We start from the raw sequence: 144,179 nt of genomic DNA, 5'->3' as shown, positions 1-144,179 counted from the left end.
AAAATAATACAATCTCATAATGATAAAAGTTACAATTATCTTCATATAGGTTTAATACAAGTAGCTATTAAACCATTAACCAGGTTAGAACTTAATAATTGCAAAGCCGCCACTGATATTTTTACTAAGGATGTGCAAAACCTTGTCTATAAGCAAATCTTTGCTAGATGGCAGGCAATATTATCATCTTTTGATTTTTCTATCAAACACTTAAAAGGTACTACTAACCATCTCCCTGATTTTCTTACTCATGAATTTTTGCAGGGAAGGCAACACTGATCATTTTGATCCACCAGCTTTATCTTTTCCACTAACTTTGTTTTATGCAAATATGAATAAGAATAATAATACTTCCACTCCTGAACAAAGGGGAAAAGCCCCTATGGAAACCTCACTGGATATCATTCCAGTAAATATTACCCAGTCACCAATAAGAATGGAACCTACTTTATCACCTAGTAATAGTCCTATTTCCTATTCCCCAAATATCAATTATCCAGCTTATTCAAGCCAACCTTCAGCTTCTCCTCCAGTTTTCCAAACCTCTACACCAAAGAAACCAACTTTACCCAGCAAATCTCCATATCTTGAAACCTATTTTGTTGCTGATGCAATCATAGAATCCAGACATGTGCATGACAATCCAAATAATGTTGCTAAGTATTACTTATGCAATAATCTTTGTCCATCGGTAAGTACCAAAACAAGAGAATGGTACGAAATGATTCTGCTAGAAACAGAGCCTATTTCCTTGGTACATTATAATCAAAAGAATTCGAAAATAGTAGCATATTCAAAATTACAAATAAGGAAAGTATTATCTTTTGAAGATTGGGGATCAGACCCTTCCAAAGCCAAGAGATTATATTCCCCAGATTTCTCAAATAAATATTACAGACATGCTGATTACATTGATGCTTGGCATAAGATACTGACACTTCAAAACCCATATAATTCTCACACTTGGTTCTTACAGTTTAAAATGCCCTTAAACACTCCATTTCCAAATTGGTTTCGTAATTGGTTTGCAACATGGGGATCTTTAACCCAAATACTTCTTGAACCTCTGCAACTCTCTCAAAACTATTTTATTAAACTCAATGAGAGTGATCCCAATATAGATTACCACTTATATTTTATTGCTATGTATCAAGTACCATGGATGGTTAAATGGAATTTTGTGATATCCCCAAATAATACAAATAATTTTGAATATATGTCATGTTTAGGCAAACAAATTGCCATAAAATGGTGGGACGTCTTTGTCTACCATAATATTGAACCAGACAATATACAACTCAAACGAATCCCATTAGCATATGGCTCTCATCTATACTCCAACCCAAATAGTCTGGAAGAATATATTACCATAATGAAAAAGCAAAATCCTAGAGCCACCAAAGAGGAGCTAGAAAAACAGCTAATGAAAATATTTGAAGAAGAGGCAGAAACTGCCCAAATTCATGATTAATCCAGCACACTAAGTACTCCCGAAATAGAAATACCACTTGATACACCAGACCCATCAGGACATGGAATGTCCCAAAAACATACCATGTATTAACCAATCAAACCAAGATGTACATATCTTCAATAGTATTTGTGATATGACAAAAAGCAAGTAGATGTGATATAAAGCAAGGCAGACAAAGGAAGATGTGACAAAAACAACTTAAAACAAAAACAGAAGGGACTAAAAGATAACTGATGCGACAGCCATTATCTGATGCGACAGCCACTACCTGATAAGACAGCCACCACTTGTACTAAACGACAAATGGTGTGACAACCACTACCTAATAAAACAGTCACCACTTGTACTAAACGACAAATGCCACCTGCAAAACACCACCGACAAAGTCCAGAAGCCATCTCATCAAGCTTCTACGGAAAGATTCCCAAATAAAGGCCAACTACGTGGCATCCATCTAGCCTCTAGCATCCCATCAAGTCATCTTTTCTCAATAAAGAAAGATCCCTTCATCATGAACCAGGTGGCATCCATTAAGGCTTTTCCCTTCTATAAATAGAGGGAACCATGCCAATCGAAGAGGGAGGAAAGCGAGCATTCCCCTGATCCTCAAAGCATTCCTTAGAGAACTCCGAGCAACCTCTTTCCTCTTTTTCCCTTTGAAAAAACTACTATCGATGTGTGATTGTAACCACTCTGTATTACCAAGTTACTATCCACCAGAGTGGAAGGATTTCTGCAGTTATTGTTTGTGTGTACTGTAAGTATTATCTATTTCCATAAAGTTTGTTAGTAAGTTTGTTTCAGTTTGCTTCAGTCTGTAATAGTTTGTTAGTTTATTTCAAGTTTGCTTCAGTCTGTAACAGTTTGTTAGTTTAATGTAAGTTTGTTTCAGTTTGCTTCAGTCAGTAATATCAAACTACTTATAATACATGGATTACTATTGATATTACTCCTGTATCTCTCATAATTATCCCATAGTATTAAGTCTCTATTTCGGTTATCTAAGATTGATAGTATCAGGCGATTGTGGGTTTGAGTCCCACCGGGTGTGCCATTATCTTTTTGTTATTATTATTTTTATTTTTATTTTAAGGGAACATAGAAACTTTTCTTTATTATCTATGTTGTCTTTGACTCTATTTATTTCTTTAAGTTTTGGTTTTTCTAAAAATTCAAACTTAATTGTTTGTCCTACTCTAGATGTTTCTATTCCTGTATTATTAATTGTTATGGGATATAGTAAGGTTAGGAATGGAATTCCAAATATGACTGTCTGACTTAAGTTTTTTACCATAATAAAAGGTATTGGAAAACAGTGTCCATTATTACATACCATGGCATTTGATAATTTGTATTTAATAAATAATCTACTACCATCAGCAGTATTAAGTATTTGAGTAGTTTTATCAAAATATTTTGATGGAACTAAACCTTCATTAATACAATTTAAATCTGCACCTGAATCTACTAAAGCTAATGTTTGAAAATTATATTCTTCTTGTAAGGTTAATGTAGATGATTCAGGGATTTATGTAGAAATTTTCTCTTTTTCTTTGTCTTGAATTTTTAAAGTTTTTTCTTTAATTTCTAATTTAGATAATTTTGATATTAATTGGTCCATTAGGGTTTTATTATCTTCTCCAAAATTAAATTTTTCTTTATCAAGTGATGGAGGTGGTTTAAATAAAACATTTTTGGTTTCTTTTATAGGTACAGGTCTTAACATATTTTCAATTCTGGATGCCTGCCTTCCTAAAGATTGCATATATAAATTTGTATAGTTATTTTGTTCTATTACATGTGGAATTAATTCAGCTTTATGTATTATTTCTCCTGTAGTCATTTTATATAGTGTAGCTTTTGTTTCTAATTTTAATTCTGGTTTTGATCCTTTTATAACAATACTTTTTTCAGGAGGGTGAATACTTGTCATTGTATTTCCGTCAGTTGTTTCATATGAAGCATATTGACATGTATTGTATTTATTTCAAAATTAGGAATATGTATTTTTCTTTCTCTACATATTTCTTTTAACCATACAAAAAATCCTTTGTTATATCGTTCTCTTTTTCGTGCCTTATTGTATTTTATATGAAATAATTCTACTAATCTAGGTTGAAAATGTTTTTTATACCAAGTTCTTATTTCTCTATTTTCTTCAGATAAATAATCTTGTTCTATAAATTGTTTGCTAAGTCTTTTTTCTTCTGTAAGAGTTAAGACTTGAAAATCCATTTCTGAGACAGTTATTTCTGGTTCAGATTTTTGTATGGACCTATAACAATATTTTCTCTTGTCCTATATAGACTTTCTAATTTTGGATTTATAGAAGAAGTAGAACTTCTTGGTAATTCTATTATAGGTCACGTAGATGATTTTATTTCATAATCATCTTTACTGTTATTTTTTCTATTGTTGGTAAATTGAATTTCTATTTTACCATTAGGATTTTCTAGTATTCTTTCTGGAATATTGTTTATTATTGGGGCTTGGTATTGATGATTTTCATTGTAAATTGACCATGATTCAGGTAGAGTAATTTCTGATCATTCTATGGTTTTTGGTAAGATAGTATTAGATTTTTCAATATTGGTTTGGAAAAATACTGTTTTTCCTCTAGTATCATGCTGTAAAACATTGGGGCATAATGTGGTCATAACTTTGTAATATATTCTATATACTATGGCTAAATTCTGAGATCCTGGGATCATATCGAATATTTGAGTTTTCAAGTTCAGGGTTAATACCTTAAGAATATTTTGATCTTTTAATGATATAGAATAATTTGGGAAGCAATTAAAGTATACTGGACCACTACATAGATTAGATTCTACCAAGCCTAATAAGGAATCATTAAACTTATTATGTCTAGTATCTCTTAAACATACTAATATTGAATTATTAAGTCCTAACCTGGTTAATGGTTTAATAGCTACTTGTATTAAACCTATATGAAGATAATTGTAACTTTATCAGTAACAAGTACCCAGGAAGACTTTCAGTTATTAACTATATATATATATATATGTATATATATATATATATATATATATATATATATATATATATATATATATATATATATATATATATATATATATATATATATATATATATATATATATATATATATATATCTATATACATATATATACATATATATATGTGTATATATATGTATATATATATATAATATATTTGTGATATTATGTAATATAATAAATATATTATATGTAATATATAATATGATAAATTATATATAATAAATTATATTATAAATAATATATTAAACAAATATTATATATAATATAATAAATAATAATATAAATATTATATACATAATATTATATATAACATAATAAATAATAATATAATTATTATATACATAATATGTATATATCTTATATTATACTATATATTATATATAAATAATATATTAAATAAATATTATATATAATGTAATAAATAATAATATAAATATTCTGTACATAACAAATAAATATCTTATATTGTATTGTATATTATATAAAATATGTAATATATAATATGCAATTATTATATTATATAAATCTTATATTATTATATTATATATTATATATAATTTATATTATATTATAAATATTACATTTATTATATTAAATAAATATTATATAATATATATATATTATATGCATAATATGTAAATATCTTATATTATACTATATATTATATATATAATATATAAATATATTATATTGTATTATGTTATAATAAATATTATATTATATATTATAAAATTATATTATATATTATATATTATATATTATATATTATATATTATATATTATATATTATATATTATATATTATATATTATACGTTAGATATAATATAAATATACATTATTAAAATATATAAAATATATATAATATTATGTTATATTTTTATATTTACATGTTAATATGTATATGTTATCAAACACAGAACTAATTTAAACCTTTCAAAATAAAACATTCAACTTTCCAGAAGATTAAAAAATATTCAACTTTTCAAAAGATATTTTTCAGAAAAACAAACGCGTCTTAAGAGAGAAGGGAAAGCAAGAGAGATATCAAGAGAAAATATGTTGAGTTAGAGGAAGGGAAGAGAGATAGAGCGCATGCAAAGAGAGAGGTAAAGGAGGCATGTTGGAGTCCAAATGATAGGAGTAGGCTTTGTGTTTCATGTATTTACACAGTTGTTCCAAAAGAGAAAGGGGTTGGGTCATGCTGGTAGTACGTCCACACCCTAGTCACAATGTTATAGTTTCTACTCCCACTTATACCACCCCATTTATATATTAAAAAAACTAACTCCTAAGCTATTAGAAAAAACAAGTTGGTCCCATTAAATTACAAGACAAAAAAAAAACACTATTCCAAAAGACAATTTTGTCCTATAGAACTTTCAAATGTGTCCTAAATTGGATTTTTGGAAAACACTTTCACGAATTTAAATGTCTTAATGAAATTATTTAAAAATCCTCAAAATTAGAAAAAAAACTAATTGCAAACTTAATTTCTTTAAATAAAGTAATTTAGGCCATTGGAAAAAAAAAAAAACATGAAGGTAAATTAGGTACCTTCGGGTTTAGTCTGTATGCATAATAACAAAGAACTTTGTTTCATGTCCTATCATAATCATCAATTATTTTATCAAACTAACCCAATGAAGCTCGTATAAAGTCCTAAGGGAGGACTCATACATAGTCCATCAAAGCCTATCGACAGATTGCAAAATCTCGGTATTTAGTGGTTCACGGGTGCCAAGTACACAAACTCCATTACGTTTGAGAGTGACTATCATATGCACATGCTAGTGGTCAGCAAGCGTCGAGGTTTAGGCCCTTGTCCTGACCGTGCCGACATACACAGGGTTAAAATAGATATCCATAAAACCAACTCTGTATCATGCTATCAAAATATACGTCCTGGCTACACACGTCCACTGGGCTACTATCAAGGTAAACATTAACCCTTACGTTTGCAACAAGATAATAAGCCTATTATCAATAGGTGGTTTGGATCCCACGGCATCCAAAATCATGTTTTGTATTTGAAAGGAAAGTATATATTGTTTATCATGTTAACATAGAAGGTGTATACGAGAATCTGTATATTTGAAAAATGTCGTTATAGTATCTTATATTTATAGTAAATTTGAGTGTAAATTATGAATATATGATTTATTTCTATATTTTTTCATAGTTGATTTATCTATAAAAGATTTGTCTATTATATTCATCTTAGCTGTGTCAATTCTTCGTCCTTGAAGCATTGTCGTTGATTTTCAAGACAAGCCTGTTGCTCACACAATCGGTACAACTTTTGTCGAGTCGTGTTTCCTCTATCAAGTCGTGTTTCGAGTCTCGGATCTATCTTTCTGTTGGGTTGTTTTCGACTCTCGGATCTGTCTTTTTGCCGAGTCGTTTTCGACTCTCTGATCTATTTTTCTTTATGATATTCCTTCCCAGTTATTTCTCGGATCCTGCTCTGATCCAACTTTTTGTTATCTAAAGGCTTGCTAATCAATCGTGGATTTGATCATTCTGAGCTCCGATTATACTAACACAAGATATGTTGATTCCCATTTGTTCGGTTGATTTCAAATCCTAGAGTTGATTTGTTCCTTGATTTCAAATCACAGAGATCGTGAGCGTTTGGGCTCCTTCCATCAGTTCTTTTCCGCACTGTAAGCCCGTCCAGGAGGCAAACCCACGCCATAACCTGCACTTGCAGGCCCTTGTGTGTAAACGTCAAGGTCTCATTCTCCGTCTCCTTTCCGTTTCCTTCGGTCCTTTGATTGAAAGTATGTATTTCTCATTCTACCTGTCCATTTTTTTTTTTTTTTTTTTTAATATATTTATAAACACGTATAAATCTTGAAAATGAATAATCTAAATAATGTGTTATAAAATACATTATTTTTAAAACTTGAAATTTATTTTCTTTCATATCCCTACATATCAATTGGAGAATTTTCTAATAAGGAAATAACCTTTTTCGATGGATATTTGAGGTGCATCTTACCTATAAGGTTAACACCTTATATAAACTTTTTCTTTCCTTTTATACCCTTGCCTTTGTCGGAGTATTTGAACGTATTGCTTGTCTTGTACGCTTCCATAAAAAAGTGAACGTAAAGCAGCCTTTTGTAAAAGACAATTGGAGTCTTGGTGGACCCTTCCTCCTAGTTAGTCTATATTGTTCATTTGTCCAAGCCTTGTTAATGTGGAGAGAGACCCTTTTAGGCCCACCCTTGATTAGAGAAAATTGAAAAAATAAATAAATAAATAAATGCTAATTCTACCCTTATGAAGAACAATCGTTTTTTCCCTTGAAAAGTTTAGCCATTCGCTCAGTCTCAACCAGATCTATCAGTAAATACCTCTAAAAATTAAAAAATCATGCATTATTCTTATACGGAAAAAGTTTATATAAGGATGCTATCTTATAATGTAGAACTATGGATGCCCCTCAAAAATCCATCGAAAAAGGTAGTTTTAATATTGAAAAACACTTCGATTGATCATCGAGATGTGTGACTATGAAAAATAAAAAGATTTTAAGTTTCAAAAATAGTGCATTGTACAATATATTAGCTACACCTTCTATTTTTAAGATTTTCATATGTTTATAGATCTACTTGATTTTAACCATTTTTAAAATTTAAAATTTTATAATTAGATATAAAAATACATTTCAAGATAATCCTAAGAACATTTTACATCAAAATTATAGACCATGATCAAATTTGAAGGTGCACCTAACCTCTTACCTCTATACCTACGGATGCATCCGTATGCCAACTACACCCTTCTTATTTTATCTTTGCTCTAGTCTCTTCTTGTTTGTAATATCGAATCTCTTACTTTATTTCTCGACCATGTTCTTTGACCATTTGAAACTCGACCAAAAAAAAAACACTCTAAACATTTGTCACAAATAAAAAGAAGAAGAAAGTTTTTTAAGTCCATCTTCATGTGGTCTGTTCTTATCTGTATGATCGAGTTTGTTTGTCATGTTGCTCGAACATGTCTATTATGGTCTGTGAGCTACTGAATCCATCTCGGATCCACACCAAGAACTATTGGTTCTTCTAAGTGTTATTATGTTCTCTCATTCGTCTCCTCGATTGCTTTGTTGGGAATTTTTGTCTGATGATCGAGCCTACTCTGAAATGGCTCTCAGTTCCTGAAGCCATCTGCTCCTGAGGCTTTATTTGTCATGCTATACATTGAAGTTCCAATGGCCCGTTTCCACAATTAGTGTTCAAACTCTAGCTATTCTCTCCAATAGCATCTTTGAGTTTGAGGGCGAGTGTAAAAGGAAAGTATATATTGTATATCAAGTTAATATAGAAGGTGTATATGGTAATCTTTATATTTGGGAAGGGTAGTTACAATATATTGTATTTGTGGTAAGTCTGGGTATGATATTAAGAATATGTTATTTATTTCTATATTTTCCCATCTATAATTTGTCTATAAAAGATAAATTTGTATATTCATACGATAATGGACAATTAATGGATACTAAGTCTGTTTTGAGAAACTTGAGACTCTTCACATTGTATACCCAGGGTATTTTGTACAACAAAACCATGTTTGGCAACTTCTTTGAATACATAGTCATGTTTTTTTGTAAGCAAGAAAGAGGGCCAAAACATGTGTACACAAAATCAAGAAAACAGTTAGCTTATCCCACAACGTGACTTTGTGTAAGAATGACAGAGCGAAAATACAATATAATACAACTAATAATAATACTATTTTTACGCACTTTATGGAGAACACTATTTCCTAGACGCATCCATGTTATTGTATAGATTATCGTTACGTAGAAAATAACATTCACAAAAAGTCTTTTTACATCCTTTTAGGTGACGCAAATTGAAGAAAACACTTTGTTAGACGGTGCAAAATAAAAAACACTGGTTTTACGGATGCATAGAGATACTACAGATGGCCGGAAAAACTAAAAACAGGTCAGAATCCTAGCAAGATGAAAAAAAAACCAGAAATTACTGAGAGATGATGGATTCAAAAAAAAAGAAAAAGAGACGGTTACATATTCAGATCGCTTTTAGATGGCATTTTCTTGATTCAATTGGCCGGGATAGGATCAAGGAATAACTGAGTAAGAGACTTATCATGAAAATCAACCGCTTCACTGACGAAGAATGGACATGGCGAATATAAACCGAGCTCTGATACCACCTGAAGAGTATCAGGTTTCTCATAAAAGACTTAGTGTCCATTAATCAATATGAATATACAGGCTTGTTTATTTTAGACAAATTATAAATGAAAAAATAAAAATAAATACCACAAAATATTGGATATTATACCTACCCATTCTATATATATTTATTACAATATACACTTACCATATTAACCTAATACACAATATTGACTTTCCTTTCACACCATAGTCTCCACTCTCCACACCATTTTTATTTAGTCTTGCATCGGTGTAATACAGCATAGTAAATTCCCCGTGTTCCATGAGCCTCACGAGTGCCATCCTATGCTAACCTATGTCTTCAAACCTTTGCACCCTAGCCGCCATGCCACTTTCATTGGCTGCTCTTTCACTTGGTAACAATCCATGTAGGGGTGGCAATGGGTCGGGTCCAGCTGGACCTAGACCTGGACCCGAATAGTATTTAGGGTTAGGTTTTGGTCCCGGACCCAACCATTCGGGTCCAAAATTTAGACCCATACCCGGACCCGAGGTCGGGTCTACCCATTGGGTCTAATTACTGGTTAGGTCCATTGCCAACCTAAGACTATGAACTTCTTTTATTTTTTTCTGCCTTGTATTTTACCATCATATACCCAAATTGTTGGCAACATTTATAGTATTGCACAACATTAAATAATACCCATATATACTCACATTTCATATTGTTTTTCGTAATAACTAGAAGTTCCTAAGAATCAAACATATTGGCAACATTTATGAATACATACATATATCTATATTATTCGGGGTCTGGGTGGGGTCCAGCTTGACCTAGACCCGAATAGTATTTGGGTCTAGGTTTTGGACCCTTACCGACCTTTCGGATCCAAAATTTGGACCCATACTTGCACCCGAGGTCGGATCTACCTGTCAGGTGCATTGCCACCCCTAAGTCCATGGATAGCAAGGTTTAGGTCCCTTGGTTCACCGAAAGCCTGAACTCTCGAGCCATCACCTGAAAACCCATCGTACCACATTCCATAGTGTGGTATTTTGCATAGTTTTTCCATCAAATTGGTATGGCACCCTCATCTTGAATTTCAACCACCTAAACCTTCTGGTTTAGGATCTAAGGAGACCTGGGGTGTGTAATTAGGATGTGATTCCTGAAGCTTCCTAAACTTGGAGCATATTTCGTTCGATCCATGAGCTAAAAAGGTGATTCAATATGGGTTGTATAAAGACATGTTGATTTAAGTTTGGAAAAGTATATATAAGGTTGAAACCTTAAAATGTAGAATTAACGATGCACATAAAAAATCCATCATAAAAGGTTGTTTGGATGTTGAAAAACCCTCTAATTGATAATCTCGACATCGAAATGTATGAATATGAAAAGAATGAAAGATTATTTCGAGTATGCAAAATAGTGTATCTTGCAACACATTATTTGGACCATCCATTTTCAATATTTTCATGTATGTATAGATCTACTTGATTTGAACCATCTCTAGAGTTTAAAATTTATAATTAGAGATGAAAATAAATTCTCAAGCCACTCTAAGAATTTTTTATATCAAAATTACATTTATGATAAAATTTAACGATGTGCCATAATGAGACTGTTTAAGGATGCAACCTTATGCAAACCATACCTTATAAGTTTTAAGCACTACTCTTTATTTAGACTCCTATGGTTTATAGCTCCTTTCTTTTCATCTTTGTTTTGTTTATGAGATTGTAAGAAAGTCTTTGTAAAAATTTTACATTGATTCATAAGTTGTGGTTGAAGCGAGCCTTGTATTGGCATTATTCTGTATGACTTGAGTTGTATTTGCAATCTCATAGTCTTGAAGAATGGTGTATTATTTTGGGGCACGTAAGTGGAAGTCCTTGGCCTATGATTAAGTTGTATTTCAGTCTGTTTTAAGGTTCTAAATTCTCATATATTTTTTGTACTTCGGTTGTAAACGGCACTTGTAAATAGGCGTGGTTAAAGGTATGTATAGTGAGAAACTTTAAAACTAGCACGTAGTGTTTACGACTCGGCTGAGGTGCTTGGACCTTGTTTACGACTCGGCTGAGGTACTCGGACCTTGATCGAAGCGAGTTATTCGACCAAATTCATTAAAAAAAAAACAAATAACAAAAAGAAACAAGATATATATTATAATAACATACCTATTCTTATAACAAGTAATCATAAAGGACAAGGGGTTAATGTATGAAATCTGCCCTTGAAGGTGATTTTGTGAACCCCATGCTCAAACATTAGTTCAGTGGTGTGTATTTTTCAATAAAAAAATAAGTCCCTCATAATTGTTTAATTAAATCATAATGGTACCTTTTTTTTTAATAAAAAATATCCTTCTTAATTGAACCCCGTGTTCAAACTTCAGTTTGATGGAATTAAAAAGAAACCCATCTTAATTGTTTAATTAAATCGTAATGGTGCCTATTTTTTTAATAACAAAGACGCCCTCGTAATGTTCAAACCTAAAGTTAATTGTGTGCATTTCTTTTTAATAAAAAAGAAACCCACTTAGTTGTTTAATTAGACCATAATGGTCCTTAATTTTTTATTAAAAAAAAGAACACCCTCTTAATTGTTTAATTAAACCATCGCTTAAGAACCTTTATTTTATAATAAAATAAGACAAGGCTTATTTTTTTATTCTTTTAATAAAATAATAAATGTCTATTTTTTAATAAAAAATGAGATCCTATATGGACTAATTTCAACTGTAGACATTTGACTGTTGAAACAAACATGATAACCAATGAGTTAGTTGATGCAGTGCGATTAAAATTTGAGATGAATAATATACATATAAAAAATCATTCTAGCAAGGCCGTGTAACTCAGCCGAGTCATACTTTTCTCGTCCGAGTCCAAAAGCACCGCTAGCACCTATCCTTAGCATCAGAACCAGGTCCTTTTTCCCATTTTTCCATTCATTTGTGAGTCATTTCATTATTGTTATAGTTATCTTTTCATATAGAACATTGCAGCCAATGTTCTTTTTTAGGCTCACTTTTGCCAAGGCATCCGAATGTTGAAGTAACTTAGGGAAAAGTACAAATAACCTTCAAGACTAACTTTCTATTCAAGTTACCTTCAAGCAAATTCTCATTTGGTACTCCAAAATAAAATTTTTTAGCAAATACCTCTCAATTCAAAAATAAAAAATAAAAAAAGTCTAAACTGTCCTTCCTTACTTTTACTCATGCCTATCTCTCATCTTTCTCTTGAAAAGAGGTTCAGCAGTGTAATGTCGGTCCAATAAATAACAGTGGCGGTCCTGCAGTACAAGTGGTGATCCGACACTGACAAAGAACGGTATGGTAATAGACGCATGCGATCCGGCACTACCAAAGAGCGGTCTGACAATAGATCCATGTGGTACTGTAACATGTCTATGCGATCCAGCAACAGGCCCATGCGGTCCGGCAACAGGCCCCGGCAATGTCAAAGAGCGGTCCGATACTTTTTTTAGTTTAACGAGATCCGGCAATGTCAAAGAGCGGTCTGGCAGCCCATGTAGGCCCACGTGAATGTCCGGCCAAAATTAATTTTTTGTATATGAAAAAGGATATTTTCGTAAAAAAAATATACCTTTTTTTACTTGGAGGGGATTTGCTAGAAAAGTATATTTTGGGAAGAAAATGAGAAAAAAAGTTTGGTTGGAGGTAACTTGTATAGAAACTCTAGTCTTGAGGGTTATTTGTAATTTTCCTTGACTTAAACCCTCTATAGAATAGAGTTATCCGGATCATGAAAGTAGCTATTAAATCTTCCTTCAAATTTCTAGCAAATACAAGTCTATGCGATATATAATCTAACGAAATTGTCCATCAAAATCTAGAATTTTTCGGAGTTCTCCAACCATATTAACATTTATGTTTTTCTCAATAATTCAAGCAACTGATTAGATGGTTACTATTATCATATTCTATTATTAAAATTCAACATCTAGAAGATCTGTCTTGTGTTCATCACGTTTTGTGAAGGGTAAATAATTTCAAATTCAAAAAAAATGTAGATTGATCAAATCTATGAACACTTGAAAATTAACAATTTAGATAATACACTATAAAATATACTATTTCTAAAACTTGAAATTTATTTTTTCTCATGTTCATACATCTTGAGGTCAAGATGATCAAATTGAAGGTTTTCCAGAAACAATATTTCCTAATGAATGTTTGAGTGCGCCTTAATTTTACTGTTTAGGGCCTCACCCTAATATAAACTTTTTCCTTTTGAAAAAGGTCGTTACATGGGCCATATAAAGGAAAAAAAGTCCATTACAATGTAATGACCATATAGAGAGAAAAATATCCATTATAATTTAATGACCACCATCAATCATGGTCCTTACAGTTTGGATCATTCAAACAAAATGGCAGTGTGGTGGCCCACAGTACTGATTTTTCCACGGGTTTGGAAAAGGTCGTTACATGGGCCATATAGAGGAAAAAAAAGTCCATTACAATTTAATGACCATATAGAGAGAAAAATATCCATTATAATTTAATGACCACCATCAATCATGGTCCTTACAGTTTGGATCAATGGTTTAAAAAACGGATCGATGATCCTGATCGGGCTCCCAAAAAACCGATTCGGATCGACAAATCGGCGATCCGGATCGGGAATCTGGTGAATCGGTCAGAATAAAGCTTCAAAAAATTCGAAAAAATTATTAAAATTCATTATAAATATTGTTTTTTAGGAATTCAATAAGAAATGAGGGTACTCCATTAAGAATTTTTATGTTTTTGAATGAATATGCGAATATTGATATGTTCTTTCCCTGCATGAACCGCCATTCAGCATTTAATTTACATCACACAAAAAGATAAACGTAGAATTATAATGGAATAAGTATATCAATATACATGGACTACAATAAAGCATAAAATTAGTAACATACGATTCAAAAATAAAATGATAGACGACGTTGTTGTTCTTCTTGGTCACGCTGGTGCCATTGATTGAATTCGTTTGACAATTCATTGATTCGATCTAAAAACGAATAATCGATATTAGCAGGCGTCTGACTATTCCCAAATCCCTGAGTGTTAGTGTTTTGTTGTGTTCCCAATCCAAAATCCCGAAGCTTGTCCATCCTTCATGCTCACCTGCATTGTCGTGCTCATCCCTTTTCGAAAAATTCGATCATGGAAAAAAAAAAAAAAAAAAAATTACAGCAAACTCAAACAATAAAACTTAAAAATTGGGTTTAATACATCATGATAATCAAAACTTTCTCACGATTTTCACATCTTTTCGGAAAATCATCATTTTTCAAAAAATTCGATCATGGATAAAAAGAAATAAAAAAAAAAGTGCAGCAAATTTTCAAAAAATTCGATCATGGATTACAAAAAAAAAATCGATCATGGATTAAAAAAAAAAAATAACAAATTTTCAAAAAGTTTGATCATGGATTAAAAAAAAAAAATCACAAATTTTCAAAAAATTCGATCATGGATTATAAAAAAAAATTTGATCATGGATTAAAAAAAAAAATCACAAATTTTCAAAAAATTCAATCATGGATTACAAAAAATTCGATCATGGATTACAAAAAACTCGATCATGGATTACAAAAAATTCGATCATGGATTACATAAAATTCGATCATGGATTACATAAAATTCGATCATGGATTACAAAAAAAAAAAAAAACATAAAAAAACATAAAATTCGATCGTGGATTACAAGAATAGAAAAAAACAATTCGATCATGGATTACAAAAAATTCAATCATGGGTTACAAAAAAAAAAAAAAAACAAAAAATTCGATCATGGATTACAAGAAAACAAAACAAACATTTCGATCATGGATTACAAAAAAGCCGATCATGGATTACAGAAAATTCTATCATGGATTACAAAAAATTCGATCATGGATTACATAAAATTCGATCATGGATTGCAAAAAAAAAAAACAAAAAAAAACAAAAAATTCGATCGTGGATTACAAAAAAAGAAAAAAGCAATTAGATCATGGATTAAAAAAAATTCAATCATGGATTACAAAAAACTCTATCATGGGTTACATAAAAAACAAACAACAAAAAATTCGATCATGGATTACAAAAAAAAAAACAAACATTTCGATCATGGATTACAAAAAAAAAAAACAAACGTTTCGATCATGGATTACAAAACATTCGATCATGGATTACAAAAAATTCTATCATGGGTTACAAAAATAAAAAATAAAATTCGATCATGGATTACAAGAAAAAAAAACAAACATTTCGATCATGGATTACAAAAAATTCGATCATGGATTACAAAAAAAAAAAAAATTATGTTTTTCACAGAGCCATTTTACATAAGCGATTTTAACTCAAAAATCCACCTCTAAGTGAATAAATTACATCCAATTGAGTATATTTTCTGATAAACAACAATATAAGGAATCAAAACCCTAAATTTTTAACACATTATTTCTAATATATCATGAAAACAAATCAAAAGGCCGAAAAAAAAAAAAAAACAGCGGAATTTTGGTTCCGCAGACATCTCAGTGTTCATCTCAAATTTCATACTGTAATTGACCAGATTACGTAAAATTGAAAATTTTAAATCATACTAGACACAATAAAGATTAAAAACCCTAATTATTGAACTCATTATGTTCAAAATATGCCGTGAAATAAATCAAATGGCGAAAAAAAAAAAAAAACCTTAGCTTCTTACCTGATTTTGTGAACCGAAGCCTTCAATCTCCAAAAAACTCTGTTTTTCTCAACGATTATCACAAATTAGTAACAAAAGGTTTTGATTCATAGCTTTACGATCAAAATGCCTACAAATTTTGAAAGATTCATGCCCTATTTGGCATGAAACTTTCAAAAAAGGCGGAAACCCTAAAAAAGCAAGTTTCGTGATCCAAAAACACCAAAATTTTCAACCATTTAATCCTTGAAAAAGCTGAATAAAGCTGTTTACAGCCTGCAAATTAGATCACATGCCAAAAAAAACAAGAAAAATGATCAAAAAATGACAAATTTCAAAGAATCCCGTGAAGAACACTGTGCAACCCGTGTTCTTCACGGACTCGCCGATTCTGCACAGTGACTCGGCGAGTCACCGTGCAGAATCGTCCAGTTCTCTCTAGAACCGGACGATTTTTTAGCCGATACAATCCCCTTTTTGCGATTTCCGAGTCGAACCGGGCGAGTTCGGTTCGACTCGGCGTTTTTTAAAACACTGGTTTGGATCATCACTTCAAACAAAATGGCAATGTGGTGGCCCACAGTACTGATTTTTCTACAGGTTTGAATTTGAGCATATTTTCTTCACAATGTAAGACTGGGATCCAAGATTTGGTGGTGGCTATAAGATCCAAGATTTGCTCAAAAAGTGTGAAAGGAAGACCAAAGACCAAATTCTCTTTTTTTTCTTCATCCACGTAATCCTTTAATTTCCTTTTCCTTTCATTTTTTTTTTTTCCAAGTTCAAGCAAGATCTTTGTAAGTATGGCCCGATGGGTGGCAATTCCAAAGGGATTTTAGGTTTTCTCAAGATTGGATATAATGTATCAATATGCCACCCAGATCTTTGTAAGTATGGCCCGATGGGTGGCAATTCCAAAGGGATTTTAGGTTTTTTCAAGATTGGATATAATGTATCAATGTGCCACCCACCTGTATGGTTAAACTTAATTTTGATGGAAGTTCTCTGGAGAAATCCAGGACAAGAAACTAAATGTAGCTTATAGACATCACCACGGAACCACTTCATTAACTTTCTATGATCATCAAATATATTCATGGCAAGCCGACCCCAATTAATTGGGAAAAGGCTTGAACGATGATGAGGTGTATCGATAATAAATGGAGGGAAAGTCCAAGTACTGGTGGAGGGAGCCTCGATGGATACCATCATCAAATAGTGTAGGAACAAAGGGTACCATGGCAATTGAGACCATGAAAATTGGGACTATGGTTCTAGTAACAAGATTCTTATTGTGCTTGTACATAAAGAGTAACTAAGAAGTAGATGTGCTAGCTAACTTGGAAGTGGATAATGATTTATTGGTTGTGAATGGGAGTGGATAATATTTTTGGTTATGAATGGCAACTATTAATTGTAAATAGCTTAGCTGCAATTTTGATGATGCAGCAAGCAATTGTAAGAAACAAAAATTAGTGAATGAAATAGATACAAGTGAATGATGAAACACAAAAAAGAAAAGAAAAAGATACAACCCAAATTATCTAAGATTTTAGGTACTTTTTTCTTGTTTTTTTGTTTTACTAAAGACAAGTGGTCTTATTCAATATTTTTCTTTTCAAAGAAAATAATTTTTCGAAAGGGGAAAAAAATTCAACTCATGACTGTTTACGGTGAGACAATGATTTATAAAAACTTTATCAGTAGAAATGAAACCCATGACATCATATTGTGGCTCCCACCCATCTGACCACTCAATGGGCTTAGGTCTGTTTGTAATACACCTCAAGAGTGACTTAATGATATATTGGTGTTCAAAGGTACCTATACCTCATGGGTTTGACTTATTTGATTGATGTTTAAACATATTAATATTTTACAAAATACTTACAATGGGATATTGGTACTTGAAAATGCTCATATCTTGTGAGTATAAGATATCAGTATTCAAAAGTACCATCTCACGAGGTGATTTTGCCAGATATCGGTATGAAAAATAGCAATATCATGTTAATTTGCTTAGTGCGATATTTGTTTTTAAAAATACTTGTCTCTTAAGGTGTTCTGAATATTGGCATCGAAAATGAGATATTGGTATCAAAAAATACCAATACATGTCGTACATGGTTTTTCTAGAAAGTACTTATATTTTGATGTATGAACAATTATGAAAATTGGAATTAGGCCTCCTCTAATAATTTCTAACTTGTCATTAACCATAGGGAAAAGGTTATATAAAGCTTAGGCTCTACTTCAAAATTTTCATTAGAAGAGGTTGTTTTGATGCCCAAATATCTTCAAATTGATCATCTCAACATCAAGATGCATGGACATGAGAAAAAAAATGGATTTCAAGTTTTGAAAATAGTGCATCTTGTGATATATTTTTCGACCGTCAATTTTCAAAATTTTCAAGTTTTCATAGTTCTGATTGATTTACACTATTTATTTTTTATGGTTTAAACTTTATAACTAGAGATGAAAATATAATTTAAGTCTATCACAAAACTTTACAGTATTGATAGTTTTCGATACTATCTGAAGGTGGGCTCTAATTTGATTGTTTAGAGTTCTAGCTCTGTACTGTTAGAATTTGTGGGAACATAGAAGGAAGAGAGAATATTTATGTAGTTCAAGCCGAACCCTTAGGTCAATGGATCCAAAGCCCCAAACCGCTATATTGGATGAATGTTTACATTAATAAGTTCCTCTTTATATAGAGAACAATCACACGATTAGAAGAGATAATTGTGGTATAATAACTTGATGACCAAGTAACTTAGTCTCTATCTTTTAGATACTTACCCTTATCAAGATATATATACATATACATCCATAATGATGTATATCAATATGAATCTAAGATATCTATATCCCAACACTCCCCCTCAAACTCAAGATGCTTTGATACAAAGCAGTTTGAGTTTGAACAACACTAAGTTGCCAAAAAAAAAATCACATGTTACCATGGTCTTCCAAGAAACAACCTTTCTTGGGCTTTCTACTTTCTTTGGCTCTCTACTTTCTTATCTGAATATCTTCTCTCTTCCGAGGCTTCTCGGAAGATCTCTCTCTTCCGAGAAGCCTCTCTACTTTCTTATCTGAATATCTTCTCTCTTCCGAGGCTTCTCGGAAGATCTCTCTCTTCCGAGGCTTCTCGGAAGATCTCTCCTCTTCCGAGGCTTCTCGGAAGATCTCTCCTCTTCCGAGGCTTCTCGGAAGATCTCTCCTCTTCCGAGGCTTCTAGGAAGATCTCCCCTCTTCCGAGGCTTCTAGGAAGATCTCCCCTCTTTCGAGGCTTCTCGGAAGATCTCCCCTCTTTCGAGGCTTCTCGGAAGATCTCCCCTCTTCCGACCTCGGAAGATCTCCCCTCTTCCGAGGCTTCTTCGAAGATCTCCCCTCTTCCGAGGCTTCTTCGAAGATCTCCCCTCTTCCGAGGCTTCTATGAAGATCTCCCCTCTTCCGAGGCTTCTTCGAAGATCTCCCCTCTTCCGAGGCTTCTTCGAAGATCTCCCCTCTTCCGAGGCTTCTCTGAAGATCTCCCCTCTTCCGAGGCTTCTCTGAAGATCTCTCTCTTCAGAGGCTTCTATGAAGATCTCTCTCTTCAGAGGCTTCTATGAAGATCTCTCTCTTCAGAGGCTTCTATGAAGATCTCTCTCTTCAGAGGCTTCTCTGAATATCTCTCTCTTCAGAGGCTTCTCTGAATATCTCTCTCTTCAGAGGCTTCTCTGAATATCTCTCTCTTCAGAGGCTTCTCTGAATATCTCTCTCTTCAGAGGCTTCTCTGAATATCTCTCTCTTCAGAGGCTTCTCTGAATATCTCTCTCTTCAGAGGCTTCTCTGAATATCTCTCTCTTCAGAAGCCTCTCTGAATATCTCTCTCTTCAGAGGCTTCTCTGAATATCTCTCTCTTCTGAGGCTTCTTTTCTTTCTAGAGGCTTTCTCTCTCCAAAAGAAAAATATTTTCATTTCTCTCTCTTCGAAACATCCGAGATCGAGTAACAAAAAACTCGACGATCATCACATAGGATGGAGCAACAAAAACCTTCATCATCAAACAAGATCAAGGAACGGAAAATTTGATCATCAATCAGGATCGAGAAATTCGATCATCTTCATCTCCTTATCTGGAGACGGAACTCTTGATCAACAACTAGGACTATGAAATTCGATCACTTTATCTCCTCATCGGGAAACGAAACTCTTGATCATCAACCATAACTTCCCTTAGCATAATAATTGGACTGATCCAGAATCTAGATTCTCTTGTCCACATAGCGAGTACATTAGAGATGTTAACTTCCCCTCAAGTTGGATGTAGATGTGAAGAAACACCTAACTTGCAAAAATACAATTTTTTTCTTTTGAGTACAACCATATCAAAAAAATGCCAATTAAATGGGTTCTAAATTATAGAACAATCTTAAAAAAATACCACCCAATTTCTTTTTTTTTTCTTTTTTTTATCCATTTTATTAAAGTTAATGACACATTTGAATCTCTCCCCTTTGGCTTTATAGAAGACTGTTTCAATTTTGACACATAAACCCTTGACACAGTCAACCATGACAAGGGCACCATCTCAAATGAAGGGTTATCATAACCTCTTAGCAAAAGCCCATGTGCACTGGCAAATCAATCAACTTGATGAGATATTTATTTCTACATCTTTCCCTCTTTAAACTCCTAAGAACTCATTGGACATTTCATAGTAGAGAGAGATCTCAAGCAATTTGTTGGTTACATGTTGTGACTCATCTTGCTAGACATCTGCCATCTACGCATCTGCTATTTCTTGAGATGGGACAATGGCAGCAACTACATGAAAGTCTGTAAGGGAAGGTTTACCTGTCAGCTTCACACCTCATCTTTCGATCATCAAAAAGCTTTTGCGGCTCTTGCAACCTGGTCGCCCAGTCGCTCTTGATGACAATGGGCCGCACATCTCGGTCATCGACCAAATCCTCATTACTCATCATCTTCTTCCTATCTCTTCTACGAGGGCTCGTGCTCACTGCTTTCTTAGCAGAGAAAGCCTTTTTGCAAAGCCAACAAAACATCCAACCTACTAAGATGTGGCTCCTGCGGCGCCTTCTTTTTCTCTTTCTCCACTCCATAGCCTCCTCATGGCATTTGCACATCTTCGCCGCTCTACGATTTCTTGGGGGGGAGCTTCTTCAGAATGGGTTGGGATTGGATAGAGGTGAGGAGAGCACGACCTAAGCCGCCTATGTTGCTTCTCGCATTTGAATCGTCTGGTGGTGTTGAGATGAAGATGATTGGGGTGTTTGAAATTTCCCAACCTTAGATTTGAGGTTCGCAAGCTCAGATCTGAGCCAGAGTCGTGAAATTTCCCGACCTCAGATCTGAGGTTCATAAGCTTAGATCTGAGACGGAGTCTATGGCTCTGATAGACATGTTAGAATTTGTAGGAACATAGAAGGGAGAGAGAATATTTACATGGTTCACGCCGAACTCTTACTTCCATGGATCCAAAGCCCCAACCGGCTATATCTTCATTGTATTGGATGAATGTTTACATCAATAAGTTCATCTTTATATAGAGAACAATCACACCATTAGAGGAGATAATTATGGTATGATAACTTGATTATCAAGTAACTTAGTCTCTATCTTCTAGATACCTACCATTATCAAGAGATATATACATATACATCCATAATGATGTATATCAATATATACCCAAGATATCTATATCCCAACATGTACCAACCGCACCCTTAACCATTATGGCATTTTCTTTTCAAACATTCTTGAATTGGAGGATATAAAAGGGAGGAAAAAAAAAGAGGTTAAAAGGCTGACTTTTGCATACGGGTGCTTAAATAAGTTCCATTATTTAATTGGAAGGGGATTTAAGTTATCTAAAAGAAACCCTATCTTGTACCATAATTTTATCAAAACTGTCTATCATATGAACTATTTAATATTTAACTTGTTTATCAAGACATTTCTCAATATCATTTGTTTTTACTAGTGCTCAAAAAAAGGAGTACACTTATAAAACCAATTAGACATGAACAAATAAAAAAGAGAGAGGTTTTAATTGGGGAACAGTTTGGTACCCTAACCTTGTCAGGTTCGGTTTCCTTCATTTCTCGATCAAAATTGAGTTATTGCTGATTTGAATCACAAGTTTTGAATCACCATTTCAAAATCATAGTAATGTGCCCCTTTTTTGTATTTTTTTAAATTATAAAAAAATAATTCATCTCTCAAATACATTTGCTAAATTTTACTACTTTTAATTATTATTAATGGAAACAACTTAGAAAGAAATATAATAACTTCAGATATCCGAAGTGGCTTGATAGATAGACCTGAAAAGCCGATTCCAACGTGATCGATGTGATGAGGAAGCAAATTTTAATGAATAGGTAGACTCATGTGACCAGCAAAAACTTAAAGGACATGGTTTCTAATAGTCCATGTCAAAATGAGTCGTCTACTTTTTAGATGGATTTTAGGTTCCAATTTTATAGACATGTAATTTCTAACATGGAGATCATGAATATAAAAAAGTAAATAAATTTTAAGAAATAAAAATAACGTTTTTATGAAGAAAACATTTGGACCATTAGTTTCAATTATTTTTAGATGGACCACCTATTTGCATCCATCTTTAAGATGTATGCTTTGTACCTTCGGGCCGCATATTGTAGAAATGTGGTCCAACCCGCATGACACAATTTTCCAAAACTTAATCAGTGAGAAACTCTTTGTTTTTTTAATCTGTTAGAACTCTTTTTTATTTTTGGTTGACTGCATCTTCAATCCAAAAGAGAAATTTATGGGTTGTTTGCATACCTGGAAATATATTGTCTGAGAAATATATTATTGGCGTAAACCATTAACTACAAATGGATTGTTACCGCTTGGGTAGTATCTAGATGCAACTTGGGAAATATATTGTCATTATTTGTCTATTTCTAGAAGAAATATGGAAAATGCATTATCAATATTTTTGGCTAGGAAATACTATGTTAATTTTATCTATAGTAAGGTGGTTTTTTTAAATATTTTTTATTTTTTAGGATAAATAATCAATTAAAACTACTTTTTTTTTTAATATATGAAAGTAATATCCACATGGATTAATTTAATTTCTCTTCTCCCTATAATTATTTTGTTAAAAAGCTATTGTTGTTGTTAGGCTATGTCTGAAGGAAATCTAAAAAATGCATTACCGTCATTTTGGCTTGTAAATATTGCATAAATTTTGCGTATGGTAATGTGATTTTTTTATATCTCTTAATATTTTTCCTTTGTTAAGGAAAATATTAATTAAAACTAAATAAAAAACATTTATAATGCTCATATTAATATAACAACAATATTTTGAAGACATGTGTATGGTGAAGAAAGTACCAATACTCTTAAAATTGCAGAGGACACCTACAAATAGAAGGGCATTATGTAAAAAAAAAAGGGTAAATATTTTAGAAAGAGAAAAAAGAAAAGGAGCACATTGATAAAGTTAAAAAGTTATGGTCTTCAAATTTAGGCTAGACTTTAGAGAAAGAGAGGGCCACACTTATATCCGGACCTCAAATTTATGAGGTATATTGTATGTTTTGTTGCAGGTCCGTCAAGCTCCACATTACCCGTCAACTCCGTAATGCATTTTCCAACTCTTGGGGTGGGTAATTGATTTCACGATTTTAAAAAAAAAAATTTGATAATGCATTTCATTTTCTGCCTACCATATAGGTACCCAAACACTAGAAATGATGAATGTCCTGATAATCTATTTCCCTGTAATTGATTTAGAAGTACCCAAACGGCCCTAAGGGATAAAAAGACGAACAATTCTTTTTTAAGCTCACACTACCAAACAAAAATACGAACCATTTCGATGTGCTATTCTCCATTAGAGAAGAATGGTTACACAAACCAACTCCATCTACAAAAGATAAAATGTCTAGACCTCTTATTACATAGAAATATGGAAACTTTAAAAAAGTACATATTTTATCATAAGAGTTTAAAAATAGTTCATCATAATTTATGCCTTTTGCTCAGGTCCAGTTTTTTATAGTACATATTCTATTTTGAAAAATTGTTTCATGCGGGCTGGACAGCAATTCTGCATATGCGGTTGCAAATAGGATTTCCATCTAAAAACAATTGAAACTAACAGTTTAAATGTTTTCTTAATAGAATTATTATTTCTAATTTTTAAAATTTATTTATTTTTTCATATTCATGATCTAGATATTACATGTCCTTAAAAATTAAATCCAAAAATCCACCTCAAAAATAAAAGAAAAACTAATGCGATCTTGCCGGGGAATATATTTTTTAAATAAAAAAATTTCACCCCTTTTCTTTTATTTTGGCAAAGATCACTTACAAGTAGTCTTATTACAATAATTCTTACTTCAAAGAAAATAAAACTAACAAATCCAAGATCTTACAAACCTTGATGTTAAACCAATTTTCTTTAAACAAAGAAAATATCCACAATTCTTATGCTTGATAATATAAGTACAATATAATTACATATGACAAGAAACAAAAAGAGAGTGTCGGAGATTACTTTAACCGGACTTATTACGCCCCATACCGAGTCACCACCATCTGATGGCACGGGATCAATGATCAACCTTCAATCTCAACCGAAAAAACAAGTTTAGGCCAAGTCACACCAATAGAATATGAACTCCTTTGATCACAAACTCAAACCCTAAGTGAATTCCTTTAATAACTTAGTTTGAGAGAGATGGATTATGTTTTTGCTAAACCCTTAACCATAAATTTATAGTTGAGAGATAAGAGAGAGATGAATTCTATAACCTAAACCTTTAGATTCTTTCAGTATGTGGGAGAGCGATATCAAAGATGAGAGAGTGGGGCGTTCCCCCTTTGTGGGATATGAGAAAAAAATATGGAATTAGGTACAAGAGATGAGGTGTGTAGAGATTTTTGGGTAGAGACCATTCATTTTTATAGGCTTTGAACAAGATTAGGGTTTCTTAGGGTTTTCCTTGGCTTGTCTCTTCTTGTGAGGTTAAATATGAACAATTGATATTGGGTAACTTGTGGGGTGAGAGATTTGAACTATCCATTCCATAGATCGATCATCAAGATTATTGAAGGTACATTAATCTTTATCCTCATTCCCTAAACCATTTTCCCATCAATAAAAGTTAAATAAATTAAATCTAATGAAAATATTGTGCATACCATAAAATAACACAAGTTTACTCAATCTTTCCCCAAAATCTTTCAAAGACATATCAAGTTAATACTTAATCTATATCTTCCAATCATATGGCCACATTCCATATTACCAAAAATAGGAAAGAGAATAAGAGTGTGGTGTGCCACCCATGAGAGGCACTCATGGGCCCCAACTTCTAGAAATATGGTTGGCCTATGTGCAGCCCATGTTATTTTATATTTTTTAAATTAATGAAAGAATTTTATAATATTATTTAAATATTTAAACTATTGTAAAATCAATATCTTTAATTTTATAAATCAAAAAATTATAAATAAAATATCCAGTGGTTCATAAAAATTCAAATAATAATTCTAAAATAATTTATATCTTAAAAAAAATACAATTAAATTAATTTGATAAAAAAATGATCCATATGATTTAGGAACTTAATCAACAATCATGGAGCACTCCACCTTCAACTGTGGACTATAGGCAACACTTGTTTTATCAAGCCGACCTAGTGTTTCCTATGACGCACAATCTAAGCAGGAGGGATCACACTCCCACTGAGTTCATGTTCCACTATATTATTCCATTTTACAAGCACTCATAAGCCCTTTAAAGGCCACATAAGCCCAACACCTCTCACTTAGCGTTTGAAGGCATTACATTCTCTCTTCTTCACTTTCTCTCATCTCCATCTCTCTCTCCCAATTACAATCTCTCTCTCAAGCATTTTTCACTTATTCTCTCTCAAGATATTAATCATGGTTTTCTCTATCAATCCTTTCACAAAAGAATTTATAGAGGCAACGTCTTTTTCTCTTTGTTGCTCCGATCATATCTCAAAAGTGTTCGTAGCCCTTCTTTCACATTGCATTGCGAATCATGAACTTGATATCGCAGAAGACCATCACATACCCTTATCGTATGGGGTCGTATGTTCATGGGCTCAAAAGAGTTCTTCAAATAAGCTGCTCTTTTTTGTAGCCATACAGCCAGCACCACACATCTGGGTTCCATGAGTGAACAACATTATAGTCTGTTGTTCCATCTAACATGTCAAATACTAGCAGGTGCTCCCACTGAAATATTTAGTTTATCTGGATCTTGATCTTTCTCAATCTCAAATCATCCTCAGGTGATAGAAACATGGTTTTATGTGCTTGGAGTTCTTATAGAATCGGAGCTCCTTTGACACACATATCACAGTCGTGTTGTTACAGAAAATCCTTATTGCCTCACAACACACGATGTGAAAGTCAAGTCGATTAAATTTTTTTTTAATTCATACAGCCTCCTTGGCCGCTAAACAGCACGCGACGTACTCTGCCTCCATAGTAGATAATGTCTTCACATGTTGTTTCTTTGATTTTTAAGAAACTGTACCCACTCCAAGTAAGAACACAAATCCAAATGTAGATTTTGTATCATCTGGATCTGTAGGATAGCTTGCACCTGTATACCTGAATATCCAAGCAGTTAAAAAAGTCGTGGGACTGTAGCAGCTCCCACTCAAGTAGTACACTTACAACATATACATTCTCAACATTCTTATGCATATATCATGATGTAACATAACAAGTCTTACGCAATATGTAATTCAATACCCGTTGGTTTCACAATATGCAAATCTTCATAAACCACAAAGGTTCAATCGCACTAGTCATCTTGATAGTAAATTCATACAAACCAAGTTATTTAATCAATAGAGCACGTGTCAAGGAAGCCTAACATGATGCCCTTTCTTCAACATTCCATATGGTTCAAGGTTTAAGATAATCGAGGATTTTAAATAACTAAAAACATGGGTCAAGGTACATAGGTATTTTAAAACCCATGCATGACATTTTTTCTGCCATTTTTATAATATCGTCAAGGCACAATATTTTTCTCTTTAAAAAAAAATATTGACTTGGTATATATATATTAGTATGACAGTTTAAAATGATTTTCATAAAGACTTAATGGACCTTGCAAGACTATGTGGTTTTCTCAAAACCATATTCATATACTTAAATTTTTCTCAAATCATCCGATTTTAATTTTAAAATACATGCTTAGGCTTCATAAATCATTTTACCGCATTATTTTTTTAATTTCCTACCAAATCAAGTTCATGGCTACAAAAACAAATCGTAAATACCATCTTATAATTTTACCCAAAATAAAGCATGACTAAAGAATGTCTATTAAAGCCTTGACAAAATATTTCCTTTTTGGTAAATGTAGAGACTTTATCAAGAGATCATCATCGCATGCAACACATCACATTATAGACATTATTGGGAAGATAGTCTCTAAGACCGAGTTCCATCAGAACGCTCCCTTCGTGCTTACATATTTGAATGAGCCACGCCCATCTCTCGTATTTCATCGTTTGGGCTCAAAACCCTTGATCAAATCATATCTTCATGTGTATTACTACATTAAGTAGTTCATACTCTAGCACAATGAGGCACTAAAACATAGGGTATTAAAAAATTGGCTATTTCAAATTTGTTAGCACCTATCACTTAATGTCCATACACTACATACATATTCATAAAACAATTAGGCAAAATATAACAAAAGCATATTAAACATAAAATACAAATTTATTGAATCATCTTTCCCTATATGACATTACTATGTAATGTGGGATAGATTTCATACCTCAAAACCATGTAGTGTAGTACCTGGGCTTTCTTGATTCATTGTTTTTATTTGTTTGACAAGCTTTTGTGATATTGGAAGAGCACACAACTTATGGAGAATATATTGGTCATCGGTTTCACATGTCACGAAGTGCCAATCTCTTCGGCATTTGGATTCTCTCTGTCTCACACCATAAAAAAAATAATCTTCTTCTTTCAAATAGCACAATTTTGATTCTCTCACTGATCTTTAACGTTTCTATACTACCACTAAGTCTCTCTATATATCCCTTCATTTTGAAGAAACCAATATGTTTTTATAGATATTGTGTTTCTTCTTCTTTCGTTTACTCCCAGATCGAATATTCTTCATATAGAGTGTCTTATCTCGCCAATTTTGAATTATCTCTCTTTGAAGTTTTATTATAATAAATCATACTCATTGTACACTATAAAACCTTTTTAAATGAGCCCTAAAAAAGTCTTCATAATTAGAAATCAAAAGATATGACTTAATATGTCATATCTTTTAATTTACTGCAAAATAGAATATGAGCATCCCATGATAAAAATATGATATATCTCAACTTATAAAAAGTTTCTCTTCAAATCCTTTTGAGTATTGAAATAGACTAAAAAATATAAACTAATACTCAATTCCATCCCGAAATCATGCCATTTAGTGAGTCTTCATTTTAGTGACATTTACGTCACAAAATAAATCATACTGCAGAATTTCAAGATGAATATTCTCTAATAAAAATGTTTTTTCTCGCTATCGTCATGGAGTTTCCCTTTCAAACCAATTTTTTTTAAAAGTAGATACATAATAGTAACACATATGTTTCCACATGTCTCATATCACTATATTAAGTAGGCTTGATAAATATAGTTATTCATGTCTCAATGAAAAACATAACAAATTACCGAAAATTCAAGATGACCTCTCTTCAATCCAAAATTTTTATTCTTCTCTTCCATAAATATTTCTCTCTCAAATAAATTTTTTTAAAACTAGACTCGGAATGGAAGTCTAAAAACTTGGTGTGAGCCATAAAACATTTTGTTAAGAATATAAATAAAATCATGGCTTCTAAGTTATGCAAATGGTTTTCGTTGCAAAAAGTAACACTTGTGTACCCTTCAATAAATTAATCATATTTTTCAAATGATAATGAATTTCTGATGAAATTTTTTTTTGTTTAAAAGTAGACTCAATTATGTGAGTCACAGTAAAATTTCAGCAAGAAATAAATTCATATGATTGGTGGGAAAAATCATGAAGCTCAATGGTAATTTCATAACTCTCATATCCCTTAGGTTCTCTCACTGAAATTTTACAAGTAGATTCTAATCTCAAATATACACAATATCACTGAAGTATGCAATAGAAAAATACGTTATTATCTTCTTCATATCACTGATTCAAAATAGCCCAGGATACCCACTATGCAGAGTTTATTTTCGGTGTTTGAATATTCCTATAATTCTTTAATCGGGTTGTATTACTTGACCATACAGGTCATTAACTTTCATATATCTCACTCCCAAGCTTGATTTAGACTCAATAAAGAGAAAAGACAACTAATGGCATCAAGTATCAATAGCTCTGATACCAATGAAAGAAAGACTAATGTGATCTTGTCGAGGAATATATTTTTTTTAAGTTTTCTTCTTTTCACCCATTTTATTTTCTTTTTCTTTTCTTTTGGCAAAGATCACTTACAAGTAGTCTTATTACAATAATTCTTACTTTAAAGAAAATAAAACTAACAAATCCAAGATCTTACAAACCTTGATGCAATTAAACCAATTTTATTTAAACAAAAAAAATATCAACAATTCTAATGCTTGAGAATATAAAAACAATATAATTAAATATGACAATAAACAAAAAGAAAGTATCGGATATTACCTCAACCGAGCTTATTACACCCCATACCGAGTCACTACCATCCGATGATACGGGATCAATGATCAACCTTTAATCTCAACTAAGAAATCAAGTTTAGGCCAAGCCACACTAATAGAACATGAACTCCTTTGATCACAAACCCAAACCCTATGTAAGTTCCCTTAGCAACCTAGTTTGAGAGATATGGATTCTCTTTTTGCTAAACCCTAAAACCCATAGCCATAAATCTATAGTTGAGAGATAGGAGAGAGAATAACTCCATAACTTAAACCCTTAGGTTCTTTCATAATGTGGGAGAGAGAGATCAAAGATGAGAAGAGTTTAGGTTCTTCCATAATGTGGGAGAGATAAATCAAAGACGAGAGAGTGGGGCGTGCCCCCTTTGTGAGATATGAGAGAGCAATATGGAATTAAGTACAAGAGATAAGGTGTGTAGAGATTTTTGGGTAGAGACAATCCATTTTTCTAAGCATTGAACAAGATTAGGGTTTTTTAGGGTTTATTGGCTTGCCGCTTCTTGTGAGATTAAATATGAACCATTAATCTTGGGTGACTTGTAGGGTGAGAGATTTGAGTCATCCATTTTATAGATGGGTCATCAACATTATGGAAGGTGCATGAACCATTATTCTCATTTTCTAAACCATTTTCCCATCAATGGAAATTAAATAAATTAAATCTAATCTAAATATATTATGCATACCATAAATTAGCACAAGTTTACTCAATCTATCCCCAAAATCTTTCAAATAAATACCAATTCAATATTTAGTCAATATCTTCCAACCATATGGCCACATGCCATATCATCAAAAAATAGGAAAGAAAATAAGGGTGGGGCGTGCCACCCAAGGGAGGCACTCATGGGCCCCACCTTCTAGAAATATGGTAGGCCATGTCTACAATGGCCCCCATGATATTTTTATATATTTAAAATTAATAAAAATATTTTAGAATATTAATTAAATATTTAAACCATTATAAAATCAATATCGTTAATTTTATAAATCCAAAAATTATATATAAAATATCCTATGGTTCATAAAAATTCAAATAATAATTCTAAAATAATTTTTATCATAAAACAACATAATTAAATTAATTTGATGAGAAAAAAGATCCATATGGTTTAAGAATTGAATCAACAATCAACTGTGGACTACAAACCACGCGTGTTTTATAGGACCGACTCAGTTTTTCCCATGACCCACAGTCCAAGCAAGAGCTCATTAGCGGGTCACCAAAGTCTAGCCGATGAGCCAAGGGGTTGCAATCCCAGTATGTGGATTATAAGTCCTCCCCTAGATACGAGTCAAGGTCACCGAGACTTAATGCGACCACAGCTCTATGGCTCATGGAAGTATCTCTCGCACATGCATACGCTTCACCCTGAAGGTGACTTACTTGCTTTTCCGAACGATCTATTAATATGCATGCCGTGTGATAACACATGGATGAAGCTTTGGCCCCCGTCTCTGTAGGCCACCATCGCACACAAGAGTCACACAGCCCCTCGGCTCACTCATCCAGGCATATGCTCCGACCTCATCAAGGGATGACCCATTATAACCCTTCTAGGTTTATTTTCTATGCCCAAATAACATAGGTTTTTTCAACCGACTGGCCTAGATCATTTGCATAGTATGGTCCATGAGGGACCACACTCTCACTGAGTTTATGTTCAACTATAATATTTCATTTCATAAAGCCTTTAAAGGCCACATAAGCACAACAAAAAATGGATTTTTAAGAGGCGTCTCATTTCTACATAGACTCGTAGATTTGAGCTCAAATATTGGGCATCTATACTTCTCACTATCACGCATTAGTAAAAGCATATATCAATAAAAATCAAAAGACCAAAATACACCTACAGATTTTAAGAGTATTTTGGTCATTTTCTTTCTTTGAAGCTATTTTTTTTTATTTTACCAGTGTGATAATAAGAAGTATGAATGCTCAAAGTTTTAGCTTAATCTGATACATAGAAATAAAAAAAATTAAAATTCCGTACGCGATTTCAAAAATGGGATTTTTTATATTATGGTAATAAATTAGGATTTTCTTTAACTATAAGAGAATATTAGTAAAAGTGGATACTAATGTAGTTAACGAAATTATGATAAGAAGTGGATACCTTTTAACAAGATCATTTAACTCGTGTACCTGTTTTACCATTTCATTGAAGAGTACCGAAGATATTTTTGAGTTTGAAATCCTAAAGAAACAACAATATTATAATTTTATTTCATTTAAGTGACACAAACTAAATGATATCAATACCCTGGCTTTAACATTCTAAAGCCAGATTTGAAACCCAAATAGGGTATTTATGTTATTTGAATAGACTTAAGTGGTCCAAGCCAAATGATAAAATTAGCCTTGTTGTTTGGCGTTCGAAACTCGAAACATGTGTTTCTTCATTAAGGCATCTTTTTTGGAATTAAGAATCCCGAGCAAGTAAAGGATGCCTAAGTGAGTTTTGCCCTATTTATACTATGTGTTAAATTATCAAAATACCTTTGTTGTTCAGAGTGCCAAGAGAATTTGGATATGTTTAACAAAATAGGTGAGGAGGTACTTGATGAAATACTCTTATTAAAATAACCACTTGGCCAATAAATTGGTTGGACGAATGGTGACTTTTTGGCGTGGTTTGACGACTTTGAGGATAGTATCCCATATCATAAACAAATTAAAACTAGCCTATTTTTAGGAGGATGCGGTTTGTATGGAGTCGAAGCTCTAAACACTTAAAAGTAAAGCGCATCTTCAAATAGTATCGAAAAATGAGGTTTCAATATTAGAATCTTTGTGATAGCTTTAAAATATATTTTTATCTTTAACTATAAATTTCAAATCTTTGAAACAAGTGTAGATCTCAAATCTATGAAAGCTTGAAAACCTTGAAAACTGACCATCCGTAAATTTGTTACAAGATGAACTATTTCCAATACTTGAAATCTATTGTTTTTTTCTCATGTTTATACATCTTGATGTCCAGATGATCAATTTGAAGACATATAAAAATTAAATCAACCTCTTCTAGTGAAATTTTTGAGGTGGGCTCTAATTTGATTGTCTAGAGCAGTGTTTTAAAAAATGGAGAGTTCGCCCGGTTCGACTCGAAAACACGCATGCCCATGCCGGTTCCAACCGAAAACCGGGAACCGCCCGGTTCTAGAGTGGAACAGCCGATTCCCATTCGTTTCAGCCTGGTTCTAGAGTGGAACCGCCGGTTCCCATCCATTTCAGCCCGGTTCTAGAGTGGAACTGCCGGTTCCGATCCGTTCAGTGTTTTAAAAAATGGCGAGTTCGCCCGGTTCGACTCGGAAACACGCATGCCCGTGCCGGTTCCAACCGAAAACCGGGAACCGCCCGGTTCTAGAGTGGAACAACCGATTCCCATTCATTTCAGCCTGGTTCTAGAGTGGAACCGCCGGTTCCCATCCATTTCAGCCCGGTTCTAGAGTGGAACCGCCGGTTCCGATCCATTTCAGCCCGGTTCTAGAGTGGAACCGCCGGTTCCCATCCGGTTCAGCCCGGTTCTAGAGTGGAACCGCCGATTCCCATCCGGTTCACACACATAACACATGACACACACACTCATACGCGCACACGTGTGTTCGAGCGCACGTACGATCGTGCCCCACGCACACTCACACGCGTACACGTATGTCTGAGCGCATGTGCGAGTGTGCCCCACGCACACTCACACGCGCACACGTGTGTCCAAACGTACATGCGAGGTTGCCCTAATATTTTTATACACATTTTGTAATTCATATTGCATAGGTATTTATATACCAAATTTGAGTACCTATCTTTCGATGTGGGATAATTCCCAAACATCATTAAATGAAAATGAAATGTAAATATAGTCTATTAATCAGCAGCTTATAATCACATGTAATTAGATGGCTTGATGGTTATGATTTTGAATTTTTTACTTGAGGTCCCAAGGTCGAATCCCCTTGGGCACCCCCTTGGGCATGTGTTGCATTTGAATCCCCTTGGGCATATGTTGCATTTTTGTTGTGTATATAGTGGTTGGTATAAATATTTTTGTTGTTTTTGAATCCCTTTGGGCATGTGTTGCGTTTTTGTTGTATATATAGTGGTTGGTATAAATATAAATATTTTTGTTGTGTATATAGTGGTTGGTGTAAATATAAATATTTTTGTAAATAATATAAAAGACACAAAAAATTGAAAAATAAAAAAATTAATTTTTTATATAACCGTTAATTTTTGTTATACATAGTGGTATAATTATTTTTGTAAATAATATGAAAGGTATAAAAAAAATAAAAATAAAAATTTTATTCTATTTGAAATCTCCATCTTTCTACTAACAATCCCTTTTACTAAATTTATTATAGAAACCTAGAAAAATAAATTTTTGAAAAATTGAAGTGTTATTTCCAAAATTTGTATGCATTTTATTAATTATTACATTGATAACCAAATCTTTTATTTTATTTATGAATTTTTACATTATAAATCATGTAATGTACTATTTTTCTGACAGTTGTCAATAATACATTTTAAATTAGATAATATTATAAAATATTTTTAATTTGTTATTATTTGTCTAATAAAATAATTATAAAATGTAAACTAATAATTATAATTTCAGTATATAATATTATAATTAGTGAGGTTGTAATAATTTTGAATTAGAGTTAGTTAGGCTATAATAGTTTGGGTTTTTTTAGCGGCTTAGGGTTTTTCGCCAAAACGAGATTTTAATGGCCATTCTTTCATTGATTAGTCTACTCTTTATAATAGTCCATATATAATTATATATTTTATCCATGATAATTCTATGATTTTTCTTTTATGTGATGCAAATTTAATAGTTAAAATAAATTTATACAGGGAAAGAACATCTTAATATTCACAAATTGATAAAAAAAATGAAAGTTAATAATGTAGTACCCTCATTTTTTATTGGATTCTTAAAAAATAACATTTATAATGAATTTTAATAATTTTTTCGGATTTTTTTAAAGCTTTAATCCGACCGATTCAACCGATTCCAGATCCGAAACGCCGATTCGACCATCCAAATCGATTTTTGAAGTGCCCGATCCGAATCACCGATCCGTTTTTTAAACCATTGGTCTAGAGCCTCCGCTCGATACACTACTCGTTCCTTTTAAGGATAATGGTGAGATATTTTGGACATCATTTAATATGAGCGTTGATTTTGTCCCATTCATAAATTCCCTCTCAAAGAGACTGTCATGCCTAGCTGTCAGTATATGTAGAAATCGAAAAACTGGTGGCTATTATTGAGCAGGAAAATGCGGCTATTATTGAGCAGGTTTGCTAGTAAAAGTATAACTTCCTAATGAGATTATCATCTCTCTCGCTCTCTCTGAAATATTTTGATTCATGGTCTCGTGTTGTGAACTGGTCACAAAAGAAGTTCATTGGTCAATACTCATGGTCTTATAAATATCAGACGGAGAATGTTTTGATAGGGCTGTAATTTTATTAAAATAAGTAAAGCGTCTCTTTAAAATTGTAATTTTGAAATAAAAAACCTTTCAAATCGATCATCATCCTTGACTACAATGGTTGTGAAAGAAATTTAAGATTTCAAGCCTTAAAAATAATATAGATTGGAAACTGTCTGTTTCACCCCAAAATTAAGTGTTCATCTATCTGTAAAATTTGTACCATTTTTTTAGTTTCAAATTTCTCGATTGTCTATTTCACTTTAAAAAATAAGTGTTCATGGATATGCAAGATTTGTACTTTTTGAGCTTTAAATTTTGTAATCGGTCTTGAAAAATGATTTTATAGCCATCATGGAGATTTTTAATTCCCAAAGTGCTTTTAGGGGGAAGATTCAAGGTGAGATTTTATTTTGCTTCCATAAAACCTAGGCCTTATAAAAGCTGCATTTGTATTTCATTCATAGTCTCTTAATTAAGATGTGTTTTGTATGAGGTTGCAACCTTAAACAATCAAATTGAAGTGTACTTCCAAATGTTGTCATGAGATGCAATTTTTGGTGTCGAAATTGTTTCGATAATGTGAGAATCTATTTTTTATCTCTGGTCATAAAATTTCACTCCAAAAATAGTTTAAATGAAGCAATCATATGAAAATCTTGAAAATAAATGGTTCAGATAATGTGTTGCAAGATATATTACTTTTAGGGTGTTGTTTGTATAGAGCCGAGGCTCTAAACAATCAAATTAGAGCCTACCGTCAAATAGTGTCTAGAAATGTGGTTTCAATACCGAAAATCTTTATGATAGCCTTAAAATATATTTTCATATGTATTTATAAATTTTAAAGCTTAAAAAATAGTGTAGATTGACAAATCTATGAAAACTTGAAAATATTGAGAATTTATGGTCCAAAAATGCGTTACTAAATGCACTATTTTCAAAACTTGAAATCCATTATTTTCTTACGTCCATACATATTGACATTGAGATGGATCAATTTAAAGATATTTGGGCATCAAAACAATATATTGTAATGAAATTTTCGTCGTAGGCTCCAATTTGATTGTTTAGAGCTTTGGCTCTATATAAACTTTTCCATTACTTTGAATACAAAATCTCTTTTTGTTGAAATATTGATACATCTCCTATGTCCAATTAATCAATTAGATTTTTTTTTGGAAAATTACATATATATCCGTTATAGTTTATGTTCGTTTTTTTCATGTTAAAACGAAAATTTTTAACAATTAAGATTTTATCATTTTTCGATTGTTAAACAACCGAATTCAAATCACTAATTTCGGTTATTGAAGAACCGAAAATTTTAAATGTTCTCTCTTGTGGCGTATTTTCGTATTTTCTCTACCTCTTTGAAATCATAGTTATCGGATAAAATCAAAGGGGAACAACTAGTTTGAGCCCTTAAATTTACGAGAAATATTAGGGATTATGAAATTAGAAGATTATGAGAAATCTTCTGGTGTATTCTCTCTCTACCATATTGAAGTCATGGTTATCTGATAAAATCAGGAGGAATAGCTAATTTGAGCCCATAAATTTAGGAAAAATCTCAAGGATTATGAACTTACCCAAAAAAAAGACACTAGGTGTAGGGAAGAGAGAGTTTAAAAAAAAACCAAAATTTACCCATGCAATGTATAGACAAAGGTAGATAGAGGATACACAGACCCACAAGAGAGAAAAATTTTGGCTCTAGTTTTACTGTTTATGGGGTTCTTAGAGCGTTATCAATTCTAAATGTGTCATGTACTGGTTTGGTTATTTGACAGATCGCGATGGATGTTGTTCTTTGGGAAATCTAGAAAGAAATAAATAAACAAGTTCTTAATGGGATTTGTTTGCTTCCTGATAGAATCTTGGATAAAAATTTTCATGCTATATGGATGTATTTGTCGATTTTGAAATTGGGGAAAGATATTGTTGAATCCGATGTGAGGTGTAATTTGTTTAACCTCCTACATTTGGGGGTCCGCAATTGTAGGCTAAGAAGCTTGTAGTATAAGCTTCCTAGGGGAACTTTTAAGTTGAATTTTGATAGTAGTTCCTTAGGAAATCCGGGCCCATTGGGTTTTAGAGGTATTGTGAGGGATTGGGAATGTAAATTCTGTTTACTTATGTAGGTCCTTTGAGGGAGAAATCTACAAATTATGCTGAGCTCTTTGCTCTTCTTCAATGTCTTAAGCTCTTATGTGGGAAACACATTGGGACTATTTGTATTGTGGAAGGGGATTGTTTGAATGTCATCAATTGGTATAAGATGGAGAAGAAGGTTCATTGGGAACTGCATTCTTTCTTGCTTCAAGTTTTGGATTTTTCTTGTTCCTTTTCTTGTTCTTTTGCTCATGTGTATCGGGAGGCCAATGCTTTGGCAAATACTCTTGCGAAGACTGGCACATCCCTAACCAACTTAGTGGTTTCTAATGTTGTACCTTCGTAATTTCTCTGTAACCCCTTTAACCTTTTAATAAGATATTTGAACTTCTATCAAAAAAAAAAATGTACAGAGAGAGGTTGAGAGAGAATACACAAACCCACAAGAGAGAGAAAAAATTTCTTTTAAATTTTCGATTATTCAAAAACCGAAATTGACTCGTTTTCGGTAACCGAAAATACTTTGAATTTGGTTGATCAACAACCGAAAAAGGATAAAATCGTTTTTAGTTTTAAATTTTCGTTTTGATATAAAAAAACGGACACGGTGGTAATAACAGAAACTATTCGGTAAAGCAGTAATAATGAAAACTACAACGGACATGTATATATATATATATATATTTTTTTTTTTTTTTAACATCAAAACAATATTTTTCAAAAAAGATTTTAGAGATGCCCCTTATTCTATTTTTCAAGGTGTGAACCTTAAATAAACTCTTTCGTCGTAATTATATTGACTTGAACTTTGATTGATCATAAAAGTTAAATCCAGCGCCAAGTTTTACGGTTTCACCAAATCTATGCTCGTCAGTAGCCGGCCTTGGAATGTGACCCATTTCGGTTTCCAATGTGTAAAAGGAATTTGTGTTTCTTGGGAGGCTGGATCGTATTTTTACATATGCCAGTGTCCAAATTGATTTCTTACTTATTAAAATTATTATTTATAGTTTTTAAATTTTATTTATTTATTCATATTCATGATCTCCATATTAGAGATTACATATGCTTAAAAATTAAGTCCAAAAATCTCTCTAAAAAATAGATTTACCAAGATGCCTGTATTTCTACGCATACAAGCTTGGCCGCATAGAAACCGGATCCGTTTGTGAAGTCTCACTCTCTTTCTCTCTCATCGGGCTCGTCGACCAGTACGGAATACCAATTAAACTCATAATTTACAACTACACCTTAACAATGGTAACTCTTTAATGGGTGCGGTTTGTACCTACGATCTAAACAATCAAATTAGAGTCTACTTTCAAATAGTGTGGAGAAATGTGGTTTCAATATTGAAAATCTTTATAGTAGTCTTGAAATCTTTATTTATAAAGTTTAAATTTTTTAAAATAATGTAGATCGATATATCTATGAAAACTTAAATATCTTGAAAATTGACTAACCAAAAATGACTTATAAAATACATTATTTTCAAAACTTCAAAAAATAATTTCTCGTGTCCATACATCTTGATATTGTGGAGATGATTAATTTAAAGATATGTGGGCAACAAAACAAGCTCTTCTAATCTTCTTCCTTTCTTTTTCTTTCTTTCCTATTTCTTTTTCTTTTTTTTTTTTTTTTTTTTTTTTTTTTTTTTAATCTCTCTAGAAACGACCATAGCAAACGAGCACAAGATGATATATCAGTGCTGGACAACTGGCCATGAAAAACGTTGTGAAAAGCTGTCACGGTGTATTGGCCGGGATTCCTAGGCGACAGTTACAAGTGGAGAGAGAGAGTTTGCACGCTCTTTGCTAAACTCAATTTAGTATTGGATTACTTCTATAAATACCGTTAACAGCTGAATAAATCCTACATTCATCGCACCCAAGTTTAAGAAAGATACCGAAGAGAGAGAATCTCTTATTCAAACTTAGAAGCAGAGAGAGAAGAGGAGAGGGAATCTCTTCTCTAAACAGAGAGAACAGAGACAGAGAAAGAGGGAGGAGAGAGAAATTACCCATTGTTCAAAGAGAAAGGTATTGAGTGAGAATTTTAGAGGAAAGAGAGAGAGGGCGAGCTTCTGCCATGGGAGAAGCAAGTGCAGAGATGACCCTAGAGAGAGAAGAAGAGGATGAAATCTCTCCAATAGAGCAGGTGAGACTAACAGTGACAACAACTGACGACCCTTCGTTGCCGGTGTGGACGTTCAGGATGTGGTTTCTCGGTGTTCTCTCGTGCGCGGCCATGTCCTTTCTGAACCAGTTCTTTGCTTATAGAACAGAGCCTTTGGTTATAACCCAGATCTCAGTTCAGGTGGCTTCTTTACCAGTTGGCCATTTTTTAGCCGCCGTTCTTCCTAAGAAGAAATTCAGGCTTGGGGGCTCTGAGTATTCTCTGAATCCAGGGCCTTTCAATATGAAGGAGCATGTGTTGATCACCATTTTTGCAAATGCTGGTTATGCTTTTGGTAGTGGAACGCCTTATGCAGTGGGGATTGTGAATATAATCAAGGCCTTCTACAGGAGGAAGATCTCTTTCATTGCGAGCTGGCTCATTATAATCACTACCCAGGTTTGGGTCTCTCTCTCGATCTCGATCTCGTTCCCTCGACGCTGTGCGAGTTTCTTTGTGTTACTCTTCTGGGATTTGGGTTTTGATGAAACCCATCTTCGCTCTCCGTTTGCTGTTTAATTATTGGGAGTGAATCTGGTTTTTGATTAATCCATTCCCTTCGTGTTTCTCTCCTGTTCTATCTTTGGGCATGTTTGTTCTTTACTTTAATTGTTTTTTTAGTGAATTTCAGTTTTGAAATAATCCATTCTCTCTCTCTCTCAAGCACCTTAGGTTTTTTATTTTTTTATTGGGGGATTTGGTTGTGGAAATAGCCATTCTTATCTCTTCCTATTTCCTGAGATTTTGCAGTTTTTTAATATCTCCTGAGATTTTGCAGTTTTTTAATTCTTTGTTTAGTTGCTTTTGATAAATTTCTGTCTTAATTTTATTTTTTCCATTAATTGTCTTGAGTGAATTCAGACTGCTCTCTCTCTCGCTCTCTCAAAGGATTTTCTGGGTTTTTTTTTTTTTTTTTTACTATTTCCATTAACTGCTTTGAGTGATTTTTGGACGTCTTGTGAGATGGGTCTTTTGATCAGGTGTATTTTGGTGTGTTTGTGAAATGAATTTAATAATAATAATAATAATAAATAAAAAAGGTATTGGGATATGGATGGGCTGGTTTGTTGAGGAAGTACGTGGTGGAGCCCGCGCACATGTGGTGGCCTAGCACTCTCGTGCAGGTCTCTGTTTTCAGGTATATTCATTCCCCTTTTTATTTATTGCTTTATTCTCTTCATTTTCCCAACTTCATTCCCTATTTCTGGCCCTTATTTTTTATCCCTTCTTCCTGATAATTCTTAAGAAAGTGACTTTGTGCCTAAATATTAATTACAAGTTTATGAAGATTCGTATTGAAAAGTGAACTTATAAAAATGAGGCAAAAAGATACCTGTTTAAAGTCAAGCTTTTAAAAATCGGCCGATTGGAACCGGCCTATTTGGATTTTGCTAAACATCAGGAACTAGCTAGTTTTCCTTTGAACTAGCTAGATGCCTGATCGCCACTCCGGACCAGTTTTTCGGAGGGGTGATCCAGGTTACAGAAGCGCGTTTTGAACCCTTGAGTAAAATAGCAAGGGTTAGGTCAGCTGGGTTTGCTTCTTGAAGCAAAGGAGGTGCAGGGTTCTCACTTAAAAATGAAGTCATAAAAAGCAGGCAAAAGAAGAAAACATATTGGGGGCAACTAAGTAGAAAGTGGTGGTAGGTCTGCTTGGTGGGTTGTTTATGTCAAAGATTGGAACCCACCAATTCCCTCGTAGAAACAAACCGGACCAAACTTATGAGATAAACTCAAAATCTCTCTTTGCTTTCTCTTGCTTCCAAGAATTTGAACTCATTTTTTTCTGCAAAATTAAGGTTCTTCCGAGAATGAATTTCTGGAGAAGATATGAACATTTTCAAAATCATCAAAGACAATTAGCCATATGATCTTAACATGCTAACACAACAAAAAAAGATGATCGATATGACCATACTGTAAATTCTTTGGAATAAGAACCAGCAAAAAAGGGAAAATATAATTTAATCCATACTACCATATACAATAGACCTGCTATCCTCGTCTGATCAGGACAGGGAATTGGCTCATTTGGTGCTTCGTGGGTCACTGTCCACATCACCGTCCATTACGGTTATGGCACTTACAACTGTAGCTTTTTCTGAGATCATAATATACCCTTCCCCTGCGAAATTCCTACAAAATGAGAATTTTCAGAAACTACGCTCTCGAAAACAGAGAATTGTCTCTAAGGTGCTAACAATTCTTCCTTTCTCGCAGGGCCTTACATGAGAAAGATGATCGTCGTCTATCGCGTGCAAAGTTCTTTGTGATTGCTCTTGTGTGCAGCTTCTCTTACTATGTGCTCCCTGGCTACCTCTTCTCCACCCTCACCACCATCTCTTGGGTTTGTTGGGCCCACCCCAAGTCCATCACAGCTCAACAACTGGGCTCAGGGCTCAATGGCTTGGGTCTTGGTGCCTTCCCCCTTGATTGGGCCGCTATAGCTGCCTTCATGTTCAGTCCACTTATCTACCCCTTCTTTGCCATTATGAATATCTTCGTGGGCTATGTAGTGATAGTTTATTTAGCCATTCCCATAGCTTATTGGGGCTTTGATCTTTATGGGGCAAAGAAATTCCCCATTTTTTCTTCGGATTTGTTCACTGCTGATGGCCAACCATATAATATCACGGCCATTGTGAATGGTCAGTTCGAGCTCGATGAGACTGCATATGCGCAACAAGGTCCGATACATTTGAGCATGTTCTTTGCACTCACTTATGGCTTTGGATTCGCGACAATTGCCTCCACAATTACACATGTGGCTCTGTTCTATGGGAGGTAACTTATTTCTTTTTTATTCTTTCTTATTTGTGTTCATTTTGGTCATTTGTCTCTTGAGAGTAGTATGGTTTAGAATTTTGGCGTAATGGGATGAGAGAGAAGGCTCTAGTGGTAGATATTGAGCTTGGGGGGCCATGTGAGCGTTCGGATAGGAGGCTACACTGAAAATTTGTGGAACACATTTGCATATATATGATGATTTTGCATGGGAAAGTTTTCATGCCAAATGTCCATGCCAAAAGAGGAAGAATACCACTAACTGTATTGTATTTCACAAGCAATTTTATTTATCGTCAAAAAGCATGTCCTCTTTCAAATTTAGCATCCGAGGATAGATATAGAGTGTGGTAAATCACATATAAGCTCTGTTTGTATATTAGAGAGAGAGAGAGAGAGAGATTCAGTGGGATTTTTAGGCACATGAGCTTGAAATTGGAGTGGATGGTGGTTCCAGGGAGATATGGCAGCGTAGCCGGGCATCCATCAGGAGCAAGCCTGATATGCATACGAGATTGATGAAAAATTATGCTGATATCCCCCAGTGGTGGTTCTATGCACTCATGGCTGCCACCGTCGCGATTTCTCTGTTCCTTTGCATCGTACTTAAGCATGAAGTTCAGCTTCCATGGTGGGGAATTTTCTTGGCCTGTGCCCTCGCCTTCCTGTTCACACTACCCATTAGCATCATAACAGCCACTACCAACCAGGTCAATAATCCTTTTTCTAACTCTATTTTGCTTCTAAATTCATGTATTATTACCAATTTTTTTCCTTTAGTTGTCTTCGTATGAGCATATCATTACTGTTTATCTGGTTTATCTGAAATTTTTTATTTTTCCCTTTCTCTTTGAAATTTATTTTGCAGACACCAGGATTGAACATAATAACAGAGTACATAATGGGTTATATCCTACCAGGAAAGCCCATTGCCAATGTGTGCTTCAAAGTGTATGGATACATGAGCATGAGCCAGGCTGTCTCCTTCCTTGCTGACTTCAAGCTCGGCCACTACATGAAAATCCCTCCTCGATCCATGTTCTTGGTTCAGGTATCCCTCTTTGTCACTAGTTTTTCTATCAGTAATGAACTCGCTTTAGCAACTGTTTCTTGTTCGTACTAAGTACAAAACATTTTTTTTCTTCTTTCACTCTTTTAGATTTTACCACATGGCCAAATCGAAGTCTTCTCTTTAGTTTCCTTTACTGGCAATTGTGAAAATTCGCACATCAATCATCACAATGAACAAGAACAATATGCTCATTTTTTGTTGTGATAAAAGATTTTTTGTCTTTTACCCCTGTGGCCAGATCAGGGCATGATGGTGGGCTTTCCCTGATAAGTGCATTGAGTTTGCTATTGTAAGAAGTGAATTGTTTCCAGGTACAAGAATAAGGCACTTCCATTGCTACTGCCGAGGCAGTTTGCATTTTGTATCTGGGGATCGAAGTATGTGCAATCCTCAGGGCCATATGGGATATGTGGTTGTGCGGGTCATCACCATCCTATCAATGGGTTGAGTGGTTATGGAGAGTGGGATCCACATGAACATGACCTGAATTTGATGTTGGTCAGACCACTGATTAACTGTGAATAACCTTGAGGATTACGATATACTTACCCTTGCATCTACATACAGAGAGAGAGAGAGAGAGAGAGAGAGAGATCATCTGACTCATTTTCTCATGGTGACCTGATAGTTCATTGGCACTGTGATCGCGGGCACAATCAACCTTGGAGTGGCATGGTGGCTGCTAGACTCAATTGAGAACATATGCAACAAGGCAGCTCTCCCTAAAGGAAGCCCATGGACCTGCCCTGGTGACCGTGTATTCTTTGATGCCTCTGTAATTTGGGGACTAGTTGGTCCAAAGCGAATCTTCGGTCCCTTGGGAGCTTACCCAGCACTAAACTGGTTCTTTCTCGGTGGTGCTCTCGGTCCAGTTCTTGTTTGGCTCCTTCACAAAGCTTTCCCTAGCCAAACATGGATACCTCTAATAAATCTTCCTGTTCTTCTTGGAGCTACTGCTTATATGCCAGCTGCAACTGCCTTAAACTACAATGCTTGGGTGGCAGTTGGGACCGTATTCAATTTCTTCGTTTTCAGGTATCGGAAAAGCTGGTGGCAAAGGTATAACTATGTGTTATCGGCTGGATTGGATGCCGGGGTGGCGTTTATGGGGGTTTTGCTCTACTTCTCATTAAGCATGGAGAATAACAGCTTCAATTGGTGGGGTACTGATGGGGAGCATTGTGATTTCGCCGTTTGCCCTACGGCAAAGGGTGTCATAGCCAAAGGCTGCCCTGTACTCTGATGTTCCTTCTTTCTCCTCTCTTTATTTCACAGTGAGCCCTCTCTCTTTATAGGATCAGGGATGGGTTCTGAATATATGTAGTTGAAAAAATTGATTCCAGGGGAATAGTTTCCTTTGGTAGTTTCCCCTATTTGCTTTTGAGTGGTAATTGTAGGAAAGGCGATGGTGATGGTCGGTGTAAAGAGAGCCGGAATGGTGGAAGTGGGGAGGTCAGTCACCCATTCTTGGAAGCATAAAAGCAAAGCAAAGCAAAGCAATTTAAACGAAGTTCATCGTGTCGTCATTGGACCTTTGGGATCCTTCTGTTTTTTCACATATTTCTCCCCCCAAAAAATAAAAATAAAAAAAAAGAAAAAGAAAGAAGAAGAAGAAGGAATCTCGAATGTATTTGCATATACTACCCAGATGCCCAGCCATTTGTTAATGTACTTTTTATCAAATGTGAAAGTGCGTATGAAGTAATAAGTGATGTTTGAAATTTTTTAACCATGTTGCAAATTGTACGACCAAAAAGGGATGCCGTTTCACCACTTCTTCTAACAAAATAAGTAAACAGCAAAATAAGTAACTCAGTCAAATTTTTTTCCAACTATTTGAGATCGGTTAAATAGAAAGATTTACTTGGCAAAATAAAAATAACACAAGTCTAAAACTTGCATGAGGGTGGATTTTCTTATTATTCAACTTTAAAAAAGAAAAATTTTAAAAAATTATTTAGAGTTCTTCTGGACCCTAACAAGCACATGGTATCACGCCCATGGTGTGGACTTTGCATTCTAAAAACTTTTGAAGTCATTAACTGCGATCGGTGGACTTTTGGGGTATCATGCCGGCCAACGTCTTGAAAATCTTAAATACTATAATCTCATCTCATCTTAAAGTAATGATTACAAGAGATTCTCCTTGAAAGTCTTAAAGGCCATAACCTCATTTCATCTTAAAAAAAACAATGGTAGTACGAGATGTTTTTACATCAGTGTAGGATCTCAAAAAGATTATTATTAAATTTAATATAAATTTTTTAAAAAATTATTAAAAAATTTAATTATTTTAAATATTTATATTAAATTTAATAATAATCTTTTAAATTTTACACACCTGAATATGAAAGGGTTTCACAACGTCATTTCCTTAAACCTTAAATCTTTATCCCATCTTATAAAATCTATTGTCTTTTACTATCCCTTTTACTTTTTTTCCCTTCTCTCTCCCCATCAAATCCTCCTGGTTTCTCTCTTCCTCGCCTTTTTCTGTCACAACACTCACCCGGTTTCTCTCCCCTCTCTCTCTGCTACTTTGATCCCATCTCTCCCCTTCTGTCTCACACACGCACAGATCCCATCTCTCCCCTTCTCTTTCACACACGCACAACAGGACTAAATTCCCGCCATGAGAAGGAGGTGAAGGCCGAGGGTGCAACCTGCATTCATGCACAAAAGGGGTTTGGGAAGTCCAGTTATTTCAGCAACAATTAGGTTTTTCATGGTCCCAATAACCTGAGAGCAACTAAAAGAATGGGTCCGGGGTACCTTTACCGCTACATTAGTGATTGGCATATTTACACCTAACATATGGTTTTTTTCGTAAAGGGAAAGGTTTTTATAACGTAGGAGTTTTATCTTCTCCCTACTATCCAGCCGTCCAATTTTGATCAAGAGAGCCACTCGCCATTTGATCTTAGATCTGACGTCTCAAAGTATTTAATTTTTATTTATTTTTATACAAATTTTATGAATATGAAATTTGATACATACCATCTTCTCATTGAGGCACACCTATAAAGAATATTAAAAATAATTTTTCGATAAAATATAATGACCAAAATACCCTTTACAATTTTCAAGGTTATTTTGATCATTTTATTTTATTGAAAATATTTTTTATGTATTTTTTGTTAGTGCGAGTTTAATAGAGGAATAGATGTCCAAAATGTGGTGTCTAAATAGTTTATAAAAAAAAAAAAATAGCGTAGAGACATGACATTGTGATTGGAACAATCTTAACCCTCCATTTAGAATAAACAGTTGAATAAAAAAAAAAATAGAACTTCTATGCTGCAAAAGAAAGATAGAAAAGTTGCCCTTTGGTAAAACCCCAAATACTTGTGACCTTTTTAGACTCCTTTGGTTTCCTTGGTCTCTCTCTCTTCTTTTGGCTACCCTGGTAAATGACCGAAGGACCTGTCTCTCTCTTCGTTATGTGCCCTACAAAGGCCCAATTATTGGGTTCTCCCTCTTTGTCTCTCTCTCTCTCCCCTTCGGTTCCCTAGCAGAGATCCAACTATGGAGGGGTTCACAATGAGTAGAAGAGAGTGAAATCCCTAAGAGGTAAAAACAAAATCAGTCATTTGCAAACGTGCGATTCTTCTAAATCCTTGTACATCTTCTCATGAGTTTTACATTGATCTTCTTATTTATTTTACCCTGTATCCAACCGTTCATTGAGTGGTACATAATTCTCTGCTATCTATCTCAGTTGCAAAGAGAAACGGGAGAATGGAGCAAATGTTTTTATAGAGATAGAAGCTTTTCGATCAAAGAAATGCGTCCGAGTAGCAGAACATGTGTTTCGTTAGCTAGGTCAGAATCTTTTCCCTATCAAGATAAAAAGCAAATCAAAGTCTCGCCAGACCACGTTCTTTCCCCAATAAAGGTCAAAAAAAGGAGACTTTTTACATGTGGGGCCCTATCAAGCAGTTGCAGCTAGGATAGCTTCAAATGCCTGACACTCCTTATTTTTAACTTTTTTCTGTAAACTATCTTCGCATGAAACTAAAAGGTTTGACGTACCTTATAGGGGTGCACTTAAATAAATAAATAAATAAGTATTTTTTGTAAAATAAAATAACCAAAATACGCCTACAAGTTTTAGATGCATTTCAATCAAAACAACAATTTCTTTTTTCCTATTTTTTATTAGTTGTGCCCCTTTGAGAAGGGACCACACGTCATAATATGTTAAACCAATTTAATAAAAGAAAAAAAAAAGTACTTTGAACCGTCTGATATGTGATTTTTAATTTTTCATGAGCCAGCCTAAATAAAGATCAGTGATTCCTTCATAATCCCTTAAGAGACAAAAACATACAAACCAAAAATAAAGATCATCAATTTCTTCATAATCCCTCAGAGAAAAAACCACACAAACCAAAATCAAAGACCGGCGATTCATTTTCAATGCAGCCAAAAAAGGACCCATTAGTCAGCCAGGCAGGGCATTATTACGCATTGAATAATTCACGGTTCCAAGCTTCTGTGTCACATGTGCGTGACTGCACGCTCACACTATGTTTAGGCATGTAGGTTTCTATGTATTTGTAGCCATAGGATGTGGACTTTTAATACTTTGGCATCAATATAGACCATCAGGATACTCAGCAAGAATGACGAGCACTAACATTTGCACCAAAGTTCTTTTGCAGCACAGGCTCTTGATGACCAAAGTTACAGGCCGGCTTTTAGATCCAACACATCCAAGTCCTTCATCTACAACCTCACATTGTTCCAAACTGGCTGAGGACTCACCGTTCTGATATCTATACAGGGTGCTACTCTTTTTTTAGCGCATCTAGCCACCATTAATATCTCGGGATAGGCACTCTCTGGTCATTTATACCTGTGTGTAGATTAACAATGGGTCTTGACACTGCAGATTAGTAGTATATCCTCCAGTTATACAGAGATATCGATTGGTCTCTACATGCGCATGAAAAGTAGAAATCAAATGGGTATAAATATAATACTAAGCATATAATAGAAGAAGATGCCAAATATAATATGTTGCCCACTGATTTCGGTGGATGCCTCTAATGAGGCACCTAGCAGCCATTTTTCCAGGAGATAGTTACTGCAGTGTCCAATTGATGGTGAGTAGATTCCTGCATCTCTCTCCGATGAGTTTGAAGGAGGAGGGGTCCTGAGCCAGGTTTTCAGTGGTTTGTGGGCTCCAAACATAGGTGGCCATTCCACAAGCAAAGGAGACACACCTTTGAAAGGAAGAGGTTGAGACTGGAGGGCGACTTTGGCGGAGTAGAACTCTCTATCTCCTGGGCTCCCTCTGGGCTCCATTCTGCTGCTGGTGGAACTTCTAAACCGTCATTCCATCCCTCCCTTAATATGGTTGAACATCGAAGGTGTGCCTTTTTTCGAGTGGTCACGTCCTGGTCCTCCGCCTCTCTGGCCAACACTCACCAAGCACAGAGTGCTCATAACCCTGCAGCACCTACAAACTACGATGGCTGGACTACGGTCCACAGAAAGGGGAGGAGAGGCCGCATCTCCAACGGCAGGTCCCATGCTCCTCTAGACCACTCACTTCACGGTCCTCGGTACTCTGGATCCCAGCCCCAGGCCAAAATCTTCCCTCTACTTGAGGATCAATCCCTTGGTCTCGAGGATCTTCCTCAGGCTAACATCAAAGCCCCTGACACCTCGCTGCCATTTTTCCCACCCTTGATGAATTTGTCTCCCTCCCTACCCCTCGATGGTAATGTTTCCACCACTCCTCTCTCTCCCTGCGATGTGCCCTCTACTCCCACTTACCCCTCCGACCTTGTTGTTGACCCACACTCACGTGTCCTCCTTCCCCCTTTCCCTCAACCACGTGTCCACCCCCTCCTCTTTCTCCGCCTGTCCCCACCACCCTTCCCCTTTCCTCTTCCCATACCCTTCCTCCACTGTATACCCCCTCTCTCGTTGACGTTATAACTATCCATCTCCCCTCCCCAGACCGCATGATTTCCCCCTCCTTTCCCCATGCCCTGCCATCTTTCCGGCTCACCTGACCCCGACGACCTCTTCATCTTCCTATCCCATCACCCCACCCTCGCCGCCTCCCTTCACCAGCTCTGTACCACCATCATTACCCTCTCCCACCAAGGTGCTCTACCTCGAACTGCCAGCCCCTTCCCCTGGCACCCATGGGAACCCTCAAGCTCCCCTATCCTCCCATGCACTTAACTCTTCTACCTCTTCTTTTGCCTTGGACTTCACCTTCTCTTTGGCAGGGGCCACCACTGACCCCTCGCTTCCTCCCTCCTTGGTGGATACTTCAGCGGACTCATCGGCTAATAACTCCCCTCCCTCACCCATGGCTCCTCGCAATCGTTCTAGGTACAGGTCAGCCACTCATCGTCGTGCTCCCTCTCTTCCCCCCGCAACCATCCCCCCCCCCCCCCCCCCCCCCCTCCCCCGCCCTCCCTTGTGCCTCCTCCCTCCCCCCCCCCCGCCCTCCCTTGTGCCTCCTCCTCTTCCATCCCACCATTGGCCCTATCCTCGTCTAGCTCCCCTCTTCCCCCTGTTTTACCCCTCTGCTCACTCTTCCCCATCCATCCTCAACGCTTACCCTCCTGTGCCTAGCTCTATTTTCCATTTCCCTACCTCCATCCAACCTTCAACCCCTTGTTCTCTCATCCCATCCCACTTGCCTCTTTTCCCACTCTCGCACCCTTTAACAGGAAGTTTTTCAATCCGCATCCTCTTGCCCCTATTCCCGTCCCTCCCCACTCCTACCCCCTTCCCTCTTCCTCATACGCATCGTTTGTCCCCGCCTTGCCTACTCCCATCCCTTATTCCCCTCCCCATTCTCTACCCTCTCTCGGCATTTGCATGTCTCCCCCCACCCCATGTACTAAGGTCTAGCCCCATTCGTCTGGTGCTCCTCCGGCGGCTTTCAAGCGCAGCTCAGTTTCTACACTCATCTACCATCTTGTGCTGCCACCACTTTCAAACGCAGCCTCTCCTTCCCTGACATCCTCGCCTCCTTCGGTGGGTTCTAGGTTCGTTTCAAACATGGGCAAGGCAAGGCTCAAGGAGACATCAACCAGGTTCTTCGTCTTGTGGGTTTCAAGTTTGACAAATCTAAGGAAAATGTCGAGGCTTTCTTCCCATCCAATGCCCAAACCACGTTTTAAGTAACTAAAGAAGGTTCAAGAGAATTCTCGAATCTTGTTTATGGAATTAACTATGACCAAGGGGTTTCTTCCTTGTCTGTTGGGAAAATGGTGATGGCGGCTAGCCAACCAAGGGGGCCAACTATGGAACCAGGTATTAAGACACAAATACCACTGTCAGTCCTCCCCCTGGCCCTCCCTGAAACGTTGTCCTACTCCGAATTTGGAAATCTTTGCTCTGCTACCTTCATCTTTTCAAAGACTTCATCTTCCACCCTAGGGACGGGACTAGAGTAAATTTCTGGTTAGCCCTCTGGATTGGCCACCTCCCTTTCCTGATCTGCTTTCCCAACCTCTTTCGAACCCTAGCGCCATGGGTGCAGACCACTTTGCACCGGCAGGGAATTCCCGGGCATGGAACCTGGACTTTTGCAGACAACTTTGCGACGAAGAGTTTCCTGTATTTTTGGAACTCCCTTCTCTCCTCCACTCGTTTTCCCCTCTTGGTGAGGAATGAATTATTTCGTCCCTCGGCTGTTCCTCCCCCACGCCAATCCATCATCGCTAAAGCCTGGATTCCTTTTATTCCCCTAAAGATACAGGTCTTCAATTGGGTTTCTCTGTGGGAGAGAGTCCTACCTGTGGACCGGCTCCATAGAAAAGGCATGCAAATCCCAAACCGATGTGTAATGTGTCTGTCGGAGGAGGAAACAAACTCCCATCTCTTCATTCACTGCAGTTTCGCAGGTCAACTTTGGGAGGACTTGCTCCAACTGTTTGGCTGGTCTTGGATGCCTGAATCAGTTCCACAGCTCTTACATCAGATGCTGTTCTGACCTTGGCCCAAATCTGGTATCCTGCTTTGGAAGGCTTCTGTCACGGTCACCCTATGGTCGATTTAGAAAGAACGCAACAACATAATTTTTCATGGACAGCAGTCTCAAAAACAAGTCTTAAAGAAGTCCATAACATCCATGGCGATCTTTTGGGCCACCAACCACAACCATTTCAAGCTTCTCTCCACCTTCTACCTCCACCTCAAATGGACTGCCACCTTCATCACATGCCTAGACCTGTGCCGCGCTCCTCCCTCTAGAGACCTCCAGATATTGGCTAGACCAAACTCAACTTTGATGGGTGCCCTCTGGGCAACCCCGATCCGTCAGGCATCAGGGGCATCCTCAGGAATCACGAAGGACTCTCCCTTATCTCCTTTGCTTCTCCCATCGGCCTTGCGGATTCCACCAGCGCCGAATCCTGTGCCCTCTTGGAAGGCCTTAAAAAATTTGATCCCTCTTGGAGCACTATTCTGGTCGTTGAGGGTGACTCGAGAAATGTAATCTCCTAGGCCTCTTGTGAGGTTGTTCCTCCTTGAGACTTGCTCGTCTTTGACGAGATTTTCGATATTCGCAGGCATATGCAGGTCTTATGGAAGCATACCTGGAGAGAGTCCAACCAAGTGGTCAACGCACTGACTAAGGAAGGTACTTCCAAGCAATGTCCTAGCTTTTTTCGAACCTTTTTGCTTCATCATCCACATTTTGTAATACTGCACTCATGCTTGTATAGCATTTTTTGGTATCTGCTACACCCTTGTGGATGTATAGTGCTCCCGTGTCTTGGGCAGCTATTTTTTGTATTATGTAATCTCCTTTACTTAATACAAGGTTACCAATTTCAAAAAAAAAAAAAGAATTGCTTTAACATTTGAAGAATATAGACCACATATAAATCTCAAACAAGAAGAACTTCATGATCACCAGGTAAATAGAAGCAACATATTCCATTCATATATACTTTGATCTGTATTAAGTACAACATGACATGCATGTCCGCTTGATATAAAATGATTGCAAAAAATCTTGTCTTTGGATAGGTTACTTCTGCAACTTTTTGATGAATAAATTGAGTTAAGATTTCTTACCATAAGAATTATGTCCATAAAATACAAGTCATGCAGCTTCATAAGATCCATTTGTTATACTCATCCATTCTTATGATAAATGAGCTGGATTTAGGATGATCTCCCCCTCCATATGCCTACAATTTGGGAAAATGTAAGGAAAGAAAAAATGGAAGAACATGCAGGTGGAAGATACAGCAGTTTTACATTATTTGTCATCCCATTCATACCTTTGAAATTTCAGAAGTATCAGTAGCACTATCCATACTCCTCAAGCTCATCTTCAGATTCCCTCGTTGCATATATACAACTGCACCTATGGGTCTGCAAACATTATTGCAGCCACTAGAAGATAAGAGTGATTTTAACATTCAATGTGCTAGGAAGAAACAACGTTTTGTAAAAATAAGACTATCGTCAATTTGCTATCAAACTGATAAAAGACATCTGAATAACATTGAGAAATTATGAGGAAATCTATGTACAATTTACAGTTGTTTAAGGAATTTTTTTGAAGAAATTGACTGTATAGTATTAAATCATGAAATATACAATTCCAGGTGCCTGCTGTGCAAGAACATAGTATGCACCCCAAAAAAGCAAAAACCGAGACTTATAGTCAAGTTTGAGTTGGGGTGATGACAAAATCACAAAGCTTTGCGCTCAAGGAGCCAGCGTTTGCTAAGTATCTGCAGCCTCATTAGCTCACCACTTGAAACTAGTGATATCAAAGATTTGGAAAAAAATGGGATCTAGTCTCCATGGGAGCAGGCAGGCTCGACTTGCACATCGAATCAAACTTTGGAGTCCCCTTGTTCTTCAAGTTCCTAGTATGACCTGATTTTTCATTTTTCAGTAATAAGATAGATTTTTTTCATAGAAAGAGTAAACCGAATGATGTGATTCAGAAAACACAATTCCTGTGTTAGGAACTGCAAGAAATAACCGGTGTCATGGTTAGGACTAAATGCATTGAAAGTCGCACACAAGCATGTGGAAAACTACAATGGACCAATGAAAGACCTTGAACTAGAGAGAAAAGCTAAAGAATGGGAATCAGGTGAAATATAAATTAAATAACAATTACATAACATTTTCACATGAAAATGCATGGGGCATATCCATGAAGAGTAAACAAGTGACGCATGTTTCTAATATATAACATAAGATCATACATGCATGGCTAGTCACATGCTTTAATGATAAAGGATTAGTGTGATTCAAAAAAACACAATTCCTCAGTAGTCATGACTGGATGGATTACTTACAAAATTGTGGATGGATGGCACCTCTTTACTAAGGCATACACTATTAAAATGGCCTCAAGCCACATATGCTTAACGAAACTCGCAATGGTCTGCATATCTCAAAAATTTGGTCAAAGATTGGTTCCTTTCTCCAGGGGCATCGGGATGGTCATGTAACCCAAGTTATAACAGTTTTAGAGTCCCCTTCAACTAGAAGTGAATGTTCCCAGTTGTGTCGAATAGTTTTAGGCCCTCGAGGTGCCTTGGCCACCATGGAATTTGCATAACCAATCAAAGCCCAAGAAAGAGGGGTAACAGATTACCAGAGCTATATTTCTAAATAGACATTCGATACTAACTGGTCCTGGCTTTCCAAGAGAGCAGTCATCTAAGTTGAGTTTGACGATCCCAACTTTGGTGGCATTCAGTGCTTCATCAAGGGGGTAACAATGGTTGGAAACCCGAATGAGCTTCCAGTTTCTTTCAAAATATGCCAATGAACAGGCTTGAAATTCTTTACAATTACAGGCGCAAAAAGCCACGATTAATTTGATAACGACCTTGATTGCATCTATTCGAGCTTTTCTGCTCTCAAAAATAAGGTTGCTGCACTCCAACCATATGGCCCAGAACATAATTAGGATTCAGGGTCGTCACAATAAGAGGCTGAAAGAAGGGTAAGAAGATTAGAAGAATGCTGTGAAAGGCTGATGAACTGACTGTGGTAATACCCGAACGAAACTCTGGATTATCAAGGACAACATCTTGACAGAAACCGAGTAGTTAATAAGAGATGATTTACAGTTTCCTTGGGGACTCTCACACATGGCAAGTTCACTTGTTAGGCAGATCCCTCTTCTTTGTAGTTGGCCAAAACTAAACATATTGAAACCTGGATCTCAGGAATGTCTGGTTAAACATGCCCGGTTAGCTATAACAAGGGTGTTAGTACTTGGGATGAGTGTGTGGTAGAAGGACAACACCGATAACCTTACAAAAGATACACGGAACCACACCATCTAGAGAAGTCCCGCAGAGCCAAGGAAGTCAGTTGGGATATTTCTACGTCAAGGAGGTTCCTCCTAAAGTATGGCTTCCAAACCATCTGACAGCCTAATATGTTGTATAACAAAGTCACAGTCATTTTAATATATGGCTTGAGAGTAGATATTTGTGTATTGTTGTCCCAAAGTACACTCTCCCACCCAAAGATCCTTCCACATCCTGATCTTGTCTGTTGACCCTTAACCAAATGTTGTTGGCAAAAGGGGGTAGGATGAAGCTATCCCTTTCACTCTGGAGGCCCAGGCATGGCTGAACCCTTGGGTAGCCAGCCCGACTTGTCACGATCATAATTATTCTGCATTACGTGCTTCCACGTGACAATTTTGGGTTATGAAGCACCACCACTACTTCCTGAGCAGTGCTATGTTACAATCCCTACAGTTCGTGTGCCAAGGTCCCTATATCTTTTCAATTTGCACAGGGTCCCCACTAACCAAGTGGAAGTTATGTGCACCTGAGCTCCGGATCTCAGAAAATCTGTCATCAACCAATCTAACAGATTTACTATGGCCACCGGCAGACAGAACATTGACATCTGAAACAGAAGGATATTGTACAGAGTGGCTTTAATTAGAGTAATTCTCCCTGCTAGAGGCAGTAATATGCCATTCAGTGCTGCCACTCTCCACTCAAATATCTCGATGACAGCATCTCACTGCTCTTTTCGTGGTTTACTGACACAAAGGGGGATGCGTTACTTGCTAAGTGGGAGGCCATTCTTTATCCCAGGCTTTTTGGTCAACTCCAATTTAGTTTTGTGGCCAACACCAATTCCAAAGAGTTTTCTTTTTGCGAGATTGGTTTTTGAGGCCTGGGGAAACCTTGCAGCTCAGAGGGAAGAACCAAAGGTTGTCAACTTGCTGAGGGTTTGTGTCGCAGAAGACCAAAGTATCATATCCGTACTCAAGGTGGGAGATTGATGGCCCCTACCTAGAGGATTTAAAATCATTGGAACAAGTTGTGCTTAAACAGCTTGGATATAGGTTCATTACAGAATTCTGCCATTATGGAATATGAAAAAGGGGACGGGTCTTCCTTGTCATAGAACTCTTGAGGAGGAGAAAAAACCTTGAGGGCAACTATTGATCAGGACCGAAACGTGTGGAGATGGTACAAAGTCCCAAATATAAGACCTCCACATATCTCCAAACCCAATTAGATCTAAGATTTGGTCAAGTACAACCCAATTGACATGATAATACACCTTTCCCAGGAGAAGCTTAAGAGCAAGAACAGGAATTTGGATTGGTATCTGGCATGCATGCATTCATGTGCAATCTGAGCCCCCTCCAAAATCTGCTTGTACTGGACCAATGAACAGCAGTTGGGGGATATAACAAAGTTTAGCACCTGTCACAGACAAGATGCCAAAGCTTTGGCTATGATCATGCAAAATTCTCGCATATGGCGCTCTTTGGATGTACTCGTTATCACTGATAATTTACTGTTTCAATTAAATTAATCCTGATAATAAATTAATGGTTGTTTGCTTGTGTCCATCATAAAATTATTTGAGATAAACTTATAGCCAATTTTACATATAAGTTTATCTTCTTGAAAAGCAATTTTTACTTTATCCACAATAGTTTTGCTGAAAATCACATTTTTTTGCAAGAAATAGCTAAAAATGCTAGAATTGACTGGAAAAAATATATAATATTAAAGAATATTATATGTAATATAATATATATACCAAACAGCTAACAAGGTAATATATCCAGAGTATATTAACTTTAGATAAGATCAATGTTCAAAAAAGGAGCCGCCCGACCCCAAGGCAGCAAGGGGCCTCAGGCGACACCTGGGCGCCCTGTTCTAGGTGGGGCACCAAGCACCCAATTCTAGGCGGGGCGCTCAGGGCTGTGGCCCCTTTTTCAATTTTTAAAAAAGCCTAATTTTGACCCCCATAAAAGCTTATATAGATTATGGGGATTATTTTCAACCCCCCAAAGTTAAAAAGAAAAGAAAAAAAAGTACTGTTTTAAACCCAAAATCTCTTTAGCTAGACTAATTTCTGATAATTGAAATTGTTTTCTGTCGTTTGTAAAAGCATCCTAAGTTTTTCTTTTCTTGTTTAAATTATTTTTAGAGATAAGGCAAAAAAGGTTAGTTTACAATCTTTAATTGAGTTTTATTTTTCGGATTTGAGATGTGTTCTACGAGGTCTACTAGGAATGGGGAGCCGGGATGGAAGTATTGTGTTATCCTGGATAAGAATGAGTAAAATAAAATTGTGTGTCAATTTTGTGGACATATTTCTAATGCCGGCATAAATAGATTCAAGAAGCATCTTGCTGTTTATTAGAAGTGATGTTGCCTCGTTTAAGATGGTCCTAGAGCCTGTAAAGAAAAAAATTTCTAGGCTCATTGAAGCTGAAAATAGAAAAATAACAAAAGAAATGGATGTAGCAGAATTGAGGGCATGGGTCCGTGTTTTTATGATGATGTTGACACTGATGAGGATGAACAAGGGGAAGACGCGGTAGGCATGGCAGTTACTCAGAGCTCTAAGAGTAAGAGAGGTCTTGGGTCTAAAAGGCCTCATATTAAAGGGCCTATTGATAGTTTTTTAACACCTAGCTCCGAGACAATAATTGAAAAAGGAAAGGGTAAGGGCAAAAAACAAATAATAATTAAAAATAGATTTAAGAAGACATAGGCCAAGTGATTTAGTACATTACTTGGTAGTTTTACCATAAGGGCATTCTCTTAATACTGCTCGCTTGAATAGCTTTCGTACAATGTTGGAAGCAAATCGACAATTTGGGCCAGGGTTGAAATAACCAAATCCATATGAGCTTGGCGAGCCACTATTGAAAAAAGAAGTTAAGCATACTAAGGAATCTCTCAAGACCAATACGGATGAGTGGGCTCAATATGAGGCCAACTAGACTGCTTCCTAATTAAGAAGGTAGATAGACCATCATGTAAAAACTGCAAGGTTATCCCAAGAGAGAGTTTGACTACCTAATATAGCCTCATGGTTATAGACATCTGTACAAAGACATGGAAGATAAGGGGTGAAAGTAATGGGTATCCAAAGACTAGGTGGTGGAATTTACAAAATGAGAAAATAAACTTATTTGGGGATAAATTAATTAAAAAATGAAAATGAAGCTCTGAACATGAGGTCAATATTATGCGGAATGAGATGGCTGACTGTATTAACAAAGTGGCAAAAGAAGTTTTAGGAGAATCTAGAGGGAAAATAAATTCTGATAAGGAAATTTGGTGGTGGAGCATGAGGTTCAAAAGGCCATTAACGAAAACGATCATGTTATAAAACTTAACAATGTTGTAGAAATGATCAAAACTTGGAAGAATATAAAAATGCTAAGAAAACCGCTCAACAAATAATAAGTAAAGTTAAACTTAAGGCATATAATAATATATACAATAAAAAATACGGAAAAAGATGTCTTCAAATTACCAAAAATGAGAGAAAAAATATAGGGATCTAGATCATATTAAATGCATTAAGAGTGATGATCAAAGGGTCTTGGTGAAGGATGAAGAGGTCAAGGAAAGATAGAAAGTTTATTTTTAAAAATTATTAAATATGAACACAATGGGAACATAGCAGTAGAAGGAACCGTTGGGATAAATGAGGGCAGAGGTCATAGATACATTCATAGGATTAAGATATCAGAAGTGAAAGAAACTTTGAAAGCATAAAGATAGAAAAGGCTCTAGGACCATATGGTATCCCGACAAAGTTGTTCAATATACCTGGCTGACAAAGTTGTTCAACAAAGTGTTGAGAACAAAGAAAATGCCAGACGAATGGAGGAAAAGTATTGTGGTACCTATTTTATAAGAATAAAGGAGACATACAGAATTGTGTGAACTATCTAGGGATCAAGCTTAGAAGCCATACCATGAAGTTGTGGGAGAGAGTAATTGAGTAACGACTAAGGCATGAAACGAGTGTATCTAAAAAACAATTTAATTTTATGCCGAGGAGGTCAACAACCGAGGCGATTTTCCTACTTAAGCAACTGATTGAGAAGTTTAGGTTGAAGGGAAAAGACCCAAAACGACGCCAATACAAAGTGAGACCTTTGGAGGGATGCTTTAGAATCTAAAAATTTTAAAATTTGCCAGACTAAGACAGAGTATATGGAATGTAAGTTTAGTAATAATAGGAGTAGAGACGAGAAAGTAGCTAAGATTGACGGCCAGAAAATGCCAAAAAGACCGTACTTTCGATATCTTGAGTCGACAAGCCAAGAAAATTGAGAGATTGAGGAAAATATTGCACATAGAATTAGAACTGGGTGGGGAAAGAGGAGATATGCAACCGAAATTTTGTGTGATCGCCGCATGCCAATGAAGTTGAAGGGAAAGTTCTATAGAACAGCTATGAGACTCGCTATGGGGTAGAATGTTGGGCAAACAAAACACAATATACCCATAGAATGAGTATAGCGGAAGTGAAGATGTTGAGATGGATGAGTGGCAAGACAAGAAGGAATAGAATTCGAAATGAATCCATTCATGAAAATTTAGGTGTGGCACCGATAGGCGATGAGAGAGAGTAGACTTAGGTGGACTGACCATGTGTGACACAGACCTAGAACAACACATATTAAGAGATGCGAGTTTGTTCAAGTGGAAGGCTCAAAAAGGGTAAGGGGGAAGGCCCAAAAGGACATGGTTGAAAATAATGAGAAAATATATGAAGACTTATGGCGTCATTGAGGATATGGCCCATAATAGAGCATAATAGCAGACCAGGACTCGTGTACCGAACCCCAATTAATTGGAAAAAGGCTATGATGATGATGATGATAATGACCGACCTATTGCGTGATAAGAGGAGTACCATGAATTTGTTGGTAAAATTTCCCTTAAGTATAGTTTTTTTTACGATTTGATGCTTTTGATGATGTTCATGATGCTCATTATATATTTTCTTTTATTGATAAGGGCATTGAGGAGGTTGGGGAGGAGCATGTAATTCAAGTGATCACAAATAATATTGCTCCTAATATAGCTGTAGGCCATTTGCCTCGCCAAAAGAGGCATCGCATATTTTGGACTCCTTACACTGCACATTGTACAGATCTTATGCTTGAGGAAATTGGTAATATGTCTACTATTAAATGACTTCTTTCTAAGGCTAAGGAGGTTACAATCTTCATATACAATCACACAATTACCCTTAGTATGATGCGCAAGTTTACAAAGAAGAGGTACCTAGTGAGGCTCGGGGCCACTAGATTTGTCATTGCCTACTTTAGTCTATAGAGCATGTATAAAAGGAGGATCCCATTGATGACTATGTTCGCTTCAGAGGATTGAAGTAGGTGAAGGTGGTCTAGAGATGCCAAGAGACAAAGGCGCAGGATATTATTCTTTCTAAATATTTTTGGCGTGGGATAACGTAGGCAATAGAAGTATTTCTACCCTTGGTGAAGGTCTTACGCTTGGCTAATGCTAATAAGCCCTCTATGGGCTTTATATATGATGCACTTGAAGGAGATTGCAGAGAATTTGGGCAATGATAAGGCCAAGTACGCCAACTTGGTAAATCATTGAGGCCAAGCGGGATAGGCAGCTCCATAGAGCATTGCATGCAACGAGGTACTACTTGAACCCCAAATTCTTTTATGTTGATGGTCATATTGAGGCACAAGATACAATTATGGAAAGTTTTACTGAGTGCCTTCCCGATGCAAATATCAAGAAAAGATATCAACTAAAGAGCTCATTTTGTACAAGGGTGCTTCATAAGTCATTCAAAAAGATATGGCACTAAGGCAGAGGAGCAAAGTGGAACCCGACAATAATAATATATTTTATACTATCTTTTGTATTTTTGTTTGAAAATTGTCTTTCAAGTTCCCAAAAATTTGAACGATAATTTTAAATACTTAAATTAATTATAAAGGCTGCTTATATTGCTGGCCAATGGTGGAGACAACATGGTAGTAGCAGTCCACACCTCCAAAAGATGGTTATTCGGATCTTGAGTTTGACAGCTAGCTCTTTTAGTTGTGAGTGCAATTGGAGTTCGTTTGAGATGGTATTTTATATTCTTTTGTTGTTTGCAAGTTCATTTTTTGAATATAGATTTATAGGAGATAATAGATATAAATATATTAAACTATGATATAATACATTACTAATAGATGGATTGATTAGTAATTGTAGTACACCAGTAGTCTAGTACTTATGCATTTTTTCTTATAGGTGCATATAAAGAGAAGAAATAGGCTTCAGCAAAGGAAGCTCAATAACTTGGTTTTTGTAAGCGAGAATCAGAGGCTCAAGGAGAAGTTTAACTAGCAAAAGAAGGATCCCATCACTTCGAAAGACATGGAGAATGCTTTTGATTGGCTAGTTGAGAACCCTGGTACTGAGGAGGTCTTCCCTAGGGAGGGTTTGACTTGGGAAATGGTTGAGGAGGCTTCGGATCCAGCTTTTAATTCTAGGAGGGCCACTCGAGCAACGACTGCTGCTGGCTTCACACTCATAGGGGGTGAGAAAGATAGAGGAGTAGGAGGCAGATTTAGAAGAAACTGAGGAAGAAGAGCAATATGTTGAATAGGATGACAATTATGATGATGACGGCCTCGATTCCAATGCAGATGCAAGCGATTATGATGTTGTTCTGATTCTTAATGATGATGATTGGAGAAACGCAAATGTCCTCTCTTATTTTGTAGTTTTGTAATTCATCTTTATTACACCATCTTGATTTGGACTTTAAACCTTTCAGATGTTAGACTTTTTGCTTTTTTGGACTATTTCGTTGTTTGGATTTATACTTTTGTAAGTTTGTTGAAGATTTGGAGAGTTGGAGTTCATGTTAATATGCAATATGGGGAGTTGGAGACTATTACTAATACATAGCCTATTTGACTTATAACTTTTTTTAAATTCAGTATGATTTGAATTTTGAAATTTTGAACAGATTTATTCTTAATGTGTGATAATGTCATATGTTTGTATATAAAAAAGTATGTTACAATATATACATATACATTAAATTAAAAAATTGACACAAATATATGCATATATGAGGTTCTAGATGCCAGCCTAGGTGTTGTGCGCTGGGCATCAGACGGGCCACCTACCTTTTTTGAAACCTTGGATAAGATAACCTATTCCAAATAAAATTAATTGACATCCAACGGGCCCTAGGTGTGTATGTCTGAAATCCTTCAGATATTCTACTCCATTCAACTTAGAGACCAAGGTGAGGAATGTGGAGTTTATCCCACTGTGGATGATTCCTCAATAATAAGAGTCAACAAGAAGGGACATTTGGGGCTTTGGGATATCAAAACTTATGGAACAGTGCTGCCAGGAAACCATCTAGCCCTGAAGCCTTATCTTGATCCAAATCTGCAGCAGCTCTAAGGATCTATGTTCCAATGGACAGGCTTTCTAGCCACTCCCTGAGCAAGGTTAGAAGGAAGATTGGCTATCCTAGGCCTCCAATTAACTTTCTGAGGCTCATGGGATATCCTAATTCCTTTTCTGGACAGAAGAAAGCATTTAACATTCTTTGACAGTTAGCGATCTTGTGAAAGAAGGTTGTGTTCTGGTCTCCTTTCCCAAGCATACCAAGAAATCTTCTCGTGCTTGAGGATGGCCTGATACACCACTTCAGTATGTATCCTCCTAGCCCTTTACTTTGAGCAGATCTCTAGATTCTTCAATTAAGTCTAGATCATTGATCATGTGAAGCAGGGCCTCCTTTCTTCCACGAAAGTTATCAGGAAGTTAACAGTTCCACTGTTATGATTGGGTTATGATTGGCCCTTCAGAAGTTGTAGAGTTCTATACGCAGTCTAAAACTAGCCCATCCTTGGATCATGAAGTGAGACCACAACTAAGGTATCAACCTGTAATTAAGCTCCATGTCATTGATCCACATCGTCCTGGAATTGGAAAGGCTTTAGAACCGTTGAGGATAGTTTCAGTGTCTACAAGTATGGGTGATGCTTTGACACGAGTTTGTGGAATTTTCCTAAGTGAACACTTTGGACCTCCTCCTCCCATTCCCAGGAGATTAGGAATTTATCTATTTTTGTTAGGATCAAACTGGGTACATAGTTGAGCCAGGTGAAGAAGGACCCAAGGAGCGGGATATTGATCAGGGTGTTTCTATAAACAAAGTCTGTAAACCCTGCCATATTCGTTGTGATTTGTTCACTCCTATTCCTCTTTGAAGATCATCTGATGATTTTGAAAATCGCCAACTATGCACCACGGGTGGGGGAGAGGGAGGCTACTTGGATAAGCTCTTTCCAGACCTCCTCCCTAAGGTTCAATCTATACGGGCCATGGACTGCAATGGCTTTCCAAATGAAGTCATTATAAATCATGGATAGGAAAATTAAGACTGAGTATGAGCCTCGATAGAACAAGGGTAAGACAAAAATAGTTGGGTCCCAAATGACCCATATTCTGCTGGAGGCTCCCTGCGAGGGTAACGCTTCACATTGACAAGGTCTACTACCCAAAATTTGGCATATTAACGAGGTCAGGGATTCTGGTTTGGCTGTAACACTGTTTGCATTTCAGGATGATGCTTGCCGGTGTAATTGATAAGGCCATTTTCATTGAGGGGTTGCCCAATCCTCGAATGTTCTAAACCAAAGTACTTATTTGCGGGGTAGGTTGGCAGGGCAGGGGGAGTTGATGCCTTTGGAAGCATCTAAGGGCCCAACCTTTCGAGGAAAAAGAAACAAGGACTGGGTAGGCCCATAGTTACCAGGATTCAGAATAAGGTCAGACTCCAGACTGAGATGGGGACCGCGAGATCGAGAGATGCACAAGGATCCATGAAGCAGGGATCGAGATCCTTACACCATGAGTTAAAGGGATCATGATAACAACATGAAGGGAGCGATGGTGCATGATCCAAATTTCTCCAAGACCAAATGACAAAGCTTATGGGATCGAGGTCCGTCCAGCTTAGAATCAAGGCTGCCCAAGTAGGGTACTCTAGCTCGGGAGTGACGTCCATTGAATGATATGATTAAAGGTTTTTTTTTCCAAAGAATCCAGTTTCTAAAATATTTTGTTTTACTTTTTTCTTATCTTGGAGTGTGTTTCATAAGTAAGAAGTGAAATTGGAAACCTAACATGAGGATTCAAATTTAGTGTGCGATGGAAATGTGGTGTCCTTGTTTTCCTCCATTTGGGTCCTTTCAGTTACATGCTATTGAGCAAGCAACTAGTCAAAAACTCTCCAGATTCAGAGGAAAATAAAAGGGTCCAGAGGCAAAGAAAGGGTCAACTTGCAAAGATCTCTTTAATGGTGGCATGGGCGATGAGAGTGTATTACAGAAAAGATCAAAGGTATAAAGCTTATTGAGCTTCCCATAAGTGAAATGAGAGGATTTAGGGTAGGACATGGCGCAACTTTAGCTACTCCCTTCATCTACAGGTTCCAAATAACATAGTATGGTAGCATCTTGTAAGTTATGGTCTTTATTTTCGTGACTTACAAGTTCAAACTTCAAACTTCAAACTTCAAGCTCCAAACCCTGGATACTACATTGGGACTGTTTCTCAAACTGGTTGATCCCTATACCAATAGACAATTCAAATTTCAGAATTTTTCGAGAAATATGCTGTTGAACACACACACATAAACACAAGACAGATTTTGGGCTAAGGAGTTAAAGGAAGGATGCATGGGGAAAGAGGGGGTGATCTGTGCATGAAACTCGAAATATGCTGGTAATCTTCGGTACCAATGTAACAGAAACTCAATTTTCACGTTGGTGGAGGCTCAATTCAACTTAATCGTGAACCCATGATTTGGATGACAACGATCTGGATCCCATTAACCAGGATCTAGAGCCCTAATTTTGCGAATTGCAATCCTATATCCAAAAAATGTCTGGAATTGAGATCCCTGGAATTCAAAAAATGCGCAGGATCGAGCTTTGGGAGATGGAGCAACTACCTTCTTTGGAGATCCCCGTACTATGGGTAGGCCAAAATGCTTCTCATAATGTATATAGGATAGATTTTTTTAGTTATCTACTACCTTTACCTCTAGCTTTACACTTTGCAAAGGCACTTCTCTTAAAGTCCTCACTAATGTCACTGGCAAGACCGACATAGATGAAACCCAAAACCCGAAGTATGTGGTCAATTTTACCTTCCACTTTGACGATACTAACGATTTCATTAGAGTCCACTGGGAAAAAAGACTTTGCACGCGTTAAGAGTATCAAGATCATTGTTGACTCCCCCAATATCTCCCCAAGGGAGGGGGAGGATCCCAAAGGAAGGGGCAACAAGAGGGGAGTGGGATGCAGGTCTGCTTCATTAGTAACAAGGTTTGGGGTAGAGGGTGTCGGTTGGGTAGGGCAAATTCAAGGAAGAATAAGAAGGGTTTCACTAAAGCTTAAACACCTAGGGGTACAAGACATCAGAGGAAAGGGCATAGCTGAAAGGTTGCCTAGAACAGGCCAGGCCCTGTTATGTGGTATTATAGAGCACATAGAGGCTGAAGAACAGAGGGAGCAAAGAAGATAATTAAATAGGGAATGGGAGGTAATAGACAGACTAACACTAACAAATCTTAATCTCTCTTCCTACGAAATAGACAGTCCTGATTGTCCTGACCAAGAAGACCAAGCATGTGGATGATGTGGCCTCATATACAGGTTTCTCTCGGGTCCGGGAGAGAGGTAATCATTGTGGCTGCGTCTGATTCGTCGATTTGCTTCTGTCTATCTAGGCGGAACAAGTGACCTGCCATCCATTTATGGGCTGTGGCAGTGGTTAACTGTTGTGGGGTACATGGAAGCATCTTGGTCACTCATTTCTAAGTCGGTGGAGGGGATGTCTTGGGCAGGGCCAGATAAGCTGTTACTGAGCACATGGGACACACACGTTCGGTGATCAACACCATTCATCCATATGAGCAGGCCTGAAATGTCGACTGACGTGCTGGGCAATGGTGGTGATCCAGGTTGGGGCAACTGTTATGGAACAAAAGACATCTAGGCCATTCAATGCTAAGGACATGACGGGTTCATCTCCAGGTTCGGACATAAAGCTGGCTTTGGCTTCTCAATCTTTGGAGTTAGGGGAAATCAACGGAGGTCAAGAGGAGAGAGATGAATCAAGGTTGAATAGAGAGAAAAGAACTGGAGTGACCGGATTAGGAATCAATGAGTTTGGCAGCCAAAACTTCAAGAAGAACGTGTGGATCCCCAACTAGAAATATGCAAAGAAAATATGTAAAGTGTCAATATGTCCTTGGTGAAGCATGAGGATGAGGATGTTTCTCAGGTAGGCAGGTTATGTGAATGGGTTTGGTTGTGTTGAGGGTTAAAAGCCTGTGAATAGGGTCACCGGAGTTGGGAAACTGATTATAAGGGAAAGCAGGTTGCAACGCAGGGGATGTTTCTGAACATGCTGTCCCTCTCTCTCTCTCTCTCTCTAGCTGCCTGGGAGAGGAGTCCATCACATGGCAAACGAACAACATCAGGGAGGGCAAAAGCATCACAATGTTAAATGCAGATGCAATCATAATTGAGATCATCAGAGAATTTCACACAAAATGCTTTTATTTTTTGAGGAAAAAGCACAATCGAACCTGCTTTGTTCCTCTCATTTTGCACTTTCCAATGAATCGCCAAATACACAAAGAAAAAATAGCATCCAAATGCAACAGGGAAAGAGAGAATGTAGGAGGACCTGCATCGTGGTGTCCTCATGACAAGGAAATATATCACCAGCAATAAGCCAATATGAGTGTCAGACAAGTAAAAAATTAAAGTCTCACTGAAGTGTCCCCACCTCAAACCAGCTGCAGAACTCTTTTCACTGAGTTGATTGCCAATTTCATTGCACAAATGGGAATTTCCATCTGCCCGTATACCCTGCAACTCATTTTAACAGACCTGAGACTTCATTTTTAAGCACAAATCTAAAAACAGATATTCGATAAAATAGAAAATAGTTAGATGGATAATGTGTAATAAAAAGTTTTTTGTGTGTTCGTGTGCAGTACAAGGTGAATCACATATAATGACCTTTCTTTGAATAATCAAATTTGCTTTTATGTTATGGGAAAGTTGACATGACCACATGAAAGATGTGACTGTGAGGGTCATCATTATCCAATGAGTTGAATGGAGCCACACAATAGAACACCATATTGGAGCTCATGTCATGTTGGTGGCCCACTCTCTTTCCATTACCATTAACCATCCAACATATTGATTGGATGAACAGTGATGACCCCCATGACCACATATTCATGTGGTGATGTGGATCATAGTACCATTTCACATGTGTTATATTCTATTCCCTAATTACCATCATAATTAAAGAGACCATCATTAATTTCTTAATTAGTTTATTCCCTAATTACAATCATAATTGAAGAAATTATCCTTAACTTTCAGCAAAGAGCATCAGTTACATCTCCAATCCCTAGTTCTCCATACTTCAGAATAAAAATCAATTGTCATGTAATTGCAATTTGGACTAAACACTGATCGTGATCACAAGAAGATGGGAGCATGGTATGGAGTACACTAACACATGATGCAGAGTTCCTCGAAATGTGATTCCCAGATGTTTCAGTTAAAAAAATCTAGGATCAGTTATTTGGAGCAGTAAGCTAATCTATTTCAGGGTTATTGCAACTATAACACCAGGCTAGAATAACCACAAAATACATCAAGAGTTACACTTCTTGTCCCTTTGTAATAATAATATATAAAACATTTCCTTAATTATTAGTTTATCTTTGGGCAGGTATGACGTGGGATTGGAATCCTCAAGACCACATTGCAGTTTCACCGCCCTAACCCATGAAGCCTGCTTCTGATATTTAAAGCATTTCCTAGTTTCTGAATTTACAGAGTTGATGGACCTGGAGGAATTGTTCTCCAAAATGAACCCTCATTGCCAGAGAATGGGAACCCAATACAGAACCAATCTTATTGTTCTTTTTCCAGTAAAATATAAAAATTGATCAAAAGGAAAAAATGCAATATCTGAATAACACGATAAATTCCAGTCATGTCCCTTAGCAGTTCAAAAGCAAGCAAACTTATACATCTTAAGGTGTAGGATCCATAAATCACAATAGAAAACCACAAATCAATAAACTGATCTATTTTCTTTTTTTTTTATTCATTTATTTGTTAGGTCAATAAACTTTTTTTATAGTAGACCACTTACAAATAACATCTATGAAGGACAGAACCTTCTCCCAGTATCTTCATGGCATGGTATAATTCTAAGTACAATAAAGGAAGACCAGCTGCAAGAATAAGGTTTCTTAGAGGCAAAAGATCCAAACATCCACGAAACCCAAAATAGGTTCGATTATCCGAGCCATGTGCTACAACGAGAAAAAAATGGAAGTGGATTTTACCAGATTTTAAAAAATAGGAGGCAGGGTCCGACTCAGTCAACTGAAAATCCATGTCAAATTGTCAGTTTCGAGTCAGATCTCTGATTCAAGGCGATCCAGTTGAAATTGCCTCAAAAGTGATTTTTTCAAAAATAGGTTAATGCTGTTTTAAAAGGATTAGAACAGAGAGAGCTGACTTTTCTTGTTTGGAAGTTCAATTCAAATGATATTTTCCAAAGTAAGGATGCTCAAGATAGGATGGAATCAGAAGAAACCATATATACAAAAGAAAATAGTTAAAATCAAACAAAGGAGAAAGACTATAATGCAAAGGAGATTGATTAATGAATCAAAGGAAAAGCCATAGATTTAAGAAAAAATCATTTGCTAGAGAAAGGGAAATAGAAGAGAAACAGAAAAAACCCCAGATTTGAAAAACTACATCCCTAAGAACCTCTACGTCAGAAATACACCAAAAATTTTGAGATTTAAAGGAAATCAATAAGAGAAATAGAAAGAAAAACCATGATCAAAGAAAGAACCAAAGATGAATGGCCTTCCAAGATGGAGAGAACGTAAAACAAACTAAAAAGAGAGAAAATATATAGGGGACACCTGTTTTTAGAGAAACATAGGTTAAAACGATAGAGAAATCAATCAATTGGAAGGAAAAACCACATCCAATTCTTATTCAAGGATGCAATGATGGAGTCTGGAAAGTCGAGCGACTTTTCAAGAATCGCCCGGTTCCCAATTTTTAGCCGAAAACAACCCAGTGTGCTATGGTGAACTAGCCAATTTTCTGAATATAGGGGCGATTCAATGGTTCTGACTTCCCAATTCTAAGTCAGATCAGATTATTACGATCCGATTTGGTGATTTTTTCATCACTAGCTTTTAGGACCCACAGAGGGCCTTACATAGGTACAAAATTAACATCCCCCTAGTTACATGGATCAACAGCATAATATTGATAACAAAGATATACACAGCAGAAACACAATAAATTGCATGTTTGCCCTTAGTCGTTACCATGCAATCTAAGAATGATAAATACTTGAGAGTAATTTTCTGTGCTTACAGACTTCTAAAATATCATCAATATAACAATGAAATCATTGCTAGGCAACCTACTAATGACAAATACATACAAAAAAGAACGGTTTCTCTGCTTACAGACTTCGAAAATCTAATCAATATAACAATAAAATCATTACCAGGCACTCTCCATAGAATCCTTTTCTCAAACGAATTTTGAAAGCCCCGTCCAATAACTTATTGGCAGCATCCTGTCGGTGTTCAATGTACGAACGTCCCTTGGCAATGAACTCTGTATGACTCATTTCAAGCAACTGCACCAAGCGAATTTCATTCAAATTGAGAGGCAAAATGAAATGCAAATCCAAAATATAGAGCATAAAATTACTAATTAATAAAAGAGAAATAAAGTAAAGATATGTGCGTTTCAATGGATATACCAACTCATGTAGAGCACAACGTGTACCAAATAACAGCATAAGATAGTATTCACAATGGAAACCATTGCGCTAATTGACATTCTGCATTCACATACAACTAATAGCCTGACTGAACAAATCACATTTACTCCTCGAGGATCAAAACTCCTTTTATACTATGACTCAGAGAAAGCATCACTAGAGATTACATAAAAGGATATCTTGTCCTCAAGATTAAAATATGATGAAAATGGAAGGCCTCCACAGCAACTAGTAGAATTCAAGGAGCTGAGATCTTCCAGCAGATCACAAAGCACAAGATATGACCTTTGTGCCAGTAAGCATGTCAACGAATCCCAATCTGGGAACAGAATGTAAGTCATAAGAATCACCTTTCAATATGCTCAATGTGTAATACTTATGAACACATACACAAACACACACACACACAAAACCGAAACCGAAATTGACTCGTTTTCGGTAACCGAAAATACTTTGAATTTGGTTGTTCAACAACCGAAAAAGGATAAAATCGTTTTTATTTTTAAATTTTCGTTTTGATATAAAAAAACGGACACGGTGGTAATAACAGAAACTATTCGGCAAAGCAGTAATAATGAAAACTACAACGGACATGTATATATATATATATTTTAACATCAAAACAATATTTTTCAAAAAGGATTTTAGAGATGCCCCTTATTCTATTTTTCAAGGTGTGAACCTTAAATAAACTCTTTCGTCGTAATTATATTGACTTGAACTTTGATTGATCATAAAAGTTAAATCCAGCGCCAAGTTTCACGGTTTCACCAAATCTATGCTCGTCAGTAGCCGGCCTTGGAATGTGACCCATTCGGTTTCCAATGTGTAAAAGGAATTTGTGTTTCTTGGAGCCTGGATCGTATTTTTACATATGCCAGTGTCCAAATTGATTTCTTACTTATTAAAATTATTACCTATAGTTTTTAAATTTTATTTATTTATTCATATTCATGATCTCCATATTAGAGATTACATATGCTTAAAAATTAAGTCCAAAAATCTCTCTAAAAAATAGATTTACCAAGATGCCTGTATTTCTACGCATACAAGCTTGGCCGCATAGAAACCGGATCCGTTTGTGAAGTCTCACTCTCTTTCTCTCTCATCGGGCTCGTCGACCAGTACGGAATACCAATTAAACTCATAATTTACAACTACACCTTAACAATGGTAACTCTTTAATTGGTGCGGTTTGTACCTACGATCTAAACAATCAAATTAGAGTCTACTTTCAAATAGTGTGGAGAAATGTGGTTTCAATACTGAAAATCTTTATAGTAGTCTTGAAATCTTTATTTATAAAGTTTAAATTTTTTAAAATAATGTAGATCGATATATCTATGAAAACTTAAATATCTTAAAAATTGACGAACCAAAAATGACTTATAAAATACATTATTTTCAAAACTTCAAAAAATAATTTCTCGTGTCCATACATCTTGATATTGTGGAGATGATTAATTTAAAGATATGTGGGCAACAAAACAAGCTCTTCTAATCTTCTTCCTTTCTTTTTCTTTCTTTACTATTTCTTTTTCTTTTTTTTAGTTTTTTTCTTTTTTTTTTTTTTTAATCTCTCTAGAAACGACCATAGCAAACGAGCACAAGATGATATATTAGTGCTGGACAACTGGCCATGAAAAACGTTGTGAAAAGCTGTCACGGTGTATTGGCCGGGATTCATAGGCGACAGTTACAAGTGGAGAGAGAGAGTTTGCACGCTCTTTGCTAAACTCAATTTAGTATTGGATTACTTCTATAAATACCGTTAACAGCTGAATAAATCCTACATTCATCGCACCCAAGTTTAAGAAAGATACCGAAGAGAGAGAATCTCTTATTCAAAACTCAGAAGCAGAGAGAGAAGAGGAGAGGGAATCTCTTCTCTAAACAGAGAGAACAGAGAAAGAGAAAGAGGGAGGAGAGAGAAATTACCCATTGTTCAAAGAGAAAGGTATTGAGTGAGAATTTTAGAGGAAAGAGAGAGAGGGCGAGCTTCTGCCATGGGAGAAGCAAGTGCAGAGATGACCCTAGAGAGAGAAGAAGAGGATGAAATCTCTCCAATAGAGCAGGTGAGACTAACAGTGACAACAACTGACGACCCTTCGTTGCCGGTGTGGACGTTCAGGATGTGGTTTCTCGGTGTTCTCTCGTGCGCGGCCATGTCCTTTCTGAACCAGTTCTTTGCTTATAGAACAGAGCCTTTGGTTATAACCCAGATCTCAGTTCAGGTGGCTTCTTTACCAGCTGGCCATTTTTTAGCCGCCGTTCTTCCTAAGAAGAAATTCAGGCTTGGGGGCTCTGAGTATTCTCTGAATCCAGGGCCTTTCAATATGAAGGAGCATGTGTTGATCACCATTTTTGCAAATGCTGGTTATGCTTTTGGTAGTGGAACGCCTTATGCAGTGGGGATTGTGAATATAATCAAGGCCTTCTACAGGAGGAAGATCTCTTTCATTGCGAGCTGGCTCATTATAATCACTACCCAGGTTTGGGTCTCTCTCTCGATCTCGATCTCGTTCCCTCGACACTGTGCGAGTTTCTTTGTGTTACTCTTCTGGGATTTGGGTTTTGATGAAACCCATCTTCGCTCTCCGTTTGCTGTTTAATTATTGGGAGTGAATCTGGTTTTTGATTAATCCATTCCCTTTGTGTTTCTCTCCTGTTCTATCTTTGGGCATGTTTGTTCTTTACTTTAATTGTTTTTTTAGTGAATTTCAGTTTTGAAATAATCCATTCTCTCTCTCTCTCAAGCACCTTAGGTTTTTTATTTTTTTATTGGGGGATTTGGTTGTGGAAATAGCCATTCTTATCTCTTCCTATCTCCTGAGATTTTGCAGTTTTTAATATCTCCTGAGATTTTGCAGTTTTTTAATTCTTTGTTTAGTTGCTTTTGATAAATTTCTGTCTTAATTTTATTTTTTCCATTAATTGTCTTGAGTGAATTCAGACTGCTCTCTCTCTCGCTCTCTCAAAGGATTTTCTGGGTTTTTTTTTACTATTTCCATTAACTGCTTTGAGTGATTTTTGGACGTCTTGTGAGATGGGTCTTTTGATCAGGTGTATTTTGGTGCGTTTGTGAAATGAATTTAATAATAATAATAATAAAAAATAAATAAGGTATTGGGATATGGATGGGCTGGTTTGTTGAGGAAGTACGTGGTGGAGCCCGCGCACATGTGGTGGCCTAGCACTCTCGTGCAGGTCTCTGTTTTCAGGTATATTCATTCCCCTTTTTATTTATTGCTTTATTCTCTTCATTTTCCCAACTTCATTCCCTATTTCTGGCCCTTATTTTTTATCCCTTCTTCCTGATAATTCTTAAGAAAGTGACTTTGTGCCTAAATATTAATTACAAGTTTACCAAATGTAGAAGATTCGTATTGAAAAGTGAACTTATAAAAATGAGGCAAAAAGATACCTGTTTAAAGTCAAGCTTTTAAAAATCGGCCGATTGGAACCGGCCGATTTGGATTTTGCTAAACATCAGGAACTAGCTAGTTTTCCTTTCAACTAGCTAGATGCCTGATCGCCACTCCGGACCAGTTTTTCGGAGGGGTGATCCAGGTTACAGAAGCGCGTTTTGAACCCTTGAGTAAAATAGTAAGGGTTAGGTCAGCTGGGTTTGCTTCTTGAAGCAAAGGAGGTGCAGGGTTCTCACTTAAAAATGAAGTCATAAAAAGCAGGCAAAAGAAGAAAACATATTGGGGGCAACTAAGTAGAAAGTGGTGGTAGGTCTGCTTGGTGGGTTGTTTATGTCAAAGATTGGAACCCACCAATTCCCTCGTAGAAACAAACCGGACCAAACTTATGAGATAAACTCAAAATCTCTCTTTGCTTTCTCTTGCTTCCAAGAATTTGAACTCATTTTTTTCTGCAAAATTAAGGTTCTTCCGAGAATGAATTTCTGGAGAAGATATGAACATTTTCAAAATCATCAAAGACAATTAGCCATATGATCTTAACATGCTAACACAACAAAAAAAGATGATCGATATGACCATACTGTAAATTCTTTGGAATAAGAACCAGCAAAAAAGGGAAAATATAATTTAATCCATACTACCATATACAATAGACCTGCTATCCTCGTCTGATCAGGACAGGGAATTGGCTCATTTGGTGCTTCGTGGGTCACTGTCCACATCACCGTCCATTACGGTGATGGCACTTACAACTGTAGCTTTTTCCGAGATCATAATATACCCCTTCCCCTGCGAAATTCCTACAAAATGAGAATTTTCAGAAACTACTCTCTCGAAAACAGAGAATTGTCTCTAAGGTGCTAACAATTCTTCCGTTCTCGCAGGGCCTTACATGAGAAAGATGATCGTCGTCTATCGCGTGCAAAGTTCTTTGTGATTGCTCTTGTGTGCAGCTTCTCTTACTATGTGCTCCCTGGCTACCTCTTCTCCACCCTCACCACCATATCTTGGGTTTGTTGGGCCCACCCCCAAGTCCATCACTGCTCAACAACTGGGCTCAGGGCTCAATGGCTTGGGTCTTGGTGCCTTCCCCCTTGATTGGGCCGCTGTAGCTGCCTTCATGTTCAGTCCACTTATCTACCCCTTCTTTGCCATTATGAATATCTTCGTGGGCTATGTAGTGATACTTTATTTAGCCATTCCCATAGCTTATTGGGGCTTTGATCTTTAAGGGGCAAAGAAATTCCCCATTTTTTCTTCGGATTTGTTCACTGCTGATGGCCAACCATATGATATCACGGCCATTGTGAATGGTCAGTTCGAGCTCGATGAGACTGCATATGCGCAACAAGGTCCGATACATTTGAGCATGTTCTTTGCACTCACTTATGGCTTTGGATTCGCAACAATTGCCTCCACAATTACACATGTGGCTCTGTTCTATGGGAGGTAACTTATTTCTTTTTTATTCTTTCTTATTTGTGTTCATTTTGGTCATTTGTCTCTTGAGAGTAGTATGGTTTAGAATTTTGGCGTAATGGGATGAGAGAGAAGGCTCTAGTGGTAGATATTGAGCTTGGGGGGCCATGTGAGCGTTCGGATAGGAGGCTACACTGAAAATTTGTGGAACACATTTGCATATATATGATGATTTTGCATGGGAAAGTTTTCATGCCAAATGTCCATGCCAAAAGAGGAAGAATACCACTAACTGTATTGTATTTCACAAGCAATTTTATTTATCGTCAAAAAGCATGTCCTCTTTCAAATTTAGCATCCGAGGATAGATATAGAGTGTGGTAAATCACATATAAGCTCTGTTTGTATATTAGAGAGAGAGAGAGAGAGAGATTCAGTGGGATTTTTAGGCACATGAGCTTGAAATTGGGGTGGATGGTGGTTCCAGGGAGATATGGCAGCGTAGCCGGGCATCCATCAGGAGCAAGCCTGATATGCATACGAGATTGATGAAAAATTATGCTGATATCCCCCAGTGGTGGTTCTATGCACTCATGGCTGCCACCGTCGCGATTTCTCTGTTCCTTTGCATCGTACTTAAGCATGAAGTTCAGCTTCCATGGTGGGGAATTTTCTTGGCCTGTGCCCTCGCCTTCCTGTTCACACTACCCATTAGCATCATAACAGCCACTACCAACCAGGTCAATAATCCTTTTTCTAACTCTATTTTGCTTCTAAATTCATGTATTATTACCAATTTTTTTCCTTTAGTTGTCTTCGTATGAGCATATCATTACTGTTTATCTGGTTTATCTGAAATTTTTTATTTTTCCCTTTCTCTTTGAAATTTATTTTGCAGACACCAGGATTGAACATAATAACAGAGTACATAATGGGTTATATCCTACCAGGAAAGCCCATTGCCAATGTGTGCTTCAAAGTGTATGGATACATGAGCATGAGCCAGGCTGTCTCCTTCCTTGCTGACTTCAAGCTCGGCCACTACATGAAAATCCCTCCTCGATCCATGTTCTTGGTTCAGGCATCCCTCTTTGTCACTAGTTTTTCTATCAGTAATGAACTCGCTTTAGCAACTGTTTCTTGTTCGTACTAAGTACAAAACATTTTTTTTCTTCTTTCACTCTTTTAGATTTTACCACATGGCCAAATCGAAGTCTTCTCTTTAGTTTCCTTTACTGGCAATTGTGAAAATTCGCACATCAATCATCACAATGAACAAGAACAATATGCTCATTTTTTGTTGTGATAAAAGATTTTTTGTCTTTTATCCCTGTGGCCAGATCAGGGCATGATGGTGGGCTTTCCCTGATAAGTGCATTGAGTTTGCTATTGTAAGAAGTGAATTGTTTCCAGGTACAAGAATAAGGCACTTCCATTGCTACTGCCGAGGCAGTTTGCATTTTGTATCTGGGGATCGAAGTATGTGCAATCCTCAGGGCCATATGGGATATGTGGTTGTGCGGGTCATCACCATCCTATCAATGGGTTGAGTGGTTATGGAGAGTGGGATCCACATGAACATGACCTGAATTTGATGTTGGTCAGACCACTGATTAACTGTGAATAACCTTGAGGATTACGATATACTTACCCTTGCATCTACATACAGAGAGAGAGAGAGAGAGAGAGAGAGAGATCATCTGACTCATTTTCTCATGGTGACCTGATAGTTCATTGGCACTGTGATCGCGGGCACAATCAACCTTGGAGTGGCATGGTGGCTGCTAGACTCAATTGAGAACATATGCAACAAGGCAGCTCTCCCTAAAGGAAGCCCATGGACCTGCCCTGGTGACCGTGTATTCTTTGATGCCTCTGTAATTTGGGGACTAGTTGGTCCAAAGCGAATCTTCGGTCCCTTGGGAGCTTACCCAGCACTAAACTGGTTCTTTCTCGGTGGTGCTCTCGGTCCAGTTCTTGTTTGGCTCCTTCACAAAGCTTTCCCTAGCCAAACATGGATACCTCTAATAAATCTTCCTGTTCTTCTTGGAGCTACTGCTTATATGCCAGCTGCAACTGCCTTAAACTACAATGCTTGGGTGGCAGTTGGGACCGTATTCAATTTCTTCGTTTTCAGGTATCGGAAAAGCTGGTGGCAAAGGTATAACTATGTGTTATCGGCTGGATTGGATGCCGGGGTGGCGTTTATGGGGGTTTTGCTCTACTTCTCATTAAGCATGGAGAATAACAGCTTCAATTGGTGGGGTACTGATGGGGAGCATTGTGATTTCGCCGTTTGCCCTACGGCAAAGGGTGTCATAGCCAAAGGCTGCCCTGTACTCTGATGTTCCTTCTTTCTCCTCTCTTTATTTCACAGTGAGCCCTCTCTCTTTATAGGATCAGGGATGGGTTCTGAATATATGTAGTTGAAAAAATTGATTCCAGGGGAATAGTTTCCTTTGGTAGTTTCCCCTATTTGCTTTTGAGTGGTAATTGTAGGAAAGGCGATGGTGATGGTCGGTGTAAAGAGCCGGAATGGTGGAAGTGGGGAGGTCAGTCACCCATTCTTGGAAGCATAAAAGCAAAGCAAAGCAAAGCAATTTAAACGAAGTTCATCGTGTCGTCATTGGACCTTTGGGATCCTTCTGTTTTTTCACATATTTCTCCCCCCAAAAAATAAAAATAAAAAAAAAGAAAAAGAAAGAAGAAGAAGAAGGAATCTCGAATGTATTTGCATATACTACCCAGATGCCCAGCCATTTGTTAATGTACTTTTTATCAAATGTGATAGTGCGTATGAAGTAATAAGTGATGTTTGAAATTTTTTAACCATGTTGCAAATTGTACGACCAAAAAGGGATGCCGTTTCACCACTTCTTCTAACAAAATAAGTAAACAGCAAAATAAGTAACTCAGTCAAATTTTTTTCCAACTATTTGAGATCGGTTAAATAGAAAGATTTACTTGGCAAAATAAAAATAACACAAGTCTAAAACTTGCATGAAGGTGGATTTTCTTATTATTCAACTTTAAAAAAGAAAAATTTTAAAAAATTATTTAGAGTTCTTCTGGACCCTAACAAGCACATGGTATCACGCCCATGGTGTGGACTTTGCATTCTAAAAACTTTTGAAGTCATTAACAGCGATGGGTGGACTTTTGGGGTATGATGCCGTCCAACGTCTTGAAAATCTTAAATACTATAATCTCATCTCATCTTAAAGTAATGATTACAAGAGATTCTCCTTGAAAGTCTTAAAAGGCCATAACCTCATTTCATCTTAAAAAAACAATGGTAGTACGAGATGTTTTTACATCAGTGTAGGATCTCAAAAAGATTATTATTAAATTTGATATAAATTTTTTAAAAAATTATTAAAAAATTTAATTATTTTAAATATTTGTATTAAATTTAATAATAATCTTTTGAATCTTACCCACCTGAATATGAAAGGGTTTCACAACGTCATTTCCTTAAACCTTAAATCTTTATCCCATCTTATAAAATCTATTGTCTTTTACTATCCCTTTTACTTTTTTTCCCTTCTCTCTCCCCATCAAATCCTCCTGGTTTCTCTCTTCCTCGCCTTTTTCTGTCACAACACTCACCCGGTTTCTCTCCCCTCTCTCTCTGCTACTTTGATCCCATCTCTCCCCTTCTCTCTCACACACGCACAGATCCCATCTCTCCCCTTCTCTTTCACACACGCACAACAGGACTGAATTCCCGCCATGAGAAGGAGGTGAAGGCCGAGGGTGCAACCTGCATTCATGCACAAAAGGGGTTTGGGAAGTCCAGTTATTTCAGCAACAATTAGGTTTTTCATGGTCCCAATAACCTGAGAGCAACTAAAAGAATGGGTCCGGGGTACCTTTACCGCTACATTAGTGATTGGCATATTTACAGCTAACATATGATTTTTTTCGTAAAGGGAAAGGTTTTTATAACGTAGGAGTTTTATCTTCTCCCTACCATCCAGCCGTCCAATTTTGATCAAGAGAGCCACTCGCCATTTGATCTTAGATCTGACGTCTCAAAGTATTTTATTTTTATTTATTTTTATACAAATTTTATGAATATGAAATTTGATACATACCATCTTCTCATTGAGGCACACCTATAAAGAATATTAAAAATAATTTTTCGATAAAATATAATGATCAAAATACCCTTTATAATTTTCAAGGTTATTTTGATCATTTTATTTTATTGAAAATATTTTTTATGTATTTTTTGTTAGTGCGAGTTTAATAGAGGAATAGATGTCCAAAATGTGGTGTCTAAATAGTTTATAAAAAAAATAAAAAAAAAAAATAGCGTAGAGACATGACATTGTGATTGGAACAATCTTAACCCTCCATTTAAAATAAACAGTTGAATAAAAGAAAAAATAGAACTTCTATGCTGCAAAAGAAAGATAGAAAAGTTGACCTTTGGTAAAACCCCAAATACTTATGACCTTTTTAGACTCCTTTGGTTTCCTTGGTCTCTCTCTCTTCTTTTGGCTACCCTGGTAAATGACCGAAGGACCTCTCTCTCTCTTCGTTATGTGCCCTACAAAGGCCCAATTATTGGGTTCTCCCTCTTTGTCTCTCTCTCTCCCCTTCGGTTCCCTAGCAGAGATCCAACTATGGAGGGGTTCACAATGAGTAGAAGAGAGTGAAATCCCTAAGAGGTAAAAACAAAATCAGTCATTTGCAAACGTGCGATTCTTCTAAATCCTTGTACATCTTCTCATGAGTTTTACATTGATCTTCTTATTTATTTTACCCTGTATCCAACCGTTCATTGAGTGGTACATAATTCTCTGCTATCTATCTCAGTTGCAAAGAGAAACGGGAGAATGGAGCAAATGTTTTTATAGAGATAGAAGCTTTTCGATCAAAGAAATGCGTCCGAGTAGCAGAACATCTGTTTCGTTAGCTAGGTCAGAATCTTTTCCCTATCAAGATAAAAAGCAAATCAAAGTCTCGCCAGACCACGTTCTTTCCCCAATAAAGGTCAAAAAAAAGGAAACTTTTTACATGTGGGGCCCTATCAAGCAGTTGCAGCTAGGATAGCTTCAAATGCCTGACACTCCTTATTTTTAACTTTTTTCTGTAAATTATCTTCGCATGAAACTAAAAGGTTTGACGTACCTTATAGGGGTGCACTTAAATAAATAAATAAATAAATATTTTTTGTAAAATAAAATAACCAAAATACGCCTACAAGTTTTAGATGCATTTCAATCAAAACAACAATTTCTTTTTTCCTATTTTTTATTAGTTGTGCCCATTTGAGAAGGGACCACACGTCATAATATGTTAAACCAATTTAATAAAAGAAAAAAAAAAGTACTTTGAACCGTCTGATATGTGATTTTTAATTTTTCATGAGCCAGCCTAAATAAAGATCAGTGATTCCTTCATAATCCCTTAAGAGACAAAAACATACAAACCAAAAATAAAGATCATCAATTTCTTCATAATCCCTCAGAGAAAAAACCACACAAACCAAAATCAAAGACCGGCGATTCATTTTCAATGCAGCCAAAAAAGGACCCATTAGTCAGCCAGGCAGGGCATTATTACGCATTGAATAATTCACGGTTCCAAGCTTCTGTGTCACATGTGCGTGACTGCACGCTCACACTATGTTTAGGCATGTAGGTTTCTATGTATTTGTAGCCATAGGATGTGGACTTTGAATACTTTGGCATCAATATAGACCATCAGGATACTCAGCAAGAATGACGAGCACTAACATTTGCACCAAAGTTCTTTTGCAGCACAGGCTCTTGATGACCAAAGTTACAGGCCGGCTTTTAGATCCAACACATCCAAGTCCTTCATCTACAGCCTCACATTGTTCCAAACTGGCTGAGGACTCACCGTTCTGATATCTATACAGGGTGCTACTCTTTTTTTAGCGCATCTAGCCACCATTAATATCTCGGGATAGGCACTCTCTGGTCATTTATACCTGTGTGTAGATTGACAATGGGTCTTGACACTGCAGATTAGTAGTATATCCTCCAGTTATACAGAGATATCGATTGGTCTCTGCATGCGCATGAAAAGTAGAAATCAAATGGGTATAAATATAATACTAAGCATATAATAGAAGAAGATGCCAAATATAATATGTTGCCCACTGATTTCGGTGGATGCCTCTAATGAGGCACCTAGCCGCCATTTTTCCAGGAGATAGTTACTGCAGTGTCCAATTGATGGTGAGTAGATTCCTGCATCTCTCTCCGATGAGTTTGAAGGAGGAGGGGTCCTGAGCCAGGTTTTCAGTGGTTTGTGGGCTCCAAACATAGGTGGCCATTCCACAAGCAAAGGAGACACACCTTTGAAAGGAAGAGGTTGAGACTGGAGGGCGACTTTGGCGGAGTAGAACTCTCTATCTCCTGGGCTCCATTCTGCTGCTGGTGGAACTTCTAAACCGTCATTCCATCCCTCCCTTAATATGGTTGAACATCGAAGGTGTGCCTTTTTTCGAGTGGTCACGTCCTGGTCCTCCGCCTCTCTGGCCAACACTCACCAAGCACAGAGTGCACATAACCCTGCAGCACCTACAAACTACGATGGCTGGACTACGGTCCACAGAAAGGGGAGGAGAGGCCGCATCTCCAACGGCAGGTCCCATGCTCCTCTAGACCACTCACTTCACGGTCCTCGGTACTCTGGATCCCAGCCCCAGGCCAAAATCTTCCCTCTACTTGAGGATCAATCCCTTGGTCTCGAGGATCTTCCTCAGGCTAACATCAAAGCCCCTGACACCTCGCCGCCATTTTTCCCACCCTTGATGAATTTGTCTCCCTCCCTACCCCTCGATGGTAATGTTTCCACCACTCCTCTCTCTCCCTGCGATGTGCCCTCTACTCCCACTTACCCCTCCGACCTTGTTGTTGACCCACACTCACGTGTCCTCCTTCCCCCTTTCCCTCAACCACGTGTCCACCCCCTCCTCTTTCTCCGCCTGTCCCCACCACCCTTCCCCTTTCCTCTTCCCATACCCTTCCTCCACTGTATACCCCCTCTCTCGTTGACGTTATAACTATCCATCTCCCCTCCCCAGACCGCATGATTTCCCCCTCCTTTCCCCATGCCCTGCCATCTTTCCGGCTCACCTGACCCCGACGACCTCTTCATCTTCCTATCCCATCACCACCCTCGCCGCCTCCCTTCACCAGCTCTGTACCACCATCATTACCCTCTCCCACCAAGGTGCTCTACCTCGAACTGCCAGCCCCTTCCCCTGGCACCCATGGGAACCCTCAAGCTCCCCTATCCTCCCATGCACTTAACTCTTCTACCTCTTCTTTTGCCTTGGACTTCACCTTCTCTTTGGCAGGGGCCACCACTGACCCCTCGCTTCCTCCCTCCTTGGTGGATACTTCAGCGGACTCATCGGCTAATAACTCCCCTCCCTCACCCATGGCTCCTCGCAATCGTTCTAGGTACAGGTCAGCCACTCATTGTCGTGCTCCCTCTCTTCCCCTCGCAACCATCCCCCCCCCCCCCCCCCCCCCCCCCCGTCCTCCCTTGTGCCTCCTCCCTCCCCCACCCCCCCGCCCTCCCTTGTGCCTCCTCCTCTTCCATCCCACCATTGGCCCTATCCTCGTTTAGCTCCCCTCTTCCCCCTGTTTTACCCCTCTGCTCACTCTTCCCCATCCATCCTCAACGCTTACCCTCCTGTGCCTAGCTCTATTTTCCATTTCCCTACCTCCATCCAACCTTCAACCCCTTGTTCTCTCATCCCATCCCGCTTGCCTCTTTTCCCACTCTCGCACCCTTTAACAGGAAGTTTTTCAATCCGCATCCTCTTGCCCCTATTCCTGTCCCTCCCCACTCCTACCCCCTTCCCTCTTCCTCATACGCATCGTTTGTCCCCGCCTTGCCTACTCCCATCCCTTATTCCCCTCCCCATTCTCTACCCTCTCTCGGCATTTGCATGTCTCCCCCCACCCCATGTACTAAGGTCTAGCCCCATTCGTCTGGTGCTCCTCCGGCGGCTTTCAAGCGCAGCTCAGTTTCTACACTCATCTACCATCTTGTGCCGCCACCACTTTCAAACGCAGCCTCTCCTTCCCTGACATCCTCGCCTCCTTCGGTGGGTTCTAGGTTCGTTTCAAACATGGGCAAGGCAAGGCTCAAGGAGACATCAACCAGGTTCTTCGTCTTGTGGGTTTCAAGTTTGACAGATCTAAGGAAAATGTCGAGGCTTTCTTCCCATCCAATGCCCAAACCACGTTTTAAGTAACTAAAGAAGGTTCAAGAGAATTCTCGAATCTTGTTTATGGAATTAACTATGACCAAGGGGTTTCTTCCTTGTCTGTTGGGAACATGGTGATGGCGGCTAGCCAACCAAGGGGGCCAACTATGGAACCAGGTATTAAGACACAAATACCACTGTCAGTCCTCCCCCTGGCCCTCCCTGAAACGTTGTCCTACTCCGAATTTGGAAATCTTTGCTCTGCTACCTTCATCTTTTCAAAGACTTCATCTTCCACCCTAGGGACGGGACTAGAGTAAATTTCTGGCCTCTGGATTGGCCACCTCCCTTTCCTGATCTGCTTTCCCAACCTCTTTCGAACCCTAGCGCCATGGGTGCAGACCACTTTGCACCGGCAGGGAATTCCCGGGCATGGAACCTGGACTTTTGCAGACAACTCTGCGACGAAGAGTTTCCTGTATTTTTGGAACTCCCTTCTCTCCTCCACTCGTTTTCCCCTCTTGGTGAGGAATGAATTATTTCGTCCCTCGGCTGTTCCTCCCCCACGCCAATCCATCATCGCTAAAGCCTGGATTCCTTTTATTCCCCTAAAGATACAAGTCTTCAATTGGGTTTCTCTGTGGGAGAGAGTCCTACCTGTGGACCGGCTCCATAGAAAAGGCATGCAAATCCCAAACCGATGTGTAATGTGTCTGTCGGAGGAGGAAACAAACTCCCATCTCTTCATTCACTGCAGTTTCGCAGGTCAACTTTGGGAGGACTTGCTCCAACTGTTTGGCTGGTCTTGGATGCCTGAATCAGTTCCACAGCTCTTACATCAGATGCTGTTCTGACCTTGGCCCAAATCTGGTATCCTGCTTTGGAAGGCTTCTGTCACGGTCACCCTATGGTCGATTTAGAAAGAACGCAACAACATAATTTTTCATGGACAGCAGTCTCAAAAACAAGTCTTAAAGGAGTCCATAACATCCATGGCGATCTTCTGGGCCACCAACCACAACCATTTCAAGCTTCTCTCCACCTTTGACCTCCACCTCAAATGGACTGCCACCTTCATCACATGCCTAGACCTGTGCCGCGCTCCTCCCTCTAGAGACCTCCGGATATTGGCTAGACCAAACTCAACTTTGATGGGTGCCCTCTGGGCAACCCCGATCCGTCAGGCATCAGGGGCATCCTCAGGAATCACGAAGGACTCTCCCTTATCTCCTTTGCTTCTCCCATCGGCCTTGCGGATTCCACCAGTGCCGAATCCTGTGCCCTCTTGGAAGGCCTTAAAAAATTTGATCCCTCTTGGAGCACTATTCTGGTCGTTGAGGGTGACTCGAGAAATGTAATCTCCTAGGCCTCTTGTGAGGTTGTTCCTCCTTGAGACTTGCTCGTCTTTGACGAGATTTTCGATATTCGCAGGCATATGCAGGTCTTATGGAAGCATACCTGGAGAGAGTCCAACCAAGTGGTCAACGCACTGACTAAGGAAGGTACTTCCAACGCAATGTCCTAGCTTTTTTCGAACCTTTTTGCTTCATCATCCACATTTTGTAATACTGCACTCATGCTTGTATAGCATTTTTTGGTATCTGCTACACCCTTGGTGGCTGTATAGTGCTCCCGTGTCTTGGGCAGCTATTTTTTGTATTATGTAATCTCCTTTACTTAATACAAGGTTACCAATTTCAAAAAAAAAAAAGAATTGCTTTAACATTTGAAGAATATAGACCACATATAAATCTCAAACAAGAAGAACTTCATGATCACCAGGTAAATAGAAGCAACATATTCCATTCATATATACTTTGATCTGTATTAAGTACAACATGACATGCATGTCCGCTTGATATAAAATGATTGCAAAAAATCTTGTCTTCGGATAGGTTACTTCTGCAACTTTTTGATGAATAAATTGAGTTAAGATTTCTTACCATAAGAATTATGTCCATAAAATACAAGTCATGCAGCTTCATAAGATCCATTTGTTATACTCATCCATTCTTATGATAAATGAGCTGGATTTAGGATGATCTCCCCCTCCATATGCCTACAATTTGGGAAAATGTAAGGAAAGAAAAAATGGAAGAACATGTAGGTGGAAGATACAGCAGTTTTACATTATTTGTCATCCCATTCATACCTTTGAAATTTCAGAAGTATCAGTAGCACTATCCATACTCCTCAAGCTCATCTTCAGATTCCCTCGTTGCATATATACAACTGCACCTATGGGTCTGCAAACATTATTGCAGCCACTAGAAGATAAGAGTGATTTTAACATTCAAATGTGCTAGGAAGAAACAACGTTTTGTAAAAATAAGACTATCGTCAAATTTGCTATCAAACTGATAAAAGACATCTGAATAGCATTGAGAAATTATGAGGAAATCTATGTACAATTTACAGTTGTTTAAGGAATTTTTTTGAAGAAATGACTGTATAGTATTAAATCATGAAGTATACAATTCCAAGTGCCTGCTGTGCAAGAACATAGTATGCACCCCAAAAAAGCAAAAAACCGAGACTTATAGTCAAGTTTGAGTTGGGGTGATGACAAAATCACAAAGCTTTGCGCTCAAGGAGCCAGCGTTTGCTAAGTATCTGCAGCCTCATTAGCTCACCACTTGAAACTAGTGATATCAAAGATTTGGTAAAAAATGGGATCTAGTCTCCATGGGAGCAGGCAGGCTCGACTTGCACATCGAATCAAACTTTGGGAGTCCCCTTGTTCTTCAAGTTCCTAGTATGACCTGATTTTTCATTTTTCAGTAATAAGATAGATTTTTTTCATAGAAAGAGTAAACCGAATGATGTGATTCAGAAAAACACAATTCCTGTGTTAGGAACTGCAAGAAATAACCGGTGTCATGGTTAGGACTAAATGCATTGAAAGTCGCACACAAGCATGTGGAAAACTACAATGGACCAATGAAAGACCTTGAACTAGAGAGAAAAGCTAAAGAATGGGAATCAGGTGAAATATAAATTAAATAACAATTACATAACATTTTCACATGAAAATGCATGGGGCATATCCATGAAGAGTAAACAAGTGACGCATGTTTCTAATATATAACATAAGATCATACATGCATGGCTAGTCACATGCTTTAATGATAAAGGATTAGTGTGATTCAAAAAAACACAATTCCTCAGTAGTCATGACTGGGATGGATTACTTACAAAATTGTGGATGGATGCACCCTCTTTTACTAAGGCATACACTACTAAAATGGCCTCAAGCCACATATGCTTAACGAAACTCGCAATGGTCTGCATATCTCAAAAATTTGGTCAAAGATTGGTTCCTTTCTCCAGGGGCATCGGGATGGTCATGTAACCCAAGTTATAACAGTTTTAGAGTCCCCTTCAACTAGAAGTGAATGTTCCCAGTTGTGTCGAATAGTTTTAGGCCCTCGAGGTGCCTTGGCCACCATGGAATTTGCATAACCAATCAAAGCCCAAGAAAGAGGGTAACAGATTACCAGAGCTATATTTCTAAATAGACATTCGATACTAACTGGTCCTGGCTTTCCAAGAGAGCAGTCATCTAAGTTGAGTTTGACGATCCCAACTTTGGTGGCATTCAGTGCTTCATCAAGGGGGTAACAATGGTTGGAAACCCGAATGAGCTTCCAGTTTCTTTCAAAATATGCCAATGAACAGGCTTGAAATTCTTTACAATTACAGGCGCAAAAAGCCACGATTAATTTGATAACGACCTTGATTGCATCTATTCGAGCTTTTCTGCTCTCAAAAATAAGGTTGCTGCACTCCAACCATATGGCCCAGAACATAATTAGGATTCAGGGTCGTCACAATAAGAGGCTGAAAGAAGGGTAAGAAGATTAGAAGAATGCTGTGAAAGGCTGATGAACTGACTATGGTAATACCCGAACGAAACTCTGGATTATCAAGGACAACATCTTGACAGAAACCGAGTAGTTAATAAGAGATGATTTACAGTTTCCTTGGGACTCTCACACATGGCAAGTTCACTTGTTAGGCAGATCCCTCTTCTTTGTAGTTGGCCAAAACTAAACATATTGAAAACCTGGATCTCAGGAATGTCTGGTTAAACATGCCCGGTTAGCTATAACAAGGGTGTTAGTACTTGGGATGAGTGTGTGGTAGAAGGACAACACCGATAACCTTACAAAAGATACACGGAACCACACCATCTAGAGAAGTCCCGCAGAGCCAAGGAAGTCAGTTGGGATATTTCTACGTCAAGGAGGTTCCTCCTAAAGTATGGCTTCCAAACCATCTGACAGCCTAATATGTTGTATAACAAAGTCACAGTCATTTTAATATATGGCTTGAGAATAGATATTTGTGTATTGTTGTCCCAAAGTACACTCTCCCACCCAAAGATCCTTCCACATCCTGATCTTGTCTGTTGACCCTTAACCAAATGTTGTTGGCAAAAGGAGGTAGGATGAAGCTATCCCTTTCACTCTGGAGGCCCAGGCATGGCTGAACCCTTGGGTAGCCAGCGCGACTTGTCACGATCATAATTATTCTGCATTACGTGCTTCCACGTGACAATTTTGGGTCATGAAGCACCACCACTACTTCCTGAGCAGTGCTATGTTACAATCCCTACAGTTCGTGTGCCAAGGTCCCTATATCTTTTCAATTTGCACAGGGTCCCCACTAACCAAGTGGAAGTTATGTGCACCTGAGCTCCGGATCTCAGAAAATCTGTCATCAAACAATCTAACAGATTTACTATGGCCACCGGCAGACAGAACATTGACATCTGAAACAGAAGGATATTGTACAGAGTGGCTTTAATTAGAGTAATTCTCCCTGCTAGAGGCAGTAATATGCCATTCAGTGCTGCCACTCTCCACTCAAATATCTCGATGACAGCATCTCACTGCTCTTTTCGTGGTTTACTGACACAAAGGGGGATGCGTTACTTGCTATGTGGGAGGCCATTCTTTATCCCAGGCTTTTTGGTCAACTCCAATTTAGTTTTGTGGCCAACACCAATTCCAAAGAGTTTTCTTTTTGCGAGATTGGTTTTTGAGGCCTGGGGAAACCTTGCAGCTCAGAGGGAAGAACCAAAGGTTGTCAACTTGCTGAGGGTTTGTGTCGCAGAAGACCAAAGTATCATATCCGTACTCAAGGTGGGAGATTGATGGCCCCTACCTAGAGGATTTAAAATCATTGGAACAAGTTGTGCTTAAACAGCTTGGATATAGGTTCATTACAGAATTCTGCCATTATGGAATATGAAAAAGGGGACGGGTCTTCCTTGTCATAGAACTCTTGAGGAGGAGAAAAAACCTTGAGGGCAACTATTGATCAGGACCGAAACGTGTGGAGATGGTACAAAGTCCCAAATATAAGACCTCCACATATCTCCAAACCCAATTAGATCTAAGATTTGGTCAAGTACAACCCAATTGACATGATAATACACCTTTCCCAGGAGAAGCTTAAGAGCAAGAACAGGAATTTTGGATTGGTATCTGGCATGCATGCATTCATGTGCAATCTGAGCCCCCTCCAAAATCTGCTTGTACTGGACCAATGAACAGCAGTTGGGGGATATAACAAAGTTTAGCACCTGTCACAGACAAGATGCCAAAGCTTTGGCTATGATCATGCAAAATTCTCGCATATGGCGCTCTTTGGATGTACTCGTTATCACTGATAATTTACTGTTTCAATTAAATTAATCCTGATAATAAATTAATGGTTGTTTGCTCGTGTCCATCATAAAATTATTTGAGATAAACTTATAGCCAATTTTACATATAAGTTTATCTTCTTGAAAAGCAATTTTTACTTTATCCACAATAGTTTTGCTGAAAATCACATTTTTTTGCAAGAAATAGCTAAAAATGCTAGAATTGACTGGAAAAAATATATAATATTAAAGAATATTATATGTAATATAATATATATACCAAACAGCTAACATGGTAATATATCCAGAGTATATTAACTTTAGATAAGATCAATGTTCAAAAAAGGACCGCCCGACCCCAAGGCAGCAAGGGGCCTCAGGCGACACCTGGGCGCCCTGTTCTAGGTGGGCACCAAGCACCCAATTCTAGGCGGGCGCTCAGGGCTGTGGCCCCTTTTTCAATTTTTTAAAAAGCCTAATTTTGACCCCCATAAAAGCTTATATAGATTATGGGGATTATTTTCAACCCCCCAAAGTTAAAAAGAAAAGAAAAAAAAGTACTTTTTTAAACCCAAAATCTCTTTAGCTATACTAATTTCTGATAATTGAAATTGTTTTCTGTCGTTTGTAAAAGCATCCTAAGTTTTTCTTTTCTTGTTGAAATTATTTTTAGAGATAAGGCAAAAAAGGTTAGTTTACAATCTTTAATTGAGTTTTATTTTTCGGATTTGAGATGTGTTCTACGAGGTCTACTAGGAATGGGGAGCCGGGATGGAAGTATTGTGTTATCCTGGATAAGAATGAGTAAAATAAAATTGTGTGTCAATTTTGTGGACATATTTCTAATGCCGGCATAAATAGATTCAAGAAGCATCTTGCTGTTTATTAGAAGTGATGTTGCCTCGTTTAAGATGGTCCTAGAGCCTGTAAAGAAAAAAATTTCTAGGCTCATTGAAGCTGAAAAATAGAAAAATAACAAAAGAAATGGATGTAGCAGAATTGAGGGCATGGGTCCGTGTTTTTATGATGATGTTGACACTGATGAGGATGAACAAGGGGAAGACGCGGTAGGCATGGCAGTTACTCAGAGCTCTAAGAGTAAGAGAGGTCTTGGGTCTAAAAGGCCTCATATTAAAGGGCCTATTGATAGTTTTTTAACACCTAGCTCCGAGACAATAATTGAAAAAGGAAAGGGTAAGGGCAAAAAACAAATAATAATTAAAAATAGATTTAAGAAGACATAGGCCAAGTGATTTAGTACATTACTTGGTAGTTTTACCATAAGGGCATTCTCTTAATACTGCTCGCTTGAATAGCTTTCGTACAATGTTGGAAGCAAATCGACAATTTGGGCCAGGGTTGAAATAACCAAATCCATATGAGCTTGGCGAGCCACTATTGAAAAAAGAAGTTAAGCATACTAAGGAATCTCTCAAGACCAATACGGATGAGTGGGCTCAATATGAGGCCAACTAGACTGCTTCCTAATTAAGAAGGTAGATAGACCATCATGTAAAAACTGCAAGGTTATCCCAAGAGAGAGTTTGACTACCTAATATAGCCTCATGGTTATAGACATCTGTACAAAGACATGGAAGATAAGGGGTGAAAGTAATGGGTATCCAAAGACTAGGTGGTGGAATTTACAAAATGAGAAAATAAACTTATTTGGGGATAAATTAATTAAAGAAGGAAAATGAAGCTCTGAACATGAGGTCAATATTATGCGGAATGAGATGGCTGACTGTATTAACAAAGTGGCAAAAGAAGTTTTAGGAGAATCTAGAGGGAAAATAAATTCTGATAAGGAAATTTGGTGGTGGAGCATGAGGTTCAAAAGGCCATTAACGAAAACGATCATGTTATAAAACTTGACAATGTTGTAGAAATGATCAAAACTTGGAAGAATATAAAAATGCTAAGAAAACCGCTCAACAAATAATAAGTAAAGTTAAACTTAAGGCATATAATAATATATACAATAAAAAATACGGAAAAAGATGTCTTCAAATTACCAAAAATGAGAGAAAAAATATAGGGATCTAGATCATATTAAATGCATTAAGAGTGATGATCAAAGGGTCTTGGTGAAGGATGAAGAGGTCAAGGAAAGATAGAAAGTTTATTTTTAAAAATTATTAAATATGAACACAATGGGAACATAGCAGTAGAAGGAACCGTTGGGATAAATGAGGGCAGAGGTCATAGATACATTCATAGGATTAAGATATCAGAAGTGAAAGAAACTTTGAAAAGCATAAAGATAGAAAAGGCTCTAGGACCATATGGTATCCCGACAAAGTTGTTCAATATACCTGGCTGACAAAGTTGTTCAACAAAGTGTTGAGAACAAAGAAAATGCCAGACGAATGGAGGAAAAGTATTGTGGTACCTATTTATAAGAATAAAGGAGACATACAGAATTGTGTGAACTATCTAGGGATCAAGCTTAGAAGCCATACCATGAAGTTGTGGGAGAGAGTAATTGAGTAACGACTAAGACATGAAACGAGTGTATCTAAAAAACAATTTAATTTTATGCCGAGGAGGTCAACAACCGAGGCGATTTTCCTACTTAAGCAACTGATTGAGAAGTTTAGGCTGAAGGGAAAAGACCCAAAACGACGCCAATACAAAGTGAGACCTTTGGAGGGATGCTTTAGAATCTAAAAGTTTTAAAATTTGCCAGACTAAGACAGCGTATATGGAATGTAAGTTTAGTAATAATAGGAGTAGAGACGAGGAAGTAGCTAAGATTGACGGCCAGAAAATGCCAAAAAGACCGTACTTTCGATATCTTGAGTCGACAAGCCAAGAAAATTGAGAGATTGAGGAAAATATTGCACATAGAATTAGAACTGGGTGGGGAAAGAGGAGATATGCAACCGAAATTTTGTGTGATCGCCGCATGCCAATGAAGTTGAAGGGAAAGTTCTATAGAACAGCTATGAGACTCGCTATGGGGTAGAATGTTGGGCAAACAAAACACAATATACTCATAGAATGAGTATAGCGGAAGTGAAGATGTTGAGATGGATGAGTGGCAAGACAAGAAGGAATAGAATTCGAAATGAATCCATTCATGAAAATTTAGGTGTGGCACCGATAGGCGATGAGAGAGAGTAGACTTAGGTGGACTGGCCATGTGTGACACAGACCTAGAACAACACATATTAAGAGATGCGAGTTTGTTCAAGTGGAAGGCTCAAAAAGGGTAAGGGGAAGGCCCAAAAGGACATGGTTGAAAATAATGAGAAAATATATGAAGACTTATAGCGTCATTGAGGATATGGCCCATAATAGAGCATAATAGCAGACCAGGACTCGTGTACCGAACCCCAATTAATTGGAAAAAGGCTATGATGATGATGATGATAATGACCGACCTATTGCGTGATAAGAGGAGTACCATGAATTTGTTGGTAAAATTTCCCTTAAGTATAGTTTTTTTACGATTTGATGCTTTTGATGATGTTCATGATGCTCATTATATATTTTCTTTTATTGATAAGGCCATTGAGGAGGTTGGGGAGGAGCATGTAATTCAAGTGATCACAAATAATATTGCTCCTAATATAGCTGTAGGCCATTTGCCTCGCCAAAAGAGGCATCGCATATTTTGGATTCCTTACACTGCACATTGTACAGATCTTATGCTTGAGGAAATTGGTAATATGTCTACTATTAAATGACTTCTTTCTAAGGCTAAGGAGGTTACAATCTTCATATACAATCACACAATTACCCTTAGTATGATGCGCAAGTTTACAAAGAAGAGGTACCTAGTGAGGCTCGGGGCCACTAGATTTGTCATTGCCTACTTTAGTCTATAGAGCATGTATAAAAGGAGGATCCCATTGATGACTATGTTCGCTTCAGAGGATTGAAGTAAGTGAAGGTGGTCTAGAGATGCCAAGAGACAAAGGCGCAGGATATTATTCTTTCTAAATATTTTTGGCGTGGGATAACGTAGGCAATAGAAGTATTTCTACCCTTGGTGAAGGTCTTACGCTTGGCTAATGCTAATAAGCCCTCTATGGGCTTTATATATGATGCACTTGAAGGAGATTGCAGAGAATTTGGGCAATGATAAGGCCAAGTACGCCCAACTTGGTAAATCATTGAGGCCAAGCGGGATAGGCAGCTCCATAGAGCATTGCATGCAACGAGGTACTACTTGAACCCCAAATTCTTTTATGTTGATGGTCATATTGAGGCACAAGATACAATTATGGAAAGTTTTACTGAGTGCCTTCCCGATGCAAATATCCAAGAAAAGATATCAACTAAAGAGCTCATTTTGTACAAGGGTGCTTCATAAGTCATTCAAAAAGATATGGCACTAAGGCAGAGGAGCAAAGTGGAACCCGACAATAATAATATATTTTATACTATCTTTTGTATTTTTGTTTGAAAATTGTCTTTCAAGTTCCCAAAAATTTGAACGATAATTTTAAATACTTAAATTAATTATAAAGGTTGCTTATATTGCTGGCCAATGGTGGAGACAACATGGTAGTAGCAGTCCACACCTCCAAAAGATGGTTATTCGGATCTTGAGTTTGACAGCTAGCTCTTTTAGTTGTGAGTGCAATTGGAGTTCGTTTGAGATGGTATTTTATATTCTTTTGTTGTTTGCAAGTTCATTTTTTGAATATAGATTTATAGGAGATAATAGATATAAATATATTAAACTATGATATAATACATTACTAATAGATGGATTGATTAGTAATTGTAGTACACCAGTAGTCTAGTACTTATGCATTTTTTCTTATAGGTGCATATAAAGAGAAGAAATAGGCTTCAGCAAAGGAAGCTCAATAACTTGGTTTTTGTAAGCGAGAATCAGAGGCTCAAGGAGAAGTTTAACTAGCAAAAGAAGGATCCCATCACTTCGAAAGACATGGAGAATGCTTTTGATTGGCTAGTTGAGAACCCTGGTACTGAGGAGGTCTTCCCTAGGGAGGGTTTGACTTGGGAAATGGTTGAGGAGGCTTCGGATCCAGCTTTTAATTCTAGGAGGGCCACTCGAGCAACGACTGCTGCTGGCTTCACACTCATAGGGGGTGAGAAAGATAGAGGAGTAGGAGGCAGATTTAGAAGAAACTGAGGAAGAAGAGCAATATGTTGAATAGGATGACAATTATGATGATGACGGCCTCGATTCCAATGCAGATGCAAGCGATTATGATGTTGTTCTGATTCTTAATGATGATGATTGGAGAAACGCAGATGTCCTCTCTTATTTTGTAGTTTTGTAATTCATCTTTATTACACCATCTTGATTTGGACTTTAAACCTTTCGGATGTTAGACTTTTTGCTTTTTTGGACTATTTCGTTGTTTGGATTTATACTTTTGTAAGTTTGTTGAAGATTTGGAGAGTTGGAGTTCATGTTAATATGCAATATGGGGAGTTGGAGACTATTACTAATACATAGCCTATTTGACTTATAACTGTTTTTAAATTCAGTATGATTTGAATTTTGAAATTTTGAACAGATTTATTCTTAATGTGTGATAATGTCATATGTTTGTATATAAAAAAGTATGTTACAATATATACATATACATTAAATTAAAAAATTGACACAAATATATGCATTTATGAGGTTCTAGATGCCAGCCTAGGTGTTGTGCGCTGGGCATCAGACGGGCCACCTACCTTTTTTGAAACCTTGGATAAGATAACCTATTCCAAATAAAATTAATTGACATCCAACGGGCCCTAGGTGTGTATGTCTGAAATCCTTCAGATATTCTACTCCATTCAACTTAGAGACCAAGGTGAGGAATGTGGAGTTTATCCCACTGTGGATGATTCCTCAATAATAAGAGTCAACAAGAAGGGACATTTGGGGCTTTGGGATATCAAAACTTATGGAACAGTGCTGCCAGGAAACCATCTAGCCCTGAAGCCTTATCTTGATCCAAATCTGCAGCAGCTCTAAGGATCTATGTTCCAATGGACAGGCTTTCTAGCCACTCCCTGAGCAAGGTTAGAAGGGAAGATTGGCTATCCTAGGCCTCCAATTAACTTTCTGCGGCTCATGGGATATCCTAATTCCTTTTCTGGACAGAAGAAAGCATTTAACATTCTTTGACAGTTAGCGATCTTGTGAAAGAAGGTTGTGTTCTGGTCTCCTTTCCCAAGCATACCAAGAAATCTTCTCGTGCTTGAGGATGGCCTGATACACCACTTCAGTATGTATCCTCCTAGCCCTTTACTTTGAGCAGATCTCTAGATTCTTCAATTAAGTCTAGATCATTGATCATGTGAAGCAGGGCCTCCTTTCTTCCACGAAAGTTATCAGGAAGTTAACAGTTCCACTGTTATGATTGGGTTATGATTGGCCCTTCAGAAGTTGTAGAGTTCTATACGCAGTCTAAAACTAGCCCATCCTTGGATCATGAAGTGAGACCACAACTAAGGTATCAACCTGTAATTAAGCTCCATGTCATTGATCCACATCGTCCTGGAATTGGAAAGGCTTTAGAACCGTTGAGGATAGTTTCAGTGTCTACAAGTATGGGTGATGCTTTGACACGAGTTTGTGGAATTTTCCTAAGTGAACACTTTGGACCTCCTCCTCCCATTCCCAGGAGATTAGGAATTTATCTATTTTTGTTAGGATCAAACTGGGTACATAGTTGAGCCAGGTGAAGAAGGACCCAAGGAGCGGGATATTGATCAGGGTGTTTCTATAAACAAAGTCTGTAAACCCTGCCATATTCGTTGTGATTTGTTCACTCCTATTCCTCTTTGAAGATCATCTGATGATTTTGAAAATCGCCAACTATGCACCACGGGTGGGGGAGAGGGAGGCTACTTGGATAAGCTCTTTCCAGACCTCCTCCCTAAGGTTCAATCTATACGGGCCATGGACTGCAATGGCTTTCCAAATGAAGTCATTATAAATCATGGATAGGAAAATTAAGACTGAGTATGAGCCTCGATAGAACAAGGGTAAGACAAAAATAGTTGGGTCCCAAATGACCCATATTCTGCTGGAGGCTCCCTGCGAGGGTAACGCTTCACATTGACAAGGTCTACTACCCAAAATTTGGCATATTAACGAGGTTAGGGATTCTGGTTTGGGCTGTAACACTGTTTGCATTTCAGGATGATGCTTGCCGGTGTAATTGATAAGGCCATTTTCATTGAGGGGTTGCCCAATCCTCGAATGTTCTAAACCAAAGTATTCATTTGCGGGGTAGGTTGGCAGGGCAGGGGGAGTTGATGCCTTTGGAAGCATCTAAGGGCCCAACCTTTCGAGGAAAAAGAAACAAGGACTGGGTAGGCCCATAGTTACCAGGATTCAGAATAAGGTCAGTTCCCAGACTGAGATGGGGACCGCGAGATCGAGAGATGCACAAGGATCCATGAAGCAGGGATCGAGATCCTTACACCATGAGTTAAAGGGATCATGATAACAACATGAAGGGAGCGATGGTGCATGATCCAAATTTCTCCAAGACCAAATGACAAAGCTTATGGGATCGAGGTCCGTCCAGCTTAGAATCAAGGCTGCCCAAGTAAGGTACTCTAGCTCGGGAGTGACGTCCATTGAATGATATGATTAAAGGTTTTTTTTTCCAAAGAATCCAGTTTCTAAAATATTTTGTTTTACTTTTTTCTTATCTTGGAGTGTGTTTCATAAGTAAGAAGTGAAATTGGAAACCTAACATGAGGATTCAAATTTAGTGTGCGATGGAAATGTGGTGTCCTTGTTTTCCTCCATTTGGGTCCTTTCAGTTACATGCTATTGAGCAAGCAACTAGTCAAAAACTCTCCAGATTCAGAGGAAAATAAAAGGGTCCAGAGGCAAAGAAAGGGTCAACTTGCAAAGATCTCTTTAATGGTGGCATGGGCGATGAGAGTGTATTACAGAAAAGATCAAAGGTATAAAGCTTATTGAGCTTCCCATAAGTGAAATGAGAGGATTTAGGGTAGGACATGGCGCAACTTTAGCTACTCCCTTCATCTACAGGTTCCAAATAACATAGTATGGTAGCATCTTGTAAGTTATGGTCTTTATTTTCGTGACTTACAAGTTCAAACTTCAAACTTCAAACTTCAAGCTCCAAACCCTGGATACTACATTGGGACTGTTTCTCAACTGGTTGATCCCTATACCAATAGACAATTCAAATTTCAGAATTTTTCGAGAAATATGCTGTTGAACACACACACATAAACACAAGACAGATTTTGGGCTAAGGAGTTAAAGGAAGGATGCATGGGGAAAGAGGGGGTGATCTGTGCATGAAACTCGAAATATGCTGGTAATCTTCGGTACCAATGTAACAGAAACTCAATTTTCACGTTGGTGGAGGCTCAATTCAACTTAATCGTGAACCCATGATTTGGATGACAACGATCTGGATCCCATTAACCAGGGATCTAGAGCCCTAATTTTGCGAATTGCAATCCTATATCCAAAAAATGTCTGGAATTGAGATCCCTGGAATTCAAAAAATGCGCAGGATCGAGCTTTGGGAGATGGAGCAACTACCTTCTTTGGAGATCCCCGTACTATGGGTAGGCCAAAATGCTTCTCATAATGTATATAGGATAGATTTTTTTAGTTATCTACTACCTTTACCTCTAGCTTTACACTTTGCAAAGGCACTTCTCTTAAAGTCCTCACTAATGTCACTGGCAAGACCGACATAGATGAAACCCAAAACCCGAAGTATGTGGTCAATTTTACCTTCCACTTTGACGATACTAACGATTTCATTAGAGTCCACTGGGAAAAAAGACTTTGCACGCGTTAAGAGTATCAAGATCATTGTTGACTCCCCCAATATCTCCCCAAGGGAGGGGGAGGATCCCAAAGGAAGGGGCAACAAGAGGGGAGTGGGATGCAGGTCTGCTTCATTAGTAACAAGGTTTGGGGTAGAGGGTGTCGGTTGGGTAGGGCAAATTCAAGGAAGAATAAGAAGGGTTTCACTAAAGCTTAAACACCTAGGGGTACAAGACATCAGAGGAAAGGGCATAGCTGAAAGGTTGCCTAGAACAGGCCAGGCCCTGTTATGTGGTATTATAGAGCACATAGAGGCTGAAGAACAGAGGGAGCAAAGAAGATAATTAAATAGGGAATGGGAGGTAATAGACAGACTAACACTAACAAATCTTAATCTCTCTTCCTACGAAATAGACAGTCCTGATTGTCCTGACCAAGAAGACCAAGCATGTGGATGATGTGGCCTCATATACAGGTTTCTCTCGGGTCCGGGAGAGAGGTAATCATTGTGGCTGCGTCTGATTCGTCGATTTGCTTCTGTCTATCTAGGCGGAACAAGTGACCTGCCATCCATTTATGGGCTGTGGCAGTGGTTAACTGTTGTGGGGTACATGGAAGCATCTTGGTCACTCATTTCTAAGTCGGTGGAGGGGATGTCTTGGGCAGGGCCAGATAAGCTGTTACTGAGCACATGGGACACACACGTTCGGTGATCAACACCATTCATCCATATGAGCAGGCCTGAAATGTCGACTGACGTGCTGGGCAATGGTGTGATCCAGGTTGGGGCAACTGTTATGGAACAAAAGACATCTAGGCCATTCAATGCTAAGGACATGACGGGTTCATCTCCAGGTTCGGACATAAAGCTGGCTTTGGCTTCTCAATCTTTGGAGTTAGGGGAAATCAACGGAGGTCAAGAGGAGAGAGATGAATCAAGGTTGAATAGAGAGAAAAGAACTGGAGTGACCGGATTAGGAATCAATGAGTTTGGCAGCCAAAACTTCAAGAAGAACGTGTGGATCCCCAACTAGAAATATGCAAAGAAAATATGTAAAGTGTCAATATGTCCTTGGTGAAGCATGAGGATGAGGATGTTTCTCAGGTAGGCAGGTTATGTGAATGGGTTTGGTTGTGTTGAGGGTTAAAAGCCTGTGAATAGGGTCACCGGAGTTGGGAAACTGATTATAAGGGAAAGCAGGTTGCAACGCAGGGGATGTTTCTGAACATGCTGTCCCTCTCTCTCTCTCTCTCTCTAGCTGCCTGGGAGAGGAGTCCATCACATGGCAAACGAACAACATCAGGGAGGGCAAAAGCATCACAATGTTAAATGCAGATGCAATCATAATTGAGATCATCAGAGAATTTCACACAAAATGCTTTTATTTTTTGAGAAAAAGCACAATCGAACCTGCTTTGTTCCTCTCATTTTGCACTTTCCAATGAATCGCCAAATACACAAAGAAAAAATAGCATCCAAATGCAACAGGGAAAGAGAGAATGTAGGAGGACCTGCATCGTGGTGTCCTCATGACAAGGAAATATATCACCAGCAATAAGCCAATATGAGTGTCAGACAAGTAAAAAATTAAAGTCTCACTGAAGTGTCCCCACCTCAAACCAGCTGCAGAACTCTTTTCACTGAGTTGATTGCCAATTTCATTGCACAAATGGGAATTTCCATCTGCCCGTATACCCTGCAACTCATTTTAACAGACCTGAGACTTCATTTTTAAGCACAAATCTAAAAACAGATATTCGATAAAATAGAAAATAGTTAGATGGATAATGTGTAATAAAAAGTTTTTTGTGTGTTCGTGTGCAGTACAAGGTGAATCACATATAATGACCTTTCTTTGAATAATCAAATTTGCTTTTATGTTATGGGAAAGTTGACATGACCACATGAAAGATGTGACTGTGAGGGTCATCATTATCCAATGAGTTGAATGGAGCCACACAATAGAACACCATATTGGAGCTCATGTCATGTTGGTGGCCCACTCTCTTTCCATTACCATTAACCATCCAACATATTGATTGGATGAACAGTGATGACCCCCATGACCACATATTCATGTGGTGATGTGGATCATAGTACCATTTCACATGTGTTATATTCTATTCCCTAATTACCATCATAATTAAAGAGACCATCATTAATTTCTTAATTAGTTTATTCCCTAATTACAATCATAATTGAAGAAATTATCCTTAACTTTCAGCAAAGAGCATCAGTTACATCTCCAATCCCTAGTTCTCCATACTTCAGAATAAAAATCAATTGTCATGTAATTGCAATTTGGACTAAACACTGATCGTGATCACAAGAAGATGGGAGCATGGTATGGAGTACACTAACACATGATGCAGAGTTCCTCGAAATGTGATTCCCAGATGTTTCAGTTAAAAAAATCTAGGATCAGTTATTTGGAGCAGTAAGCTAATCTATTTCAGGGTTATTGCAACTATAACACCAGGCTAGAATAACCACAAAATACATCAAGAGTTACACTTCTTGTCCCTTTGTAATAATAATATATAAAACATTTCCTTAATTATTAGTTTATCTTTGGGCAGGTATGACGTGGGATTGGAATCCTCAAGACCACATTGCAGTTTCACCGCCCTAACCCATGAAGCCTGCTTCTGATATTTAAAGCATTTCCTAGTTTCTGAATTTACAGAGTTGATGGACCTGGAGGAATTGTTCTCCAAAATGAACCCTCATTGCCAGAGAATGGGAACCCAATACAGAACCAATCTTATTGTTCTTTTTCCAGTAAAATATAAAAATTGATCAAAAGGAAAAAATGCAATATCTGAATAACACGATAAATTCCAGTCATGTCCCTTAGCAGTTCAAAAGCAAGCAAACTTATACATCTTAAGGTGTAGGATCCATAAATCACAATAGAAAACCACAAATCAATAAACTGATCTATTTTCTTTTTTTTTTATTCATTTATTTGTTAGGTCAATAAACTTTTTTTATAGTAGACCACTTACAAATAACATCTATGAAGGACAGAACCTTCTCCCAGTATCTTCATGGCATGGTATAATTCTAAGTACAATAAAGGAAGACCAGCTGCAAGAATAAGGTTTCTTAGAGGCAAAAGATCCAAACATCCACGAAACCCAAAATAGGTTCGATTATCCGAGCCATGTGCTACAACGAGAAAAAAATGGAAGTGGATTTTACCAGATTTTAAAAAATAGGAGGCAGGGTCCGACTCAGTCAACTGAAAATCCATGTCAAATTGTCAGTTTCGAGTCAGATCTCTGATTCAAGGCGATCCAGTTGAAATTGCCTCAAAAGTGATTTTTTCAAAAATAGGTTAATGCTGTTTTAAAAGGATTAGAACAGAGAGAGCTGACTTTTCTTGTTTGGAAGTTCAATTCAAATGATATTTTCCAAAGTAAGGATGCTCAAGATAGGATGGAATCAGAAGAAACCATATATACAAAAGAAAATAGTTAAAATCAAACAAAGGAGAAAGACTATAATGCAAAGGAGATTGATTAATGAATCAAAGGAAAAGCCATAGATTTAAGAAAAAATCATTTGCTAGAGAAAGGGAAATAGAAGAGAAACAGAAGAAACCCCAGATTTGAAAAACTACATCCCTAAGAACCTCTACGTCAGAAATACACCAAAAAATTTTGAGATTTAAAGGAAATCAATAAGAGAAATAGAAAGAAAAACCATGATCAAAGAAAGAACCAAAGATGAATGGCCTTCCAAGATGGAGAGAACGTAAAACAAACTAAAAAAGAGAGAAAATATATAGGGGACACCTGTTTTTAGAGAAACATAGGTTAAAACGATAGAGAAATCAATCAATTGGAAGGAAAAACCACATCCAATTCTTATTCAAGGATGCAATGATGGAGTCTGGAAAGTCGAGCGACTTTTCAAGAATCGCCCGGTTCCCAATTTTTAGCCGAAAACAACCCAGTGTGCTATGGTGAACTAGCCAATTTTCTGAATATAGGGGCGATTCAATGGTTCTGACTTCCCAATTCTAAGTCAGATCAGATTATTACGATCCGATTTGGTGATTTTTTCATCACTAGCTTTTAGGACCCACAGAGGGCCTTACATAGGTACAAAATTAACATCCCCCTAGTTACATGGATCAACAGCATAATATTGATAACAAAGATATACACAGCAGAAACACAATAAATTGCATGTTTGCCCTTAGTCGTTACCATGCAATCTAAGAATGATAAATACTTGAGAGTAATTTTCTGTGCTTACAGACTTCTAAAATATCATCAATATAACAATGAAATCATTGCTAGGCAACCTACTAATGACAAATACATACAAAAAAGAACGGTTTCTCTGCTTACAGACTTCGAAAATCTAATCAATATAACAATAAAATCATTACCAGGCACTCTCCATAGAATCCTTTTCTCAAACGAATTTTGAAAGCCCCGTCCAATAACTTATTGGCAGCATCCTGTCGGTGTTCAATGTACGAACGTCCCTTGGCAATGAACTCTGTATGACTCATTTCAAGCAACTGCACCAAGCGAATTTCATTCAAATTGAGAGGCAAAATGAAATGCAAATCCAAAATATAGAGCATAAAATTACTAATTAATAAAAGAGAAATAAAGTAAAGATATGTGCGTTTCAATGGATATACCAACTCATGTAGAGCACAACGTGTACCAAATAACAGCATAAGATAGTATTCACAATGGAAACCATTGCGCTAATTGACATTCTGCATTCACATACAACTAATAGCCTGACTGAACAAATCACATTTACTCCTCGAGGATCAAAACTCCTTTTATACTATGACTCAGAGAAAGCATCACTAGAGATTACATAAAAGGATATCTTGTCCTCAAGATTAAAATATGATGAAAATGGAAGGCCTCCACAGCAACTAGTAGAATTCAAGGAGCTGAGATCTTCCAGCAGATCACAAAGCACAAGATATGACCTTTGTGCCAGTAAGCATGTCAACGAATCCCAATCTGGGAACAGAATGTAAGTCATAAGAATCACCTTTCAATATGCTCAATGTGTAATACTTATGAACACATACACAAACACACACACACACAAAACCGAAACCGAAATTGACTCGTTTTCGGTAACCGAAAATACTTTGAATTTGGTTGTTCAACAACCGAAAAAGGATAAAATCGTTTTTATTTTTAAATTTTCGTTTTGATATAAAAAAACGGACACGGTGGTAATAACAGAAACTATTCGGCAAAGCAGTAATAATGAAAACTACAACGGACATGTATATATATATATATTTTAACATCAAAACAATATTTTTCAAAAAGGATTTTAGAGATGCCCCTTATTCTATTTTTCAAGGTGTGAACCTTAAATAAACTCTTTCGTCGTAATTATATTGACTTGAACTTTGATTGATCATAAAAGTTAAATCCAGCGCCAAGTTTCACGGTTTCACCAAATCTATGCTCGTCAGTAGCCGGCCTTGGAATGTGACCCATTTCGGTTTCCAATGTGTAAAAGGAATTTGTGTTTCTTGGGAGCCTGGATCGTATTTTTACATATGCCAGTGTCCAAATTGATTTCTTACTTATTAAAATTATTACCTATAGTTTTTAAATTTTATTTATTTATTCATATTCATGATCTCCATATTAGAGATTACATATGCTTAAAAATTAAGTCCAAAAATCTCTCTAAAAAATAGATTTACCAAGATGCCTGTATTTCTACGCATACAAGCTTGGCCGCATAGAAACCGGATCCGTTTGTGAAGTCTCACTCTCTTTCTCTCTCATCGGGCTCGTCGACCAGTACGGAATACCAATTAAACTCATAATTTACAACTACACCTTAACAATGGTAACTCTTTAATTGGTGCGGTTTGTACCTACGATCTAAACAATCAAATTAGAGTCTACTTTCAAATAGTGTGGAGAAATGTGGTTTCAATACTGAAAATCTTTATAGTAGTCTTGAAATCTTTATTTATAAAGTTTAAATTTTTTAAAATAATGTAGATCGATATATCTATGAAAACTTAAATATCTTAAAAATTGACGAACCAAAAATGACTTATAAAATACATTATTTTCAAAACTTCAAAAAATAATTTCTCGTGTCCATACATCTTGATATTGTGGAGATGATTAATTTAAAGATATGTGGGCAACAAAACAAGCTCTTCTAATCTTCTTCCTTTCTTTTTCTTTCTTTACTATTTCTTTTTCTTTTTTTTAGTTTTTTTTCTTTTTTTTTTTTTTAACCTCTCTAGAAACGACCATAGCAAACGAGCACAAGATGATATATCAGTGCTGGACAACTGGCCATGAAAAACGTTGTGAAAAGCTGTCACGGTGTATTGGCCGGGATTCATAGGCGACAGTTACAAGTGGAGAGAGAGAGTTTGCACGCTCTTTGCTAAACTCAATTTAGTATTGGATTACTTCTATAAATACCGTTAACAGCTGAATAAATCCTACATTCATCGCACCCAAGTTTAAGAAAGATACCGAAGAGAGAGAATCTCTTATTCAAACTCAGAAGCAGAGAGAGAAGAGGAGAGGGAATCTCTTCTCTAAACAGAGAGAACAGAGAAAGAGAAAGAGGGAGGAGAGAGAAATTACCCATTGTTCAAAGAGAAAGGTATTGAGTGAGAATTTTAGAGGAAAGAGAGAGAGGGCGAGCTTCTGCCATGGGAGAAGCAAGTGCAGAGATGACCCTAGAGAGAGAAGAAGAGGATGAAATCTCTCCAATAGAGCAGGTGAGACTAACAGTGACAACAACTGACGACCCTTCGTTGCCGGTGTGGACGTTCAGGATGTGGTTTCTCGGTGTTCTCTCGTGCGCGGCCATGTCCTTTCTGAACCAGTTCTTTGCTTATAGAACAGAGCCTTTGGTTATAACCCAGATCTCAGTTCAGGTGGCTTCTTTACCAGCTGGCCATTTTTTAGCCGCCGTTCTTCCTAAGAAGAAATTCAGGCTTGGGGGCTCTGAGTATTCTCTGAATCCAGGGCCTTTCAATATGAAGGAGCATGTGTTGATCACCATTTTTGCAAATGCTGGTTATGCTTTTGGTAGTGGAACGCCTTATGCAGTGGGGATTGTGAATATAATCAAGGCCTTCTACAGGAGGAAGATCTCTTTCATTGCGAGCTGGCTCATTATAATCACTACCCAGGTTTGGGTCTCTCTCTCGATCTCGATCTCGTTCCCTCGACACTGTGCGAGTTTCTTTGTGTTACTCTTCTGGGATTTGGGTTTTGATGAAACCCATCTTCGCTCTCCGTTTGCTGTTTAATTATTGGGAGTGAATCTGGTTTTTGATTAATCCATTCCCTTTGTGTTTCTCTCCTGTTCTATCTTTGGGCATGTTTGTTCTTTACTTTAATTGTTTTTTTAGTGAATTTCAGTTTTGAAATAATCCATTCTCTCTCTCTCTCAAGCACCTTAGGTTTTTTATTTTTTTATTGGGGGATTTGGTTGTGGAAATAGCCATTCTTATCTCTTCCTATCTCCTGAGATTTTGCAGTTTTTTAATATCTCCTGAGATTTTGCAGTTTTTTAATTCTTTGTTTAGTTGCTTTTGATAAATTTCTGTCTTAATTTTATTTTTTCCATTAATTGTCTTGAGTGAATTCAGACTGCTCTCTCTCTCGCTCTCTCAAAGGATTTTCTGGGTTTTTTTTTACTATTTCCATTAACTGCTTTGAGTGATTTTTGGACGTCTTGTGAGATGGGTCTTTTGATCAGGTGTATTTTGGTGCGTTTGTGAAATGAATTTAATAATAATAATAATAAAAAATAAATAAGGTATTGGGATATGGATGGGCTGGTTTGTTGAGGAAGTACGTGGTGGAGCCCGCGCACATGTGGTGGCCTAGCACTCTCGTGCAGGTCTCTGTTTTCAGGTATATTCATTCCCCTTTTTATTTATTGCTTTATTCTCTTCATTTTCCCAACTTCATTCCCTATTTCTGGCCCTTATTTTTTATCCCTTCTTCCTGATAATTCTTAAGAAAGTGACTTTGTGCCTAAATATTAATTACAAGTTTACCAAATGTAGAAGATTCGTATTGAAAAGTGAACTTATAAAAATGAGGCAAAAAGATACCTGTTTAAAGTCAAGCTTTTAAAAATCGGCCGATTGGAACCGGCCGATTTGGATTTTGCTAAACATCAGGAACTAGCTAGTTTTCCTTTCAACTAGCTAGATGCCTGATCGCCACTCCGGACCAGTTTTTCGGAGGGGTGATCCAGGTTACAGAAGCGCGTTTTGAACCCTTGAGTAAAATAGTAAGGGTTAGGTCAGCTGGGTTTGCTTCTTGAAGCAAAGGAGGTGCAGGGTTCTCACTTAAAAATGAAGTCATAAAAAGCAGGCAAAAGAAGAAAACATATTGGGGGCAACTAAGTAGAAAGTGGTGGTAGGTCTGCTTGGTGGGTTGTTTATGTCAAAGATTGGAACCCACCAATTCCCTCGTAGAAACAAACCGGACCAAACTTATGAGATAAACTCAAAATCTCTCTTTGCTTTCTCTTGCTTCCAAGAATTTGAACTCATTTTTTTCTGCAAAATTAAGGTTCTTCCGAGAATGAATTTCTGGAGAAGATATGAACATTTTCAAAATCATCAAAGACAATTAGCCATATGATCTTAACATGCTAACACAACAAAAAAAGATGATCGATATGACCATACTGTAAATTCTTTGGAATAAGAACCAGCAAAAAAGGGAAAATATAATTTAATCCATACTACCATATACAATAGACCTGCTATCCTCGTCTGATCAGGACAGGGAATTGGCTCATTTGGTGCTTCGTGGGTCACTGTCCACATCACCGTCCATTACGGTGATGGCACTTACAACTGTAGCTTTTTCCGAGATCATAATATACCCTTCCCCTGCGAAATTCCTACAAAATGAGAATTTTCAGAAACTACTCTCTCGAAAACAGAGAATTGTCTCTAAGGTGCTAACAATTCTTCCGTTCTCGCAGGGCCTTACATGAGAAAGATGATCGTCGTCTATCGCGTGCAAAGTTCTTTGTGATTGCTCTTGTGTGCAGCTTCTCTTACTATGTGCTCCCTGGCTACCTCTTCTCCACCCTCACCACCATATCTTGGGTTTGTTGGGCCCACCCCAAGTCCATCACTGCTCAACAACTGGGCTCAGGGCTCAATGGCTTGGGTCTTGGTGCCTTCCCCCTTGATTGGGCCGCTGTAGCTGCCTTCATGTTCAGTCCACTTATCTACCCCTTCTTTGCCATTATGAATATCTTCGTGGGCTATGTAGTGATACTTTATTTAGCCATTCCCATAGCTTATTGGGGCTTTGATCTTTAAGGGGCAAAGAAATTCCCCATTTTTTCTTCGGATTTGTTCACTGCTGATGGCCAACCATATGATATCACGGCCATTGTGAATGGTCAGTTCGAGCTCGATGAGACTGCATATGCGCAACAAGGTCCGATACATTTGAGCATGTTCTTTGCACTCACTTATGGCTTTGGATTCGCAACAATTGCCTCCACAATTACACATGTGGCTCTGTTCTATGGGAGGTAACTTATTTCTTTTTTATTCTTTCTTATTTGTGTTCATTTTGGTCATTTGTCTCTTGAGAGTAGTATGGTTTAGAATTTTGGCGTAATGGGATGAGAGAGAAGGCTCTAGTGGTAGATATTGAGCTTGGGGGGCCATGTGAGCGTTCGGATAGGAGGCTACACTGAAAATTTGTGGAACACATTTGCATATATATGATGATTTTGCATGGGAAAGTTTTCATGCCAAATGTCCATGCCAAAAGAGGAAGAATACCACTAACTGTATTGTATTTCACAAGCAATTTTATTTATCGTCAAAAAGCATGTCCTCTTTCAAATTTAGCATCCGAGGATAGATATAGAGTGTGGTAAATCACATATAAGCTCTGTTTGTATATTAGAGAGAGAGAGAGAGAGAGATTCAGTGGGATTTTTAGGCACATGAGCTTGAAATTGGGGTGGATGGTGGTTCCAGGGAGATATGGCAGCGTAGCCGGGCATCCATCAGGAGCAAGCCTGATATGCATACGAGATTGATGAAAAATTATGCTGATATCCCCCAGTGGTGGTTCTATGCACTCATGGCTGCCACCGTCGCGATTTCTCTGTTCCTTTGCATCGTACTTAAGCATGAAGTTCAGCTTCCATGGTGGGGAATTTTCTTGGCCTGTGCCCTCGCCTTCCTGTTCACACTACCCATTAGCATCATAACAGCCACTACCAACCAGGTCAATAATCCTTTTTCTAACTCTATTTTGCTTCTAAATTCATGTATTATTACCAATTTTTTTCCTTTAGTTGTCTTCGTATGAGCATATCATTACTGTTTATCTGGTTTATCTGAAATTTTTTATTTTTCCCTTTCTCTTTGAAATTTATTTTGCAGACACCAGGATTGAACATAATAACAGAGTACATAATGGGTTATATCCTACCAGGAAAGCCCATTGCCAATGTGTGCTTCAAAGTGTATGGATACATGAGCATGAGCCAGGCTGTCTCCTTCCTTGCTGACTTCAAGCTCGGCCACTACATGAAAATCCCTCCTCGATCCATGTTCTTGGTTCAGGCATCCCTCTTTGTCACTAGTTTTTCTATCAGTAATGAACTCGCTTTAGCAACTGTTTCTTGTTCGTACTAAGTACAAAACATTTTTTTTCTTCTTTCACTCTTTTAGATTTTACCACATGGCCAAATCGAAGTCTTCTCTTTAGTTTCCTTTACTGGCAATTGTGAAAATTCGCACATCAATCATCACAATGAACAAGAACAATATGCTCATTTTTTGTTGTGATAAAAGATTTTTTGTCTTTTATCCCTGTGGCCAGATCAGGGCATGATGGTGGGCTTTCCCTGATAAGTGCATTGAGTTTGCTATTGTAAGAAGTGAATTGTTTCCAGGTACAAGAATAAGGCACTTCCATTGCTACTGCCGAGGCAGTTTGCATTTTGTATCTGGGGATCGAAGTATGTGCAATCCTCAGGGCCATATGGGATATGTGGTTGTGCGGGTCATCACCATCCTATCAATGGGTTGAGTGGTTATGGAGAGTGGGATCCACATGAACATGACCTGAATTTGATGTTGGTCAGACCACTGATTAACTGTGAATAACCTTGAGGATTACGATATACTTACCCTTGCATCTACATACAGAGAGAGAGAGAGAGAGAGAGAGAGAGATCATCTGACTCATTTTCTCATGGTGACCTGATAGTTCATTGGCACTGTGATCGCGGGCACAATCAACCTTGGAGTGGCATGGTGGCTGCTAGACTCAATTGAGAACATATGCAACAAGGCAGCTCTCCCTAAAGGAAGCCCATGGACCTGCCCTGGTGACCGTGTATTCTTTGATGCCTCTGTAATTTGGGGACTAGTTGGTCCAAAGCGAATCTTCGGTCCCTTGGGAGCTTACCCAGCACTAAACTGGTTCTTTCTCGGTGGTGCTCTCGGTCCAGTTCTTGTTTGGCTCCTTCACAAAGCTTTCCCTAGCCAAACATGGATACCTCTAATAAATCTTCCTGTTCTTCTTGGAGCTACTGCTTATATGCCAGCTGCAACTGCCTTAAACTACAATGCTTGGGTGGCAGTTGGGACCGTATTCAATTTCTTCGTTTTCAGGTATCGGAAAAGCTGGTGGCAAAGGTATAACTATGTGTTATCGGCTGGATTGGATGCCGGGGTGGCGTTTATGGGGGTTTTGCTCTACTTCTCATTAAGCATGGAGAATAACAGCTTCAATTGGTGGGGTACTGATGGGGAGCATTGTGATTTCGCCGTTTGCCCTACGGCAAAGGGTGTCATAGCCAAAGGCTGCCCTGTACTCTGATGTTCCTTCTTTCTCCTCTCTTTATTTCACAGTGAGCCCTCTCTCTTTATAGGATCAGGGATGGGTTCTGAATATATGTAGTTGAAAAAATTGATTCCAGGGGAATAGTTTCCTTTGGTAGTTTCCCCTATTTGCTTTTGAGTGGTAATTGTAGGAAAGGCGATGGTGATGGTCGGTGTAAAGAGCCGGAATGGTGGAAGTGGGGAGGTCAGTCACCCATTCTTGGAAGCATAAAAGCAAAGCAAAGCAAAGCAATTTAAACGAAGTTCATCGTGTCGTCATTGGACCTTTGGGATCCTTCTGTTTTTTCACATATTTCTCCCCCCAAAAAATAAAAATAAAAAAAAAGAAAAAGAAAGAAGAAGAAGAAGGAATCTCGAATGTATTTGCATATACTACCCAGATGCCCAGCCATTTGTTAATGTACTTTTTATCAAATGTGATAGTGCGTATGAAGTAATAAGTGATGTTTGAAATTTTTTAACCATGTTGCAAATTGTACGACCAAAAAGGGATGCCGTTTCACCACTTCTTCTAACAAAATAAGTAAACAGCAAAATAAGTAACTCAGTCAAATTTTTTTCCAACTATTTGAGATCGGTTAAATAGAAAGATTTACTTGGCAAAATAAAAATAACACAAGTCTAAAACTTGCATGAAGGTGGATTTTCTTATTATTCAACTTTAAAAAAGAAAAATTTTAAAAAATTATTTAGAGTTCTTCTGGACCCTAACAAGCACATGGTATCACGCCCATGGTGTGGACTTTGCATTCTAAAAACTTTTGAAGTCATTAACAGCGATGGGTGGACTTTTGGGGTATGATGCCGTCCAACGTCTTGAAAATCTTAAATACTATAATCTCATCTCATCTTAAAGTAATGATTACAAGAGATTCTCCTTGAAAGTCTTAAAAGGCCATAACCTCATTTCATCTTAAAAAAACAATGGTAGTACGAGATGTTTTTACATCAGTGTAGGATCTCAAAAAGATTATTATTAAATTTGATATAAATTTTTTAAAAAATTATTAAAAAATTTAATTATTTTAAATATTTGTATTAAATTTAATAATAATCTTTTGAATCTTACCCACCTGAATATGAAAGGGTTTCACAACGTCATTTCCTTAAACCTTAAATCTTTATCCCATCTTATAAAATCTATTGTCTTTTACTATCCCTTTTACTTTTTTTCCCTTCTCTCTCCCCATCAAATCCTCCTGGTTTCTCTCTTCCTCGCCTTTTTCTGTCACAACACTCACCCGGTTTCTCTCCCCTCTCTCTCTGCTACTTTGATCCCATCTCTCCCCTTCTCTCTCACACACGCACAGATCCCATCTCTCCCCTTCTCTTTCACACACGCACAACAGGACTGAATTCCCGCCATGAGAAGGAGGTGAAGGCCGAGGGTGCAACCTGCATTCATGCACAAAAGGGGTTTGGGAAGTCCAGTTATTTCAGCAACAATTAGGTTTTTTCATGGTCCCAATAACCTGAGAGCAACTAAAAGAATGGGTCCGGGGTACCTTTACCGCTACATTAGTGATTGGCATATTTACAGCTAACATATGATTTTTTTCGTAAAGGGAAAGGTTTTTATAACGTAGGAGTTTTATCTTCTCCCTACCATCCAGCCGTCCAATTTTGATCAAGAGAGCCACTCGCCATTTGATCTTAGATCTGACGTCTCAAAGTATTTTATTTTTATTTATTTTTATACAAATTTTATGAATATGAAATTTGATACATACCATCTTCTCATTGAGGCACACCTATAAAGAATATTAAAAATAATTTTTCGATAAAATATAATGATCAAAATACCCTTTATAATTTTCAAGGTTATTTTGATCATTTTATTTTATTGAAAATATTTTTTATGTATTTTTTGTTAGTGCGAGTTTAATAGAGGAATAGATGTCCAAAATGTGGTGTCTAAATAGTTTATAAAAAAAATAAAAAAAAAAAATAGCGTAGAGACATGACATTGTGATTGGAACAATCTTAACCCTCCATTTAAAATAAACAGTTGAATAAAAGAAAAAATAGAACTTCTATGCTGCAAAAGAAAGATAGAAAAGTTGACCTTTGGTAAAACCCCAAATACTTATGACCTTTTTAGACTCCTTTGGTTTCCTTGGTCTCTCCTCTCTTCTTTTGGCTACCCTGGTAAATGACCGAAGGACCTCTCTCTCTCTTCGTTATGTGCCCTACAAAGGCCCAATTATTGGGTTCTCCCTCTTTGTCTCTCTCTCTCCCCTTCGGTTCCCTAGCAGAGATCCAACTATGGAGGGGTTCACAATGAGTAGAAGAGAGTGAAATCCCTAAGAGGTAAAAACAAAATCAGTCATTTGCAAACGTGCGATTCTTCTAAATCCTTGTACATCTTCTCATGAGTTTTACATTGATCTTCTTATTTATTTTACCCTGTATCCAACCGTTCATTGAGTGGTACATAATTCTCTGCTATCTATCTCAGTTGCAAAGAGAAACGGGAGAATGGAGCAAATGTTTTTATAGAGATAGAAGCTTTTCGATCAAAGAAATGCGTCCGAGTAGCAGAACATCTGTTTCGTTAGCTAGGTCAGAATCTTTTCCCTATCAAGATAAAAAGCAAATCAAAGTCTCGCCAGACCACGTTCTTTCCCCAATAAAGGTCAAAAAAAAGGAAACTTTTTACATGTGGGGCCCTATCAAGCAGTTGCAGCTAGGATAGCTTCAAATGCCTGACACTCCTTATTTTTAACTTTTTTCTGTAAATTATCTTCGCATGAAACTAAAAGGTTTGACGTACCTTATAGGGGTGCACTTAAATAAATAAATAAATAAATATTTTTTGTAAAATAAAATAACCAAAATACGCCTACAAGTTTTAGATGCATTTCAATCAAAACAACAATTTCTTTTTTCCTATTTTTTATTAGTTGTGCCCATTTGAGAAGGGACCACACGTCATAATATGTTAAACCAATTTAATAAAAGAAAAAAAAAAGTACTTTGAACCGTCTGATATGTGATTTTTAATTTTTCATGAGCCAGCCTAAATAAAGATCAGTGATTCCTTCATAATCCCTTAAGAGACAAAAACATACAAACCAAAAATAAAGATCATCAATTTCTTCATAATCCCTCAGAGAAAAAACCACACAAACCAAAATCAAAGACCGGCGATTCATTTTCAATGCAGCCAAAAAAGGACCCATTAGTCAGCCAGGCAGGGCATTATTACGCATTGAATAATTCACGGTTCCAAGCTTCTGTGTCACATGTGCGTGACTGCACGCTCACACTATGTTTAGGCATGTAGGTTTCTATGTATTTGTAGCCATAGGATGTGGACTTTGAATACTTTGGCATCAATATAGACCATCAGGATACTCAGCAAGAATGACGAGCACTAACATTTGCACCAAAGTTCTTTTGCAGCACAGGCTCTTGATGACCAAAGTTACAGGCCGGCTTTTAGATCCAACACATCCAAGTCCTTCATCTACAGCCTCACATTGTTCCAAACTGGCTGAGGACTCACCGTTCTGATATCTATACAGGGTGCTACTCTTTTTTTAGCGCATCTAGCCACCATTAATATCTCGGGATAGGCACTCTCTGGTCATTTATACCTGTGTGTAGATTGACAATGGGTCTTGACACTGCAGATTAGTAGTATATCCTCCAGTTATACAGAGATATCGATTGGTCTCTGCATGCGCATGAAAAGTAGAAATCAAATGGGTATAAATATAATACTAAGCATATAATAGAAGAAGATGCCAAATATAATATGTTGCCCACTGATTTCGGTGGATGCCTCTAATGAGGCACCTAGCCGCCATTTTTCCAGGAGATAGTTACTGCAGTGTCCAATTGATGGTGAGTAGATTCCTGCATCTCTCTCCGATGAGTTTGAAGGAGGAGGGGTCCTGAGCCAGGTTTTCAGTGGTTTGTGGGCTCCAAACATAGGTGGCCATTCCACAAGCAAAGGAGACACACCTTTGAAAGGAAGAGGTTGAGACTGGAGGGCGACTTTGGCGGAGTAGAACTCTCTATCTCCTGGGCTCCATTCTGCTGCTGGTGGAACTTCTAAACCGTCATTCCATCCCTCCCTTAATATGGTTGAACATCGAAGGTGTGCCTTTTTTCGAGTGGTCACGTCCTGGTCCTCCGCCTCTCTGGCCAACACTCACCAAGCACAGAGTGCACATAACCCTGCAGCACCTACAAACTACGATGGCTGGACTACGGTCCACAGAAAGGGGAGGAGAGGCCGCATCTCCAACGGCAGGTCCCATGCTCCTCTAGACCACTCACTTCACGGTCCTCGGTACTCTGGATCCCAGCCCCAGGCCAAAATCTTCCCTCTACTTGAGGATCAATCCCTTGGTCTCGAGGATCTTCCTCAGGCTAACATCAAAGCCCCTGACACCTCGCCGCCATTTTTCCCACCCTTGATGAATTTGTCTCCCTCCCTACCCCTCGATGGTAATGTTTCCACCACTCCTCTCTCTCCCTGCGATGTGCCCTCTACTCCCACTTACCCCTCCGACCTTGTTGTTGACCCACACTCACGTGTCCTCCTTCCCCCTTTCCCTCAACCACGTGTCCACCCCCTCCTCTTTCTCCGCCTGTCCCCACCACCCTTCCCCTTTCCTCTTCCCATACCCTTCCTCCACTGTATACCCCCTCTCTCGTTGACGTTATAACTATCCATCTCCCCTCCCCAGACCGCATGATTTCCCCCTCCTTTCCCCATGCCCTGCCATCTTTCCGGCTCACCTGACCCCGACGACCTCTTCATCTTCCTATCCCATCACCACCCTCGCCGCCTCCCTTCACCAGCTCTGTACCACCATCATTACCCTCTCCCACCAAGGTGCTCTACCTCGAACTGCCAGCCCCTTCCCCTGGCACCCATGGGAACCCTCAAGCTCCCCTATCCTCCCATGCACTTAACTCTTCTACCTCTTCTTTTGCCTTGGACTTCACCTTCTCTTTGGCAGGGGCCACCACTGACCCCTCGCTTCCTCCCTCCTTGGTGGATACTTCAGCGGACTCATCGGCTAATAACTCCCCTCCCTCACCCATGGCTCCTCGCAATCGTTCTAGGTACAGGTCAGCCACTCATCGTCGTGCTCCCTCTCTTCCCCTCGCAACCATCCCCCCCCCCCCCCCCCCCCCCCCCGTCCTCCCTTGTGCCTCCTCCCTCCCCCACCCCCCCGCCCTCCCTTGTGCCTCCTCCTCTTCCATCCCACCATTGGCCCTATCCTCGTTTAGCTCCCCTCTTCCCCCTGTTTTACCCCTCTGCTCACTCTTCCCCATCCATCCTCAACGCTTACCCTCCTGTGCCTAGCTCTATTTTCCATTTCCCTACCTCCATCCAACCTTCAACCCCTTGTTCTCTCATCCCATCCCGCTTGCCTCTTTTCCCACTCTCGCACCCTTTAACAGGAAGTTTTTCAATCCGCATCCTCTTGCCCCTATTCCTGTCCCTCCCCACTCCTACCCCCTTCCCTCTTCCTCATACGCATCGTTTGTCCCCGCCTTGCCTACTCCCATCCCTTATTCCCCTCCCCATTCTCTACCCTCTCTCGGCATTTGCATGTCTCCCCCCACCCCATGTACTAAGGTCTAGCCCCATTCGTCTGGTGCTCCTCCGGCGGCTTTCAAGCGCAGCTCAGTTTCTACACTCATCTACCATCTTGTGCCGCCACCACTTTCAAACGCAGCCTCTCCTTCCCTGACATCCTCGCCTCCTTCGGTGGGTTCTAGGTTCGTTTCAAACATGGGCAAGGCAAGGCTCAAGGAGACATCAACCAGGTTCTTCGTCTTGTGGGTTTCAAGTTTGACAGATCTAAGGAAAATGTCGAGGCTTTCTTCCCATCCAATGCCCAAACCACGTTTTAAGTAACTAAAGAAGGTTCAAGAGAATTCTCGAATCTTGTTTATGGAATTAACTATGACCAAGGGGTTTCTTCCTTGTCTGTTGGGAACATGGTGATGGCGGCTAGCCAACCAAGGGGGCCAACTATGGAACCAGGTATTAAGACACAAATACCACTGTCAGTCCTCCCCCTGGCCCTCCCTGAAACGTTGTCCTACTCCGAATTTGGAAATCTTTGCTCTGCTACCTTCATCTTTTCAAAGACTTCATCTTCCACCCTAGGGACGGGACTAGAGTAAATTTCTGGCCTCTGGATTGGCCACCTCCCTTTCCTGATCTGCTTTCCCAACCTCTTTCGAACCCTAGCGCCATGGGTGCAGACCACTTTGCACCGGCAGGGAATTCCCGGGCATGGAACCTGGACTTTTGCAGACAACTCTGCGACGAAGAGTTTCCTGTATTTTTGGAACTCCCTTCTCTCCTCCACTCGTTTTCCCCTCTTGGTGAGGAATGAATTATTTCGTCCCTCGGCTGTTCCTCCCCCACGCCAATCCATCATCGCTAAAGCCTGGATTCCTTTTATTCCCCTAAAGATACAAGTCTTCAATTGGGTTTCTCTGTGGGAGAGAGTCCTACCTGTGGACCGGCTCCATAGAAAAGGCATGCAAATCCCAAACCGATGTGTAATGTGTCTGTCGGAGGAGGAAACAAACTCCCATCTCTTCATTCACTGCAGTTTCGCAGGTCAACTTTGGGAGGACTTGCTCCAACTGTTTGGCTGGTCTTGGATGCCTGAATCAGTTCCACAGCTCTTACATCAGATGCTGTTCTGACCTTGGCCCAAATCTGGTATCCTGCTTTGGAAGGCTTCTGTCACGGTCACCCTATGGTCGATTTAGAAAGAACGCAACAACATAATTTTTCATGGACAGCAGTCTCAAAAAACAAGTCTTAAAGGAGTCCATAACATCCATGGCGATCTTCTGGGCCACCAACCACAACCATTTCAAGCTTCTCTCCACCTTTGACCTCCACCTCAAATGGACTGCCACCTTCATCACATGCCTAGACCTGTGCCGCGCTCCTCCCTCTAGAGACCTCCGGATATTGGCTAGACCAAACTCAACTTTGATGGGTGCCCTCTGGGCAACCCCGATCCGTCAGGCATCAGGGGCATCCTCAGGAATCACGAAGGACTCTCCCTTATCTCCTTTGCTTCTCCCATCGGCCTTGCGGATTCCACCAGTGCCGAATCCTGTGCCCTCTTGGAAGGCCTTAAAAAATTTGATCCCTCTTGGAGCACTATTCTGGTCGTTGAGGGTGACTCGAGAAATGTAATCTCCTAGGCCTCTTGTGAGGTTGTTCCTCCTTGAGACTTGCTCGTCTTTGACGAGATTTTCGATATTCGCAGGCATATGCAGGTCTTATGGAAGCATACCTGGAGAGAGTCCAACCAAGTGGTCAACGCACTGACTAAGGAAGGTACTTCCAACGCAATGTCCTAGCTTTTTTCGAACCTTTTTGCTTCATCATCCACATTTTGTAATACTGCACTCATGCTTGTATAGCATTTTTTGGTATCTGCTACACCCTTGGTGGCTGTATAGTGCTCCCGTGTCTTGGGCAGCTATTTTTTGTATTATGTAATCTCCTTTACTTAATACAAGGTTACCAATTTCAAAAAAAAAAAAGAATTGCTTTAACATTTGAAGAATATAGACCACATATAAATCTCAAACAAGAAGAACTTCATGATCACCAGGTAAATAGAAGCAACATATTCCATTCATATATACTTTGATCTGTATTAAGTACAACATGACATGCATGTCCGCTTGATATAAAATGATTGCAAAAAATCTTGTCTTCGGATAGGTTACTTCTGCAACTTTTTGATGAATAAATTGAGTTAAGATTTCTTACCATAAGAATTATGTCCATAAAATACAAGTCATGCAGCTTCATAAGATCCATTTGTTATACTCATCCATTCTTATGATAAATGAGCTGGATTTAGGATGATCTCCCCCTCCATATGCCTACAATTTGGGAAAATGTAAGGAAAGAAAAAATGGAAGAACATGTAGGTGGAAGATACAGCAGTTTTACATTATTTGTCATCCCATTCATACCTTTGAAATTTCAGAAGTATCAGTAGCACTATCCATACTCCTCAAGCTCATCTTCAGATTCCCTCGTTGCATATATACAACTGCACCTATGGGTCTGCAAACATTATTGCAGCCACTAGAAGATAAGAGTGATTTTAACATTCAAATGTGCTAGGAAGAAACAACGTTTTGTAAAAATAAGACTATCGTCAAATTTGCTATCAAACTGATAAAAGACATCTGAATAGCATTGAGAAATTATGAGGAAATCTATGTACAATTTACAGTTGTTTAAGGAATTTTTTTGAAGAAATGACTGTATAGTATTAAATCATGAAGTATACAATTCCAAGTGCCTGCTGTGCAAGAACATAGTATGCACCCCAAAAAAGCAAAAAACCGAGACTTATAGTCAAGTTTGAGTTGGGGTGATGACAAAATCACAAAGCTTTGCGCTCAAGGAGCCAGCGTTTGCTAAGTATCTGCAGCCTCATTAGCTCACCACTTGAAACTAGTGATATCAAAGATTTGGTAAAAAATGGGATCTAGTCTCCATGGGAGCAGGCAGGCTCGACTTGCACATCGAATCAAACTTTGGGAGTCCCCTTGTTCTTCAAGTTCCTAGTATGACCTGATTTTTCATTTTTCAGTAATAAGATAGATTTTTTTCATAGAAAGAGTAAACCGAATGATGTGATTCAGAAAAACACAATTCCTGTGTTAGGAACTGCAAGAAATAACCGGTGTCATGGTTAGGACTAAATGCATTGAAAGTCGCACACAAGCATGTGGAAAACTACAATGGACCAATGAAAGACCTTGAACTAGAGAGAAAAGCTAAAGAATGGGAATCAGGTGAAATATAAATTAAATAACAATTACATAACATTTTCACATGAAAATGCATGGGGCATATCCATGAAGAGTAAACAAGTGACGCATGTTTCTAATATATAACATAAGATCATACATGCATGGCTAGTCACATGCTTTAATGATAAAGGATTAGTGTGATTCAAAAAAACACAATTCCTCAGTAGTCATGACTGGGATGGATTACTTACAAAATTGTGGATGGATGCACCCTCTTTTACTAAGGCATACACTACTAAAATGGCCTCAAGCCACATATGCTTAACGAAACTCGCAATGGTCTGCATATCTCAAAAATTTGGTCAAAGATTGGTTCCTTTCTCCAGGGGCATCGGGATGGTCATGTAACCCAAGTTATAACAGTTTTAGAGTCCCCTTCAACTAGAAGTGAATGTTCCCAGTTGTGTCGAATAGTTTTAGGCCCTCGAGGTGCCTTGGCCACCATGGAATTTGCATAACCAATCAAAGCCCAAGAAAGAGGGTAACAGATTACCAGAGCTATATTTCTAAATAGACATTCGATACTAACTGGTCCTGGCTTTCCAAGAGAGCAGTCATCTAAGTTGAGTTTGACGATCCCAACTTTGGTGGCATTCAGTGCTTCATCAAGGGGGTAACAATGGTTGGAAACCCGAATGAGCTTCCAGTTTCTTTCAAAATATGCCAATGAACAGGCTTGAAATTCTTTACAATTACAGGCGCAAAAAGCCACGATTAATTTGATAACGACCTTGATTGCATCTATTCGAGCTTTTCTGCTCTCAAAAATAAGGTTGCTGCACTCCAACCATATGGCCCAGAACATAATTAGGATTCAGGGTCGTCACAATAAGAGGCTGAAAGAAGGGTAAGAAGATTAGAAGAATGCTGTGAAAGGCTGATGAACTGACTATGGTAATACCCGAACGAAACTCTGGATTATCAAGGACAACATCTTGACAGAAACCGAGTAGTTAATAAGAGATGATTTACAGTTTCCTTGGGACTCTCACACATGGCAAGTTCACTTGTTAGGCAGATCCCTCTTCTTTGTAGTTGGCCAAAACTAAACATATTGAAAACCTGGATCTCAGGAATGTCTGGTTAAACATGCCCGGTTAGCTATAACAAGGGTGTTAGTACTTGGGATGAGTGTGTGGTAGAAGGACAACACCGATAACCTTACAAAAGATACACGGAACCACACCATCTAGAGAAGTCCCGCAGAGCCAAGGAAGTCAGTTGGGATATTTCTACGTCAAGGAGGTTCCTCCTAAAGTATGGCTTCCAAACCATCTGACAGCCTAATATGTTGTATAACAAAGTCACAGTCATTTTAATATATGGCTTGAGAATAGATATTTGTGTATTGTTGTCCCAAAGTACACTCTCCCACCCAAAGATCCTTCCACATCCTGATCTTGTCTGTTGACCCTTAACCAAATGTTGTTGGCAAAAGGAGGTAGGATGAAGCTATCCCTTTCACTCTGGAGGCCCAGGCATGGCTGAACCCTTGGGTAGCCAGCGCGACTTGTCACGATCATAATTATTCTGCATTACGTGCTTCCACGTGACAATTTTGGGTCATGAAGCACCACCACTACTTCCTGAGCAGTGCTATGTTACAATCCCTACAGTTCGTGTGCCAAGGTCCCTATATCTTTTCAATTTGCACAGGGTCCCCACTAACCAAGTGGAAGTTATGTGCACCTGAGCTCCGGATCTCAGAAAATCTGTCATCAAACAATCTAACAGATTTACTATGGCCACCGGCAGACAGAACATTGACATCTGAAACAGAAGGATATTGTACAGAGTGGCTTTAATTAGAGTAATTCTCCCTGCTAGAGGCAGTAATATGCCATTCAGTGCTGCCACTCTCCACTCAAATATCTCGATGACAGCATCTCACTGCTCTTTTCGTGGTTTACTGACACAAAGGGGGATGCGTTACTTGCTATGTGGGAGGCCATTCTTTATCCCAGGCTTTTTGGTCAACTCCAATTTAGTTTTGTGGCCAACACCAATTCCAAAGAGTTTTCTTTTTGCGAGATTGGTTTTTGAGGCCTGGGGAAACCTTGCAGCTCAGAGGGAAGAACCAAAGGTTGTCAACTTGCTGAGGGTTTGTGTCGCAGAAGACCAAAGTATCATATCCGTACTCAAGGTGGGAGATTGATGGCCCCTACCTAGAGGATTTAAAATCATTGGAACAAGTTGTGCTTAAACAGCTTGGATATAGGTTCATTACAGAATTCTGCCATTATGGAATATGAAAAAGGGGACGGGTCTTCCTTGTCATAGAACTCTTGAGGAGGAGAAAAAACCTTGAGGGCAACTATTGATCAGGACCGAAACGTGTGGAGATGGTACAAAGTCCCAAATATAAGACCTCCACATATCTCCAAACCCAATTAGATCTAAGATTTGGTCAAGTACAACCCAATTGACATGATAATACACCTTTCCCAGGAGAAGCTTAAGAGCAAGAACAGGAATTTTGGATTGGTATCTGGCATGCATGCATTCATGTGCAATCTGAGCCCCCTCCAAAATCTGCTTGTACTGGACCAATGAACAGCAGTTGGGGGATATAACAAAGTTTAGCACCTGTCACAGACAAGATGCCAAAGCTTTGGCTATGATCATGCAAAATTCTCGCATATGGCGCTCTTTGGATGTACTCGTTATCACTGATAATTTACTGTTTCAATTAAATTAATCCTGATAATAAATTAATGGTTGTTTGCTCGTGTCCATCATAAAATTATTTGAGATAAACTTATAGCCAATTTTACATATAAGTTTATCTTCTTGAAAAGCAATTTTTACTTTATCCACAATAGTTTTGCTGAAAATCACATTTTTTTGCAAGAAATAGCTAAAAATGCTAGAATTGACTGGAAAAAATATATAATATTAAAGAATATTATATGTAATATAATATATATACCAAACAGCTAACATGGTAATATATCCAGAGTATATTAACTTTAGATAAGATCAATGTTCAAAAAAGGACCGCCCGACCCCAAGGCAGCAAGGGGCCTCAGGCGACACCTGGGCGCCCTGTTCTAGGTGGGCACCAAGCACCCAATTCTAGGCGGGCGCTCAGGGCTGTGGCCCCTTTTTCAATTTTTTAAAAAGCCTAATTTTGACCCCCATAAAAGCTTATATAGATTATGGGGATTATTTTCAACCCCCCAAAGTTAAAAAGAAAAGAAAAAAAAGTACTTTTTTAAACCCAAAATCTCTTTAGCTATACTAATTTCTGATAATTGAAATTGTTTTCTGTCGTTTGTAAAAGCATCCTAAGTTTTTCTTTTCTTGTTGAAATTATTTTTAGAGATAAGGCAAAAAAGGTTAGTTTACAATCTTTAATTGAGTTTTATTTTTCGGATTTGAGATGTGTTCTACGAGGTCTACTAGGAATGGGGAGCCGGGATGGAAGTATTGTGTTATCCTGGATAAGAATGAGTAAAATAAAATTGTGTGTCAATTTTGTGGACATATTTCTAATGCCGGCATAAATAGATTCAAGAAGCATCTTGCTGTTTATTAGAAGTGATGTTGCCTCGTTTAAGATGGTCCTAGAGCCTGTAAAGAAAAAAATTTCTAGGCTCATTGAAGCTGAAAAATAGAAAAATAACAAAAGAAATGGATGTAGCAGAATTGAGGGCATGGGTCCGTGTTTTTATGATGATGTTGACACTGATGAGGATGAACAAGGGGAAGACGCGGTAGGCATGGCAGTTACTCAGAGCTCTAAGAGTAAGAGAGGTCTTGGGTCTAAAAGGCCTCATATTAAAGGGCCTATTGATAGTTTTTTAACACCTAGCTCCGAGACAATAATTGAAAAAGGAAAGGGTAAGGGCAAAAAACAAATAATAATTAAAAATAGATTTAAGAAGACATAGGCCAAGTGATTTAGTACATTACTTGGTAGTTTTACCATAAGGGCATTCTCTTAATACTGCTCGCTTGAATAGCTTTCGTACAATGTTGGAAGCAAATCGACAATTTGGGCCAGGGTTGAAATAACCAAATCCATATGAGCTTGGCGAGCCACTATTGAAAAAAGAAGTTAAGCATACTAAGGAATCTCTCAAGACCAATACGGATGAGTGGGCTCAATATGAGGCCAACTAGACTGCTTCCTAATTAAGAAGGTAGATAGACCATCATGTAAAAACTGCAAGGTTATCCCAAGAGAGAGTTTGACTACCTAATATAGCCTCATGGTTATAGACATCTGTACAAAGACATGGAAGATAAGGGGTGAAAGTAATGGGTATCCAAAGACTAGGTGGTGGAATTTACAAAATGAGAAAATAAACTTATTTGGGGATAAATTAATTAAAGAAGGAAAATGAAGCTCTGAACATGAGGTCAATATTATGCGGAATGAGATGGCTGACTGTATTAACAAAGTGGCAAAAGAAGTTTTAGGAGAATCTAGAGGGAAAATAAATTCTGATAAGGAAATTTGGTGGTGGAGCATGAGGTTCAAAAGGCCATTAACGAAAACGATCATGTTATAAAACTTGACAATGTTGTAGAAATGATCAAAACTTGGAAGAATATAAAAATGCTAAGAAAACCGCTCAACAAATAATAAGTAAAGTTAAACTTAAGGCATATAATAATATATACAATAAAAAATACGGAAAAAGATGTCTTCAAATTACCAAAAATGAGAGAAAAAATATAGGGATCTAGATCATATTAAATGCATTAAGAGTGATGATCAAAGGGTCTTGGTGAAGGATGAAGAGGTCAAGGAAAGATAGAAAGTTTATTTTTAAAAATTATTAAATATGAACACAATGGGAACATAGCAGTAGAAGGAACCGTTGGGATAAATGAGGGCAGAGGTCATAGATACATTCATAGGATTAAGATATCAGAAGTGAAAGAAACTTTGAAAAGCATAAAGATAGAAAAGGCTCTAGGACCATATGGTATCCCGACAAAGTTGTTCAATATACCTGGCTGACAAAGTTGTTCAACAAAGTGTTGAGAACAAAGAAAATGCCAGACGAATGGAGGAAAAGTATTGTGGTACCTATTTATAAGAATAAAGGAGACATACAGAATTGTGTGAACTATCTAGGGATCAAGCTTAGAAGCCATACCATGAAGTTGTGGGAGAGAGTAATTGAGTAACGACTAAGACATGAAACGAGTGTATCTAAAAAACAATTTAATTTTATGCCGAGGAGGTCAACAACCGAGGCGATTTTCCTACTTAAGCAACTGATTGAGAAGTTTAGGCTGAAGGGAAAAGACCCAAAACGACGCCAATACAAAGTGAGACCTTTGGAGGGATGCTTTAGAATCTAAAAGTTTTAAAATTTGCCAGACTAAGACAGCGTATATGGAATGTAAGTTTAGTAATAATAGGAGTAGAGACGAGGAAGTAGCTAAGATTGACGGCCAGAAAATGCCAAAAAGACCGTACTTTCGATATCTTGAGTCGACAAGCCAAGAAAATTGAGAGATTGAGGAAAATATTGCACATAGAATTAGAACTGGGTGGGGAAAGAGGAGATATGCAACCGAAATTTTGTGTGATCGCCGCATGCCAATGAAGTTGAAGGGAAAGTTCTATAGAACAGCTATGAGACTCGCTATGGGGTAGAATGTTGGGCAAACAAAACACAATATACTCATAGAATGAGTATAGCGGAAGTGAAGATGTTGAGATGGATGAGTGGCAAGACAAGAAGGAATAGAATTCGAAATGAATCCATTCATGAAAATTTAGGTGTGGCACCGATAGGCGATGAGAGAGAGTAGACTTAGGTGGACTGGCCATGTGTGACACAGACCTAGAACAACACATATTAAGAGATGCGAGTTTGTTCAAGTGGAAGGCTCAAAAAGGGTAAGGGGAAGGCCCAAAAGGACATGGTTGAAAATAATGAGAAAATATATGAAGACTTATAGCGTCACTGAGGATATGGCCCATAATAGAGCATAATAGCAGACCAGGACTCGTGTACCGAACCCCAATTAATTGGAAAAAGGCTATGATGATGATGATGATAATGACCGACCTATTGCGTGATAAGAGGAGTACCATGAATTTGTTGGTAAAATTTCCCTTAAGTATAGTTTTTTTACGATTTGATGCTTTTGATGATGTTCATGATGCTCATTATATATTTTCTTTTATTGATAAGGCCATTGAGGAGGTTGGGGAGGAGCATGTAATTCAAGTGATCACAAATAATATTGCTCCTAATATAGCTGTAGGCCATTTGCCTCGCCAAAAGAGGCATCGCATATTTTGGACTCCTTACACTGCACATTGTACAGATCTTATGCTTGAGGAAATTGGTAATATGTCTACTATTAAATGACTTCTTTCTAAGGCTAAGGAGGTTACAATCTTCATATACAATCACACAATTACCCTTAGTATGATGCGCAAGTTTACAAAGAAGAGGTACCTAGTGAGGCTCGGGGCCACTAGATTTGTCATTGCCTACTTTAGTCTATAGAGCATGTATAAAAGGAGGATCCCATTGATGACTATGTTCGCTTCAGAGGATTGAAGTAGGTGAAGGTGGTCTAGAGATGCCAAGAGACAAAGGCGCAGGATATTATTCTTTCTAAATATTTTTGGCGTGGGATAACGTAGGCAATAGAAGTATTTCTACCCTTGGTGAAGGTCTTACGCTTGGCTAATGCTAATAAGCCCTCTATGGGCTTTATATATGATGCACTTGAAGGAGATTGCAGAGAATTTGGGCAATGATAAGGCCAAGTACGCCCAACTTGGTAAATCATTGAGGCCAAGCGGGATAGGCAGCTCCATAGAGCATTGCATGCAACGAGGTACTACTTGAACCCCAAATTCTTTTATGTTGATGGTCATATTGAGGCACAAGATACAATTATGGAAAGTTTTACTGAGTGCCTTCCCGATGCAAATATCCAAGAAAAGATATCAACTAAAGAGCTCATTTTGTACAAGGGTGCTTCATAAGTCATTCAAAAAGATATGGCACTAAGGCAGAGGAGCAAAGTGGAACCCGACAATAATAATATATTTTATACTATCTTTTGTATTTTTGTTTGAAAATTGTCTTTCAAGTTCCCAAAAATTTGAACGATAATTTTAAATACTTAAATTAATTATAAAGGTTGCTTATATTGCTGGCCAATGGTGGAGACAACATGGTAGTAGCAGTCCACACCTCCAAAAGATGGTTATTCGGATCTTGAGTTTGACAGCTAGCTCTTTTAGTTGTGAGTGCAATTGGAGTTCGTTTGAGATGGTATTTTATATTCTTTTGTTGTTTGCAAGTTCATTTTTTGAATATAGATTTATAGGAGATAATAGATATAAATATATTAAACTATGATATAATACATTACTAATAGATGGATTGATTAGTAATTGTAGTACACCAGTAGTCTAGTACTTATGCATTTTTTCTTATAGGTGCATATAAAGAGAAGAAATAGGCTTCAGCAAAGGAAGCTCAATAACTTGGTTTTTGTAAGCGAGAATCAGAGGCTCAAGGAGAAGTTTAACTAGCAAAAGAAGGATCCCATCACTTCGAAAGACATGGAGAATGCTTTTGATTGGCTAGTTGAGAACCCTGGTACTGAGGAGGTCTTCCCTAGGGAGGGTTTGACTTGGGAAATGGTTGAGGAGGCTTCGGATCCAGCTTTTAATTCTAGGAGGGCCACTCGAGCAACGACTGCTGCTGGCTTCACACTCATAGGGGGTGAGAAAGATAGAGGAGTAGGAGGCAGATTTAGAAGAAACTGAGGAAGAAGAGCAATATGTTGAATAGGATGACAATTATGATGATGACGGCCTCGATTCCAATGCAGATGCAAGCGATTATGATGTTGTTCTGATTCTTAATGATGATGATTGGAGAAACGCAGATGTCCTCTCTTATTTTGTAGTTTTGTAATTCATCTTTATTACACCATCTTGATTTGGACTTTAAACCTTTCGGATGTTAGACTTTTTGCTTTTTTGGACTATTTCGTTGTTTGGATTTATACTTTTGTAAGTTTGTTGAAGATTTGGAGAGTTGGAGTTCATGTTAATATGCAATATGGGGAGTTGGAGACTATTACTAATACATAGCCTATTTGACTTATAACTGTTTTTAAATTCAGTATGATTTGAATTTTGAAATTTTGAACAGATTTATTCTTAATGTGTGATAATGTCATATGTTTGTATATAAAAAAGTATGTTACAATATATACATATACATTAAATTAAAAAATTGACACAAATATATGCATATATGAGGTTCTAGATGCCAGCCTAGGTGTTGTGCGCTGGGCATCAGACGGGCCACCTACCTTTTTTGAAACCTTGGATAAGATAACCTATTCCAAATAAAATTAATTGACATCCAACGGGCCCTAGGTGTGTATGTCTGAAATCCTTCAGATATTCTACTCCATTCAACTTAGAGACCAAGGTGAGGAATGTGGAGTTTATCCCACTGTGGATGATTCCTCAATAATAAGAGTCAACAAGAAGGGACATTTGGGGCTTTGGGATATCAAAACTTATGGAACAGTGCTGCCAGGAAACCATCTAGCCCTGAAGCCTTATCTTGATCCAAATCTGCAGCAGCTCTAAGGATCTATGTTCCAATGGACAGGCTTTCTAGCCACTCCCTGAGCAAGGTTAGAAGGGAAGATTGGCTATCCTAGGCCTCCAATTAACTTTCTGCGGCTCATGGGATATCCTAATTCCTTTTCTGGACAGAAGAAAGCATTTAACATTCTTTGACAGTTAGCGATCTTGTGAAAGAAGGTTGTGTTCTGGTCTCCTTTCCCAAGCATACCAAGAAATCTTCTCGTGCTTGAGGATGGCCTGATACACCACTTCAGTATGTATCCTCCTAGCCCTTTACTTTGAGCAGATCTCTAGATTCTTCAATTAAGTCTAGATCATTGATCATGTGAAGCAGGGCCTCCTTTCTTCCACGAAAGTTATCAGGAAGTTAACAGTTCCACTGTTATGATTGGGTTATGATTGGCCCTTCAGAAGTTGTAGAGTTCTATACGCAGTCTAAAACTAGCCCATCCTTGGATCATGAAGTGAGACCACAACTAAGGTATCAACCTGTAATTAAGCTCCATGTCATTGATCCACATCGTCCTGGAATTGGAAAGGCTTTAGAACCGTTGAGGATAGTTTCAGTGTCTACAAGTATGGGTGATGCTTTGACACGAGTTTGTGGAATTTTCCTAAGTGAACACTTTGGACCTCCTCCTCCCATTCCCAGGAGATTAGGAATTTATCTATTTTTGTTAGGATCAAACTGGGTACATAGTTGAGCCAGGTGAAGAAGGACCCAAGGAGCGGGATATTGATCAGGGTGTTTCTATAAACAAAGTCTGTAAACCCTGCCATATTCGTTGTGATTTGTTCACTCCTATTCCTCTTTGAAGATCATCTGATGATTTTGAAAATCGCCAACTATGCACCACGGGTGGGGGAGAGGGAGGCTACTTGGATAAGCTCTTTCCAGACCTCCTCCCTAAGGTTCAATCTATACGGGCCATGGACTGCAATGGCTTTCCAAATGAAGTCATTATAAATCATGGATAGGAAAATTAAGACTGAGTATGAGCCTCGATAGAACAAGGGTAAGACAAAAATAGTTGGGTCCCAAATGACCCATATTCTGCTGGAGGCTCCCTGCGAGGGTAACGCTTCACATTGACAAGGTCTACTACCCAAAATTTGGCATATTAACGAGGTTAGGGATTCTGGTTTGGGCTGTAACACTGTTTGCATTTCAGGATGATGCTTGCCGGTGTAATTGATAAGGCCATTTTCATTGAGGGGTTGCCCAATCCTCGAATGTTCTAAACCAAAGTATTCATTTGCGGGGTAGGTTGGCAGGGCAGGGGGAGTTGATGCCTTTGGAAGCATCTAAGGGCCCAACCTTTCGAGGAAAAAGAAACAAGGACTGGGTAGGCCCATAGTTACCAGGATTCAGAATAAGGTCAGACCCCAGACTGAGATGGGGACCGCGAGATCGAGAGATGCACAAGGATCCATGAAGCAGGGATCGAGATCCTTACACCATGAGTTAAAGGGATCATGATAACAACATGAAGGGAGCGATGGTGCATGATCCAAATTTCTCCAAGACCAAATGACAAAGCTTATGGGATCGAGGTCCGTCCAGCTTAGAATCAAGGCTGCCCAAGTAGGGTACTCTAGCTCGGGAGTGACGTCCATTGAATGATATGATTAAAGGTTTTTTTTTCCAAAGAATCCAGTTTCTAAAATATTTTGTTTTACTTTTTTCTTATCTTGGAGTGTGTTTCATAAGTAAGAAGTGAAATTGGAAACCTAACATGAGGATTCAAATTTAGTGTGGGATGGAAATGTGGTGTCCTTGTTTTCCTCCATTTGGGTCCTTTCAGTTACATGCTATTGAGCAAGCAACTAGTCAAAAACTCTCCAGATTCAGAGGAAAATAAAAGGGTCCAGAGGCAAAGAAAGGGTCAACTTGCAAAGATCTCTTTAATGGTGGCATGGGCGATGAGAGTGTATTACAGAAAAGATCAAAGGTATAAAGCTTATTGAGCTTCCCATAAGTGAAATGAGAGGATTTAGGGTAGGACATGGCGCAACTTTAGCTACTCCCTTCATCTACAGGTTCCAAATAACATAGTATGGTAGCATCTTGTAAGTTATGGTCTTTATTTTCGTGACTTACAAGTTCAAACTTCAAACTTCAAACTTCAAGCTCCAAACCCTGGATACTACATTGGGACTGTTTCTCAACTGGTTGATCCCTATACCAATAGACAATTCAAATTTCAGAATTTTTCGAGAAATATGCTGTTGAACACACACACATAAACACAAGACAGATTTTGGGCTAAGGAGTTAAAGGAAGGATGCATGGGGAAAGAGGGGGTGATCTGTGCATGAAACTCGAAATATGCTGGTAATCTTCGGTACCAATGTAACAGAAACTCAATTTTCACGTTGGTGGAGGCTCAATTCAACTTAATCGTGAACCCATGATTTGGATGACAACGATCTGGATCCCATTAACCAGGGATCTAGAGCCCTAATTTTGCGAATTGCAATCCTATATCCAAAAAATGTCTGGAATTGAGATCCCTGGAATTCAAAAAATGCGCAGGATCGAGCTTTGGGAGATGGAGCAACTACCTTCTTTGGAGATCCCCGTACTATGGGTAGGCCAAAATGCTTCTCATAATGTATATAGGATAGATTTTTTTAGTTATCTACTACCTTTACCTCTAGCTTTACACTTTGCAAAGGCACTTCTCTTAAAGTCCTCACTAATGTCACTGGCAAGACCGACATAGATGAAACCCAAAACCCGAAGTATGTGGTCAATTTTACCTTCCACTTTGACGATACTAACGATTTCATTAGAGTCCACTGGGAAAAAAGACTTTGCACGCGTTAAGAGTATCAAGATCATTGTTGACTCCCCCAATATCTCCCCAAGGGAGGGGGAGGATCCCAAAGGAAGGGGCAACAAGAGGGGAGTGGGATGCAGGTCTGCTTCATTAGTAACAAGGTTTGGGGTAGAGGGTGTCGGTTGGGTAGGGCAAATTCAAGGAAGAATAAGAAGGGTTTCACTAAAGCTTAAACACCTAGGGGTACAAGACATCAGAGGAAAGGGCATAGCTGAAAGGTTGCCTAGAACAGGCCAGGCCCTGTTATGTGGTATTATAGAGCACATAGAGGCTGAAGAACAGAGGGAGCAAAGAAGATAATTAAATAGGGAATGGGAGGTAATAGACAGACTAACACTAACAAATCTTAATCTCTCTTCCTACGAAATAGACAGTCCTGATTGTCCTGACCAAGAAGACCAAGCATGTGGATGATGTGGCCTCATATACAGGTTTCTCTCGGGTCCGGGAGAGAGGTAATCATTGTGGCTGCGTCTGATTCGTCGATTTGCTTCTGTCTATCTAGGCGGAACAAGTGACCTGCCATCCATTTATGGGCTGTGGCAGTGGTTAACTGTTGTGGGGTACATGGAAGCATCTTGGTCACTCATTTCTAAGTCGGTGGAGGGGATGTCTTGGGCAGGGCCAGATAAGCTGTTACTGAGCACATGGGACACACACGTTCGGTGATCAACACCATTCATCCATATGAGCAGGCCTGAAATGTCGACTGACGTGCTGGGCAATGGTGTGATCCAGGTTGGGGCAACTGTTATGGAACAAAAGACATCTAGGCCATTCAATGCTAAGGACATGACGGGTTCATCTCCAGGTTCGGACATAAAGCTGGCTTTGGCTTCTCAATCTTTGGAGTTAGGGGAAATCAACGGAGGTCAAGAGGAGAGAGATGAATCAAGGTTGAATAGAGAGAAAAGAACTGGAGTGACCGGATTAGGAATCAATGAGTTTGGCAGCCAAAACTTCAAGAAGAACGTGTGGATCCCCAACTAGAAATATGCAAAGAAAATATGTAAAGTGTCAATATGTCCTTGGTGAAGCATGAGGATGAGGATGTTTCTCAGGTAGGCAGGTTATGTGAATGGGTTTGGTTGTGTTGAGGGTTAAAAGCCTGTGAATAGGGTCACCGGAGTTGGGAAACTGATTATAAGGGAAAGCAGGTTGCAACGCAGGGGATGTTTCTGAACATGCTGTCCCTCTCTCTCTCTCTCTCTCTAGCTGCCTGGGAGAGGAGTCCATCACATGGCAAACGAACAACATCAGGGAGGGCAAAAGCATCACAATGTTAAATGCAGATGCAATCATAATTGAGATCATCAGAGAATTTCACACAAAATGCTTTTATTTTTTGAGAAAAAGCACAATCGAACCTGCTTTGTTCCTCTCATTTTGCACTTTCCAATGAATCGCCAAATACACAAAGAAAAAATAGCATCCAAATGCAACAGGGAAAGAGAGAATGTAGGAGGACCTGCATCGTGGTGTCCTCATGACAAGGAAATATATCACCAGCAATAAGCCAATATGAGTGTCAGACAAGTAAAAAATTAAAGTCTCACTGAAGTGTCCCCACCTCAAACCAGCTGCAGAACTCTTTTCACTGAGTTGATTGCCAATTTCATTGCACAAATGGGAATTTCCATCTGCCCGTATACCCTGCAACTCATTTTAACAGACCTGAGACTTCATTTTTAAGCACAAATCTAAAAACAGATATTCGATAAAATAGAAAATAGTTAGATGGATAATGTGTAATAAAAAGTTTTTTGTGTGTTCGTGTGCAGTACAAGGTGAATCACATATAATGACCTTTCTTTGAATAATCAAATTTGCTTTTATGTTATGGGAAAGTTGACATGACCACATGAAAGATGTGACTGTGAGGGTCATCATTATCCAATGAGTTGAATGGAGCCACACAATAGAACACCATATTGGAGCTCATGTCATGTTGGTGGCCCACTCTCTTTCCATTACCATTAACCATCCAACATATTGATTGGATGAACAGTGATGACCCCCATGACCACATATTCATGTGGTGATGTGGATCATAGTACCATTTCACATGTGTTATATTCTATTCCCTAATTACCATCATAATTAAAGAGACCATCATTAATTTCTTAATTAGTTTATTCCCTAATTACAATCATAATTGAAGAAATTATCCTTAACTTTCAGCAAAGAGCATCAGTTACATCTCCAATCCCTAGTTCTCCATACTTCAGAATAAAAATCAATTGTCATGTAATTGCAATTTGGACTAAACACTGATCGTGATCACAAGAAGATGGGAGCATGGTATGGAGTACACTAACACATGATGCAGAGTTCCTCGAAATGTGATTCCCAGATGTTTCAGTTAAAAAAATCTAGGATCAGTTATTTGGAGCAGTAAGCTAATCTATTTCAGGGTTATTGCAACTATAACACCAGGCTAGAATAACCACAAAATACATCAAGAGTTACACTTCTTGTCCCTTTGTAATAATAATATATAAAACATTTCCTTAATTATTAGTTTATCTTTGGGCAGGTATGACGTGGGATTGGAATCCTCAAGACCACATTGCAGTTTCACCGCCCTAACCCATGAAGCCTGCTTCTGATATTTAAAGCATTTCCTAGTTTCTGAATTTACAGAGTTGATGGACCTGGAGGAATTGTTCTCCAAAATGAACCCTCATTGCCAGAGAATGGGAACCCAATACAGAACCAATCTTATTGTTCTTTTTCCAGTAAAATATAAAAATTGATCAAAAGGAAAAAATGCAATATCTGAATAACACGATAAATTCCAGTCATGTCCCTTAGCAGTTCAAAAGCAAGCAAACTTATACATCTTAAGGTGTAGGATCCATAAATCACAATAGAAAACCACAAATCAATAAACTGATCTATTTTCTTTTTTTTTTATTCATTTATTTGTTAGGTCAATAAACTTTTTTTATAGTAGACCACTTACAAATAACATCTATGAAGGACAGAACCTTCTCCCAGTATCTTCATGGCATGGTATAATTCTAAGTACAATAAAGGAAGACCAGCTGCAAGAATAAGGTTTCTTAGAGGCAAAAGATCCAAACATCCACGAAACCCAAAATAGGTTCGATTATCCGAGCCATGTGCTACAACGAGAAAAAAATGGAAGTGGATTTTACCAGATTTTAAAAAATAGGAGGCAGGGTCCGACTCAGTCAACTGAAAATCCATGTCAAATTGTCAGTTTCGAGTCAGATCTCTGATTCAAGGCGATCCAGTTGAAATTGCCTCAAAAGTGATTTTTTCAAAAATAGGTTAATGCTGTTTTAAAAGGATTAGAACAGAGAGAGCTGACTTTTCTTGTTTGGAAGTTCAATTCAAATGATATTTTCCAAAGTAAGGATGCTCAAGATAGGATGGAATCAGAAGAAACCATATATACAAAAGAAAATAGTTAAAATCAAACAAAGGAGAAAGACTATAATGCAAAGGAGATTGATTAATGAATCAAAGGAAAAGCCATAGATTTAAGAAAAAATCATTTGCTAGAGAAAGGGAAATAGAAGAGAAACAGAAGAAACCCCAGATTTGAAAAACTACATCCCTAAGAACCTCTACGTCAGAAATACACCAAAAAATTTTGAGATTTAAAGGAAATCAATAAGAGAAATAGAAAGAAAAACCATGATCAAAGAAAGAACCAAAGATGAATGGCCTTCCAAGATGGAGAGAACGTAAAACAAACTAGAAAAGAGAGAAAATATATAGGGGACACCTGTTTTTAGAGAAACATAGGTTAAAACGATAGAGAAATCAATCAATTGGAAGGAAAAACCACATCCAATTCTTATTCAAGGATGCAATGATGGAGTCTGGAAAGTCGAGCGACTTTTCAAGAATCGCCCGGTTCCCAATTTTTAGCCGAAAACAACCCAGTGTGCTATGGTGAACTAGCCAATTTTCTGAATATAGGGGCGATTCAATGGTTCTGACTTCCCAATTCTAAGTCAGATCAGATTATTACGATCCGATTTGGTGATTTTTTCATCACTAGCTTTTAGGACCCACAGAGGGCCTTACATAGGTACAAAATTAACATCCCCCTAGTTACATGGATCAACAGCATAATATTGATAACAAAGATATACACAGCAGAAACACAATAAATTGCATGTTTGCCCTTAGTCGTTACCATGCAATCTAAGAATGATAAATACTTGAGAGTAATTTTCTGTGCTTACAGACTTCTAAAATATCATCAATATAACAATGAAATCATTGCTAGGCAACCTACTAATGACAAATACATACAAAAAAGAACGGTTTCTCTTCTTACAGACTTCGAAAATCTAATCAATATAACAATAAAATCATTACCAGGCACTCTCCATAGAATCCTTTTCTCAAACGAATTTTGAAAGCCCCGTCCAATAACTTATTGGCAGCATCCTGTCGGTGTTCAATGTACGAACGTCCCTTGGCAATGAACTCTGTATGACTCATTTCAAGCAACTGCACCAAGCGAATTTCATTCAAATTGAGAGGCAAAATGAAATGCAAATCCAAAATATAGAGCATAAAATTACTAATTAATAAAAGAGAAATAAAGTAAAGATATGTGCGTTTCAATGGATATACCAACTCATGTAGAGCACAACGTGTACCAAATAACAGCATAAGATAGTATTCACAATGGAAACCATTGCGCTAATTGACATTCTGCATTCACATACAACTAATAGCCTGACTGAACAAATCACATTTACTCCTCGAGGATCAAAACTCCTTTTATACTATGACTCAGAGAAAGCATCACTAGAGATTACATAAAAGGATATCTTGTCCTCAAGATTAAAATATGATGAAAATGGAAGGCCTCCACAGCAACTAGTAGAATTCAAGGAGCTGAGATCTTCCAGCAGATCACAAAGCACAAGATATGACCTTTGTGCCAGTAAGCATGTCAACGAATCCCAATCTGGGAACAGAATGTAAGTCATAAGAATCACCTTTCAATATGCTCAATGTGTAATACTTATGAACACATACACAAACACACACACACACACACACAAAACCGAAACCGAAATTGACTCGTTTTCGGTAACCGAAAATACTTTGAATTTGGTTGTTCAACAACCGAAAAAGGATAAAATCGTTTTTATTTTTAAATTTTCGTTTTGATATAAAAAAACAGACACGGTGGTAATAACAGAAACTATTCGGCAAAGCAGTAATAATGAAAACTACAACGGACATGTATATATATATATATTTTAACATCAAAACAATATTTTTCAAAAAGGATTTTAGAGATGCCCCTTATTCTATTTTTCAAGGTGTGAACCTTAAATAAACTCTTTTGTCGTAATTATATTGACTTGAACTTTGATTGATCATAAAAGTTAAATCCAGCGCCAAGTTTCACGGTTTCACCAAATCTATGCTCGTCAGTAGCCGGCCTTGGAATGTGACCCATTTCGGTTTCCAATGTGTAAAAGGAATTTGTGTTTCTTGGGAGCCTGGATCGTATTTTTACATATGCCAGTGTCCAAATTGATTTCTTACTTATTAAAATTATTACCTATAGTTTTTAAACTTTATTTATTTATTCATATTCATGATCTCCATATTAGAGATTACATATGCTTAAAAATTAAGTCCAAAAATCTCTCTAAAAAATAGATTTACCAAGATGCCTGTATTTCTACGCATACAAGCTTGGCCGCATAGAAACCGGATCCGTTTGTGAAGTCTCACTCTCTTTCTCTCTCATCGGGCTCGTCGACCAGTACGGAATACCAATTAAACTCATAATTTACAACTACACCTTAACAATGGTAACTCTTTAATGGGTGCGGTTTGTACCTACGATCTAAACAATCAAATTAGAGTCTACTTTCAAATAGTGTGGAGAAATGTGGTTTCAATACTGAAAATCTTTATAGTAGTCTTGAAATCTTTATTTATAAAGTTTAAATTTTTTAAAATAATGTAGATCGATATATCTATGAAAACTTAAATATCTTGAAAATTGACGAACCAAAAATGACTTATAAAATACATTATTTTCAAAACTTCAAAAAATAATTTCTCGTGTCCATACATCTTGATATTGTGGAGATGATTAATTTAAAGATATGTGGGCAACAAAACAAGCTCTTCTAATCTTCTTCCTTTCTTTTTCTTTCTTTCCTATTTCTTTTTCTTTTTTTTTTTTTAATCTCTCTAGAAACGACCATAGCAAACGAGCACAAGATGATATATCAGTGCTGGACAACTGGCCATGAAAAACGTTGTGAAAAGCTGTCACGGTGTATTGGCCGGGATTCATAGGCGACAGTTACAAGTGGAGAGAGAGAGTTTGCACGCTCTTTGCTAAACTCAATTTAGTATTGGATTACTTCTATAAATACCGTTAACAGCTGAATAAATCCTACATTCATCGCACCCAAGTTTAAGAAAGATACCGAAGAGAGAGAATCTCTTATTCAAACTCAGAAGCAGAGAGAGAAGAGGAGAGGGAATCTCTTCTCTAAACAGAGAGAACAGAGAAAGAGAAAGAGGGAGGAGAGAGAAATTACCCATTGTTCAAAGAGAAAGGTATTGAGTGAGAATTTTAGAGGAAAGAGAGAGAGGGCGAGCTTCTGCCATGGGAGAAGCAAGTGCAGAGATGACCCTAGAGAGAGAAGAAGAGGATGAAATCTCTCCAATAGAGCAGGTGAGACTAACAGTGACAACAACTGACGACCCTTCGTTGCCGGTGTGGACGTTCAGGATGTGGTTTCTCGGTGTTCTCTCGTGCGCGGCCATGTCCTTTCTGAACCAGTTCTTTGCTTATAGAACAGAGCCTTTGGTTATAACCCAGATCTCAGTTCAGGTGGCTTCTTTACCAGCTGGCCATTTTTTAGCCGCCGTTCTTCCTAAGAAGAAATTCAGGCTTGGGGGCTCTGAGTATTCTCTGAATCCAGGGCCTTTCAATATGAAGGAGCATGTGTTGATCACCATTTTTGCAAATGCTGGTTATGCTTTTGGTAGTGGAACGCCTTATGCAGTGGGGATTGTGAATATAATCAAGGCCTTCTACAGGAGGAAGATCTCTTTCATTGCGAGCTGGCTCATTATAATCACGACCCAGGTTTGGGTCTCTCTCTCGATCTCGATCTCGTTCCCTCGACGCTGTGCGAGTTTCTTTGTGTTACTCTTCTGGGATTTGGGTTTTGATGAAACCCATCTTCGCTCTCCGTTTGCTGTTTAATTATTGGGAGTGAATCTGGTTTTTGATTAATCCATTCCCTTCGTGTTTCTCTCCTGTTCTATCTTTGGGCATGTTTGTTCTTTACTTTAATTGTTTTTTTAGTGAATTTCAGTTTTGAAATAATCCATTCTCTCTCTCTCTCAAGCACCTTAGGTTTTTTATTTTTTTATTGGGGGATTTGGTTGTGGAAATAGCCATTCTTATCTCTTCCTATCTCCTGAGATTTTGCAGTTTTTTAATATCTCCTGAGATTTTGCAGTTTTTTAATTCTTTGTTTAGTTGCTTTTGATAAATTTATGTCTTAATTTTATTTTTTCCATTAATTGTCTTGAGTGAACTCAGACTGCTCTCTCTCTCGCTCTCTCAAAGGATTTTCTGGGTTTTTTTTTTTTTTTTTTACTATTTCCATTAACTGCTTTGAGTGATTTTTGGACGTCTTGTGAGATGGGTCTTTTGATCAGGTGTATTTTGGTGTGTTTGTGAAATGAATTTAATAATAATAATAATAATAAATAAAAAAGGTATTGGGATATGGATGGGCTGGTTTGTTGAGGAAGTACGTGGTGGAGCCCGCGCACATGTGGTGGCCTAGCACTCTCGTGCAGGTCTCTGTTTTCAGGTATATTCATTCCCCTTTTTATTTATTGCTTTATTCTCTTCATTTTCCCAACTTCATTCCCTATTTCTGGCCCTTATTTTTTATCCCTTCTTCCTGATAATTCTTAAGAAAGTGACTTTGTGCCTAAATATTAATTACAAGTTTACCAAATGTAGAAGATTCGTATTGAAAAGTGAACTTATAAAAATGAGGCAAAAAGATACCTGTTTAAAGTCAAGCTTTTAAAAATCGGCCGATTGGAACCGGCCGATTTGGATTTTGCTAAACATCAGGAACTAGCTAGTTTTCCTTTCAACTAGCTAGATGCCTGATCGCCACTCCGGACCAGTTTTTCGGAGGGGTGATCCAGGTTACAGAACCGCTTTTTGAACCCTTGAGTAAAATAGTAAGGGTTAGGTCAGCTGGGTTTGCTTCTTGAAGCAAAGGAGGTGCAGGGTTCTCACTTAAAAATGAAGTCATAAACAGCAGGCAAAAGAAGAAAACATATTGGGGGCAACTACGTAGAAAGTGGTGGTAGGTCTGCTTGGTGGGTTGTTTATGTCAAAGATTGGAACCCACCAATTCCCTCGTAGAAACAAACTGGACCAAACTTATGAGATATACTGAAAATCTCTCTTTGCTTTCTCTTGCTTCCAAGAATTTGATTTTTTTCTGCAAAATTTTTGTTTATCCTTTTAAGATTCTTCCGAGAATGAATTTCTGGAGAAGATATGAACATTTTCAAAATCATCAAAGACAATTAGCCATATGATCTTAACATGCTAACACAACAAAAAAAGATGATCCATATGACCATACTGTAAATTCTTTGGAATAAGAACCAGCAAAAAAGGGAAAATATAATTTAATCCATACTACCATATAAAATAGAAGTGCTATCATCTTCTGATCAGGACAGGGAATTGGCTCATTTGGTGCTTCGTGGGTCACTGTCCACATCACCGTCCATTACGGTGATGGCACTTACAACTGTAGCTTTTTCCGAGATCATAATATACCCTTCCCCTACGAAATTCCTACAAAATGAGAATTTTCAGAAACTACTCTCTCGAAAACAGAGAATTGTCTCCAAGGTGCTAACAATTCTTCCGTTCTCGCAGGGCCTTACATGAGAAAGATGATCGTCGTCTATCGCGTGCAAAGTTCTTTGTGATTGCTCTTGTGTGCAGCTTCTCTTACTATGTGCTCCCTGGCTACCTCTTCTCCACCCTCACCACCATATCTTGGGTTTGTTGGGCCCACCCCAAGTCCATCACTGCTCAACAACTGGGCTCAGGGCTCAATGGCTTGGGTCTTGGTGCCTTCCCCCTTGATTGGGCCGCTGTAGCTGCCTTCATGTTCAGTCCACTTATCTACCCCTTCTTTGCCATTATGAATATCTTCGTGGGCTATGTAGTGATACTTTATTTAGCCATTCCCATAGCTTATTGGGGCTTTGATCTTTATGGGGCAAAGAAATTCCCCATTTTTTCTTCGGATTTGTTCACTGCTGATGGCCAACCATATGATATCACGGCCATTGTGAATGGTCAGTTCGAGCTCGATGAGACTGCATATGCACAACAAGGTCCGATACATTTGAGCATGTTCTTTGCACTCACTTATGGCTTTGGATTCGCGACAATTGCCTCCACAATTACACATGTGGCTCTGTTCTATGGGAGGTAACTTATTTCTTTTTTATTCTTTCTTATTTGTGTTCATTTTGGTCATTTGTCTCTTGAGAGTAGTATGGTTTAGAATTTTGGCGTAATGGGATGAGAGAGAAGGCTCTAGTGGTAGATATTGAGCTTGGGGGGCCATGTGAGCGTTCGGATAGGAGGCTACACTGAAAATTTGTGGAACACATTTGCATATATATGATGATTTTGCATGGGAAAGTTTTCATGCCAAATGTCCATGCCAAAAGAGGAAGAATACCACTAACTGTATTGTATTTCACACGCAATTTTATTTATCATCAAAAAGCATGTCCTCTTTCAAATTTAGCATCCGAGGATAGATATAGAGTGTGGTAAATCACATATAAGCTCTGCTTGGATGTTAGAGAGAGAGAGAGAGAGAGAGAGAGAGAGATTCAGTGGGATTTTTAGGCACATGAGCTTGAAATTGGGGTGGATGGTGGTTCCAGGGAAATATGGCAGCGTAGCCGGGCATCCATCAGGAGCAAGCCTGATATGCATACGAGATTGATGAAAAATTATGCTGATATCCCCCAGTGGTGGTTCTATGCACTCATGACTGCCACCGTCGCGATTTCTCTGTTCCTTTGCATCGTACTTAAGCATGAAGTTCAGCTTCCATGGTGGGGACTTCTCTTTGCCTGTGCCCTCGCCTTCCTGTTCACACTACCCATTAGCATCATAACAGCCACTACCAACCAGGTCAATAATCCTTTTTCTAACTCTATTTTGCTTCTAAATTCATGTATTATTACCAATTTTTTTCCTTTAGTTGTCTTCGTATGAGCATATCATTACTGTTTATCTGGTTTATCAGAAATTTTTTATTTTTCTCTTTCTCTTTGAAATTTATTTTGCAGACACCAGGATTGAACATAATAACAGAGTACATAATGGGTTATATCCTACCAGGAAAGCCCATTGCCAATGTGTGCTTCAAAGTGTATGGATACATGAGCATGAGCCAGGCTGTCTCCTTCCTTGCTGACTTCAAGCTCGGCCACTACATGAAAATCCCTCCTCGATCCATGTTCTTGGTTCAGGTATCCCTCTTTGTCACTAGTTTTTCTATCAGTAATGAACTCGCTTTAGCAACTGTTTCTTGTTCGTACTAAGTAGAAAACATTTTTTTTCTTCTTTCACTCTTTTAGATTTTACCACATGGCCAAATCGAAGTCTTCTCTTTAGTTTCCTTTGCAGGCAATTGTGAAAATTCGCACATCAATCATCACAGTGAACAAGAACAATATGCTCATTTTTGGTTGTGATAAAAGACTTTTTGTCTTTTATCCCTGTGGCCAGGTCAGGGCATGATGGTGGGCTTTCCCTGATAAGTGCATTGAGTTTGCTATTGTAAGAAGTGAATTGTGTCCAGGTACAAGAATAAGGCACTTCCATTGCTACTGCCGAGGCAGTTTGCATTTTGTATCTGGGGATCGACGTATGTGCAATCCTCAGGGCCATATGGGATATGTGGTTGTGCGGGTCATCACCATCCTATCAATGGGTTGAGTGGTTATGGAGAGTGGGATCCACATGAACATGACCTGAATTTGATGTTGGTCAGACCACTGATTAACTGTGAATAACCTTGAGGATTACGATATACTTACCCTTGCATCTACATACAGAGAGAGAGAGAGAGAGAGAGAGAGAGATCATCTGACTCATTTTCTCATGGTGACCTGATAGTTCATTGGCACTGTGATCGCGGGCACAATCAACCTTGGAGTGGCATGGTGGCTGCTAGAGTCAATTGAGAACATATGCAACAAGGCAGCTCTCCCTAAAGGAAGCCCATGGACCTGCCCTGGTGACCGTGTATTCTTTGATGCCTCTGTAATTTGGGGACTAGTTGGTCCAAAGCGAATCTTCGGTCCCTTGGGAGCTTACCCAGCACTAAACTGGTTCTTTCTCGGTGGTGTTCTCGGTCCAGTTCTTGTTTGGCTCCTTCACAAAGCTTTCCCTAGCCAAACATGGATACCTCTAATAAATCTTCCTGTTCTTCTTGGAGCTACTAATTATATGCCACCTGCAACTGCCTTAAACTACAATGCTTGGGTGGCAGTTGGGACTGTATTCAATTTCTTCGTTTTCAGGTATCGGAAAAGCTGGTGGCAAAGGTATAACTATGTGTTATCGGCTGGATTGGATGCCGGGGTGGCGTTTATGGGGGTTTTGCTCTACTTCTTATTAAGCATGGAGAATAACAGCTTCAATTGGTGGGGTACTGATGGGGAGCATTGTGATTTCGCCGTTTGCCCTACGGCAAAGGGTGTCATAGCCAAAGGCTGCCCTGTACTCTGATGTTCCTTCTTTCTCCTCTCTTTATTTCACAGTGAGCCCTCTCTCTTTATAGGATCAGGGATGGGTTCTGAATATATGTAGTTGAAAAAATTGATTCCAGGGGAATAGTTTCCTTTGGTAGTTTCCCGTATTTGCTTTTGAGTGGTTATTGTAGGAAAGGCGATGGTGATGGTTGGTGTAAAGAGAGCCGGAATGGTGGAAGTGGGGAGGTCAGTCACCCATTCTTGGAAGCATAAAAGCAAAGCAAAGCAATTTAAACGAAGTTCATCGTGTCGTCATTGGACCTTTGGGATCCTTCTGTTTTTTCACATTTTTCTCCCCCCAAAAAATAAAAATAAAAAAAAAAGAAAAAGAAAGAAGAAGAAGGAATCTCGAATGTATTTGCATATACTACGCAGATGCCCAGCCATTTGTTAATGTACTTTTTATCAAATGTGATAGTGCGTATGAAGTAATCAGTGATGTTTGAAATTTTTTAACCATGTTGCAAATTGTACGACCAAAAAGGGCTGCCGTTTCACCACTTCTTCTAACAAAATAAGTAAACAGCAAAGTAAGTAACTCAGTCAAATATTTTTTCAACTATTTGAGATCGGTTAAATAGAAAGATTTACTTGGCAAAATAAAAATAACACAAGTCTAAAACTTGCATGAGGGTGGATTTTCTTAATATTCAACTTTAAAAAAGATAAATTTTAAAAAATTATTTAGAGTGCTTCTGGACCCTAACAAGCACATGTTATCACGCCCATGGTGGACTTTGCATTCTAAAAACTTTTGAAGTCATTAACTGCGATGGGTGGACTTTTGGGGTATGATGCTGTCGAACCTCTTGCAAATCTTAAATACTATAATCTCATCTCATCTTAAAGTATTGATTACAAGAGATTCTCCTTGAAAGTCTTAAAGGCCATAACCTCATTTCATCTTAAAAAAACAATGGTAGTACGAGATGTTTTTACATCAGTGTAGGATCTCAAAAAGATTATTATTAAATTTGATATAAATTTTTTAAAAAATTATTAAAAAATTTAATTATTTTAAATATTTGTATTAAATTTAATAATAATCTTTTGAATCTTACGCACCTGAATATGAAAGGGTTTCACAACGTCATTTCCTTAAACCTTAAATCTTTATCCCATCTTATAAAATCTATTGTCTTTTACTATCCCTTTTACTTTTTTTCCCTTCTCTCTCCCCATCAAATCCTCCTGGTTTCTCTCTTCCTCGCCTTTTTCTATGTCACAACACTCACCCGGTTTCTCTCCCCTCTCTCTCTGCTACTTTGATCCCATCTCTCCCCTTCTCTCTCACACACGCACAGATCCCATCTCTCCCCTTCTCTTTCACACACGCACAACAGGACTGAATTCCCGCCATGAGAAGGAGGTGAAGGCCGAGGGTGCAACCTGCATTCATGCACAAAAGGGGTTTGGGAAGTCCAGTTATTTCAGCAACAATTAGGTTTTTCATGGTCCCAATAACCTGAGAGCAACTAAAAGAATGGGTCCGGGGTACCTTTACCGCTACATTAGTGATTGGCATATTTACACCTAACATATGGTTTTTTTCGTAAAGGGAAAGGTTTTTATAGCATAGGAGTTTTATCTTCTCTCTACTATCCAGCCGTCCAATTTTGATCAAGAGAGCCACTCGTCATTTGATCTTAGATCTGACGTCTCAAAGTATTTTATTTTTATTTATTTTTATACAAATTTTATGAATATGAAATTTGATACATACCATCTTCTCATTGAGGCGCACCTATAAAGAATATTAAATATAATTTTTCAATAAAATATAATGACCAAAATACCCTTTACAATTTTCAAGGGTATTTTGATCATTTTATTTTATTGAAAATATTTTTTATATATTTTTTGTTAGTACGAGTTTAATAGAGGAATAGATGTCCAAAATGTGGTGTCTAAATAATTTATAAAAAAAAAAAAATAGTGTAGAGACATGACATTGTGATTGAAACAATCTTAACCCTCCATTTACAATAAACAGTTGAATAAAAGAAAAGATAGAACTTCTATGCTGCAAAAGAAAGATAGAAAAGTTGCCCTTTGGTAAAACCCCAAATACTTGTAACCTTTTTAGACTCCTTTGGTTTCCTTGGTCTCTCTCTCTTCTTTTGGCTACCCTGGTAAATGACCCAACGACCTCTCTCTCTCTTCGTTATGTGCCCTACAAAGGCCCAATTATTGGGTTCTCCCTCTTTGTCTCTCTCTCTCTCCCCTTCGGTTCCCTAGCAGAGATCCAACTATGGAGGGGTTCACAATGAGTAGAAGAGAGTGAAATCCCTAAGAGGTAAAAACAAAATCAGTCATTTGCAAACGTGCGATTCTTCTAAATCCTTGTACATCTTCTCATGAGTTTTACATTGATCTTCTTATTTATTTTACCCTGTATCCAACCGTTCATTGAGTGGTACATAATTCTCTGCTATCTATCTCAGTTGCAAAGAGAAACGGAAGAATGGAGCAAATGTTTTTATAGAGATAGAAGCTTTTCGATCAAAGAAATGCGTCCGAGTAGCAGAACATGTGTTTCGTTAGCTAGGTCAGAATCTTTTTCCTATCAAGATAAAAAGCAAATCAAAGTCTCGCCAGACCACGTTCTTTCCCCAATAAAGGTCCCAAAAAAGGAAACTTTTTACATGTGGGGCCCTATCAAGCAGTTGCAGCTAGGATAGCTTCAAATGCCTGACACTCTTTATTTTTTAACTTTTTTCTGTAAATTATCTTCGCATGAAACT

General features: G+C 37.9%; 7 protein-coding genes across 43 annotated transcripts; 4 read left to right on the top strand and 3 right to left on the bottom strand.

Annotated features, from left to right (window-relative positions):
- The first annotated feature begins 39,568 nt into the window (after positions 1-39,568).
- LOC148779215 (oligopeptide transporter 4-like) lies at positions 39,569-45,235 on the top strand. 4 transcript variants are annotated; one of them, XR_016046699.1, is made up of 7 exons: positions 39,569-40,268; positions 40,910-41,007; positions 42,090-42,653; positions 43,111-43,363; positions 43,522-43,704; positions 43,964-44,036; positions 44,354-45,235. XR_016046699.1 is itself a non-coding variant. In XM_088854729.1 (7 exons), exons 1-6 carry the CDS (start codon positions 39,783-39,785, stop codon positions 43,990-43,992), a joined length of 1,608 nt encoding a protein of 535 aa, XP_088710855.1. In that variant the 5' UTR covers positions 39,569-39,782; the 3' UTR covers positions 43,993-44,036; positions 44,354-45,235. The 4 variants fall into 4 exon arrangements, 3 of the variants coding, with proteins under 3 accessions (XP_088710855.1, XP_088710853.1, XP_088710852.1); XM_088854729.1 differs by having other exon boundaries at positions 43,969-44,036; XM_088854727.1 differs by having other exon boundaries at positions 43,522-43,735.
- Positions 45,236-52,622: 7,387 nt separating this feature from the next.
- LOC148779214 (uncharacterized) lies at positions 52,623-69,773 on the bottom strand. Of its 6 annotated transcripts, none has more exons than XM_088854721.1 (4): positions 69,642-69,773; positions 66,753-66,937; positions 52,992-53,106; positions 52,623-52,898 (listed from the first exon to the last, which is right to left on the bottom strand). In XM_088854721.1, exons 1-4 carry the CDS (start codon positions 69,765-69,767, stop codon positions 52,821-52,823), a joined length of 504 nt encoding a protein of 167 aa, XP_088710847.1. In that variant the 5' UTR covers positions 69,768-69,773; the 3' UTR covers positions 52,623-52,820. The 6 variants fall into 6 exon arrangements, 5 of the variants coding, with proteins under 5 accessions (XP_088710847.1, XP_088710848.1, XP_088710849.1 ...); XM_088854722.1 differs by having other exon boundaries at positions 52,992-53,085; XM_088854723.1 differs by having other exon boundaries at positions 66,855-66,937.
- Positions 69,774-71,404: 1,631 nt separating this feature from the next.
- LOC148779213 (oligopeptide transporter 4-like) lies at positions 71,405-77,380 on the top strand. 6 transcript variants are annotated; one of them, XM_088854716.1, is made up of 7 exons: positions 71,405-72,415; positions 73,047-73,144; positions 74,236-74,800; positions 75,258-75,510; positions 75,669-75,882; positions 76,111-76,183; positions 76,501-77,380. In XM_088854716.1, exons 3-6 carry the CDS (start codon positions 74,721-74,723, stop codon positions 76,137-76,139), a joined length of 576 nt encoding a protein of 191 aa, XP_088710842.1. In that variant the 5' UTR covers positions 71,405-72,415; positions 73,047-73,144; positions 74,236-74,720; the 3' UTR covers positions 76,140-76,183; positions 76,501-77,380. The 6 variants fall into 6 exon arrangements, with proteins under 6 accessions (XP_088710842.1, XP_088710846.1, XP_088710840.1 ...); XM_088854720.1 differs by lacking the exon at positions 76,111-76,183 and having other exon boundaries at positions 75,669-75,851; XM_088854714.1 differs by lacking the exon at positions 76,111-76,183.
- Positions 77,381-79,465: 2,085 nt separating this feature from the next.
- On the bottom strand, positions 79,466-101,913 carry LOC148779212 (uncharacterized). 9 transcript variants are annotated; one of them, XM_088854706.1, is made up of 5 exons: positions 101,782-101,913; positions 98,891-99,075; positions 85,126-85,240; positions 84,917-85,032; positions 79,466-79,713 (listed from the first exon to the last, which is right to left on the bottom strand). In XM_088854706.1, exons 1-4 carry the CDS (start codon positions 101,905-101,907, stop codon positions 84,955-84,957), a joined length of 504 nt encoding a protein of 167 aa, XP_088710832.1. In that variant the 5' UTR covers positions 101,908-101,913; the 3' UTR covers positions 79,466-79,713; positions 84,917-84,954. The 9 variants fall into 9 exon arrangements, 8 of the variants coding, with proteins under 8 accessions (XP_088710832.1, XP_088710836.1, XP_088710833.1 ...); XM_088854710.1 differs by having other exon boundaries at positions 85,126-85,219; XM_088854707.1 differs by lacking the exon at positions 79,466-79,713 and adding an exon at positions 80,216-80,765.
- Positions 101,914-103,877: 1,964 nt separating this feature from the next.
- Positions 103,878-109,520, top strand: LOC18446417 (oligopeptide transporter 4). Of its 6 annotated transcripts, XM_088854702.1 has the most exons (7): positions 103,878-104,556; positions 105,189-105,286; positions 106,377-106,940; positions 107,398-107,650; positions 107,809-108,022; positions 108,251-108,323; positions 108,641-109,520. In XM_088854702.1, the coding sequence occupies exons 3-6, from the start codon at positions 106,861-106,863 to the stop codon at positions 108,277-108,279; spliced, it is 576 nt and encodes a 191-aa protein (XP_088710828.1). In that variant the 5' UTR covers positions 103,878-104,556; positions 105,189-105,286; positions 106,377-106,860; the 3' UTR covers positions 108,280-108,323; positions 108,641-109,520. The 6 variants fall into 6 exon arrangements, with proteins under 6 accessions (XP_088710828.1, XP_006856596.2, XP_088710826.1 ...); XM_006856534.4 differs by lacking the exon at positions 108,251-108,323 and having other exon boundaries at positions 107,809-107,991; XM_088854700.1 differs by lacking the exon at positions 108,251-108,323.
- Positions 109,521-111,607: 2,087 nt separating this feature from the next.
- LOC148779211 (uncharacterized) lies at positions 111,608-134,055 on the bottom strand. Of its 9 annotated transcripts, none has more exons than XM_088854691.1 (5): positions 133,924-134,055; positions 131,033-131,217; positions 117,268-117,382; positions 117,059-117,174; positions 111,608-111,855 (listed from the first exon to the last, which is right to left on the bottom strand). In XM_088854691.1, exons 1-4 carry the CDS (start codon positions 134,047-134,049, stop codon positions 117,097-117,099), a joined length of 504 nt encoding a protein of 167 aa, XP_088710817.1. In that variant the 5' UTR covers positions 134,050-134,055; the 3' UTR covers positions 111,608-111,855; positions 117,059-117,096. The 9 variants fall into 9 exon arrangements, with proteins under 9 accessions (XP_088710817.1, XP_088710820.1, XP_088710818.1 ...); XM_088854694.1 differs by having other exon boundaries at positions 117,268-117,361; XM_088854692.1 differs by lacking the exon at positions 111,608-111,855 and adding an exon at positions 112,358-112,907.
- Positions 134,056-136,035: 1,980 nt separating this feature from the next.
- Positions 136,036-141,674, top strand: LOC18437181 (oligopeptide transporter 4). Of its 3 annotated transcripts, none has more exons than XR_016046696.1 (7): positions 136,036-136,684; positions 137,326-137,423; positions 138,524-139,087; positions 139,555-139,807; positions 139,966-140,148; positions 140,306-140,480; positions 140,798-141,674. XR_016046696.1 is itself a non-coding variant. In XM_088854689.1 (6 exons), exons 1-6 carry the CDS (start codon positions 136,199-136,201, stop codon positions 141,410-141,412), a joined length of 2,199 nt encoding a protein of 732 aa, XP_088710815.1. In that variant the 5' UTR covers positions 136,036-136,198; the 3' UTR covers positions 141,413-141,674. The 3 variants fall into 3 exon arrangements, 1 of the variants encoding a protein (XP_088710815.1); XR_016046695.1 differs by having other exon boundaries at positions 140,294-140,480; XM_088854689.1 differs by lacking the exon at positions 140,306-140,480.
- The last annotated feature ends 2,505 nt before the right edge of the window (positions 141,675-144,179 follow it).

The sequence above is a fragment of the Amborella trichopoda genome, chromosome 13 (assembly GCF_054954075.1).
Source record: "Amborella trichopoda isolate Santa Cruz 75 chromosome 13, AtrichopodaSantaCruz75HAP2 v2.0, whole genome shotgun sequence".
Classification (NCBI taxonomy): Eukaryota; Viridiplantae; Streptophyta; class Magnoliopsida; order Amborellales; family Amborellaceae; genus Amborella; species Amborella trichopoda.
The sequence above is the reverse complement of the archived record's forward strand: the minus strand, read 5'-3'. Positions and strand labels throughout refer to the sequence as shown.

What these genes read in the sequence shown, in the direction of transcription:
- LOC148779215 (XM_088854726.1), top strand. Translation starts at nt 39,783, where the DNA reads ATGGGAGAAGCAAGTGCAGAGATGACCCTAGAGAGAGAAGAAGAGGAT. An exon ending in GTGGCTCTGTTCTATGGGAG is followed by an intron (nt 42,654 to 43,110) that starts GTAACTTATTTC and finishes TGGTGGTTCCAG; the next exon opens with GGAGATATGGCAGCGTAGCC. An exon ending in TAACAGCCACTACCAACCAG is followed by an intron (nt 43,364 to 43,521) that starts GTCAATAATCCT and finishes TTTATTTTGCAG; the next exon opens with ACACCAGGATTGAACATAAT.
- LOC148779214 (XM_088854721.1), bottom strand. Translation starts at nt 69,767, where the DNA reads ATGAGTCATACAGAGTTCATTGCCAAGGGACGTTCGTACATTGAACAC. An exon ending in ATGAGGACACCACGATGCAG is followed by an intron (nt 53,107 to 66,752) that starts GTCCTCCTACAT and finishes CTTATCTTCTAG; the next exon opens with TGGCTGCAATAATGTTTGCA. An exon ending in ATACTTCTGAAATTTCAAAG is followed by an intron (nt 52,899 to 52,991) that starts GTATGAATGGGA and finishes CCCAAATTGTAG; the next exon opens with GCATATGGAGGGGGAGATCA.
- LOC148779213 (XM_088854720.1), top strand. Translation starts at nt 74,721, where the DNA reads ATGTTCTTTGCACTCACTTATGGCTTTGGATTCGCAACAATTGCCTCC. An exon ending in GTGGCTCTGTTCTATGGGAG is followed by an intron (nt 74,801 to 75,257) that starts GTAACTTATTTC and finishes TGGTGGTTCCAG; the next exon opens with GGAGATATGGCAGCGTAGCC. An exon ending in TAACAGCCACTACCAACCAG is followed by an intron (nt 75,511 to 75,668) that starts GTCAATAATCCT and finishes TTTATTTTGCAG; the next exon opens with ACACCAGGATTGAACATAAT.
- LOC148779212 (XM_088854706.1), bottom strand. Translation starts at nt 101,907, where the DNA reads ATGAGTCATACAGAGTTCATTGCCAAGGGACGTTCGTACATTGAACAC. An exon ending in GATTCTATGGAGAGTGCCTG is followed by an intron (nt 99,076 to 101,781) that starts GTAATGATTTTA and finishes AATGAGTTGCAG; the next exon opens with GGTATACGGGCAGATGGAAA. An exon ending in ATACTTCTGAAATTTCAAAG is followed by an intron (nt 85,033 to 85,125) that starts GTATGAATGGGA and finishes CCCAAATTGTAG; the next exon opens with GCATATGGAGGGGGAGATCA.
- LOC18446417 (XM_006856534.4), top strand. Translation starts at nt 106,861, where the DNA reads ATGTTCTTTGCACTCACTTATGGCTTTGGATTCGCAACAATTGCCTCC. An exon ending in TAACAGCCACTACCAACCAG is followed by an intron (nt 107,651 to 107,808) that starts GTCAATAATCCT and finishes TTTATTTTGCAG; the next exon opens with ACACCAGGATTGAACATAAT. An exon ending in GATCCATGTTCTTGGTTCAG is followed by an intron (nt 107,992 to 108,640) that starts GCATCCCTCTTT and finishes GTGACCTGATAG; the next exon opens with TTCATTGGCACTGTGATCGC.
- LOC148779211 (XM_088854691.1), bottom strand. Translation starts at nt 134,049, where the DNA reads ATGAGTCATACAGAGTTCATTGCCAAGGGACGTTCGTACATTGAACAC. An exon ending in GATTCTATGGAGAGTGCCTG is followed by an intron (nt 131,218 to 133,923) that starts GTAATGATTTTA and finishes AATGAGTTGCAG; the next exon opens with GGTATACGGGCAGATGGAAA. An exon ending in ATGAGGACACCACGATGCAG is followed by an intron (nt 117,383 to 131,032) that starts GTCCTCCTACAT and finishes CTTATCTTCTAG; the next exon opens with TGGCTGCAATAATGTTTGCA.
- LOC18437181 (XM_088854689.1), top strand. Translation starts at nt 136,199, where the DNA reads ATGGGAGAAGCAAGTGCAGAGATGACCCTAGAGAGAGAAGAAGAGGAT. An exon ending in TCATTATAATCACGACCCAG is followed by an intron (nt 136,685 to 137,325) that starts GTTTGGGTCTCT and finishes TAAATAAAAAAG; the next exon opens with GTATTGGGATATGGATGGGC. An exon ending in TAACAGCCACTACCAACCAG is followed by an intron (nt 139,808 to 139,965) that starts GTCAATAATCCT and finishes TTTATTTTGCAG; the next exon opens with ACACCAGGATTGAACATAAT.